Source organism: Xyrauchen texanus, chromosome 18 (genome assembly GCF_025860055.1).
Source record: "Xyrauchen texanus isolate HMW12.3.18 chromosome 18, RBS_HiC_50CHRs, whole genome shotgun sequence".
NCBI lineage: Eukaryota > Metazoa > Chordata > Actinopteri > Cypriniformes > Catostomidae > Xyrauchen > Xyrauchen texanus.
The window spans coordinates 39,643,312-39,766,961 of NC_068293.1; the positions used below are offsets into that span (position 1 = coordinate 39,643,312).

At 38.7% G+C, this 123,650-nt stretch overlaps 1 protein-coding gene across 1 annotated transcript; it reads left to right on the top strand.

Annotated features, from left to right (window-relative positions):
• Positions 1–6,986: 6,986 nt before the first annotated feature.
• Positions 6,987–108,233, top strand: slc4a3 (solute carrier family 4 member 3). The gene is made up of 23 exons (XM_052148117.1): positions 6,987–7,056; positions 28,318–28,470; positions 53,833–53,989; positions 56,132–56,379; positions 56,908–57,089; positions 58,506–58,726; positions 76,580–76,722; positions 77,297–77,477; positions 79,644–79,779; positions 83,493–83,676; positions 87,800–87,902; positions 89,772–89,956; positions 90,535–90,757; positions 95,130–95,348; positions 95,438–95,586; positions 96,906–97,100; positions 97,186–97,401; positions 98,061–98,150; positions 101,344–101,510; positions 101,858–102,111; positions 103,298–103,467; positions 103,937–104,110; positions 108,133–108,233. The coding sequence occupies exons 2-23, from the start codon at positions 28,417–28,419 to the stop codon at positions 108,208–108,210; spliced, it is 3,729 nt and encodes a 1,242-aa protein (XP_052004077.1). The 5' UTR covers positions 6,987–7,056; positions 28,318–28,416; the 3' UTR covers positions 108,211–108,233.
• The last annotated feature ends 15,417 nt before the right edge of the window (positions 108,234–123,650 follow it).

Consider the following 123,650-nt stretch of genomic DNA (forward strand, 5'->3'; position numbering starts at 1 on the left):
CTATGTCGGGTTGATTGGGATGCTCAAAAAAGAGACTCAGTTTTGAGTGCCACAGAATCAACCTACAAATGGCTTACTTAAAATTGTCTCTGAATATTAAGCTGTGAAATTTTTGAGAAATTATTTAATGTAAAAACAAAAATTCCACACTTCACCTTTAACACAAACACATCAATCATGTGTTCTGAAGGGGTTTGAAACCTACATTCCAATAGCACATTCCCCAACACTTGCAGTCATGTAAACATGACAGGAAGCCGTTGTGTGTGAAAGAAGCATGTAATTGTTGCGTATTAAATGAAAACGATGTCCAACGACATCACTGGGTGTAGTGAAGGTTGTACGAATTTATACAAACGCAGTCGTATGATATCATAAGATGTAGCCAAATTTAGAAAAGTCAAGAGTGTGTTGAAAGTTGTTAATGTAACTAAACATGTTATTAGTTTCTGCTTAAAAACTAAAACTGCTTCATTATTTTGTATTAATTATATTGGTATTTATGGATAGCCATTAGTTTGGTTTAGGTCCTATCAATCTGACCACTACCACTTTGTCTGTGTAAATGAGGAACTGTCAGATTAAATTAAAGTTAAGTATGGTGTGCCACAGGGATCAGTTTTAGGGCCTCTGCTTTTCTCTCTATATATGCTCCCCCCTGGGAGATATTAATAAATTAATTAATGCATTCATGACCTCAAGACTAGATTATTGTAATGCATTACAAGGTGGATGTCCTGCAGGCTTAATAAATAAACTTCAGTCAAAATGCAGCAGTGAGAGTGCAACTAGAACCAAGAAATACAATCATATCTGACCCATTTTATCTGCCTTGCATTGGCTACCTGTTAAGTTTCGCATTCATTTTATAATTCTGTTAATTACTTACAAAGCTTTGAATGGCCTAGCTCCAAAGTACTGAAGTGACCTTCTATCGCGCTATAATCTATTTCGTTCTCTATGATCGAAAAACTCCGGCCTCTTAACAGTAGGCCTACTGAAAAGGAGGGAGAACATTTTAATATTTGGCTACTAAACTATGAAATAGTCTTCCTAGCAGAGTTCGGAACTCAGAATCTCTCTCTCAGTTTAAATCTAGACTAAATACATATCTATTCAGCCAAGCATACACCTAACTTATCCCTCAATTCATAGTTATCCTGCTCTAGTTAGCTCTGCAAGAACCAAAAACACTTCTCTTATTCTTTAACCCCTTTAAAGTGAATGGCATCTATGCTAATTTTATTCGATTTCTTTCCCTGTCTAAACCTCAGGATTAAATCCTGCCTGCCAGATCCATCTCCGGTCCTGCAGATTTCCTCTGAATCACTGAGTGATGATGACCAACTGTAGCATGTGCCAGACTTCACTTCAGTCTACAAAGACAGAATTCAAAGAGGATAATCTGATGCAAACTCAGAGACATGGGATTCTTCATGAGCCACTGTCTGAAGCATGGGCTCAAGATAAAGTTCACCAAAATGACCAGCCATAAGCTTCCAGCCGGACATCACAGCTCCTCACTGAATGAAACCTACATCAACTTGGTCAAAGGAGGGACAACACTCTCTTAAACAACATAGCAACTGAATTAACCACAAAAGCCTTAATCTGTCAAAAATCAAAGCATTTATATATTTATATCTATATATTAATTCATTTTCTGCTTTGAAACTATGCCTGTTGTGAAAAGCGCTATACTAACAACACACACACTATACCAAAACACACATGCACTCAAGCAGCATGCACGCACGCAAGCACGCACACACACAGTCATTCTGACTATTATGTCTAGGCTGAGTAATGGCAGGTGCTAGTAAAAATGTTTGTACTCCTCCAGGTCTGTGCTCATGCTTGTCTTCGAATGGAATGTTGGATCTGTATCATTTAGGGATTGGAGGGAGGAGATCACTTATAAACGCAGGAAGCCCACATTCTCTAAAAGGCAACCGGCCAGTCTGGGCAATGACTTCTAAGAGCAGTACTGTGTCATTAACAGCATCCAAATATAAGACAGATGGATTTAAAAATTAAAAGGAAGAAACTGATAATATTGATTTAGTGGAGACCAGGAGCCAATTTGCCTTGTTTTTTTTTTTTTTTTTTTTTTGTGGCTTATTTTTTGTGACTTTTTCCTTTAAAACTCCTTTCCTTTATGACTATATACCTGCTATATTTTGGAAACATGAGAAAACATAAAGAAACATGTGTCAAATATTTACATTGATAATGAGATCATAATGTTGTACCTAATACAAAAGGTCAAAGTGTTGCAATTGTCCTTGCTATAAAAATTTAATTAAACCACTGTATCACAAAAAAGAGCAGATATTATATTAATGTTATGGCTGATTGCTGTTAACTAGTTAATATTGATTAATATTACTAAATAGTGTTCGCCTGCATGTTTTAGCTTTGAAAAATAATGTTTAAATTGTAAATCTGAATTGTGCCTAGATTATAATTACATGAGCTCCTTTTAGAATTAAACTCTAAATTCCTAAAACTTACAGATCAGATGACGTGTCAACAACAGTCTTTAACTATATACTGTAATGAAATCATGTTCCATTCATCATCACATATTTCAAAGATTTAACCTTTTCATTTAGTCATACGATATTTATTTCATAACTAATATCTATATTTCCCTAACCTGACAGCCTTGACTAATTCAATATTTGAATTATTTCAGTACTGTAGAGGTAAAGCCCCCAGGTTGCCATTTAAACATCTTGGTAAAAATATCCTCAATTGTTAAAATACAAATAAAAACAAAACATTTAGAAATAAAACTGAATTGAATAATGGTCAGTGTACCTCTGAGATGGATCAAAGTTAACATCATAACATGTTTATAATATGTACACTGCTCCAGTTGGTTTTTGTAGAGTTCAGATGCTTTAAAACGTTGCAAATTTATGCAGTTGATGAGAATCCCTGAAATTATTACATTTATTCTGAGTCAAATTACTTACTTAAAAGTGCATATTGATGTCTCAAAAATATGTAACCTATATGGCTCAGGTTCCTATCTTAATGTAAATCTTGGGGTTTGATGAATCCTTAAAGGTGCAGTCAGTCATTTTTTTTTTATTGGCAATCTTGGACTTACAGTGACACCTAGTGGCGTGAATGCAGCATCGTTCAAATGCAATAGTTTTCAGTTACTGATGATGCCCTTGTAGAACTCCACTACACTCAGTCAGCCATGATTAGTTCAATCCAAGAGTTAAAGTGTCCAATAACAGGATGATTACTGGGATTAAGCGAGTAGTATTCACCTGGTCATGCGATTCGAACGTGGCAGCACCTATGAGAAGACCCTCTCCAACTGTAGTGGTGGTGGTGTAGTGGTCTAAGCACATGACTGGTATTCAGAAAGATGCTGGTTCTAGCCCCACAACCACCAACATTGTGTCCTTGTGCAAGGCACTTAACTCCAGGTTGCTCTAGGGGGATTGGCTCTGTAAGTCGCTTTGGATAAAAGCGTCTGTCAAATGCGTAAATGTAAAGCTACATTTAAACAGTTTTTATAAGGTTATTGATATGAGTGGGGTCTGCTCATGACTCATGCGAGTGCTCATGATTTTATTCATATGTTTCAAAATGATAGGAGTAAATCTTTTTAAATTAGGAATAACTACTGAGTGCACCTTTAACCCTTAATCCCTTTAGTATGAGCAATAATATTAGTGGTGCTTACCTTAGCAAACACCTCTTAATAAACCTCTGTGCCTCAGTGAACTTTGTGTGTATTTGTCATTTCCTTCTGCCACACTGAAAAAACGTGGCATAAAATCTTCACACACACACACATTTCAAAATTACCCCATTGTAGCCAAATATTTTAAGAGTTACCACAAAAGCTAAATCGGCAAGCATACCTTAAGGATCTCTTGTCAAAAGGACTCAATGTATGCTTTTGTTTATCACATTCTTATTAAATATATAAAAACAACAGATTCTTGGTGCCTCCTTTTGACATGTTTCTGAAATCAATTATGCAATTAAATTTGGTACCTCTAAGGCTTGACACACTACACTAAACCCTGCGGTAAAGTCTTTTAATCCCTAGGTTCAAGCCATTTATAACTTGTCAATTTAAAAGGAGGTTAGTAGGCCTATTGCATTTAACTATGGATTTTGAACCCTGCTTTTAATTGTTGTCCCAAAGGAATATTATGTGAATTACTAATCCACGGTAAAAGTATTAAAATGACCCTGGATTAACAATTTCAAGTGTGAAAAGCCCATTTGTAAAATTTGGCCAGTATAGTGGAATTAGTCATCAATAAAGCATCGCCCTGCAGTTGGCCTAGAACAAAATCAGCTCCCCAAAATAAAACTACAAAATTGTGGTCAGCATCTCCAACAATATTTTTCATCCCTAGAGACACTCAAGTAACCTCTAATGACTTATTTATAATTGAATAAATCTTAAATTAATAATATACCTCGTTCTAAAAACAAGAATGTGGGGGCCTGGGTAGCTCAGCGAGTATTGACGCTGACTACCACCCCTGGAGTCGTGAGTTGGAATCAGGACTCTAGCAAGGTCTCCTAACCAAACAAATTGGCCCGGTTGCTAGGGAGGATAGAGTCACTTGGGGTAACATCCTTGTGGTTGTGATTAGTGGGTGTCGATCTCAATGGGGCGTTTGGTAAGTTGTGCGTGGATCGTGGAGAGTAGCATGAGCCTCCACATGCTGCGAGTCTCCGCGGTGTCATGCACAATGAGCCACGTGATAAGATGCGCGGATTGACGGTCTCAGAAGCGGAGGCAACTCAGACTTGTCCTCCGCCACCCGGATTGAGATGCGTAACAGTGCCACCACAAGGACCTACTAAGGAATTGGTCATTCCAAATTGGAAGAAAAGGGGATAAAAATATAAAATATAAAACGATGTACCTTATCAGCAACACGACAACATTAGGTTTATCCAAGTTAAACACTCTATTTCTGTATATGGTTGTTTCAGCTCCTCTCAATGATTTTTAAGCCAGCTGTTGTGTGTATAAATACAAACAAATGAAGACTACAGTTTAGGAAGAGCTTTGTTTCTTTCAGCAATGAGTGAAGGCAGGATGAAATAAATCAATGAGATTAGGAACAAGAAAATGAACAATTTGTGTGTTTAGTGCCTATGAATTCATCAGTCCAAGTCTGAATTCATTACTGATCCTCTGAAATATGTTGGTGTAATTGCTGTAAGGCACTAAAAGGGAAGCAAGTCTTATTTGATATGATTTATTTGGGCAGGAAACAGCCTGAATGTGCAGGCTCTCATCAAATCTGACAAGGCAGAATTTCTGATCTTCAGACAAATGACTTGCAAATCTCTAATCGAGCGAATGGACCAGCACTGTAAAAAGTAGGCTTTCGTAGAGCTTAACAATGACGGCAACTATTTAAATGCCTTTTTTTTTTTTTACATTTATGAATAAATGTAATATATTGTAAATAAATAAAAAAATCATTTTATATATATATACGTACATACACACAGACACACACCTTCATACATACACACATACACATTCATAGTGCAAATCTGATACAAATCTATTATATAAAGTACAAAAATACAGTATATTATGTACAGTGCAAATAAAGAAAAAATGTCCTTCGCATGTAATGGCAGAAGAGGATATGTTGGATATATAAATATATATGCTGAACCAAACCAGACAGTTATTGAAGTGCAGAGGACAGACTCAATGACTGCTGAGTAGAACTATAACTAGCGCCTGTGGTAGGAGTAACTTCTTTAAGCCACTCTGATTCCCTTATTCAGTGTGTTCCTGGCCTGATTGTACAAGACTTCATCCCCACCCCTGGAAGCATCCCATTTGTCATGATAAAACTGTCTGAGTTTTCCTGTAAACCATGGTTTATCATTGTTGAATTATAAAAATGTCCTAGTAGAGATGCACATGTCCTCAAAGAAATTGATGTATGATGGATTATAATATTTTTTAATTATTTATCATTTAAAAAAATCATATTTTTTTAATATAGTTGAATCAAATGTCTTGAACTTAAAATGTCAAGTTACCAAGACTATGATACAAAAATCTGTCATCAACATATAACAATTACCACCTTACATTAAGTAAAACATTTATCATGGAATCAATACATCATGGATTCTGGATGTTTGAAGTTTCTCTGTATGAAGAATATACTGTACAAAATGCTAAAATAAAAATGTGGTAACGTCTGAATTAACTGGGGTTATTCAAGTCAAAAATATAAAATAATAATAAAAAATAATAATAATCCTCTCTTCAAATTTTTTTTTTCTCTCTTCAAAAAAAGGAATGCGGTACCAACCTTGGCCACCAGGTGCCACTACCAGTAAACACGTAATCTTTATATTTGATTACTCTTTTTTTATGAAGAGAGAGAAAAAAATTATTTAAGAGAGGAAAAACAAATTTTTTGAAGACAGAAAAAAATTTTGAAGAGAGAGAATAAAAAATTTTAAAGAGAGAAAAAAATTATTTTTAAGAGAGAAATATAATTTTTTGAAGAGAAAATAAACGTACGACTTAGGCTCATGAAGGAACTGAGACACAATTGTATTTTTTTTTTCACCGTTTTTTCCCACCTTGCGGTTCAGAACTTCCGTAAACATAAGGTTGCAAAAATAAAATTATTTTAAGTGCTCGATCAGGAAAAGGTGCTCCTTAAGGTAACAACAACAATAATAACAGGCCTAATGATGATAATAATAATATAGTAATAATAATAATAATAATAATTTTATATATATATATATAGATTTTTTTTTTTCCAACACTTTTTACAGTGTTGTAGTAGTGATTGTTTAGTAAACACCATTAATGAGTAAATTGGGCATCATGCACCCGTCACGCGCCCACCCCTCAGCATCATCTAGTGTCTGGTGCCAACAACACTCGTGCATGAGAGAGAGAGAGAGAGAGAGAGAGAGAGACCACTTTCACTATGGAGAAGCACGGCCACAACGCGCTCTGATCGCCCTGGTTCACTCCCATTCCGCTTGGACACCTTTCCAAACACACAGGTAGGACACATGTTCAGAACCTATGTTCAGGTGCTAATGAGGGTGTCCATGCAGGCGCGTCACACATGTTCGGCATGGCACAGTGAGCAATAGCGGCGGGTTATTGATACGTGGAGGCACTCCTTCCTCCAGAGACTATGGCACAAATAAATCTCCCAATAGATATGATGATAGCAGGGGTGGCGTGTTGAATAACAAAGCCTACATGTGCGCGAAAAACACTGACAATTGGATATCGTGGGGGAGATATTTAGATATGTGGAAGGAGGTGTAGCATTTGGACGATGCATGTAACGGTTTGGGTAATTACAATTAAATGTATAGCGATTTATATCCTCGGTGTGCGCTAAAACCTTCTGGGGAATCTGTGTTTATAAGAACAAGAGACAAGAACAAGAGATTTAGATGCAGAACAGCGAGCAGTCTTATTATTAAGGGCACCGTTAGCAAGTGTGCACTGGAAAGGGTTAACTATTGAAATATGCTGAAGTAGGTTATTTGACCAGTTATCCTGAACATGCATGTTATTAACGCATCCTTATAATTTAGGACTAAATACAATGAAAGCATTATATGAGAATATATTTAAATCAATATATACAGTATATCTCATTACATTAATTTAAAAGGCATTCATACATTAATTGTATATATATATATATATCCCAATTTGGAATGCCCGATTCCCACTACTTAGTAGGTCCTGGTGGTGGCGTGGTTACCTCAATTTGGGTGGCAGAGGACAAGTCTCAGTTGCTTTCGCTTCTGAGACCTGCATGCATCTTGTCACGTGGCTCATTGTGCATGACACAGCGGAGACTCACAGCATTTGGAGGTTCATGCTACTCGCCATGATCCACGCACAACTCACCATGCACCACATTGAGAGCGAGAACCCCTAATCGTGACGACAAGAAGGTTACCCCATGTGACTCTACCCTCCCTAGCAACCGGGCCAAATTGGTTGCTTAGGAGACCTGGCTGTGGTCACTCAGCACACCCTAGATTAGAACTTGCTACTCCAGGGGTGGTAGTCAGCGCTGAGCTACGCAGGTCCCCCACTGTATTTTTGGATATTGTAATTTAAATTTTATTGTATTTAAAAAAAAAAGAATTGTGTTTTGAATTCTTTTAAATTGTTTTAAAAGAGAACCTGTGTCTAGTTGTCACACTTTTTACTTTGGTGCATTTATATCTCAGGGTTTATTTTTCAAAGTCATTGACCTTTTGTGACAACATGCCCCAATAGTCGGCATGGTGTTACACTAGATGGGAAGTTTTCACATGGAGTAGAACTAAATATAAAACTTTTTTCTGAATAACATATACTGTAATTATTAAATTGCAAAATTACAACATTTAAATTACATGTGACAACCTGCCCCAACCTGACATTTATGAAAAATTTACTTGTTCTTCGTGGACAGTTCAAACATTGACTGTCCGTTAACATTTCATTATTCAATATAAACCAATAAAATAAGAATCCATAAGTACTGATATGGCAAAAAAGTGGCACAGCCTAGATATTTTTGTCTGTGCTGTTCTGATAAACCCTTTCTGTCCCTGTCTTCTATGTGTTTCGGACTATAATTTCCTACGATTGGTAGCCGTGCAATGCAGCCTGTTGGTGGGGACATAGCATTTTCTCCAGTCTCCTTGGATGTGTTAAATCTGTGCAGATGTGCACTCCACATTGTTTCTGCTGCCCACGCACATAACCAATTATAGATCCACACATCAACGCATAGCACCTTGTGGATCATGCTAAGTAGGCTGAAAATCATGGATACTCCCTAAAGAGGTGGGCCCCACAAGTGACCTCGTATACGGCAGTGGTATATGTGCTGGTATTACATTATAGAAGATGTAGTATGTACAGGATGTTAGTGGTTATAACTGGTGGCTCACGAGTCTGGTTGCAGGTCAGTTCAGACAGGGTCGTGGACCAGACTGGTAAAATCAGCAGGAGGTTGAATGTTTTGTCTGTTAAAATAAATCCATGATTTTCATTGTCTTTACTGCCCCCAGTGGCCAAAGCTGAAACTATTATCGTTAATCAAACGTGCTTACCTAAACGGTCCTCTCCCTTAGATGTGAGTCGGTTCTTTAGGACGGTTCATGTAAATGAACAATTTCACATAAGTGATTCACTAATTCTCTTGAGCCCGTGCAACTTTAAAGTCACAGTAAAACAATTTAGAAGCAAAATATGAAGTCAATTGCTGTTGTTTATCAAAATCATTTTTGTTTTCAAGATTTAATAATGAATATTAGGTAGTAATTTATGTTTGATTTAATGTCAGTCTATTTGTATGATTTTAACGCACATAACTGGTAATCAGAAGGTCGTTGGTTCAAACCCCACGGCCACCACCATTGTGTCCTTGAGCAAGGCACTTAACTCCAGGTTGCTCCGGAGGGATTGTCCCTGTAATAAGTGCACTGTAAGTCCCTTTGGATAAAAGCGTCTGCCAAATGCATAAATGTAAAATGTACTATAGAATTAGTGTAATACTCATTTATTTGTATTTTTATTGTTTTTTGCAGAAACCATGGTTTTACTATAGTAATATTGTAGCAACCATAACCATATTAACCATGATTAATTTTGTAGTTTTTATATAAGAACAGTAATTGTAACAAAGGTTACTGTATGGTTACCATAGTAAAACCATTGTTCATTTGAAAATGTAATATGTTAATTTCTGTGATTTATAGTTTTTGTGTAATGCGTTAAAAATTAACACAAATAATGCCGTATAATGCTGTTTTTGTTACTTCCTGAAACTTCACATGATGGTAGAAATGTGTCTGGAGTAGGGCTGCAACTAACAATTATTTTGCTATTCGATTAATCGAACTTTCAACTATTCTGCGATTATTGCAACGATTAATCATTGGCTCTTAACCGATTATTCAGCTTGTGCCTCGACTTTAAAGGTTGTATTAAACATGCTTACTAACAATAAAGAGGACAAAATAATCTTTTACAAATATTTCTAAATGACATTCAATTAATTCCAAGGAATTCATTAAATATTCACTGCAAAAAAAAAAAAAACTATTGTAATCATGAGTTTTTGTCTTGTTTTCCATATATTCTTTAAAAGCAAGTCTAAATTTTGAAATATTAAATATTGTATTCAACATCCTCCAATAACAATGTTTCTACTGCAGTATAACTACTAATGTAAATGTACATTGTTTTAAAGGAGTTATAGATACTATTTTTGGAAAACGAGCCAAAAAAGACTGATCAAATACTTTGTTGCCGTGTATAATGTGCTAAGACTACACTCTCTCACCTTTATTTTCACTCCGATCCATCTTTAACTCACTAAAACAAACTCTATCTTCTTAATAGAGCTGCGTATCACCGATTTACTTCACAATAAGACACACACGTGACACGTAGGCTACACTATATTATGATTCAATACGTCGCAATCCATCACATTATTAATCTAGCTACTGTAAATGCGCACGAGGGCCAGGCATCCCCGCGCCAGAGGGTGCCTCAGTCGGGTGCAGTTTCAATCTCTCCCCCTTCACTCACTCATAGACGTGGCGCTGACCACACAGAGAAATGCCATTTTTGTAGTTTGTTTATGATGCGCTTCCTTCTTATTTGAACTTTAATAAAGTATGCACTAAAGATGTAATGCCAGGTTGTGTGCTTTTTAGATGCTCTGACTTGCAGGTTTTGCTTAAGTGGAATGCCAGATCCGGCTTTGCTTTTTTTCAGGATGACTGTGCTTCTGTATTTCCTTAATTTGCATTTTTCCAATATAGTTCCGTTATATTTTGTGATCTACATCACTGGAAGCTGTTTAGTGCATTTGGACATGTTTTCTTCCTCTCCTCAGTCAAGCGCGAGCTACAGTGCTCCTCTCTCACGTCATCATTAGAGGTTCAAATGTTCAAAAGTGTAGCTAACTACTTTTTTGAAAGAGTAGCTTGACTGTTGTTTAACTACTTTAAGCTATAAGTAGTTTGCAGCTTGGGAAGCTATGGTTTCAAAGTATCTTCCCCAAAACTGTGCCACATGGTGACACTTGTGTGGAATTTTGCACTTTGTGTCCGATTTTAGGTGGAAAAACCTTTTTAACTAACACACCAATTTCCAGAGTGATCATGTTGGGCGGACAGCAGAGGGGAAAAAAAATTATGCAAATTATAATGCAATAAACCAAATAATCGCATATAGGATAGCTAAATAAATAGGTTTACCAATTCTTTAAATCCTTTCAAGTGGGAGTGGGTGTAGATTCTTGAGTCATCAATGTATTCTAGAGCCAGCTGTCTGATCCAGCCCAGCTGAAGCGGTCAACATATATTTATATTGTCTAGATTCCACTGAAACATATTCAGCATCTCTTGCGGCGAGTCCTATAAATGATCAAAGCTTAATTTGTAATTGGGTCTTATCTGTTGCTCGGATTAATTTACGTTGGCTTAGTGCTTCAAATAGGGCAGGAATATCTGCAGATGCGCTCTGTTCAAATAAGCACAAAATTAATACAAATATCACATGAAGAAAAAAAAAAGGCACAGCGCAATCATATATGGTCTCCCTGTCAGTAGGGTTGGTATAATAGGCCTATACGGTAGAAATGTGTAAGCCGGTAGAGATTTTACACTACTGGTTACAGTATATCACTATATATTAGTGCAGTTATCCTTGTGCGGGACTGCTCCATTAATGTTTGTATGAAAAAGTACACAGTACAAGGAAAAACGTTAAAGTTTTTCTGGGGATCTGCTAGGTATAACACAAACTAGTCTACTTCATTTTAGACTACTTCTGTCATAATTTTGCCACCCTCATGTTTAGAGTAAATAATGACAGAACTTTTATTTTTGGGTGAACTAGCCCTTTAAAGTTAATGTAAGTGCATCTAAAAAACAAAGGCTTTGTTTCCATATATAAAAACAAGAAGAAACTCAGCTCACACAAGTACAGTGTTTGTGTGTTGTGTTGGCAACAGGGTGAATCAGATGCATGTGAGTAAATTGCGTCTATTTTAACCCAATCACGTAAACTTTCCAACAAAACACAAATGCTTATCTGCAGTAGTTTCCCAGCAGACACTTTTTGATGTTCAATTGTTTTTTGACCTAATGCTTCCAGCTCTCCATCTAGTGGTGTGTTTAAATCTTACCAGGCCTTTCTTTGTTTTGTCAACTGTTCACATATATGTTTGTTCATCCTGTAATGTGCTTTCACACTGAACACATTTTGTGTCCATCTGCACTGTTTTTTTTTTTAATTCTTTAATTCTTGTATTAAATGAATCATTAAATTCCTTTCCATTCTTATTCCTAGTCACAAGTCACACTATGAAGTGCCCTCCTTCATGGCTGGTCTCATTAGAAGATGTGCTCAGGCTGTGGTGTGTTAAGTTGATCGCTGACAGGTGGAGACAGGTCGCAGTAATCTGTGATGTGAGGGTGCTGTGCTGTGATCGCACCTGTTAGCAGAGGCTCGGACAGGCTGAGAAGACGACACTTAAATATTAACAAGCTCTTTAACTAATCAAGGCTCTTGAGGCTCTCTCAAGGGAAGAGCAGTGCAAAGTGTTGGATTCAGGATCAGTTACATGTTGCTTTCTTGTACACTACCAAAAGTCTCTAATGATATTAAGTGTTATTAGTCTCTAATGTTGAAATTTTCTTTATCTGAATGTTTATGGTTAAATACTTGAAAACAGTTTTGTAGACAAGTATAAGCTATAAAGTATATTGTGTAGAAAAGTATCAAAGTTAAAGCCGCCAACAGGTTGATAGCATTTGCGGGAACTCATTCGATGCTGTTTAAAAAGCATAACAGGATGCATATAAATGATGTACCTAAAATTGTATACACCAGTCAGCCACAACATTAAAATTATCTGCCTAATATTGTGTAGGCCCCACTTGTGCCACCAAAACAGTGCCAACCTGCATCTCAGAATAGCATTCTGAGTTGATATTCTTCTCACCACAATTGTACAGAGTGGGTATCTGAGTTATCGTAGAATTTGTCAGTTCGAACCAGTCAGGACCAGTTGAACCAGTTGACCTCTCATCATCAAGGCATTTCCATCTGTAGAACTGCGCCTCACTGGATGTTTTTTGTTTTTGGCACCATTCAGAGTAAATTTTAGAGACAAAATCCCAGGAGATCAACAGGTACAGAAATACTCAAACCAGCCTATCTGGTACCAACAATCAGCCATGCGATTATCTAATCACCCAAAATAAAAAATAATATTAATGTTTAAATTATATTTTAACTAGTGTTTATGCTGCCTCATTATCATCAATGAAGCTTGTGCTTGCAAATATGTGTTCGGGTGTAAATGTGTCAAATGTGATTTAAATATGCCCATATTAGAAAATCAGCATATTATAATGATTTCTGAAGGATCATGTGACAATGAAGACTGCAGTAATGATGCTGAAAATTCAGCTTTGATCACAAATGGCATTTTACAACATATTCAAATAGAAAACTGTTCTTTTAAATTGTAAAAAACTTTACAATATCCCTGTTTTTACTGTATTTTTGATCAAATAAATGCAGCCTTGTTGAGCAGAAGAGACTTCTTTTTACGGTAGTGTAGGTCTAAAATATTTGAGTGAAGTCTTTGTTAAGAAAACATATAGTCAGATTACTACTTGAAACTTGATTTTGATCTTTGAGTCTCCTTACATTAATTCTCTTTCTGTCACATTCCTCAGTGATAGGGGAGGGGTCTTTGTCTCCTCAGGTGTGAATTACATCAATATTCATGATAATTCACGCCTCCTCGCATATGACCTTTCTAACACGAAAAGTGTCTTACAGAAGTTAAATTACTATATTGTTTTGTATGAATAAGTGATCAGGATGGTTTTCACATCATTTTGTAGCAAAAACTCTAGGCTACAAGCTCCAATTCTCGAAAGTCTTGTGGACAAATGTTTAGTATGTGTTATATGGCCTTATTTTAATGACTCAATTTTAGTTTTTTCAAAAACCACGCATAAATGTTATTTTCTAAAATATTCAAACATGCACATACATGTTGTTCACATATTATTGTAGCCCAATTTGTGCTGAATACATTATTATCGGACTTTAGCCATTAATATGTTTTTAAGCATCTGAAAAAAGCACACATGTCAAGGCATGTCAAAGCTTCTCCAAGGCCCAAAACACCCTCAGACCCCAGAGGGTTAAAAACATATATGACATGTACTTGAATCTTCTATTTTGTTTTATTCACAAATGTTACCAAGAACAGTTTCAAAATAATATAACTTCAACAAACTATCCTTTTCTTTATGGAAAAAAAATTATGAAAAATATGCATTAATACATACATACTCCTACCTTGCACATACATTACAACTTGTATGTGTACACATGCCATTCTGTTATATGTCCTATTATTTGTATGTATATTTATACTCTTACCTTGTTTTATATTCTATGTCTCACTGTTATGTTCTCTTTGCACTTGTTACTCCTATCACTAAAAAATAATACATTTTAAACAATAAAGCTCTATCTGATTCTAATTCTGATGTACAAATACATATCTGTTATATACAGATAGTGCAAGGGAGTGTAATGCAGAAGAGGTTGGATATGTTAAGCTGTGTGTATATTATGTTCATGAGCTGGATAGCCTGAGGGGAAAACATTTTCTTGTGCCTGACGGTTCTGCTGCTCAGTGCTCTGTAGCACCAGCCAGAAGGCAACAATTCAAAAAGGTAGTGGGCTGGGTGAGTGGGGTCCAGAGTGATTTTTTCAGCCCTTTTCCTCACTCTGGAAGTGTACAGTTCTTGAAGGGTGGGCACGGGGGCAACCAATAATCTGTTTAGCAGTCCGAACTGTCCTTTGTAGTCATATGATGTACGATATGACTTAATTACTGCTGAGTAGAACTGTACTGTATCAGCAACGCCTCTGGCAGGTTGAACTTCCTCAACTGTGAAGGAAGTACAACCTCTGCTGGGCCTTTTTCACAATGGAGTCAATGTGGGTCTCCCACTTCAGGTCCTGTGAGATGGTAGTGCCCAGGAACCTGAATGACTCCACTGCTGCCACAGTGCCGTTCAGCATGGTGAGCGGGGTCAATGTTGGTGCGTTCCTCCTGTAGTCCACTATGGTCTCCACTGTTTTGAACGTGTTCAGCTCCAGGTTGTTTTGATTGCACCAGACAGCGATCTGTTCAACAACCCTTCTGTATATAGACTCATCATCATCTTGGATGAGGCTAATGACAGTGGTGTCGCTTGCAATCTTCAGGAGCTTAACAGAGGGGTCCTTGGCAGTGCAAGCATTTGTGTACAGGGAGAAGAGATGTGGGGAGAGCACACATCCCTGAGGGACACCACTGCTTATTGTACAGGTGCTGGAAGTGAATTTTGCCATTCTCACTAGCAGCTGCCTATACGTCAGAAAGCTGGTGCTACTGACAGATAGAGTTGGGAACAGAGAGTTGATTTAATTACTTAGGAGAATTCTGGGATGATGGTGTTGAAATCCGAATGGAAGTCCACAAAAGGATTCATATCATTGTGGCTTGGTGGCCAAGGCTGTGGGTTACTGACCAGAAGGTCAGGGGTTCAAGCCCCAACACCACCATGATGCCACTGTTGGGCCCTTGAGCATGGGCAAGGTTTACCCCATCTGCTTCAGGGGCGTCGTATCATGGCTGCACTCTGAGCTTAGCTGAGATATGTGAAAACAAATATATTTCACTGTATATATGCAAAAATGTATGTTTAATGTGTGTATTCTATTATTCTCAGACCTGTTTGCTTGATAAGCAAATTGAAGGGGATTCAGAAAGGGTCCAGTGATGTCCTTCAGTGGACCAACACCAGTCTCTCAAATGACTTCATGACCAGAGATGTCAGAGCGATGGGTCTGTAGTCATTAAGTTCTGTAATTTTGGGTTTCTATGGGACAGGGATGATGGTGGAGCATTTGAAGCAACAGGGAACGTCACACTGCTCCAGTGATCTGTTTAAGATCTGTGTGGAGAAGGGGCCCGCTGGTCAGCACAGGATTCTAGACAAGTGGGTGAAACACCATCTGGGTCCTGTGCTTTCCTTGTCTTTTGTTTATGGAAGACCCAGGACACATCCTCTTCACAGATCTTAAGTGCAGGTTGAGTAGCAGGAGGGGGGAGGAGGGTGGTTGCAGGAGGTGTTAATGTTCATGTGAAGTGAAGGTCAGAGGTGTGAGACTAGGCTTTTCAAATCTACAGTAAAATACATTCAGATCATCAGCCAGTTGTTGATTCCCTACAGTGTTGGGGGAGTAATGTCTTTCAGGTCTCTCCACATTGATGTAGGGTCGTTAGCTGAAGACTTATTTTTCAGCATCTCAGAGTAGCTCCTTTTATCCACTCTTATCTATTTTGCCAGTGTGTTTCTGGCAGGATTGTACAAGATTTTATCCCCATTTCATTGTTCAAAAGAGGCCCATTGTAAGTAGCCTCTTTTGCCTGATGTAGCTGCCTGAGTTTTGCTGTAAATCATGGTTTGTCATTGTTGAACATTAAAAAAGTCCTAGGAGGAATGTCATATCCTTACAGAAACTGATATATGATGTCACAGTATCTGTGAGCTCATACAGATTGGTGTCACCAACTTCAAATACACTCAAATTAATGCAATAAAAGCAGGCTTCTAGTTCCAGCTCTGCTTCATTGGTTCATCTTTACAGTTGTTACTTCAGGCTTAGCTGATTTAAATTTCTGCCTGTAGTTTGGAAGAATATGAACCAGAGAGTGATCTGTGAGTCCCAAAGCTGCTTTGGGGATAGAGTGATATGCATCCTTTAATGCTGTGTAGCAATGATCCAGCATATTTCTGTCTCTGGTGGGGCATGTAATGTGCTGTCTGTATTTTGGCTGTTCATGGGCAAGGTTGGCTCTGTTAAAAGAGAGAATAATAATAAGTGAGTCTGGGTATTGTTGGTCTATGTCTGTGATCTGATCAGCCAGCTGTTGCAGCGCTGCGGCCCACATGCTTGTGGAGGAATATAAACACTCACCAGAATAAACAAGGAAATCTCCCGCGGTGAGTAGAAAGTCTTACAGTTGATAAAGAGCACTTCCAAATTAAGACAGCACATCTTCTTTAATGTTGTTACATCTGTAAACCAACATTTATTGATGTAAATGCATGTTCCATCGCCTCTCCGTTAACTCCGCACTGTGATCCACTCTAAACAGCAGGAAGCCTGGCAGATGTAATGTGCTGTCCAAAATGGCCTGGTTTCTGTGAAGCACAAGGCAGCAGAGTTTGAAAAGTCCTTGTTTGTACGAGTTTCGTTCGTTTTGTTAGGAGAGAGTGGAGATTCGCTAGATGAATACTCAGCAGCACTGTTCGAAAGCCATCCTGTCGGAGCTTGACCAGCGTGCCGACTCACTTCCCTCACTTGCGTCTCATAGAGCGCTTGAACTTACATCTGTGATTAAAACATAACATAATACAAAAATATGTTTACTTCGAACCATGATTTATATTTCATTGATTATCATCATTATACTTTATTATTCATTTGTGTAAGTAATTTTCTGCCTGCATTTTTAGACGGATACTTGCCTGACGGTAAATGGAAAGGTGGTTACTTTTGTACATATATTATTTTTTTGATCACTTTATTTTAATTGCTGTTTAGTTTGGAGTGCAATTTGATTTTAGAAATGTATTTGATTTAAGTTTTTCATTTTTTTTTATAAATTTAATTCCGTTTTTCATTTTTTTAATAAATTTATAACATTTTCAATGCAAAATCATTAAAGTAACTCCACCGATCTCTCAGCCTGGGGGTTGCAGATGTAATTGATATTGTGATATATATATTGTGAAGAAGGGAAAAACTCATTTATTCACAGACATTATGTATTTTCTTGGATAAGAAAATCTGTTAGAGAATGCACAGATGAAGTAGGTTCTTTGCCAGAGAGTGGTTGACAGCTGTTGGAAACCAAAAGTTGAACAACACACATTTTAATTGCACTTAATTTTTTTTCTAGTTTCATTTGAATTTTTTTGTTAAAATAAATATAAAATAAATTTCAAAGTTTGAAATGAAGATGTCTTGCTTTATTGTGTAGGCTTAACCTTAACCCTGCTTAATGAAAATTACCCCATAGTACCACTTAGTATCCAACCAGCGGTAATACTGGTGTTCGTCGGTTTCATGTGGAGATTTTGTTTTCTGCGACCAACCGACTAATCAAAACTTGGTTGACCAAGACTCTTCTTATCGACTAACTTTGGTTGACTATCAGGAGGCAGCCCTATATGGAACTACAATCAATTCCATGGTAAGTGCCTCTCTGTAATCCAGAATTATTTTTTACTTTTTTATTTAAGAAAAGAAAGAACTAATGAAAATATCTTTTTGTAATAATCAACATTATACCACAAATTCTGTCGATTGAGCATTACTTGTATTGAAGCAGGGATTTTTAAATGAAACATTAAAATGAGATAGAAGCTGAATATAGCAGTTACATCATCAGCTAGTTTTAAATTTTCATAGTAGTTTCTGAACATCAAGTTATAGGGGCTCCAGAGAGTCTATGCTGTGTGCATTGGGGATGTCTTTATTTAGAGTACGTTGGGGTTGAGGGATGACACATGCCTTTGATTAGCCTTTGGATGCTCTATTTAGACAACCAAAGCTCTCTGTGGAACAACACTGTAGTAAAATCTAGGACCCAGAGACAGCTGGACACATGCTAAAAATCCAAATCATCTTGCATTATTTATCTGAACTCATTACACATTTCTACACATTAGCTGCTTTTCCACTAATGGGCCAGTTTTAGCCAGGGCCGTAAACTGGTCAGCCGGGGTCAATAGGCTTGGAGCACGAGACCAAAATGCATTCCCATCAATGCACCCAAATCCCTGCGTGTTGCCCTGAAACTCACATTTAATACGCCGCCCTGGTGCAGACGTCACACACCCCACCCATTTCACAAGCCAAAACAAACATGCATGTTATCTAGAATATCTAGTTTACTATAGTAAAAGAGATGTACAAAGTTAATGATAAACATTCACTTTTATTAAAAGATATCCTACATTATAAAATATTAAAGCTTGTTTAACAAACGTTTGCAGAGACTGGTGTACAAACACAGTAAATTAAACTCTCTTTTGATCATCGTACACCTGTAGCACAAATGCATTTTGCACGGTGAATGTCAGGGAGCTGGGAGAAAAGTTTGATCTTGGTAAAATTAACCATGATTTTACTATAGAAATGTTGTAGTAACCATTTTTTTTTGGGTGGATGCCATACACTCAAAAAAATATTTTAGCTTATTTTTAATATCCATTTCAATTTAATAACAAATTTCCATCTAATTGAATTGCCTAATCTTTAAAAAAAATGTAAAGTATAAATCGTAAAAAATGCAATGCTTAAAAATAGGCTAAAATATATTTTTTGGTGTGGTTTTAATGCATTTAATCACGATGTTACAAAAGTAATATGCTGTTAATATACTTACCATGTTTAATTTTGTGGTAACTATGATTTTATTATAAAAGACCATGGTGATACTATGTTTACTGTAGTAAAACCATGGAAGGTTAGGTTTAGGGGTGTAGGGTTTATGTGGGACAATAAACATGCAATACACATGCTGCTGTGATGCTGTGAACATAGTATCTGCCTCTGTTTAGGCCAGTGTGCAAATAGCATCTAACATGCTTTTTGTTGTACGTATTTTGTGCAAAAGCCTCTGCCAAAAAGTAATGTGGCTTTGCCTTAACAAGTCATGTAACATGATATTTCGCATATAACTGAGCCAACCAATGGACTAATATCATTGCATATATCTGAAATGCCACTCTGGTCATTCTGAACTGCTGGAGTCAAAGCCTGTCATCAAAATAATTGGCTACTATTACCATCCAGAACTGTTGGACACACTGTTGCTCCCAAACATAAGGCATCTGCCACCATCAGAGCATTTTGTCTGCATGCTCTAAACTGCAAGTAATTTCTAACATTAAAAGAGCCAAAGTGGCTTCCCTAGTGGCTACAACTCCCATTGGTTCCCATGGCTCCCATTTTTTTTTATTTATTTTTTTTATATTCTGATTTTTCACATGCATTAAATTTGCAAATAATTGTACGTCATACAAATGTTTCTGCAGCATCCATTTCTTTTGCTCCAATTTCCGTGGAAGTGACCAATTTGTTCTCTTGAACACACTGTATGGAAACGCTGCTTTGTTCACTAATGTTTTTGTGATATTCCAATTTTACTTGGACTTAAACCGGACTTATGAAATAGCAGAAAAAATGGAGGCATTCATGGTTACAAAATTAGATGCAATTAGTTTCTATAGATTTCAAGTCTCCAGAGGCCATTAGCCACTGTAAGTCAGCTTGTGCTAATAATAAGGGGATATTAGCGTTAATAATTTACCTACAGCTCCCTTAAAAAAACAACAACAACAAAACAATCATCTGCCTCAGAAGCGTAAGTCAATCAGGAAGACTCACAGACTTGAGTGAAATTTAAGATGACATTTATTTGATGAATATAAAACAGAAAGTAAGGTCTCTCTTTGGCGTAGGTCTGGCAGTCCGAAGAAGTTATACTTGGACCCGTCATATCCTGCCGGAGATTGCAGGCAGGAGTGTGGGGCCTACACTCATGCAGGACGGGACTCAACTGGTGATGGTGGGTTGGTGGAGGTTGCCGTTTTAGCACACTGAAACAGCAACGTGATAGATGGAGTGGTGGTGGTGTAGTGGTCTAAGCACATAACTGGTAATCTGGTAATCAGAAGGATGCTGGTTCGAGCCCCACAGCCACCACCATTGTGTCCTTGAGCAAGGCACTTAACTCCAGGTTGCTCCGGGGGGATTGTCCCTGTAATAAGGGCTCTGTAAGTTGCTTCGGATAAAAGCGTCTGACAAATGCATAAATGTAAATGTAAATGTAGATTGTGAGCAGATTTAAAAAGCAATGGCTTACATGTGATTGGCTGGGAAATACCCAGCTAATGGTGATGTACAGCTGCTAGTCTTCCCGCTAGAACTACGCTGCGCTTACATTTCTGTATAGAGGAAGCATATTGCCATTTGTGAACCCTTTAATGGATGTACAGTACTTTGCAAAAGTTTTAGGCACTTGTGAAAAATGTTGCATAGTGAGGATGTCTTCACAAATAATGACATACATAGTTTTCATTTATCAATTAATGTCATACAAAGACCAGTAAACATAAAACAGCTAAATCAATATTCGGTGTGACCACCTTTGCCTTTAAAACAGCACCAATTCTCCTAGTTACACCTGGACACAGTTTTTCTTGGTTGTTGGCAGATAGGATGTTCCTAGCTTCTTGGAGAATTCGCCAGAGTTTTTCTGTCTATTTATTCTCAATTGCTTCTGTCTCTTTATGTAATCTCAGACAGACACAATGTTCAGTGGGAGGCCACGTCATCTGTTCTTCTATTCTAATCTTTTCTATTTGCAAAAGTAATGTTTGGGAGTCTAACACTTATATTTCCTATTGACACAGAAGATATAAATAACCATCTTAAGACAAATGCTTTTACGAAACGTCTTATTTGCCTAAGAATTTTGCACAGTACTGTACTTCAATGGTGACTGAACATCTTTTGTGTTGCATTTCTACATTAGCCTAAAATTCCTTTATTTTGTTGCCAATATGTGGTTAGTACTTGGTGTACAATCATTGCGGTTATTTCAAATAAATACATTATGAAACTAAAAACAACAGGCCTAGCTTCAAGGCACATAAAGTGGCCATTTCTGTTTACAAATGCAGTACAGCTCATAAATCATTTGTGGGTCTTTGATGGTCCGGTAATAGGAAAAGGAAGTGAATGGTGAGTGCTCCTCAGAGACAGGAAGCACACAGGGTTAGCTATTGAACTGATGCATGTGTCTGTTGGTTTCATCTTGAAATGAGCCTGAGAGAGTTAACTTGACTTGAGGCGTCGGGACTACAGTGACTAAGGGTGCTTTCACACTTAGTTTGATTGCTTGGACCAAACGTAAGTTTGTTTCCTCCCACTCCCCCATCCCTGAAGGTCTCTGTTCACATCATCTAATTTGGTCTGAACTGCGGTCTGATTGTGTCATCAACGTGAGTGCAAGCAGCCACTGTTTACTGCTGTAACTAGGTAACAACTCAAGATGAGAAGTGTTATTAAAGTATTAATCTCTTTGGATTTACCACCAAAACTTTACATTTATAGAATGACATGGATGCATTGAAGGTGCATTGATGTGATGAATGTTAGCTTCTGTTTGCCACAAGGTCACGGATGTGTTGCAAATAGATGTGAAGAACGTGAGCTGGTCTCTAAAGGGGATTTATTTGGGGACAAGCTAGTGAGAAACAAGCGGTTCACTTCCACGATTTGGCACAATTGTGTTCAGATCACTAGGAAACCACACTGGAGTTCACATGAACCGTACCCCATACCACCTTTTCAAGCGGAATCTAGTGTGGTTTGCGACTAAGCATCGGATTTCGGAAAACGGCATTCACATCACCCAAATAAAACGACCTTTGACTCCATTCGAACATGGGTGCACACCAAAAGTGAAAAGCACCCTATAAATCTGTAAGGGAAGTGAACCTCTGGCAAGAGCTGGGCTCAACAATGAGTTTTTCTACTGACCCAGTGGGGATAGTTTTTCAGTATTTTGTATTGCCCCACCACAAATGTTTTTTTTTTATAAAATGTTTAGAAAAATTTCAAAAGTGAGATTTTGTCTTCTAGGTTTTAGGACTACAACCCAGACAGCTCTCTTGACCACACATAATTGGTTTTTAATTTGGTACTAGATAGATAAAGACAAACTTTTAGATTGTTTAAAAGTTTAAAAGATAGATAGATTTTATTGACAGTTTGAATTAAAAATGTCTTTGCTCATTTGAACATTCTGTAAATATAAGTATTTGGTATTTTTGATTGTCTGCTGTGGAAAAACCAAAATCCTGATCACTTAGAAAAGTTATACCCACCCAAGTCAGAACAGCCTGAAGGTCTGTACCAAGTTTGGTGGATGTTGCTTGAAAGTTTTATGATGAGTTACAGTAAGAAATTGTTCCCTTGGTTAAGGAACTCAAACTAACTAGTCTATAGAATAGAATAGTCAAGCTAACATAATAATAATACTTCAGTGGAAAATGCAGTTTACTACACACAGATCTCTTAAGCCCAAAGTATACTTTGGTTTTGATGCAAACACTACGTAGTCAAACGCTAGCCTTTCGAAGTATACTTAATTTGACTGTGCCCGCATACACAGGTGATTGACACATGCAGGCTTCAACTGTTATGAGATACTTCAGGAGTTTAGATGCATACAGATGTCTTTATATTCCTTCAGACACGTCTTATACATATTCAGGTATATCCTGACCTCCTCACACGCGCACTCTTGACGGGCACATACACCGTTGTTTCGACCTTCGTCTCCTGTTGTTTAACGGCGATTACATCTATTTCAAGAGCTTTTTCGTGAGAGCAACAGCTCAGTTGTGAGTGTTGCCACCTTGTGTACCCACTAATTAGTGCAAATAATTCCAGACACATGGGCATTCTGCACATTCAGAATACGGGCGGTTAGAAAATCATACCTCACGCATTCAGTGCTCAAGCACGCTGATGACAAAATTTGCATCACACATCCTGTACATAGACGCCTAGCGTTCATGTCTAACTGAAGTATACTTTAGGTTTAGACTTTGATCTGTGCTGTAACAGACAGATTTGGTTCAACTATGTTCAGATTCAGAAAAAACTGAGTGTAAATATTATCCAAATTTGGCTGGACAATGAAAAAACCTTTGTGCCTCCTCAGAAACTTCTTAAGAGACAATTACTTACCTACCTTAAAGATCATAATGCCCCCCCAAAATTGTAACTAGTAAAATAACAATGTCCCTGGATGTAGTGACAATGCTGCATTGGCCAAACAAGGCAAGTCACAGTTCAGTCAACTGCCCATGGGCCATCTGGCCATCTTTTTGTTGAGCCCTGCAGAATAATGCTCAAGGGCTTCTTCTCTTACACACAGGCTTGAGCAATTACGGGTCAGTACTCCTGAAGTGTGTACAATTTTAAGGATCTCATGTTGCATCCCCAGGTGAGCACCATTTATCTTTATTTGGTGATGTGCAGGACTATTCATTTTTGCCATGATGCCCTGAGCATGCACTGCTATATTAATAATAGTTTTGCAGGTCAAGTGAATCATTCGATGAAAATAGTCTGCTGCTGCTGCTCTATAAATATGTCAGATAGGGCAATTCCTGCTGTGCTCATATACTGATGGAAGTGTGCGAAGGGGTAAAAACCCCCAAATTATTTGCATTTAGTCTTGCAAGCAAAACAAACTGGGAAATAATGCCTCTTTAACAGCTGTTTGTGAACAAGTATTTAAATGTGTTCTATCAATGAAATGAATGCTGGTGTAATTAACATGTTTTGCATATAGTAACGGGACATCAAAAATAGTAGGCATGCTATCACCATTACAGATGAGGTTTGGGTCAAATTAGTCTTTGGGCCCTATTTTAAGTGAGCTAGCGCTTAAAACATATTTAAAAAATGTAAATTACACCTCAGACGAAAAGAACAACCTCTCAAAATCCATACATTTTACCTTCTCCATTAACTTCTTCCGTCAGCCCCTTGTGCAGTGACTTACAAATCGCTCTACCGCAGGTGGAAAAATACTAATACAGAGCAAATTAGATCATAAATACAATTGTAAATGTAAACATAATAATAATAAAAATATACCATGACCATTTTACATAAATCTCTTAATTTATTTTTTTAAACGGCTACAACTGTGATTGTCAGGGATTTTTTGTAATGTTCCACTACACAGTGTTTTCAGACTTTGGACATGAACTTTATAACCACCTGCTGGTGGAATCTCCAAACTGCAAATGCAGGAACTGAGTTTAGACTTTACTCTGAAAACTGATGTGCTTTTGAAACATGTTAGCGCAATTACCTTTTTCTCAGTAGTGAAATAGAGAATTGTGCTTTGTGCCACTTCAATAACATACAATAAACCCACAGTTTGCATGCATACACCCACCAAAAAATGACCTCTTGCACTGTGCTGGCATGGAAATTGCACTCGGAATTAGCGCTCTCACGAAAATTAGATAAGACATTGCACACGGAGGTTGCGCGTAGTGCTGCACTTAGCCCGGGCATGAAAATAGAGCCCATAATGTTTCCAAGGCAGCAGAATTGTGATCTTTCAGGGGAGAGAAAAAAAGAGTCTCGATCCTCTACTGCAGTTTTGATCAGAGTGAAATGCTTTTGACATTTATTATGCCATCATGAAACTGATTAAGAAGGATGATATTAGAATGATATCCAACAGATATCCAACAGTAAGCCGTTTATTTTGGATAAATGCAATGTTTTGGTCCGAGTGCTCATTTCTAGCTGGTAACATGCAGCGAATGTCTATGGTGTCTTCAGTGACTGCCTCAGTGATGACGCAAACTCAAGATGAGTCATCAACAGCTCCAGCTCCATTAGAGATTTTTTTTCATACAGTAGACACTGGCAATGATCAAAAATACAGAAACGACAATTCCAAATAATTTCAAAATTATTTTAGAGAGAAGGGGCATAAATTATACGCAGTAAAAAATTCTCTCCATCAACTTTAGAAAAACAGGCACAGACACATATGATCACGCACATAGTACTACACACTATTTCCAGTCAAAGGTTTGCTTGAAAGAATATTTCACCCAAAAATGCTAATTCTGTCTTCAGTTACTCACCCTTGTGACTTTGGAATCTCTATGTTATAGGGCAGGGGTACTCAATTCAAGTTCCAAGAGGTCCAGTCTCAACATTTCTTTCCCAGCAAAGGTCTGGATAATATGTAGCTAGAAAATGATGCATCTTTTTATTAAACGTTTTTTTATAACTTCCATGTTGGCATCAATGGTACTTTGTAAAAGAATAAAACAAATCCTAAATGGTCAAAATAGTCTCTTTAAAACTGGACAGGGATGAGGACATCGGGGGCCCATAGACAGCTAGTGGGGTCTGAGAGATCTTTTCTACCAAAAGATTAAAAGATTTCATAAAGAACTTCTGAGTCGAGGACATAAATTTGATATGAATAGGAAAAGATAAGATCAACAGTTCGTTCTGAAGCTGAATGACATCAGTATAGTTTTTGTGTTGAAATATTATTACATTCAGAATCTGTACCTACAGTATGGATGGGATATAGGAGGCCTGTTGACCTATAAAAATACTGTATGGGGGTTCAGGGGTGTCCCCTGAGAGTCTGAATGGACCATTTTTATATTTTCCTTAAAGTGAGAATCTACTAACAATAAACAAACAATTTACATAACCGTGAAGGATGAAAATACTGTTTGCTTAATTGAAGTATAAATTGGCTTTCCTTGCCATTATGCCATGATGACATCGCTTATTATTTTTCACAAAATTAGAACAAAAATCTTTGCTTATTATGAAAGGCTCGGAACATGCAGATTAATAAAGCTAAACATTAAAACATTAGAGTCTAAAGGGGCCACGTTATCTTGATCTGACACAAACCTGTCTTAGCTGAACCATCTGAATCACATATCAGACAGATGAACATAGTTTGACTTGTTTTTAAGCGAAAGATGCCAGTATTGTTAGCGGTATCTCCACTACTGTTGTTAAAATAACCGCACATGCAACTCATACTTACAGTACAGTACATGAGGCTTTATGCGGCGCTCTCACGGAGAGAGACGACGGGCGCGGAGCGGGAATAAAATGCGTTCAATGCCAGAGAATAAAGCACGTAGTGCTGGACGTGCTTTATTCCCACTCTAGAGAGAAAAATTACTCTCTAGCGCTGAACGCTTTTTATTCCCACTCCACGCAAGTATACATGTAAGCTTACACAATCACTTAGCCTGGTGTCAGATAACTTGCAGAAAGATTCTTGTGATGATTTTGCATTTTTGTGTGAAATATTTCTTCGTTGATAGAAGACTCCTGCCTGCGCTGATGTTTTTTTGTGAGTATAACCTTGTGTGCAATCATGCTATATGCCCGTACATCAGCACTGCTCTGATGACCTACAGCACAAGGCCTGCGACCGAATCACAGCAGTGCTGATGTAGGGCCATATAGCATTATTGGGGAGTTTAGGAAAAAAATGTATGGTCCCAAAAAATGCATTTGTACATGGAACTACTTTCTTACGCGACGGATCAGAATCTGCCATTGCTGATTCAAACCAAATGATGCGTTCAAGCCTCTCAAAAAAAAAAGTGGTGGTGGCATAGTGGGCTAAAGCACAAAACTGTTAATCAGAAGGTCACTGGTTCGATCCCCACAGCCACCACCATTGTGTTCTTGAGCAAGGCACTTAACTCCATGTTACTCTGGGGGGATTGTCCCTGTAATAAGTGCACTGTAAGTCGCTTTGGATAAAAGTGTCTGCCAAATGCATAAATGTAAATGTAAAGCTGTGATGAGCCTTAATGCTGAAGTTGTTAATTTAAAGCCGTTTAAAGCCATTTCATAGCTTTAGTAGTGTAGTATTAATACAAGCAATCACGGAGTGCGGTTGAATATAAACACTGAGTGACGCTGACTCACTTCATGTCTCCTATTACACAAAAAATTGTCTTTTGCCTCCTACTGCTGGCTAAAATATTTAATGTCACAAAATTAAATGTAAAGAAACAGACAGCTCTTAACACATCTGCACTGCTCTTACAATTTGGAACGACATGAACACAAGCAGAGTGATACACAGTGAGACCATCAGTACTCATGGAACGGCTCTCATCCATTCAGATTCGAGGACTGGAATTAACTGTTGTGTGAGTGTAAATTATACAGTGTATATATAGTGTTTACACACGCTCACACATTATGGTGTGTATACACTGTTTGTTCAGGTAACCAAAAAAATACATGTCTGCATCTCTTATTTATTCACATTCAAATCCCCAACTTGTTCATTGCAAAGTTGTGCTCCAGTCAGTCTTTGAGGGCAGCTAGTGCTTTACAAAGGACAGACTTATGAGTCAGTGCTTGGAAGTGAATGAGAACAGTTAATTTCCTTAAAAGATTTGTTAAAAAACATGTTGTTAACAACAAAAGCATGGCTACTTCCTGGATTGTTCTAAAAATGTACCTCCTTCTGTCACTTACTATTTTTAATTCCTAAAGTTTCCCGTTCGTTTCAGGTTATGCCACCCCACAGACTGTCTGGAAATCCAGCCGTAAAAGAGAAGGGCTGATCCCAGACCCCCTGTGTTCCCGCTGCTGCGCCCCTCCCTGTCCCCATGGCAACAGGAGGACATGCCCCCGAGACAGATGTGTTGATCAACCTGCATCAGGTGAGACATTGCTATTGGTTTTAGTCCTTCTTGTGAGTTTTATTCTATATAATGAAGCAGGTTTTTTGTGGATACATTTTTTTTTAATTGATTATATACATCTTGTGTATGCTTCTCATCTGAGACGTGCATTTGTGCAGCGCGACTGAAGCCTGGTTTTCAAGCGAGTGTGTTCGGTGTGGTGCAATCAGTGTGAGTCATCACAAAATCACTTATGCAAGGGTTCCTCTCTAAATTCAACAAGACTAGTTATAATATCCTGATGATTCCCTTGAGTAAAACACTTTACTGAGTTGGCACTGTATTTCCTACTCCATAACAGACATTGTTTTCCTTGCGTCAGGCTCCTAATAATTAAAGTCATCTTTAGGAATATCTGAAGGCAAACAAGGCCAGTTTATTTTCTAATATAAAACATAATTCAAACAGAACAGATGTTAGACAGGAGGAAAACTTTGCCCATAATATGAAACCCCTTTTATGTATTTGCCCTTATATTTACAGTGCAATGCCATAGGTACAGGTAAGACCATGGATGGCTCCTCATTTCTGTGGTTAGGTCAATGTAGCTAGTCTTTCTAAATAAAAATATGATAGCAATAAGGTGTTAATTCAATTAAGATTAGTTTGATTTCACATAACACCTTAAAGTAAAACATTCTGTGTTAAATTCAAAAGGTTCCAAATACATAGATGGTGAAAAATAGGAGGAGGGCTGGAACGCATGCCCGGTCCCCAATCAGCCTGATGGGGGCGCGCAAGGGATAAAGGCGGCCGGTGACGAGAGAGAGAGAGAATTACAGGCAGCTGCTCTGTGTTTATGTTTGTGTGTTTTTAGTTTATTTCTTCATTAAACTATTATTTATATTGCCGGTTCTCGCCTCCTCCTTTCCCATTAACCGCTTTACATTGGTGCCAAAACCTGGGAGGGAGGAGGGATGCCCGTCGCGGAGTCCTCGACACGGCCGTCCACCCAGGGGAACGCCGCTGTCATCCACCGGGGGACGGAGTAGCCCGACCGCCCGGACACGGGGAATGGACGCCGTCTGTGAGGCGAGTGGGGACTGGACTCCCCGACTGCCTGGAGCAATGGAGCCGCTGCCAGGGGCGGAGGAGTGCCCTGCCGTCCCCCAGAAACGCGGGGAACAGCCGCCGTCCGCGAGTGGAGGACGGAAGCGACTCCCCGACCGCCTGGAGCGGTAGGGCCACTGCCAGGGGCAGAGGAGTGTCCCCACGAGTCGCCAGGAACGAGGAGGGGTGTTCTGTCCGCCGGGGGTCGTAGGTCTGACTCCGGTCCACCCGGGGAGGAGCGGCTGCCGTCCGCCTGAGAGGGTGGAGGAGTGATCGAGGACCACGTGACGGTGCATCAGAGAACTGGTGAGTGAGTTTTATTAATTTTTTTTTTTCTCTCTGTCGCTCCGTGTTGGCCTTTGTACCTCGCCTATTTTGTTTTTTGTTGTTTTTACCCTCCTGTATCCTCTCTCCCGGGGGGCTCCCTGGCCTGAGCCGAAATATACTTTTTACCTCTAATACTGTTTTCATTGTGTCTGGATCAGTTACATAGTCTTCATTCACAGAAAGCAACATGCAACAGAAATGTGTGATGCAGCAGTTTCCTTCAGGATCAAAGCACGTTTCATTTTTGACATCATGACTGTCTTGTCATGGAAGTCGTAGCGTTTTCAAATTACACGCTGAATCGGTGATAGGGGTGAACACATTACAAAACATTTCACTATTGACAAATCCCCGACGACAATGCCCGGACTCCAAATTACATTTCACAACAGAGTACACGTGATAAGTGATATGAGATACGAAAACAAATGCATGATCATATGTTCTGCATTTCAGAATATGATGTGTATGTTTTGAATCACATATTGGCATCATATATTTGATTGGTTACAATATGATAAAGTACCTCCTACTGTAAAATCTACCTATTTGCTCACCTGACTGTCAAGAGAATTGGCAATTTTTCTCCAACACTTCTCTTTCTCCACCCAGTTGCGGTACATTTCAGATGAAGCATCAAATAGGCACTGGTGCTCCTGTCAATGTTCCACAAATCTTTCCTCCATTTCTTCGGTCCAATGAGACTTTTTTGATACCGCAGCCATGCTAGTTGATGTCAAGTCAAGTCAAGTCAATTTTATTTGTATAGCGCCTTTCACAACACACATCGTTTCAAAGCAGCTTTACAGAAGATCAGCATTAATGTTCCTAACCCCATAAAAGAAAACCACATAGGGCTTTTACATAACCTTACCACACATTGTCAGTTTATTAAGCATAGTCAGTGTGAGGTCATGCACTTAAACGTGCTTGATGAGTGTGTTTACATGCACACCAATATGCTGATAACTATTAAAAACAAGCTTATTAAACATTCAGACATTGCAAGAAGTACATATTTACATGGGATTTTAAATCATTGGATTATTCTCTATTTTTTTAATCAAAACGCAAACAGTCATGACTCATAACACTTGCACACATTGGATAAGCTGGTAAGAGTGGCGGTACAGGGGTTTACATGCCATGTGACGGATCTGCAAAAAAAGTGTTTTTACATGATTTAGTCAGCTTATTAAGCATAACTGGTGTAAAAATATGCATGTAAATGTGCTTAATGAGTTCAAGACTTATTTGTGTCATTTTGAAGGTAGAAGACAACTAAGAGAAATTGAACAATTCTATACAGATTGACTGGTGCCAGCAAGTCTGAGTTTGTCGCATCTTTTGCCCAAGACTGGCCATTTGCTGAGGGACTACTCTTTTTATGATTGCCATGGAAACCCATGGAAATCCATTGTTCTTCAATACAACCAGCCTTTTATCACCCATCCATCGACGCAACAGACAAAGAACTTCCACAAGCCAAGCCAAATGACACCGACTTCCACTACAAACAATACAACGCAAGTACTTCCAGACTTTTGGTTAAATCTGGTGCTTTCTTAAATATAAATTGAGTTACCCAATCTCAAATCACGGCATACTAAATTAAGTTCTCATGTGTTAGTTAGATAGTTAATAAAGTTTTGTTTGTATTCAAAGAGAAGTTGACTGTGTATTTGATTAAATCATATGAGTCCCTTGAGATCTGTCGATCCTAAGCTACATGCTCATAAACAGTATTTCAATCTATTTGTGATCGATTCAACCTCACAAGCAATCGCTCATATTCATGACAATTCACTCCAGTCACATCAAAATTATCTACCTGTTTTTAAACTTCAAAAGATATCTCCAGATGACTCCAAAACCCGACAGATCACAGTAGACTCCGAATATTACCGCAACGTCCCAAGAAACATATTAACGCTAGAGCACTATTTCCAAATTATCATTATTCTGCACCAGACTTTTAGCCATTGATGGAGGTGTTGTGTTGTTAGTTGTGTTCATCTCTGCTAATATTGTGATGATGCTTGGAAACCATACATTTTTGCATTTCAAAATAAGAGAGTTAGACATGCATTTACATATAGAAAGTAGAGCGACTTAAACATCTCGAATGGGAGATGGTTGCTACGCTGTTTCCTGAGCGACGGCAGGGTAGGGGCTGGTGGCGCAGTGCCAAGCAGGGAGGCACAGGTGCTGGGTTACATGCAATGGTTGGGCACACAGGCTGTACAGAGGACAATAGCTTCAGTCCTGACCTCAGTCTCATTTGACACTTGGGATGCACAGATCCCAGCCTGTGTTCCTGCATGTAGATCTGAATAACCTTTTTTGTGTACGCTTGCATTTGTGGATGTGTGTATTGTGTGAAAGATAAAATGTTTATTAGACTCGCTGAAACCTGATCACTGTGGACTCTCAAGTTGGATAGCTGTTGTTAGGTCAGACATTCCAGAAACTGTTTAAAAGCTTGCAATTATCCCTTATGCAAAAACTCTCAGCCTAATAAATGTGAAATAATAATAATAATAATAATAATAATAAATAAATTAATATATGAGTGTAAAGGTAGAGCTTATGCTAAAACCCTCAGCCTAATAAATGTGAAACCAAAAATTAAAAACAATATACAAATAAATAAATATGAGTATATAGGTAGAACTTATGCTAAAACCCTCAGCCTAATAAATGTGAAACCAAAAAAAAAAAAACTTTTTATAAATAATAATAAATAAATAAGTATAAAGGTAGAGCTTATGCTAAAAACCTTAGCCTAATAAATGTGAATTTTTTTTTTATGAAAGAATAATAAAATAAATACAAATATGAGTATAAAGGTAGAGCTTATTCTAAAACCCTCAGCCTCATAAATGTGAAACAAAAAAATTATGAAAAAAAAAAAATATATATATATATATATATATATATATATATATATATATATATATATATATATATATGAGTATAAAGGTAGAGCTAAGTGATATATTGAATATTCACAATAAATAAAAATTCAAGATTTTGCTATATAAAATTAAGCAACATTGTAAAAAATTGCAATGATTTTAATTCACTTTTTTTTGGCCATTAAAATTCCTAAAGAAGCAAAAACAGTTTTACAAGAATCAGTTTAAAATTATTCATATATTCATTCTGTATATCGTACTTATTCATATTTTTTTGGTAAAAAATAATGTAGATAGATTTGCTGTTTATCACTATATATTGTTATATTGGTGCATACAATGAAAATGATTAAATATAATTTAATCTTGATTAATTTATCTAGATTTAGTTCCTTTGATATATAAATAAACCTTTTTTTTTATAGCTAAGGGCATAGCAATGGCCCAACATTCACAAGGCTGCTTTCAAGAAGTGCATGTGGTTTATACAGACACATAGCATTTATATTTTTGAATACTTTAATCTTAATACTGACACTAAACTACTGAATATCCACATATTAACAGCATATCTTATGGGTGCTAAGTGTCCTTCAGAAGGGCAATAATGACATTTGTGAGACCAGGATTGTGGAAGAGTCATGGGACCACCTGCCGTCAAACTAGAGACATTACTGATCGTATACCTGTCCTAAGATGTATGAATAAATGATCAGGGCTGGTGTTTTGAGAGAGCAGCTTCATCAAAGGCATTCAGGGATGTGGTAATTGGTTGATGTTCCGCTGCAGTCCTGCGGTGCTGTCAGCTCTGGCAGTTGTTACTCCTCACTTATTGATGTCAGTGTTTCAAAGGGCTGCTCGGCTTTCAGAGGGGAGGGTTTATATCAGAGCACAGCCCCCTGATATTACAAAAACATCTGCTTAATGCTGGGTGCACACTGGATGATTTTTATGGTCCTTTATGATTGTTGTTTCTCAGACTGTCAGGTTTGCTTATATTCTCTTTACCGTAAAATGTCTGGACATTTTACTTTTCCCATTATTTTTATTATGATTTTCATTAGCGTAACAGTCATTTAAGTTCATTTAGTCATTTACAAGTACTACAAAGTTTTACAAATATATTTTTAAGTTGCCGTAATGAAAGTATCTTAATTAATATCCATCTTTTTTCATATTGTTGCAATGAGAATTGGGTTGTCACAAAAATAATGTCACAATTAGGGTTGAAAATGTTAAAATATTTTTAGGGCTGTCAATCGATTACAATTTTTAATCGAATTAATTACATGGTGTCCTGATTAATTAATCTCGATTAATCGCATATACAAACATTTGCTGAGAAAGCCCTTCATATAACAATAACTCAATATATAAAGATTATACATATTTATATCAGTATATAATTATACATAGTTATCTTTAAATATAAAAATTATATATATATATATATATATATATATATATATATATATATATATATATATATATATATATATATAAATATTCAGATAATTAAAATGCATTATATTCTTGTAGCGGAAGAGTTAATCATTAACTCTTTCCCCGCCAGCGTTTTTAAAAAAAGTTGCCAGCCACCGCCAGGGTTTTTGACGATTTTCGCTAAATTTTAATGGCCTGCAGAATATTTTCTTCCATGAATATATGAAGATGCTATATATCAAAATAAAGATCTGAGCCTCTGCTTTTAGGCAAAAAAAAAACCGATTTTATTTTATCTTCATTTGTTCTTTTTTTATTGCCACTTGAACAGAGGTAGGTTTTGTCAAAAACAACACTTCGGACAAAAAGCTGAGAAAAAGGCATTTTTATCAAACAAGTGCTTTAGTATTAGTATGGTGTTCCACTTCACGTTTGAGACGATCGCAGTCTGTTTCTTTGATCAAAGAGTTGCGTACTCTTTCAAAACATGCGTCGTGGTCTTCCTTACCGTATACCACCTAAAACACGGATACCCGGAAAATTCCGTGTTTGGCGGGGAAGTGTTTTTTCATAAAACCCAGAAAATTCCGTGTTTGGCGGGGAAAGAGTTAATAAGACAATACAAAAAGTGACTTTAGAATACAATGTATTGTTTAATACCATATTATTGATCATGAGTCAATCATTGGCACACAGTTCACAGCAATCCATTTCACAAGTGAATTTGTCAATCAGTTCGAGATTTATTATGAGGGCTTGTTTAAGGACCGTCAATGTACACCTGCGTCAGACATGCTTGTGTAGCGTCTCGGGTGTGTTGTGTCATAAACTTAAAATGTTTAGGTCACTGTGTCAAGTTAAATAGAGTTTAATACTCAATCTTTAAACACATCTTGAGATCCCTTAGTTCGGAACGCAAGAACGTAACGCATGTTTGTTGTTCTGCCTACTGACGTGTTTTCTTCACTGTATAAACTGTGCATTGCTCAAACAGCTGAAATTTCACTTACTGCCTTCTGGAGTAAACAGGTGGTACTACAAGCTTGCATTTCTCAGGAATCTTTCTTATTATGGTCCGTGGGCATGCGATTAATTGCGTAAATGTTTTTATCGCGTTATTTTTTGTAAAATTAATCGCACTGAATTAACGCGTTAAATCGACAGTCCTAGATATTTTCTTAATCGACAATCGTTAATATTAATGAATGAAAAATAATAAACTGTAAGTGGTGTACAGCTTAAAATAAAAACATTCAAGGCAAATATTTTTCTTCAATCAAAGCTTTTTTAATACTATGTTACATTTTTAACTGATGAACTATTCTGTTGCAAACTTGAAAACATAACCATTAAAGAAAAAATCCTTGCTGTAGAATTCCTTACATTACGGAAGCCCTGAACTGCAAGGTGGAAAAAAATATAAAAAAACGGTGACATTTTTTTTGTGTGTCTGTTCGTTCCTGAGCCTAAGTCTGAAAAAAATTATCTCTTAAAATGTTTTTTTCTCTCTAAAAAATAAATAAATAAATTCTCTTACATTTTTTTTTTTCTCTTCAAAAAAAGGAATGTGGTACCAACCTTGGCCACCAGGTAAAAATATCAGTAAACATGTAATCTTATTCTTTTAATGCTTTCTCACATATGTCTTATGTCTCATGTCTCACGGTAGCGTAGTGGGCTAAAGCACCTAAGGTTGATGGTTCGATCCCCACAGCCACCACCATTTTGTCCTTGAGCAAGTCACTTAACTCCAGGTTGCTCAATGGGGATTGTTCCTGTAATAAGTGCTCTGTAAGTTTTTTGGATAAAATTCATAAATGTAAATGTCATGTGCAGACTTTCATGGTGAAATATAATTATAATAATATATTTTAATATAACAATGTATCTATGCTTTTGAAACATACTGTCTACTGCAGAAGTGAAGAGTTCCAGGTGAAGAAGGTCAAATAACTATCCAAATATTGTTGGTCTATCTAAACATGAGCTAGACAGTTATGCCAATGTAAAATGCCCAAACAAATTGGTGAGGGGTGAGGAATCACCTATAGTATCGCTCCCCGGCTTCCACCTGGGGGGAAAGATTTTATTAAAATGTATATTTTTTATAAAATTATGGCCTGATTTTAAATTTAATGGTTTTAATTATTTGTAGTTTAGAAATTTTGTTTGAGAGAAAAACATTTCTTGAAGAGAATTTTTTTTTTTAAAGACTTAGGCTCAGGGACGAACTAAGACACAATTTATTATTATTATTTTTTTTCACCTTGCGGTTCAGAGCTTCCGTAAAACATGAAACAACCACAGAAGGAAGTATATGCATGTACTGAATGTAGCCTACTATTTAAAAAATAATTTCAATAAATACACTTAAATAATGTGAGTTTTGATGTTATATCGATTAAATTATAAACAACATATCATCGATAATCGATTACATCGAATTACCATTGGAATGTAAAAAAAAAATCAAATAATAAAAATAAATTATATATATATATATATATATATATATATATATATATATATATATATATATATATATATATATATATATTAATGGCTCTAAAAAATAGGCTTCATTTTATATATGCAAAATATAATTTCTTATTTGTTTCAATTTTTTTTTTTTTTTTTTTTTGGTAAAATAGGACCAGAACTAGGGATATGCATATGCAATTAATTGACTAATCAAGAACTCATTCAGCAAAAACCTATCTGTTCAAAATACTAATCGAATATAGTAAATTAAATTTCCGTTTGTACTGAATTTGGTATCACTGAGGCAATGGACAAGTGAGAATTGAGCGTGTGTTTTGTGGTGAAAAACTTGCAAATAAAACATGAATGAATAGACTAGACGTGTGATTGAGCGAGATAAAGTATAGCAGCATTTATTCTCCATTTCTTTTCAATGTTAACAGACTGGCTGATTACAAGAGATATGACACATTTCAGTTAGTTGTACTCTTTAAACATAACCTCTGATATTCATTCATGATTTTTTTCATGCTACACTGGAGAGTGCATTGTGCCACTCAGTTTGAATGTGCGGCTGCCGCAGTCTGTCACACAAAGCATTATAGAGCATCAAACAATATTTAAGGTTTAGATTTCATGATAAAATTGACCTCATTTGAAGGTGCTAAAGTAGAGTTTCTCCAGAACACTTGTTCTGGTAATAATGATGGAGCTTGCCACATTTGTGGATTTGTAGCTATGGAAAATCACATGTTATACACAGTCTATAAGCAATTTGGCAAGTTCTCTGGAACAGACATCCCCCCCCAACAAAATCAGTATATTTGGCGGTTGGGGTTCCGACGTTCCACCACTCTGATTACATAATCATAGGATTATCGCTGGCATATCGTCTTTTCCAACAACGTAACACATATAGGCCTAGCTTTGGTCCTTCATATTGTACTGAAGAGCCATCAAAGCACCAAACACCCTCAGATGGTGGGTAAACCCATGGAGTGTTTCACCGCGCCGTTTTGTTGTCCGTTCTGTATAACGCGCCAGCTCATTTTAGCTAATCATGGCCCATTCGGCCTGTTTCGCGGACGACCCACCAGCCCGCTCAATTCTCCCGATGGCCAGTCCTCCCCTGATCGGCCCCAAAGTGCCTCGGCCCACCGGGAAAATGCTCGGTATGCCAGATTTCCAGTCCATTGATTCTAAACCACTGCAAATAACATTGTAAATAAAACCTGCTACGACAACAGGAGTACACCTAAATAGAATGCTGTAATTGAGACTTTTTAATTGCCTTTATTACCTTTGCTGTTTGTTAGTCTAAATAGACACGTAAACTTGTTTGTTGCACAAGCGGTTGTAAGTTGAAGTAATAATGTATTGCCTAATAATGCGTGGAACTACAAAATGCTCATAACCAAACCAACAATTATTTGTTGCATTTTTTTACAGTGCATACTGTATATGTAACCTCACCAACATATAATATCTATTATCATGAAATGAACTGACATATTGAGAGTAAGTGTGGTTGGATCGCTTTAGACACTAATCTTCTCAGCACGGCAATAGATACCAGATTAATTGCACCGTGTTGACCTGCATGCTGATTTCCATTTAGGATGTTATGACTGCGCCAAACAGATCGTCAGATCACATTTCAGTGTTTGTATAGAGCGAACTGAATGTTGTTTACATGTTGCCAGTTACAGTGATTTTTGACAGCGACAACAGCACTATTCATGTTTTCTATCTATTCCAATATTGTCATTTTACTGAGTGGTTGCTGCAGTAAATGGCTTAATCCTTGTAAAATCCTTGTAAAATTTAACAGGCTCTTTGATAAAGAAATATTGACAATTACATCATTAGTGGACAATTACAATGTTCGAATATATGTTATCCATATCGGCTGATATCTTTATGCAGCAGACATTGTCATACAACATAGACAAACAAAATCTGTTACTGTTGTACATTTGCGAATAATCAGCATTCCTTATGTGGATGCAGGGTTTTCATATTGGAAAAGATCCCATAAACCTCCTTGCCAGCAGCGCCTCCCCTTTGAATTGACAGAAATAAACACAGAATGGAGAAGTCAATAGCAGTAAACGAGAAGATTTGGCCAGACAAAGTAAACAGAAAGTGCTCAGTGACTGATGCATTGATGTCTCCGAGCAACCAAGAGCTGCACGGTGCACACTGATGTCTTGCACGCAAATATTTGCCCAAATTTGATTTATATTTACTACAAAATCCAGTGCACAGCATGGACACTCTGGCTACATTCACACTGCAGCTGAATAAGGCCCCCCTGATCTGCTTTTGATCTGTTTTTGATGACTAGGTGAATGTCAAACTTCACAATTAATGACATTTTCAACTCCAATCTGGGCCACTTTTGAAATATCCTTTTTGCAATATGCGTATATCATGCTCTCAGGTCCTGAAAAGCAAAAATAAAATGCAACAACAAAATGGCTGTTGTACAATGTATGGTATAACATATATTTCCGTTAAATCATAGTTCATTATCATCTCATTTGAATAGACTACATATATACCCCCAAACAAAATGGTTATAGTTGCTATAGTTTTATGTATATGTTAATTATAAATGGTCTGCACTTATATAGCACGTTTTTAAGCCTTTACACTGCGTCTCATTCACCCATACACACACACATTCATACACCAATGGCAGCAGAGCTGCTATGTAAGGTATGTAAGCTAGCCTGCCATTGGGAGCAACTTGGGGTTCAGTGTCTTGCCCAAGGACACTTCGGCATGTGGAGTCGTGTGGGCCGGGATTCAAACCACCAACCCTGCGATTAGGGGCGACCCGCTCTACCAACTGAGCCACAGCCACCCCATAACTGTCATACATTATATCAGATTTGTATACTGAAGGCTTAAGAAATATCTTTTAACTTGCACTGTAAATAAGCTTGAAATACTTATACTTATTTGTAAGTTAAATCAAGTCAAATCAAAGACTCATCAAGTGTATACATTGTATTATAATTGTTATTTTTACATTGCTTCAAAAGCAATTCCCACAAGAATACAGAAACATGCATATTTCATGTATATTTCATGTTTTCATATATATATATCCCTGTTCGCCAATTATTTGTAGTCTTCTTATTTTTGGATAATTTGTAATCTACTGCTTGTCAAACACCGCAGGTTTCATGAAGGCACAAGCTGCCACATTTAAAAGCGAGCACTCAAGCATCTCACTAGCACACCATTTCATGTTTCAAGTCATTTCAAGTTCGCTTTGATTTGAACGTGTCCAAATGTTCACAGCTAGTAGTGCAAATAGATTCTCCACTTACATCAGTTCATCTCATTTATAGCAATCTCCGGAGACCCGCTGTGAGGAACGAGAGCACGAGAGGGGGGGAATTATAGCATTGATTGATTGACAGTGTATTGAACGAATCAGTGATAATCAGAGCAATGTCTCCCCTCACGGGACTTTTAGTCTATATTTGGCAGTTCCCCCCCTCACAACCACACCACGCTTTAGTTGCTCAATGAGATTGCAATGAGCTGAAGGGAGGCTTGAGAGACGCTGCCTCCCTCTGAAACTGTATCCGCTGGGTGTCGCTGTTTTTTTCTCAACCGAATTTTTGAGGAGGCATTGCCTATTTGCCTCCTCGGAGAAATCGCTACCGCTTCAGATGCAGCTTTGTGCCATCTTTGCTAAGTAAAGTTGGCTTAATATGACGTTAGTTTTTGTTAACGATAATGACATTGTGTGACAGGGTGGTGGGCGGGGCCGGGTCGTGATACTGCACACCCGGCCCCTAATCATGCTAATCAAGCCTCCGAGAGGGATAAAGGCTGACTGGAGACTGCAGTGTGAGAGAGAGAGAGAGATTTACGGGCAGCTGTCCGACACCTTTGTGTGTTTCTCTTTTCGTTTAAGTTCTTCATTAAAATAATATTTATATTGTCAAGCCGGATCTTGCTGCCTCCTTTCCATTAATCCCTTTACACTGGTCCTGAAACCCGGGAAGGAGGAGGGATGCGCCGTATTGCAGTTCTCGCCGCTACCATCCACCCCAAAGGAGCAGCCGCGGCCATCCGCCGGAGGACGAAGGAGCCCGGCCGCCTAGACGGGGCCAGAGAACTGCCTCCGATCCACCCGGAGAGGCGCGGCTGTCGTCCGCTAGAGGTTGGAGGAGTGGCCGAGGACCAAGTTACGGCAAATCAGAGAACCGGCAAGTTTTTTTTCTTCTTCTCTCTCTCTCCTCTCTCTCTCCCGCTGCCGCTACATGTTGGCCTTTCCCTCTCTTTTAAATTTTACTTTGGTTTTTAGGGATTTTAGGATGACCTACCGGCAGATGGGTCGGAAGGCACGCCCCACAGGGAAAGAGGGGGAGGGGGGGTGTACGTCATGCGGGGGGCTCCCTGGCCTGAGAGAACGAGGGAGGAATGTGACAGGGTGGAGGACGGGGCCAGGTCGTGATGCTGCACACCCGGCCCCTAATCAGGCTAATCAAGCCTCCGAGAGGGATAAAGGCCGACTGGAGGCTGCAGTGCAAGAGAGAGAGATTTACAGGCAGCTGTCCGACACCTTTGTGTGTTTGTGTTTTCATTTAATTTCTTCATTAAAATATTATTTATATTGTCAAGCCTGTTCTCGCCTCCTCCTTTCCATTAATCCCTTTACACACTGCTTATGACAAAGTACAAAAGAAAGTGCATTAAAATCATTGCAATATTCAGTTTTAAAATTATACTTTGTAAACCTGAATTGGATGTTCCATATGAACAGATATTTACTATGATGTAGCTACAATGTATGTTATTAATAGATTTCAATGCCAAGTGATCTTATAATAATTATAATGTCAATTTATGGAGATTTAAATGATCAGTTTGTTTGTAGAAGTCTCTTGGGACATCTGACCAATTGGAAGTTATAGTGTTTGACATTGCAGCTTAACACTGAGAACTCATTTGGTTTAGTTATCTGCTCATAAATGCACATTTTCCCAAGCTTTTGTGTGTATGTCACTGATCTATATGACAGATAAGACCCTAGCTTGTGGCTGACCATGCCAGGAATAGATATCTGGTCCGAATCGGTCCCCTGAGATCCCAGCTAGACATTGCGTTATTAGTGTTTACACTGTACGGGTTATGGCTAGAGAGATCAATCTATTCTCTGTGGTCTGAGCTCATGGTTGTCATGGTTACGATGATCTCATAGTGGTGTATACAGCTGGGGTAACCAACCCCCCCTCGATCTACCCCCTTTCCTGTAATGTCCAGCTGTTCAGGTGAAGGGGGCAACATTGCTCGTCTCATTTTTGTCTAAAATAATTTCAGCATGAGGTTTACTTTACAAAAATGTATGCACCACTTGACGAATTACACAATTATATGAATTTGACGAATTTAAAAATATTGGGGACCCCCCAAAGTCTATGTTTTACTTCTTACGGGGGGTCCCTAAAGCTTTATGGTGGGTCCTGCGCCACCTCCCCCCAACCCCCCCGGTCCTACAGAAAGGAAGAAAAGACCTTTTCTCACTGAAATAAATTTTTTGAGAACCTGTAATAAAATATTTTTCCATTGTGAAGATGAGTCATCCCTTGTTCTGCCTTAAATGGCAGAACCTGCGAATCTTCAGTCTTACTGTGCTAGTGAATTGCAAGCAGTGGGCTGCTGGTTTTAAAGAGAGGAAGGTGCCTCTGCCTGCATCTCTTTAATGATGGTAATGGAGTTGTTTATAAGTGAATGACTCACAATAACAAGCATAAACAAAGCATCTCATTTACATCATTCTCATCTCGCATCACTCACTGGCAGCATCTGTGAGTTCCATTGCTTTCAACCCATCAGTCATCTAGCAATGGTGCCACATGTTTGAAGAGCCGTTCTCTTTTTCCTCAAGGATCTGCACCGATTTTAAAGGATTGCAGAAGAATGATATGTTAAATCATGTGTTAGGCCTTGATTCAGTGGCTTTATTACAAGTTTTGGTAGTATGTGTGCTGATGTTCTTTGCTCTCAATTGCTCTTGAGTGCAGCAATGAGAAGTATCAGTCATGGATCGTCTCTCCCAGTGGTTGGCTGTCAAGAAAGGTCAATGTGTTTGGAAAAATAGTGGGACTCTCAGGTGGTATCCTTACAAGTCATCTGATATCCAGGCCAGTCATAGCAGACACACCTGTGCTTCAAGGCTACATGTAAAGTCTCATTAGAAGAGAGTCCAGACAAAGAATTCTGGTCTCCATACTCTCATGGCTGGGAAACAAACATAACAGATGAATCCCACCTAGGGATGTCCGTCTGTCCATCCATCCATACATCCTTAGTAGCCTTTTTGAAGGCTCTGAAAAGCATAATATCGACTTTTATTCATCCTTCTGCTGCCATTCACAGCTCAGAGTAAATGTGGCCTTATAGACATTTCACTTTTTATTATATTATTAATATTGATCAAAAAACTATTCACATGAAAATGAAAAACCCACTGCCTCTGTGCTTTATTGTTGACTGTTTATGTGACTAATTCATTGCAAAAAACTTGAAGCAAGGTTTATTTTATTTAGAAATACTTCAGTACGAGTTGAATGAAAATTCTCTCATCATATACTCACCCTTATGCCATCCCAGATGTGCATGAATTTCTTTCTTCTGCAGAACACAAATCTCAGCTCTGTAGCTCCATACAAAGCAAGTGAATGTGTGCCAAAATTTTGAAGCTCCAAACATCACATAAATCAGCATAATAGTAATCCATAAGACTCCAGTTGTACTCCAGTGTCTTCAGAAGCAATATGATAGGTGTGGGTGAGAAACTGGTCACATTCACCTTCTTGTGTTTTGATGATTTACATTCTTCATGCATTTTGCCCCCTACTGGGCAGGGAGAAGAATTTCTAGCAAAAAGGTCTTAAATATATATGTCCCCTGTTTCAAAAATATAACCACAAGACACATTAAATGTGTTTACATGATTTTAATGCTAAAATCACATACTAACCTTATCTGTGTACAGTTATATTCAATATTACAACTTTGTGTTCATGACGATGAAATGCTGGTAACACCTGTAATCTGGTAAACTCTGTAATTTCGGTAAATCACTAATTTTATCACACTAACATCATGTAAACACATATAATGTTTACATCTTGTGGCTGTACTTTTGAAACTTTTATGTATTTTTGTGTTTATGGGTTGGCCTCATTCACTTCCAATGCAAGTGCTTTACTGTATCTGAGATTTATTTTTTTTTTTTGTTTTTTTGTTTTTTTAAACGAGAGACGATTGCATTTTAAAAAATACATATATTATTATTATATATATATATATATATATATATATATATATATATATTTTTTTTTTTTTGTGATAATCAACATTATGCCCCAAACCAATATTCAACATGAATAATTCCTTTAACATTTCAATATTCAACTTTTGAAATAATGGAGCATACTGGGAGTTCCTGTACTCATCTAGTAGAATATGGCTCTAGTAACACCATGGACATTGATTCAACTTCCAGAGAATGCATGGACTGATAACATGTGTACATTTAATGCACTGTATGTCACTTTAGATAAAGGTGTTTACCAAGTGATTGCTAGTGATTGCTGTTGTATTAAAATTGGGATTGAGAATTGTGAACCATCCCTGGGATTGTTATTGGCCACTGAAATTTTGATATTGTGAAAACCCTAGTCCCATCTGAAAGGAGCAGATTATCCATGCTGCCCACCTATGACATATATGATTCAATCTAGCATTTACCCGGCGTGCATGCTAGCAATAAGCAAACACATTTGTTAGTCCTCACTGAATTCCCTATTCCAATTTATTTACCTCACATTCTAAATGAAGGGAGCTGCGATCTGTATCCTTTATTGTAAGTGCTTGTGCTCTGTCTTGCTCGAGCTATTAACAATTGCACCATAAGATAGCATTCTGACTGCAGAGCAAATGCTGTTTGGGACTCTTGTACTCACTGTGAGTGAAGGGTGGGAAATGTAATGTTCTAAAAAGCCCACCTTTGTTTGTTTCTGTGTTTTGTTATTTTGTTGTGACATTATGGTAATTAAGAAGGTGCAATTACACTAGAAACAGAGAATGAGTGAGGGAGAGAAAGGTGACTGAATGGAAAGGTAGTGTCAGAGTCCTGCTGTTTCGTTCTAGTCACGTTTCCTTCCTATGTGGCAGGATTCTGACATTCTCGTTATTTGTAGTGTTTTTGAGATTTCTGTTGTGTTTTGTGTTGTGTGAGTGCATGTGGCTGTGTTTGCTTTATCATCGCCATGTGCACTTGTGTCTGTTTTGGTCTGTATGTTGGCACATGGCTTTGTGTTTGTCGGCTATGTGCTTCCTTGACTCTGCCTCCTTGTTTCCCCTCTTCACTCTCCCTCATTGAGTCCTTGAGTTAATTAGTCTTACCTGTTCCTCATGTGCTCTCCATGGCTGTATATGGAGATAGGAATGTACTGAGGCACGTCCGAATCCAGTGTTCGTGTCGCATCCTGTCTACAGAGATACCTTCATCTGATCGATTTTTGAAGGCAGTATAGATGTATCCTTTGCTGTCTAAGAAATCCCACAATCATATGCGCACCATTCCACAATGGTTTAGCTGAGGAACAAAATGGCGGCTGAAGAGGCCGTTGATAGTCAATTTGTGTATAAATGTATGTTTTTAGTTACTTTTTCCAACTTTTCCATTTCTAGTGAGAAAGTAGTATTGTAGTTATTAAATATACACTTGGATATCACCAAAATTCTCTTGATTTTGTTCTAGATTATTAGACAGTTCAGTCCAATCGAACTAAAATGAAACCGATATTTAGTTGACAACAGATTGTGATAATCAGTTGCTGTTATCCTTGCAACGATGTGACGATACTGCCTCAGTAGCCAGTTTCTGGGGGTACCTTAGTATGCAAGCACTGTCTGTTGAGTCAATGACTGATAGGGCAGTAAGGCAACAATACAGCAACCTTTGGTTTCAGATGCCTCCCATGTATATATTGTGCTTCCTTCTCTCTTGTGTTTGTTGGATTGTATTGTTGTTCACTTGTTCTGGTTGGTTTCCTGTGCCTGAAAATTCCTCGGTAGGTTTGATTCTTGTCCTTTTTCCTTTTCTGTTGGTTTAGTGCTGTGTGGCCAAGTTTATGTTGATAATCCCTCACAATGGAGAAAAATTATGTTCAGTTCTTTAGTTAATAAAATATTTAGTTTCATTCCTCCGTTTGGTTTCTCATTCCTGCAAAATCATTGACAGGTAGAGACATAGAAACACTATAATGTAGCTTGTACTCTGCTTAAAAGGGTGAATGAAAACAAGGCCAGGTCACTTTTAACCCAATTATAATACAAATATTATTTAGTGTGAAGAAAGGTAAGACCATTAAGATGTTTTGCATTGTGACATTATTTTCATGACAATCAAGCAAATATTTTACCCCCTAAAATTGCATTTGTTTAATTTGTTTATGGTAAGTTTATAGTATGTAAACATTGTATTTTGTTTAAAAAAATATATATATATAATATTTAGAGAACTCTGAAGCAGGGTTTACTGTAATTAGAAATGCATAAAGGCTTGGATAATTCAAACTTTTAATGGAATGTCCCGGGTTTCTACTTCAACTCTGAAAATGAAATAAAAAAGATAAGAAATTATATTTTAAATAAAGAAATTGAAGAGTATTTTAAACATTTTTGTGTTATGACATTATTTTCATGACAACTCACCAGATTCTCAGTAATGTTATATGGCACATTTTGATTTCAAATTTATAGTACAAATATTGTATATTTTATAGTAAACAAAATATGTATAAAAAATGTAAATAAAAAAAAAAATATGTATATGATGATTTTCTTAAAATTCTAGTTAATGTACAGTAATCTTTACCTGTAATATTGTAAAAACATTGTATAACAGGGTTTAAAATGGGCAAGGAGGAGGTGGAAACTGACTGAACAGTCAAAATAATGTTTAATGAAAACGTAAAAAGACATAAACAGAAACACACACGGCTGCTGAGTGTGGCTCCCTCTCTCTCGAACTGCCACATCCGGCTCGACTTTATCCCTCTCCTCGGCTTATTAGCCCGATTGGGTGTATCCCGGCCTGGCCCTCATCTTCGGCACACTCCTCCCTCCTTTGACTAAGGCCAAGGAACCCCCTGCATGATGTACCCCCCAACTGAGGGAATTTCTTTAATTAGATCTTGGAAAATATTATGCACTTTATTTTACAGTACATGTACTTTCAGTATACTTACAGTGTACTTAACCAAGAAACTGAGAAATATTAGGTACATGTACTTTATATGAGTTAATATGAGTAAGGGTTGGGCTTATGTTTAGGGATTATACCTAGTAAATACTATAGTTGTAATTATATAGTATGTACATGTAGAGCAGTACTGTTACATAAATTACTACCTGCTTCTGTGCCAAGGCACTTTTCTAGTAACTACACATTTTGTCAAATTTGAATTATGACTGAAATCGTGTCTCTTAAACTATTATCTGTTCTGAGACTGATGGGGAAAGCTTTTTAGCGTAACTATTCTCAGATTCAGAAAAAAATTTGTAGTAGTAACTTTAAAGAGTAGTTGTTTTTTTGGCTAGTTTTCCCAGTTGCAGTGTTGGTGTAGTTACTGCATTCTTTTTAATTTAAGGTAGTTTGACGGAGACACATTCTTGACTGGTATCGAGTTTATTCTCAGACTCTGAAAGCAAAACCAGAAATGTTCTTGAGATGTACATCTGATAGATCTGAAAAACTGCCATGACAGAGCAGAAATGATTTTAGATAGCGGAGGCTACTTTCCCATCATCCTCTCTGCCTCCTCCCCTTGCTGGCTCTTTTTTAAGTCTCTTTTTGTTCTCTTTTTATCGGTGGAAGCAGTTTATCATTTGACTTCACAGGTCAGTGTCTTCATTAAAGTCAGCCCTTGAGTGGCAATAAATGAGTGGGCTCAGAGCATGCAGAGCATGAGCATAATGAAATGTTGTCCGCATTAATTTACGCAAAGCCTTGGGACACAATCAACCAAGAAGACTTTGATTCCTTTAATAAGTGGCTTGTTCGTCCTTTTCCTTTGTTTTGTCAAATTTTCCCCATCTGCCCCAGTTAATTAACCAGATGCACCAAAATAGACCTGCTGTTTGAATGTCCATGAGGTTCTTACACATTCTAGAGCACCGATGAATTAAATTAATAAAATTAATACTGAAACTGAGGGGTATATACTGTGGTGACCAAAAGTTTGGAAATATGTACAGATTTTGCTCTTATGGAAAGAATTGGTACTTTTATTCACACTTCCTGTAGCACTTGCCGTAGATGTGACTGTCTTGTTGGGCACTTCTCACGCACCTTACAGTCTAGCTGTTCCCACAAAAGCTCAATGGGATTAAGATCCTGTGGAGCGGAGGGGGGCGGGGCCGGGTCGGAATATCGCGCGCCCGGTCCCCAATCGGCCTGATGAGGCGCGCAAGGGATAAATGCGGCCGTTGACGATGGTTCGAGAGAGAGAGAGAATTACAGGCATGTCCGTCATGTGTATTGACAAGCCGGTTCTCGCCTCCTCCTTGCCCATCCTTTAACTGTGTTACATTGGTGCCGAAAGGCCGGGAAGGAGGAGGGATGCCCGTTGCAGAGTCCTCGACACTGCCGTTCACTCAGGGGAGCGCCGCTGCCATCTGCCGGGTGACAGAGTAGCCCGACCGCCCGGATGCGGGGAACGGCTGCCGTCCGCGGGGCAAATGGGGATTGGATACCCCGACCGCCTGGAGCGAGGGAGCCGCTGCCGGGGGCGGAGGAGTGCCCTGCCGTCCCCAGAGACGCGGAGGGGTCGAGGGAGACCGCCGTCCGCGAGGGGAGGAGGGAAGAAACTCTCCGACCGCCCGGAGCGGTAGGGCCGCTGCCAGGGGCGGGGGAGTGTCCCCATTTGCTGCCAGAAAAGCGGAGAGGCGTTCTGCCTGCTGGGGGTCGAAGGTTTGACTCCGGTTCGCCCGGGGTTGGAGTAGCTGTCGTCTGCCTGAGTGTGGAGGAGTGTTCGAGGACCACGCAACGGTACATCAGAGAACCGGTGAGTGAGCTTTTTCTCTCTCTCCTCTCTCTCTCCCTTTCGCACCGTGTTGGCCTTTTCCCTCGCCTATTTTTTTGTTGTTGTTTTTTTCCCCTCCTGTCTCCTCCCAGGGCGAGGAAGGCGGGGATGACCACGCGGGACGCAAGATGGCACCCCGGCCTGAGATAACGCCAGGAGGAGTGTGGAGGGGGGCGGGGCCTGGTTGGAATACCGTGTGCCCGGTCCCCAATCGGCCTGATGAGGTGCGCGAGGGATAAAGGCGGCCGGTGACGATGGTTCGAGAGAGAGAGAGAATTACGGGCATGTCCGTCATGTGTGTGTATTGATGTTTGTGTGTTTTGAGTTTAATGAAATTATCATTTATATTGACAAGCCGGTTCTTGCCTCCTCCTTGCCCATCCTTTAACTGTGTTACAGATCCATAACACTCTTGTCCAATTATCTGTTGCCCAATGTCTGTTTCTTTGCCCACTTTAACCTTTTCTTCAAAAGTGGCTTTTTCTTTGCAATTCTTCCCATTAGGCTGAACCCCTGAGTCTTCTCTTTACTGTTGTACATGAAACTGGTGTTGAGAGAACTGGTGTAGAATTCAATGAAGCTGTCAGATGAGGACATGTGAGGCATCTCAAACTACAGACTCTGATGTACTTATCCTCTTGTTTAGTTGTACATCTGGCCTTCCACATCTCTTTCTGTCCTTGTTAGAGACAGTTGTCCTTTGTCTTTGAAGACTGTAGTGTATACCTTTGTGTGAAATCTTTATTTTTTTGGTAACTGAATTTTAAAGGAAAATACCAATACTTCAAACTAAGAGTCCTAGATAATTTCAACATAAAATTATCTGGAATAGAAGGATGACACAAGGGGTTCATATGGTCACACTACCATTGTTAGATCCAAATCACCGTCGTGGAGGATCTTATGAAGTTTTAGGCCAAAAAGTTGAATTTAAGTTGATGTAAATCAGTCTTAAAAGTTCAAATGTGTCAAATTGTAAACCCGTAACTGCATTCAAATTTTTATTAAAAAGGACTATTTATTGTTTCAACATGTCTATTAAGGAATACATTAAACCTACTAACCTTAGGGTTAGGGTTAGGTTTAGGGTCCTCATGTACCACTCACAGATGCCATCTTTTAGCCTGTGCCACCTTTACTTCGTTTCCCTTTACATACATATTAACCGTATGTCACGCATGATTTTGAAAAATTCTGGCATACATGTGTCTAAATTTTAACCTTTATCCTATAGATAGCAACATTATGGTTTCATTCCTCTTTATTTATTTACTTTTTTTACCCTAATCTTTTATGTCTGATCAGCACTGTTCTTCCGTTTGTGGGAGGCACTGTAGTTTGCTTCTGTCTGCTACCGTGTTGACAGGATCCATCCACCCATGGCAACAGAAGATAAAGGGGTGGGGCAGTAAACCTGTGGGGGCATATCCCTCCACCCAAAAAAAAAAAAAAAAAATATATATATATATTTTACACACAAACAAAGGCCTACCGTATGGTTGAGAAGTCAGTTAAATGGTTAAAATGACATAAGGATTTAAACAGCTTGGTACGTCTCACATCTTTCTATACATATGTTTATTTTGAAATTTAGCCATATTAGCTCAGTTGGTCGTTCAGCGTGATGGTGCTTGTTACGCATGACAGTAGTGCTGGTGAATGCAGCTGTAATCGTTGATGGGGTGGCATCCTGCTGACATGATGGCATTTACTGATCTGTGAGGCTTGTAGCCTGTCTGCAAGCTCTGCCCCACCTTCCTGTACTCCCTGCCTCACTTCAAAGCCTTCTCACAAGCTTTAGGACCAAGGTGCCAATGCGAAATTCGTCCAAGGTGGAGTTAGGGGTGCCTTGGCCCCAGCTAAAATTGTTTGGCCACTTCTATACCCCTGTCTTGAAAAACTCCTGGTTATGGGAAGTCCCAGAGGTAATCTGGACCTCCCCGAATGACTTTTTCCATTTTCTGCATCGATTATGGGGGGAAATCTGCAGAATGGATTTAAAGGGATTGTTCCCCCAAAATGAAAATGTTGTGATCAGTGATGTCATACAATGGCAGTTTATGGTGATCGCCTCTTCAAGCTTCAAAAGGATGCAAAAGAATAATTTAGAAGTCTAATAAATGATTTAGTGACGCTCATGATTGTTCTGAAAGCATATGATAAGGTTTGATGAGAAACAAACCGAAATGAGATGTATTATTTAGTGAAACTCTTGACCAACTGTTGCTGTCCAGTACGCTTTCACGAGACTGCACGAGAGCAACATTTTCAATACTCTTGGCTTCAAAGTCCTTATTTCCACTCCATACTTGTCCTTATGAAAATATAGTCCTTGCACAGGATGTTTAATTTTTTTTTTTATAAGTCACAAGAGCATGTCTACATACACAATCTCACATTTTATGCTTCATAACTTTTTTCCTTTATCGGGGTAAGGTCGCAAACTGTTTAAGCTAAAAAAGCATGCTTTTAGATTGGCACACATATATTTCTGCTCATATGCATTGCACATCAACACATTTACCAGTGTCGTTACCTATCAAATGTGTGTCACATGCACATGTGTACATGTTAACATCTTTAAGCAGAGAAATGGTAAATGGTATGCACTTATATAGCACCGTTTTAACCTTAACAGTATTCAAAGCGCTTTACACTGTGACTCATTCACCCAATCACATTCATACACCTACATGCAAGGCGCTAGCCTGCCATTGGGAGCAACTTGGAGTTCAGTGTCTTGCCCAAGGACACTGTGGCATGTGGATACATGTGGGCCAGGATTTGAACCACCAACCCTGTGATTAGTGGCCGACCTGCTCTACCAACTGAGCCACAGCCGAATAATCCAATGATTTCAAATCTCATGTAAACGTGGACAATTTTCCTGCCTTTTCTGATTTTATTTGTAAGCTGATATCTGGTAGTTATAAGAGTTTTGGGGTGCATGTATATGCAGTGGCAGGCCGTGCATTTAACACTCTATGCCTTTGGGCATCATACATTATGTTGCAGCTAACTAATAATACTAATTAACATTTTAAAAACACGTCCACGCACGAAACCCAGAAATTGAAACGACACTTAATGCTCAAGCAAGCCTAATTTTGACTGCAGCATGACTGTTTTGTTAAATGAACATCAAAAATCATAATTTTTCATATGAATTTAACAAGGAGGTCTGGTAGTACCTGGAAAAATCTATCTAATAATATTTGCAATTTAAATGTCGCTTGCAATACATTTTTTCGTTTCATCAGGGTACACGGTTATGCTGCGTTCCATGAAAGTTGGATGAGGGATATTCCTACATAATATCTCCTACCATAAATGCATTCCATTCCCCGATGATGTTTAAGAAAACAAAACTGCAACACTCTCATTAGCTTAGCAGGTGTTTGACTGTCATTAGAGATGTATCCTAGCAACCCAACTGATAAACAGTGCTGCAGCGCTAGCATTTGTGCTTCAGGTGTATAATTATTAAAAGAGATTATATGTTTGTTAAACAAGCTTTAATATCATGTAAAGTGGAAACGAACTAATTTATCAATATTACTTGTTAATAAAGTGAATGTTTATCACTTATTTTGGATATCTCCCTGAGTGCCGACATGTTTGTGTGACATCATGCCCTTGCATCTCGGCGAAATCAGAGCCTATATGTTGTAATTCTGACTTCAAGTTGAATTTCATTGCATTTTTCTTAGTAAGAAGTTGTAAAATCTGACTTTCCAAATTGAATTGAATGCAGCACTTCTTTGCTCCAGCAGCCTAATTTACACTTAGAAAACTCCTGATGTTGCTATAACAATGCAAAAAGCACTTACCAATTTACTTGAAGTGAATATCAGTCCTCCTTTCCTGTTTAACTATGTTCGTGCATGATCGTGCAGAACATCTGACTGGGTAAACGTTTCGTTTTTCTCTATTTGTTTGTAGATTGATTAAGGTATAAAGGTGATTGAGAATGTAAGGATGAAAAATATTTATTTATTTGGCATGTTAATCCAGCAGAGAAGGCTTTGCTTGCCCTGAGAATTCACCACTGTGTAAACGTACACATTGTTGTTAAATTAGGAATTATAAACTATATTAATACATATTTTATTTAAAACGAATAATATTGAAAATATAAAAAAATGTGTTCGATTAGGAATATTGGTAACACTTTACAATAAGGTTCCATTCTTTAACATTAGTTAATGCATTAGGGATAACGAACAATCAATTAACAATATACTTTTACAGCATTTATTAATCTTTGTTAATGTTAGTTGATAAAAATACACTTGTTCATTGTTAGTTCATAGTGCATTAACTAATGTTAACAAATGCAACTTTTGAATTAAAAAATTTATTTGTATGTGTTGAAACTAACATTAACAAATGCTTAGTTAATAGTTAGTTAATGTTAATAAATGCTTAAAAAAATATTGTTCATTGTTAGTTCATGTTATCTAATGTTGTTAACTAATGATAACAAATGGAGCCTTATTGTAAAGTGTTATTTGAGAATGTCATATTGTTGTTGACTGTTGTTTGTCATATTGTCTTAAATGACTTGAAAAGTAAGTAATAAATATAAGGTCTTCTTGAATGAACATTTCAAGAAAATACATGCAGAATCGTATTGATTTGTTGTTAAATTGGCTCTTCCCATCTCATTTTGGCCCTTTTGTGGCCCCCCTCTTTATAAAAAACAAGAGTCTTGCCACTGATGCCTTCCAGACACCACAGTAAGTGTGCTCTAAACAGGGTCTATTTCAGGCATAGGCAAACTAGGCAATCGCCTAGGGTGCCACCAGCTGGGGAAACATTAAAAAACATCTGGCCTCAACTGCTCAAACTCTTTAGAACATGCTAGAAGATACCATTTGCTCCCTATCTTATTTAGCATGTGTTTTTGCTTCCTCTAATGCATTTTAGCATCTGTCACTTTGTGGATTGTTTGACACTTACTGTGTGGTTTGATTCTTAAATGATCCTGTCTCTAGGTTTTGCTAGAAGAAGAGAAGGGCTCCACAGCAGAGAAAGAAGATGAGGAATGGGAGAAGGCCTTGTCTGTGGAGAGGTTTGGGGACATCATTACGGAGTCTGCTATCAATGGTGCTGACAAAATGGGCCGCAGCTACAACGAGAAAGACTTTGAGTGTAAATACAGTTTGATGTATACTGTATGTGCTCTCTATTTTAAATCATTACTGGGTGGATAGTCTTCTTGTAAAGCCATTTAAAAAATGCTCTTTTAAAGTCATTTTAATTATGTGAGGTGACATATTTTTGAGTGAAACAGGATTTTCAAAACACAAAATGTAGGACAGGTCTAATTTTAAGAATTGGGATGTAATTGTATCGTAAACTGGGCGTTCTGTACCAGAATGGGCCAGTGCAGCTTGCTTGGTTTAGTCTCAATATGACTGTGGATTACAGGAGGGGTTAAAAAGGAAGAGGGATTGGTCAGTTAAAAAAAGAAAAAGAATAAAGAGCAGCTATTATCATTTGATCAAGTGTACAAAGATACAATTACAAAGATCAAACATTTTGAAATATACTTTTAAATTGTGCATCGATTAATCACTCGCAGAAAAACCAGAAACATGCATTAAAGAAATAATTCACTCAAAACGGAAAATTCTTTGATAACTGTCTGTCATAGTAGAAACAATCCCAAATTAAAGTCACAGTGAAGTGCCTTGATGAGCACAGTTCGATCTGGTGTTTTAACGTATTTCCTTCTGAAACAGGAAATGGGGGTGGGACATGTCAAACAGCTTGTCCCTTTTTACAAAAATAGCCAATAGGCTTTAGATTACAGTCACACATGTGTAACCCTTTCCATCGTGCTGCTTCTCATGTCAGACCCAGTTACCGGGAAAATTGAGAACTGATCTCAGTACCGGCCCAATAATTTTCCATTGACTTGAGAACAGAAAAAATATGATAATTAACAAATATTAATAACTCCAGCCACTTTCTCTGCATTTAGATGAATGCATTAGATGGAAGAATTCAGGCTTGAAATGCCTCAAACACATCAGCGAATTCACCATTGTTCCTCCTCCTTCGAAATGTAAAAATTCAAGCCAGGAAGTTTGGGGGGTTGAACAAGGTTTTGGGAGGGAAACAGCAGAAAATACACCTCTTCAGTCTGCGCCAGGTTTGTGTACATGGCAGGCTTATGTAGAGGTGGGGTTAAAACTGACGAAGAACTTAAGACTAACTGCCACGCAACCTGACATACACCACAGAGAAGAGTTAGTCATATTAGCAGAAGTTAAAGTTTTGAAATTTTGATTTTGACAAGGTCAAAAAATTTTTATATAAAACACAACATGCCTGGATGAATCATGCACAATAAGACTTGTAACATGCATTAAGAAAATAAATAGTGGCGGTTTTGATTTCAGCCAACTCTAAAGTATTTTTCACTGAAAATCTTGATGTCCGTTGCGCGTTCATGAACGTTATGAGAAAGGGTCGTTCACGTTGACTTTTGCAGCCAATACGCATGACACTATGAACAAGCTTTTTATGGGGCTCATGAATGCGCAATACACAGTTTTTGTTTTTCAATTTTGGGTTGTTTCTCACTAAAACCTGTCAAATGTCTTCAGGAGTCTTGGAATATGAAGCACAAGTCACATGGACTACTTTTAGGACTTTTAAGAAAGTCATATGGGGTTGGAACAACATGAGGGTGTGTAAATGATTCCTTTTTGGGTGAACTTTCCTTTTAAAAAAATAAAAGGGATCAATTTTGTTTTCATGTTGACTTTTAAATTAGTAATGCAACTGTTTTTGTAAAACATTGACAGTCCAAGGGGGCAGCCTTCCTCATGGTCCTAAAAGCTTCCGTCTTCAAATGCATCTTGAGGAAGGTGTCTTAGAAGTTCAGAAATACAGAAGTGCATTGCTTTTTAATGGGCACTCTCACGTTCCCAGGCTTCCTGCAGGGCTGTGTCTGTGCCAGTCGCTTTCCAGACCCTGATAAATCAAGGCCCACATTTTCATCTTCATGTGGCGACAGTAGTAGGAGGTGTAAACTAGCTTGTGATTCATTCGATGCAGAGCAGAGAGGCGCACAGGGCTGCACAAGAGCTCCAAACCGCACATTAGCATTTCCTTATAGCTGAAGCTTCAAAGGCAGCAGCTACTGCTCTTAAAGGAATAGTTCACCCAAAAATAAAAATTCTGTCATTATTTATCCTCATGACAAAATGTTAGTTACTGCATTTTGCCTTTGCTGTGCAGTGTGCATTATGCCTTATTTAAATGGTCTCTGTCTATGTACAGATCACCGGCACACATTCCACCACACCCACCATCCCCTATCCACCCACCTCCCCCCACAGCGTTTTCGCAAGAGGGTGCTAAGTATGGACCGTCGACGAAAGAAAAAGAGGAAGAAAAAGAAGACATCTATGCCGCCGTCAGATGTCACGCCCACTATTCATGAGGTGGATGAGGAAGAGGTGGAGTCGGAGACTGAGGGACAGTGCCAATCAGCCACGCCTACCGAGCCAACTGAAGAGCTGCCACAGGTAATTTAATGTCATCGGCTGTCAAAATGGCATACTAGTTTACTGCATACTGTGCACTATGTAAAATCAGTAGTGGAACAGTGTGCATTATATATCAATAAACATAATTATTTGACTGGATAGCTAAAAGTTATGTCAAGATATGTGTTCTGGATGCCGCCGAAGCCGAAGGATGGATATTCTGAAAGACATGAATTATGTCTTAAAAACAAATAACAAATTAAATAATAATAGCATAATAATAATAATAATGACTATTATTCTGAATATTATTATTAGGCATTTATTATGAATACGCACATAGGAATGTAACAGAGTAATCTTTTAAAATGGGCGTTTCATTTATTGTTGTCTCATTTCCAGTTTAAGCCCTGCCCACATTCAGTTCTATCCGAATACAGATGCAGATCATTTTGCCATAGGTACAGATAATGAAATCGCTGCACACCCCTAATATGTGTGGATGACTGTGTTAGAAAGGTGGAATGGGACATTGGGGAGATGGTGACTGATGTTGTGATGTCACAGCTCAGTTTGGGAAGTGAGGAGGATCTGGCAGCTGACCTCCCTCTCACCAGCTTCCATATGGAGAGTGAGAGACCCCCCAGCAGTGAGGAGATCCCACCCAGCCTCGCCAGAATGGAGGAGGAGCAGCAGGGAGCGCAAGAGCGACCGGACAGAGAAGAAAAGGAGGAAGAGGTTTCCAACAGGTATATTATATTAAGTAAAATAAAGAAGGATTTACACTTGCACTCAAAACATAGAAACATTAAATGTGCAGTTTAAAGCAATAGCTCACCCAAATATAAAAAATAACGTCACCATTGCGTCACCCCCGTTTCTCTTAATGCACTTTCTTTCGTGGAACTCAAAAGAAGACATTTTGCAGGATGGCCTTTTTTCCTGTTTTACTTTGCACTGATTGGGAATAGAGCTGAGCCGACAAATGCTATTTGAGAGCTACAATGGAGGAGATTTATGAATAAAAATTAAAATGTATGTCTTTTCCTCACACAAACTTATTGTATGGTTTCAGAAGACCAAACACAAGTTTGGTGTTTTTTTTTTTTTTTAGCTTAACAGACCCAGTGCCTTTCCACTTGATTAAGTGTTTCAAGTGGTCAATTTTCAGAAGTTAATCTGTTAGTTTTGCCTTCAATGGCAAGTATCATCATGACGCAACATTGTAAAGCAATGGAATACTATTAAATCAGTTGATGACTTTGTCTGCACAGTGAATTTGAAAAGGTGTACTCTATTGCCCTCTGCTGGTTAATCCACTCTACAAGGCATTGGAAGTATACTAAACCCATTTAGTGAGCTCTTTCTTTTTGTTTTATGTCTTTATGGTTATTTAGTGAAGGTACATGTACAATAAAATTTTTTTTTAATATAAATATATTTTAAATAAAATATATTTTATTTTGAATGGGCTGCAAGGTGGCTTAGTAGTTTGCATGTTCTCCCTGTGTTTGCGTGGGTTTCCTCCGTGTTCTCCGGTTTCGCCCACAAATCCAAAAACATGCAGGTTAAGTGAATTGGAGACTCTAAATTGCCCCGTAGGTGTGAGTCCCCCAGCCACTGGGGGTTGCGCCAGGAAGGGCATAACCTGTGCCAAGTCAAATGTGGTGACCCCTAATGGGAGCATCTGAAAGGTGTAGAAAAAGAAGATAATTTATTTGGAATGCATTCATAGCATGGCTTGGCTTATGTGCTTATTACACTATTTGCTTATGTCATCCAGCTATTAAAGTGAGAGTTCACCAAAAAAAAAATAAAAATGATGCACCCTGTTGTTATTCTGAACCCAAATTACTTTCTTTCTTCAGTGGAACACAAAAGGAAATGATAAGCAGAATGTTAGCCTCAGTCGCCATTCACTTTCATTGCTGCTTTTTTTACACACACTGAAAGTGAATGGTGACTGAGTTTATTTCTTTGCTTAACATCCCCATTAGTGTTCCACAGAAGAAGGAAAGTCATACAGGTCTGGAACAACATGATGGTGAGGGTGAAATATCCCTTTAACAACAAATATGAAATTGGTCTGAAAAAATAAACAAACAAACAAAAAATCATTAGTTTTGTTCATTGATGACATTTAAGTTGTACTTTCGTTTTTGTAGATTTGTCCCATCTCCAGAGCCTGCCAGTATGACAACACGGGGCTGGTTTCGCAGAAAGCCCGTCCACCGGCTGGCTGGAGCCCAGCGTACCAGCTATGACCTACGAGAACGCATCTGCATAGGCAGTATGACAGCCATGGAGACTGCTGTGTACCAGAAAGTACCTACAGATGAGGCTGAGGCACAGATGCTGGCCAGTGCTGACCTGGATGACATGAAGAGTAAGCAGTTCTGAAGCTGATGTGATTTATTAAGAGGCATTTAAAGAAATAATTCACACAAGAATGAAAATTCTGTCATTATTTTCTCAACATCCTGTCAATGCCAATCCTATGTACTGTTATGTTTTATGTGGAACACTTAAAGATCATTTTTAGTTGATAGTGACCAGGGACTGTGAGGCTCCAAAAAAGACTAAAACACATCATAAAAAAATATAGAAGTAGTACATACAATTTGTGTGTAAACAAGCCATATGATAGCTTTGTGTGAGATACAGATCAAAATGTATGATTTTACAGAAATTATTCTTCTCTGCTGCAGCTCTAAAATCTCATTCTCCTGGCACGAATCATCAAAGTGCCATTTTTGTGTCTTAGTGTGGTTGTGGTTAAGATTAATAAGAAAGCGTATCAGTGAATAACAAATGAAAGGTTATTAAATACAATTTATTAAATTAATAAAAGATTTATTTTCACCCAAATATGACAATTTTCTCATAATTTACTCCCTCATGCCATCTCAGATGTGTAAGGCTTTCTTCTGCTGAAGACAAAAAATATTTTTTGGAAGAATATTTCAGCTCTGTAGGTCCATACAATGCAAGTAAATGGTGACCAAAACTGAGAAGCTCCAAAAAGCAAATAAAGGCAGCATAAAATTAATCCAAACGACAGTGGTTTCAAAATGTTACTCCTTTTTCACTGTACATCTCGCCACTTCAGTCTCTAGACCCGATCATAGACCCAAGCTCGATTACATTTCCTTGTGCTTGATGAATGTGCAGAGGGATTGATGGCACGAGGAAGTGTAATCAAGCTTAAAATCATGATCGCAATGGAGACCGCTGATGTCAAGACTTATAGTAAAAATGCATTATATTTTGGTCTGTTCTCACCCAAAACTGAGCTTCAGAATTCATTTATTTAACCACTGCATTTTTATTGATTATTTTATCCTGCATTTATGTGCTTTTTGGAGCTTCAAAGTTTACCAAAACTTTCACTTTTTCACAATTCACTTGCATTATATGTACCTACAGAGCTGAGATATTCTTCAAAAAATCTGTTCTGCAGAAGAAAGAAAGTCACACATCTTGGATGGCATTGGGGAGAGTATATGATGAGACAATTGAAATTTGAACTATTCCTTTAAATTTCAGTCTGTTTCTCACACAAAACTATACTGTATGGCGTCAGAAGACATACAATGAAGCACATTAGTTATATGGACTACTTTTAAGGTGTTTTTGGGTTATATTTTGAGTGGTTGTGGTCAAGAGTTTTGTGTTCCACAGAAAAACATTATTAACAGCATTTGTGTTTGTAACAACATCAGGGTGAATAAATAATGACATAAATAATACGTTTTCATTTTTGGTGAACTATTCCTTTAAAAATACTTTTTCCTTAGCCTCCATATCTCCTGCTACAGTACATCAAATTCAGAGTTTTCTCATTGTCACTGTAGCCATGATGACTTTAACAGCCAACAGACAACCTGCATGTTGTTGCGGTCATTCAAGCTTAATTTAAATCAGTACAGTAACTGAAACTAAATTAAATGGGCATGTTTAATTTCATGTGTCACTGGAACCACACCAACGACTGGATTTCTGACCCCTGGTTTATCTTGCTTTTGACAAGCCAAAGTCTGTTGCCCCTCCAAAATCTTATTAAACTCTCACCCTAGAGGAAAGGAATGATGAAAACACTGGAAGAACACCCTTGAGCTGTTTGTTTAATGGATTTGAAAGGTCTTCATTGGCAATTCTTTTGGTAAGTTAGGGGGGACTGTATTCATGTCCATACTCATGAATGTGTTTTGGTGGAATGCAGATCAGTGGGATTAGTGGCCGGGCACAGGCCGTCTCCTCTCTTTTCAGCAGTTGTAAACAAGCCTAAGAGATGTTCAGATGTGGTCAGGGTCATTTGAGCTGCGCCATTTAAAAAGGGATATTTCACCCAAAAATTCTATCATTATTTACTCACCCTCATGGTATCCCAGGTGTGTATAGGTGCGTCCCAAATCACACACTTCTGCACTATTCTACGCCATTTTGTAGTGTAAGTAATGTGAGTAGTACGCTTACACTGAAAATGAAGCAAAAAGAAGTGTACTTTATGTACCCGGATGATGCACATTTTCATGTGGAATATTGTACACTTCATGCACTCAGCACAAGCGGCTTGCCGACGATAGCGGAAGGGGTGGAGTTACCGGGCTGTGCTGCAGGTTTGACAAATCAGTTGTAAATAATGTAGAATGTAGCAGCTGGTGAAGCTTCAGTGGTTCATTCACCTTATAAATGTGAGTTTAATGCTTTACCATCACCACAAGCTGTGTGATTGTATGTTGTTTTAGATACAAGTGTTGAACTGATGTTAGCTAACCTGCTAAAGCTAGCGGCAACACATCACGTGCGTTTGGAACATCACTTCCATCACCTGTTAAAAGGCAAATGCCGAATACCTTATTCAGAAAGGCACGTATAATGACTTCAAAACGAATAATGGATTCACCCGAATAATATACAAAATATTTGTTTGACTGACATTTCACATTTTGCTTGACACCTCCTGACTTCAGAATAATGTTGTTATACATGCACAGACAAAAGAATTTTTCTGTTTCATGCAGATATTCATATCTGAAATACCAGGAAAAGCCAAAGTTAACAACATATTCCACAGTTAACCTACAAAAGTTAGCCTACAAATACAGCTGGTAAGATTGATTTTTATATGTTTAAAAATTATAATTGTATTATTATTATTAGAAGTAGTAGTATTAGGCTATTATTATCAAAATGCATATACAAGGCATATTGTATTAATAGAATCTATAAATGTAAGAGTGTACTTAAAAATGGGTGTCTCATTTAACAGTTATGTGCTTTAGCCCACTACACCACCACCACTCCAGTGGAGACCGGGGCTAGTTGTCACACTTTCTAATCCAGTGAATATTTCTCAGGGTAGGTTTATTTCTGCATGGCCACATAACTTAAAGTATTGGCTACACAAAAGCTACATATCATTTTCACTGTTATTGTCCAAAAAAAAGGATATAGTTCATTGAACACACGCTGACTTTTTGTGATGATATGCCCAAATTGTGGGCCATGCTGTCACACTATATGGGGAAAGTTGTGTCTGTGGAACCTGCCATCAAACCAGTGGAATAGGTTATGATGTGAATGGGGGGGGTGATGGGGAAACGTGTCCCCACTATCACAACCAGCGAATCAAAATCGAAGCCTCTTTTTAAATCTACACCTGAATTAAGCAGCATATGATAGGCTTTTTCTTCAAATGTAAAATATTTTTACAAAAACAATGAGTTCTGTCTGTCTGTCTGTCTGTCTGTCTATCTATCTATCTAATTATCTCTTTATAATGTATGTGTATGTTTATAATATTGTAAATAAATAATAAGAAGAACATTATTTTTAATAGTGAATGGTGAATGGTGACTGAGGTGACTGTGACTTGAGTCATTCTGCCCAATATCTCTTTTTGTGTTTCACAAAATAACAGAATTTTCATTTTGGGTGAACAATTTTTTTTATTAAATAAAAAAATGGTCCTGAATTTAACACCCCTGCTGTAAAGACACTACGGTTTTTCCAACCAATCGAATGTTAGCGGAGGGATCCAGGCTCGTTTAATGAATGACCCTGCTGTTTACACTATGTGGCATACTGTACATAAAAATTTAATATCTAAATATTCCACATGAATGAAGGCTAGCAGAGCACACCAGAGTGCATTTAGGTGGATGGATTCCCTCTAGCTGTAATTAACTTCAGTGGGCCAATTGATTATCCTTTCCAAAGCTTCCGCCTGCAGCCCTTCCTGCTTTTAGAATAGAGGCAGCATTGACTACTGTACTGCTGCAAATGACAAATCAGGCCACCACACTCAGAACCGGCCATTGAATTTAAGACCTAGATCACACTATAGCTGACATATGCAGTATGGCTATACACTGCTCAGATCTGGCCCACTCATCTACACCAGGGATTCAGCGATGGCACATATGTCAAAACTCTCGCTTATGTAATCCAAATATCAGATTTATTTTCTAGTTGATTTGTTAAGCTGAAAGATCCATTTGGTTGTATTTTATATACAGAGTGACTTGCAAATTAAGAGTTTATAATTGCTGACTTTCCAGTAAGAGGTGCCATAGAAAATACAAATAAATAAATCTCTTTAATGTTTTTTAATTGTTTCCCATAGCCAGCAATGAGAAAACATGGAGAACAGATTAAGACATTTGCTTCTGTCTCTTTCTTCACCAGTTTGATATAAAGGCTCTAGTAATCTCACGTCTCCTATGTAGTTTCAGAATAGATCTCAATTATGTCTCAGTTGCTTCTCCTATATGGCAATGAGATTAAATGGAGAGCTAATTGAGATTTATGCTTCAGTCTTTTCTTCAGTTTTCTGTTGAAGAAAAAAAAGCCATAATAATTTCTTGTGTCTCCTCTAGAGGATCCAGAATAGATCTCATCAATGTCTCTCTTGTTTCTTCTAGACAGCAATGAAAATCAATGGAGAGCAAATGGAGGCTTCTGCTGAAGTCTCTATTTTTGACAAATTCTCCTCAGAAAAAGACACGAGTAATCTTGCGTGTGTCACCGCTCAAGTTTCACCATAGATCTCAACAACATCTCATTTGTTTCTCATTGAGAGCAATGAAATCCGCTGGAGAGCAAATTAAGACTTGCACTTAAGTCTATCTTTGGCCGTTTTTCTCTTGAGATGAAGACCCCAGTAATCGCATGATTGTTCTCTAAAGATCTTCTTTGCCTATTTGTCACCTAGTAATCTAGCATATGTCTCCTAGAGTTTCAGAAGTGATCACAACAATGTCTCTATCGTTTCTGCTACAGAGAGAATTGGAGTACAAATTGAGACTTTTGCTGAAGTCTTCTGCTTCTCAGGTTTTTTTCCTCTCAGAAAAAAGACCCAATTAATCTCACGTCTCCTTAGGGATGTGATTCTTCTGGATTAATCCAGTATTCAGTTTTTCCAACTTAAAAATGTGACCTGCATGAATTGTGTAAAACCTTAAAAAATAAATAAAAAGGAGGGAGGAGGGGGGATGTTCATATTTCCTCGGGGGTTAATAATTTATCGACTGTGTCCTGTCCGGTGCATTCTCGATAAGATTTTTCCACCCTAACGTGTCATTCAAACATTCCCTCTGAACTTTACTCACAAACTTTACTACTGCTTCTGCGTCACGCACATACATTGTTGAGAACGTGGGAGACAGACAAGTTTATTTTAATTCATCAAGACAAATAAATTATTAGATATAAAACAGATTTGAACCATTGCCACTGTTGCTGATAGGTTAAAAATGGCTAGCTGCAATGTCAGCATTACTGACATGATATTTGTAGTGAAATCATGAAATTTATCTTCACACAGCGCCACAAATATTTTGTACTGGCCCAAAGGTTTATAACTGAAGCCCTGTCTTCACATCTTCACATATGATAAATAAATGGTAAATGGTCTGCACTTATATAGCGCCTTCTTTAACCTTAGAGGTTACCAAAGTGCTTTATACTGTGTCCCATTAACACACACACACACACACACCACACACACACACACACACACACATTCACACTCACATTCACACACCAATGGCAATATACAAAATAAAAGTAGTCAATGCCAGTGTATTGAACCGTTTGTATTTATAATCATAAAAACCTGTAGATGCAGTCCAGACATTAGAAAATATTCAGTCTAGACAATTTTTTCCCCCGTTTAGATCGGGAAATTAACTTGGGATACGGATGTAATAAAAATGGACATACATTTAAATGCACAATCCAAAAATAACACTAACCACAAGATGAAGAGGGGTTGGCACTCCTAAGAGATTATTATGCATCCTACCAATTGCCGCATCTCCTGTAGAGTTTCAGAAGTGATCTCAACAATGTCTCAATTGTTTCTCCTAGAAATCAATGTGTAACACAGTTAAAGGATGGGCAAGGAGGAGGCGAGAACCGGCTTGTCAACATAAATTATATTTAATTAAACTCAAACCAAAAGCACAAACATAAACACACACATGACAGACATGCCCGTAATTCTCTCTCTCTCGAACCATCGTCACCGGCCGCCTTTATCCCTCGCGCGCCTCATCAGGCCGATTGGGGACCGGGCGCGCGATATTCCGACCCAGCCCCGCCCCCCTCCGCTCCACACTCCTCCCGGCGTTATCTCAGGCCGGGGTGCCACCGGCATGACGTACACCCCCCCATCCCTGGGGCGTGGTGTATCCTGCGTCCCGCGTGGTCATCCCCGCCTTCCTCGCCCTGGGAGGAGACAGGAGGGGAAAAACAACAACAAAATAGGCGAGGGAAAAGGCCAACACGGTGCGAAAGGGAGAGAGAGAGGACAGAGAGAAAAAGCTCACTCACCGGTTCTCTGATGTACCGTTGCGTGGTCCTCGAACACTCCTCCACACTCAGGCGGACGACAGCCGCTCCAACCCCAGGCGAACCGGAGTCAAACCTTCGACCCCCAGCGGGCAGAACGCCCCTCCGCTTTTTTGGCAGCAAATGGGGACACTCCTCCGCCCCTGGCAGCGGCCCTACCGCTCCGGGCGGTCGGAGAGTTTCTTCCCTCCTCCCCTCGCAGACGGCGGTCTCCCTCGACCCCTCCGCGTCTCTGGGGACGGCAGGGCACTCCTCCGCCCCCGGCAGCGGCTCCCTCGCTCCAGGTGGTCAGGGTATCCAATCCCCATTTGCCCCGCGGATGGCGGCCATTCCCCACATCCAGGCGGTCGGGCTACTCCGTCACCCGGCAGATGGCAGCGGCACTCCCCAGGGTGGACGGCAGTGTCGAGGACTCTGCAACGGGCATCCCTCCTCCTTCCCGGGCTTTCGGCACCAATGTAACACAGTTAAAGGATGGGCAAGGAGGAGGCGAGAACCGGCTTGTCAACATAAATGATATTTAATTAAACTCAAACCAAAAGCACAAACATAAACACACACATGACGGACATGCCCGTAATTCTCTCTCTCTCTAACCATCATCACCGGCCGCCTTTATCCCTCGCGCGCCTCATCAGGCCGATTGGGGACCGGGCGCGCGATATTCCGACCCCCCCCCGCTCCACACAATGTTATTAAATGGAGAGCCAATTGAGACTTTTGCTGAAGTCTCCTATTAATCTTCCATGTATGTCCTCTAGAGATACAGTGATCTCAACAATGTCTCAATTGTTTCTCCTAGATTAAATGGAGAACAAATTGAGACTTTTGCTGATATCTCTTGCTTTTTCCATGTCTCTAGAGTTTCAGAAGTGATCTCAAAACTCAACACTCCCCCAACAAAGAGAATGAAAAATTATTATAGACCCAAAATGAGCTATGCTATCTACATTCAATGCATAGCTCTATACTCTTACTGCATGTTAATGACTGGTTCATGTGAGCCAATATTTTATTTCTTCTAATACATTTTGAGAGAAACATTTTAGATAAGGTTGCTACCTAAATGAAAGATAATTTATCCGAGAGCTTCACATGTTCTATTCTCCTGAGATATGAAAGCGACCTCTGATCAATAAGAAGTTCCTTTGTGATGACACTTTTCAATGTCTGTGCATGTAAAAATCTATTCAATATTTCCAGGCCATTGGATACATATCATTCTTTCTCAATGCTCTCAGGATGGTAAGTGGATTAGTGCCAGGCAGGTAACCGCTGCAAACGAGACAGGGTTCTAGAAGCAGCCATGGTTTCCATGGAGATCTGTAATGTGGAGACAGTGCTGTGTAATGTGTGTCAGCATTGCTGTTGTTTAGGATGGAGGTTTCACCTGTGCTGTCTGATAGGGTGGTGTAACAAGCTGTGGGCCTGTGACTCGTCCCAGTGAAGGGTGAAAACAGGCTACAATACCGCATCACTGTCCCTCATGCAGTCGCAGGATCAATGGACAACGTCATGGAAATTAGAGAGGCAGCCAATAGATTGGTGCGATACCTAAAAAGTAGTACAGATGTATGAACATTTCCTCTGGATCATCAGCCAACTCCAGTGTTCCCTGCTGTTTGCTTGCGTATGGAAGGACACATCTTGCACAACTCGAATCCACTCTGAAACCCTGAGGCAATACATTGTTTTCTCATCAGTTGTTCAGGTGGATCTTACAACAATCAATGGTTTGAGTTTCCAACTACAGAGAAATTGTCTTCTTTTCTTTTTAACAAATCATTCTTTAGCAGAATTTGATTGCAAATGTGATTATTTGCAAGATTCCTTCTTGTTCCATAGTTCTGGACAACTTTGCTTCCTGGACCCACTTTTAAAACCCAGAAGACTGGACTGTAATCCATCTGGGTTGAGACACAGTCGAATCATTGAGGAATAGTCTGCTTGTGCATTCTGCAGCGTTAATAGAAGAAGGGACAAAATTGCGGCACGGAAGAGGGTGACATCCTGGATGGTCCGAAGATATCAGGTGTGGAGATGACAGAAGTAGAGCAGGAGAAAAAGAGGAACCCCTCAGGGGATGGATGCCCCAATGCAGGCACTGGAAAAGGACATTATTGGGATCAGGAAAACATACTGGGGAGCTTCGCTGTGGATGGCTTTGAAGACTTTGAAGAATTTGTGCTGGATTTTGACGATTATGATCTTCTGGAGTCTATCCACTCACACCTTGGCTCCCCAGTGGAACCCATTCGTAAGTGTGCTTACTTTATAATGTTGGAAGTAAGATAAATTGTATGGCAATTGTCACAGGAGCATTTTGCTTCACACTTACATCATTTTCAACAGAATTTGTCAATTGTCTCTTTTTGAGAATTGTTTGCCATTTAGTTTAGATGTCATAATGGCAAAAAGCCTAAACGTTTCTGCACTTTTGTGGTAGAGTTTGCAACAGGCAGCCCTTGATGAAATCCAATAGTTTTTTCCATTCACATGACTGTGGTTATGACATTGTAAAAGTGCACTCTACCAACCATAGATATTTCTCACATTGGAAATTGATTGCTGGGAAATTTGAACAGAGTTGTTTTTATTGATCCTGCTGGGATGCACAAGCTAATTAATGGCAAGCTGAGTCCTTTCAAACCGTATCATTGATATGAAAGGTTTCATGAACTCCAGTGGTGTGTGTGTTTGAGTGGGTGGCTTTGAAGTTCGCATTACCTTCCTTTGACACCTACACACACATACATACATACATAACTTAGGGCAGTCACCTCAGGTAGTACTTCATTCATGCATACAATTATTGTGTATTACTGCCACATTGGTCATGTTTAGACCTAAAATCCGTCTCTGGTGATCCAATCTCTCATAGACCACTATATAAGCGTAAATGAGTCTAATTTGGAGGTAGTCAGAAACGCATGTGGCTATGTCGCATTTGCGGTGTAGTTATGTTTTCCTGTAGCCCAGCTGGTAGAGTACGGCACTAGCAATGCCATAGTCATTCATTTTTTAAGGAACACACATACTGGAGAATATAAATCTGAATTGTATTTAATATAGTAGCTTCACTACAATAATAATCAGCATTCCCTTTGAAATGTAACGTTTGTGATGAGCTTAAAGGGTTATTTCACCAAAAATTAATACTCTCATCATTTACTCACCCTCATACCATCCCATATGTGTGAAGAATATCATTTTCAGAAGAACATCTTAGCTCTGTAGGTCCATATAAAGCAAGTGAATGGGTGCCAAAAGTTTAAGGTCCAAAATCCACATATGGGAAACATAAAAGTACACCAGACAACTCTGGTGGTTAAATCCATATCTTCTGAAGCAATATGATAAGTGAGAAACAGATACATTTTTAAGTCATTTTCCCTTCACTTTCTCCTTCTTCTGTTTTTAGTGATTCACATTTTTCATGCATATCACCCCCTACTGGGCAGAGAGGAGAATTTAGAACAAAAAATATGACTTAAATATTGATCTGTTTCTCACACACACACCTATCATATGGTGTTTGAACACATGGATTTAACCATTAGAGTCATATGGACTTCTTTTATGCTCCCTTTATTTGGATTTTGGAGCTTCAAAATTCTGGCACCAATTCACTTGCATTGTGAGGACCTACAGAGCAGGAATATTCTTCTAAAGATCTTTATTTGTGTTCTACAAAAGAAAGACAATCATACAGATCTGGGATGTCAGTAGGGTGAATTAATCATGAGAGCATTTTCATTTTTGGGTGAACTATCCCTTTAAGGCTACATTCAGGCTACATTGTGTTTGAAAATGCATTGCTTTTCCTACGTTCGTGCCGCTCATTCACACTGGAACAGTGGTTTCCTCCACTGAAAACTGAGACTTTAGAAAACTGAAAACGGATTAGTGTGGACATGGCATAAACTTTGGAAGTGTATTTGGAAGTGACTTTTTGTCATTTGCATGCATTTGCAACATGTAGTAACACACTGAAGAAATGTCCTGTGTGTAGTAATGGAACCATAAGTCAAGTCATGCCTGACCTATTGTTATTGGGTTAGCAAACATGGTCTTGGACACACACACACAATGGGACAAATTTCACATAAAAAGGCATAGATGTAGTCCATTGCAATTCCAGTAATCAAACAGAAAGTTCAGATAATACAGTGGATTTTTAAGGCTTTCCAGTGACAAGCACAGGCCTACTGATGTATTTTGGGAAACAACAAGGCCCTGGGGCTTGATGCTTTTGTCTTTGTGTAGACTGTTTATCTGAGTTTCCCCCAAGGCTTCTCTGTCTCTCTGCTCTCCCTCAGTGAAAACTCAGTGTGAAGAGCAGACAGACAGTCTAGTGCATGGCGATTTCCATCTTATCTCTCTGTCTCAGTGCCCTATTCAGATAAACACAAACTGTTCCATAATACTTTGACTCAAGTACAGTCACAATCATTTAATGACAAATAAGGACAAACATGATTTTCTTAATCAGTATGTTTGTTTTGTTTTCTAGTAAAAATATATAAACATCCTTAAAATAAGAGAAAATTAATTGAGAAGTGTGTGGTAAAACTTTATAATAAGGTTCATATTGATAACATTTTTTAATACATTAGGTATCATAAACTTGAAATGAACAATACTTAATTAAATAATTTATTAATCTTGGTTAATGTTAAGTATGACAATACAATTGTTTAATGTTTGTTCTTGTTAGTTCATAATGAATTAACTAATGTTAACATATAAACAAATTTTGATTACATTTTTTGTATTCATATGTGTTGAAATGATCATTAACCAACATTATGTGCTTTAAAATTATTGTCATTTTCAGTTCATGTTAAGTAATGTAGTTAACTAATGTTAACGTATACAACCTTATAGTAAGAGCTACCACTTGTTTTCTGACAATATACCTTGAATAATGTTTACTTTTCTTAACCCACTGGAAAAAGATTTACTTCTTGTTTTAAGCATCACAAAATGTTGTTTGATTTATGCTTAAGACAAGAAAAAAATATTGTCCAATATTGTAATAAAAAAATCTAAGAAATTAATTAAATAATAATAATAATAATAATAATAATAATAATAATAATAAAATAAAAACACACCTTCATTTAAATATTTTGGACTGCAAGGTTCAAATTCTAATTCTGAAACTGAAAACAGAAGAAGTGTATTCAACTCACTCTCCAGAGTACAGCTAAAAGACATGGCCAGTTTATTGTTGACTCCAAACCCCAGGGAGAAGGCCCTGAACATAGGTATGTAGACTTCAGATTTATGCGGAGCAGTGTTTTTTTATGAGGGGGGATTTTAAGGCATGAGGAGACAGAGTGAAGCTAGGGGAGAACAGCCAAAAATAAAAAAAAGAACTTTGTTTACTGAGCATCCCAGAACTACTGGGACAACTCAAACCAGCTGAGGCCTACAGCGTCCTGGCAACCTCCAACCCTTGAAGAGTCCTGGCCTTTGCTTGGCACTCAAAACAGCTGGAGAGAGAGAAGGCTTTTCATAATACACCCCTTCAGTTATTCCAAATTCAATAAAAACCTCGGGTTGTAGCCTGAAATTATACAATATTAAATCATAGCAATGTTTTTTGGAATGGCCTGTGGCCTTAAGCACCCAAACTACATAATTTTGACTTTCAGATGCACTAAGCTGATATTGTTTCAGATTTCTATTGGGCCTGATTTTTGCTCTTCTAATTAAATCAAACCTCTACCAAATAAATGTATTTCAATGTCATCTTGTTAAAAGAAATTTCAGACTCTTACTAAATTATTTAATATATCTACTTACAATGTCCTTCAGTGTATGTAGATGCATCACAGGAGATCTACTGTATGTCATTTTTGTTATGCTGTCTGAAAGTCATGAAATTACCTACCACAGTTTTATTATCGGTACATCTCAAATTCTGTATTGTGTTATAGTATTATGTAATCGTATTCTGAGATGGAAATGGCATTTTTAGTGTTTGATGCCCAACTCCTTTGTCTTGCTAAGGCTATTCATAGGTTACATATAATGCCTCCTAAATACACACAATATAACTCTATTTTCACACTTTTTGCATAAATTGACAAAATTACAGCTTCACTGGATATGATGCCCAATAAAAATATTCTGCTCACAAATTATATTTACCTTGATTTTTTCTTTATTTTCCTCAAAAATCACTTATTTAATATCAAGCACACTTTTACAGACTTGTTATAAAAATTATTAGCTCGTACAAAATGTATTGCAAAGTACAAAATTATAAGGGGCAAAAAAAATTGTATGTGATGGAAATGATGCCACAACAGTGGGGCAGTCATAGGTTTTTAAATTTTGTTTATATATATAAATGTTTTTCATACAATAAATATTGACATTTTTTGTTGCCTTTCAAGAGGGTAACTTCGACGCTTCGTCAGAAGCTGATGCTATGGGAGCACCTCCCGATGTTGTTGACTTTGAAACCCTAAACTCTCTCACCGGTTTGATTGGTTGTGATGCTTGGCCCTCCGTCTTATGCTGACACCATCATGGGCATATAAACCGGAGCCCAGTCAAGTCAAGTCATTTATATTTGTATAGCGCCTTTCACAACACACAACGTTTCAAAGCAGCTTTACAATAGATCAGGCAATAACGGAAGATAAAACTGTAATGTCTATAATGTCTTCGAGTCATCATTGTGTAGTTTGATAAAATTACGATTATGAACTGTGTTTAAAAATTATTAATTAAATAATAATTGTATTTATAACCCCAGTGATCAAGCCGAAGGTGACTGTGGCAAGGAACACAAAACTCCATAAGATGTTTGTTAATGGGGAAAAATAACCTTGGGAGAAACCAGACTCACTGTGGGGGCCAGTTCCCCTCAGGCTAATAGCATGAATATAATGCCAATATTACTTCTGTATAGTTAAAGTCATGGTTTAAAATAATTAAACTAAGTAAGTGTTAAGGGTCAGTGTTTAAAACAAAGATTTTGTATGAACTGTAAGATTAATGACTAATGATTTTGAAGTCCATCCTGGATTAACTGCAGAATTTCACATAGATGCAATTGTCCTTGTTAGTTGGCTAATGAAGGGTTTTGTTGGCAATTAATTGATAGTCTATGTATTCCATTTCAAGTGTGTAGTCCATCATTAGGCTGAGGTGATGCAGGCAGAGATCAGTGAGGTGCATCACAGTTCAACCTGGCCGGTAATTTTGGTTATGTCTATCCTAAATCCAAGGTTCAGGCAGTAGCATATGAAGTATCCCATGTTTTATGGTTGGAGTTGGCATCAGTTCATCCTCTGAAGTCCATCAAAATAGACTGAAGTGATGTTTGGCTGGCACCAGCTGCTCTGTCATCATCACACAGCGACATGTAGCAGTGGAGTCCAACATGAAGCAGGAATGGAGCTGGATCCAGCCGGTTCTGTTGACCTCAGAATAGGAGTCCTGAGATTGAGACATGAAAAAAAATCTAATAATATTACCATAGATGCCATTCAATTTATTGCAGATTTACAGATCACGATCAATGTTTCTGGTTTCTGGTTCCAGCAGACATAATTAAAGCAGCCTAATTGTGAACTGATGGATAAATTAGGTGTATGCCTGGCTAAATAGATGAGTCTTTAGTCTAGACTTAAACTGAGTGAGTGTGTCTGCATCCCGAACCGTGTTAGGAAGACTATTCCATAGTTTAGTAGCCAAATATGAAAAGGATCTACCTCCTTTTGTGGAAATTTAAAAACAGGTAGCGAATGTAACAATGATAAAATGGGGCTAATATGATCAGCCCAGTGCCACAGCATCATGATTTTTCTGTTTTAGGGCAGCATAGACATCTTTCATGCTCTGTAACCCTAAAGGGACTGTATGAGTGAGACATGAGAGGATGCTTGGATGGTTCACAGCTTCGGCCCGCCTTCGAGCTTCGCTACCAGTGCTGTCCTTTCCAGAGTTGCACATTATGACTGGACATTCTCCCTATTCAGTGAGAGTTCAGGTCTCTGGGGCAGCTTCCATTGTGGTGCTTATTAAAAGCACCATACCACTAACTGTTAGGTCTATGGGTGGCATGATGTCAGTGGAATGACAACACTGGCTAAAAATGTCAGGAATTCACTTCTTGCTTTCTCTACTGTTGTGTGATGTCTTTACAGTAACACAGGATGGTTAGCCCTGTTTTTACTGTTGTATGCCAGAAGATGGCCTTGAATGATTTTAAATGTTGTCTAAGCAGCCCTCTCACTTTCCCCGCAGTTGCGATCTGGTAATGAGTTTGTGGCGTGACACAGGTCATTTTGATGCCAGTTTTTACTGTGTTGACCCCATGTCAGAAGACTGCCATGTCACAACACAAATTTGGACATCATTGTGAGGCATGCATTCTCAATATACCCTGTGGAGAGGTTTCGAATTCCCAGGATAACACTCTCACTTTGGTTGTATGCCAGGAACAACAACACTATTCCAGTCTTTGATGTTGGCTGAATGCCAGAAGTGTGCCATGCCCCAACACAACTGACAAACCTCATAGAGGCTCCACAAAGCACAAACATGTTCGCAAAAGTGAGCAAAAATACATCTTAGTCGACTCTGTTGAGCCAAGTGTTCTCCTCTGTTGGTGGGTGGCATTCAGTTGTCAGCAGCCACACACTGAGCATAGTTGAACACGTGCTTTGGTGTATAAGACAACCGCCTCACCTCAACGGTGTTCTGTCCATCATTGTATGGTGAGGGATGCGTCGATTTTACACTCAACCTCCTCACCAAAGATGCAATAGGGGAATTTCCCACGTACAAGGCACAGAACTGCTTCTTTAGCTGCACATTTTCTGGTCGCCAAGTAGAACGGTGGGCTGTTGGAATTGTGGTGTTTAAATTAGACACTTATAAGTCTCCATTTAAGGTAGCTACTCCGTCCATCCACTGGACTGATTTGTGTCAAGTGAATCACAGATGCATAAATGCTGCAGGCCATTCTTGAGATTTTCTTTCAAGGGGACTGCATTCCAGTTTAAGGTCTTGCCCTTAGGAGTTGTCCTTGGCCCCTCACACACACGAAATGTGTTGATGTGGCACTCACTCTGCTGAGGCCAAGCTGTGTACATGTTACCTCGACGATTGGTAGCTGATAGCTCAATCGAAGGTACAAGCATGCAAGCACAGAGAGAGCTAGCACATTGGAAAAAAGGCAACTTTAAAAAGAGCATGTTTGTGCCCAGTCAGCAAGTTTCCTTCTCAGGAATGAAACTTGACTCAGTAAACATGTCGGCACCTTATCAGCAAACGTGTATAATCCATTCTCCTACTCTTGACAAGGTGCTGAGAACCTTGTCATTGCGTCACTACCAGCGAACGCTGGGCTTGATGGCTGCTGCCTCCTCCATCATCCTGCTAGGCTTGCTACAGAGGAGACCTCTCCAGTGCTGGCTCAGTCCGAGGGTCCCTCATCAGGATTCCTGCTTTCCTCCTTCCTGCTAACTGGGAAGATGCGTTAAGACATTGGACAACTACCCTGTATGGATAGTGTCTCTGTCTTTGCAACGAGTCGTTGGTCTATTGTTTCCCACTTTCTTTGCTATTTTTCAGTATGAAGGGGGGTCTATAGGAATACATTTTACTACTATGTTCACTAGTGGGCATTTCCCTATTAGTAGCACAGCGTTATGGTATATGGCTCCCATAGCAGCTTTGAAATTGCCTACTTGAAAGGGAATGTCTTGGTTACTCACATGACCTTGGTTCCCTTGAAATGAAGGTTGCTTAACTTTTCCATACTGCTGTATTTTCATTGTTAAGAGACCAAGAGATACACTCTCCTTCAGTCGGAAAATCCTGATGGTGTGACATTGGTCTCCGGTTTATATGCCCACAATGATGTCACCAAAGGGCAGAGTGCCAAGCATCACCAGCCAATCAAATTGGCATGATGGTATTGGCTTTCGAAGTCAGTGCCCCCAGGCAGTTTCCCCCATTGCATCAGCTTCTGGTGCAGTGCCAGTCCTAGCCTTTTAGGGGCCCTAAGCAATACTTTGTGTGGTGGCCTCCCGTCAGTGTGTCTGTAATCCCCAAAACGATCCCCCCAACCCTTAAGCCTGTTTCACATAGCAGTTTACAAACTAGCATTTAGTTAATTCTAAGGAACATTAGTATTTATTATTTTTTATATTATATAAATGAAGTTATATAAGGTGCCAAATTTCAATAAATAAAAAGGAAAAGGATCATAAGGCTATTCTGAAGGTAAATTGTTCACAGACAATTTACCAGAAAATATGTAAGAGATTTTTTTCTCAAGAAATCTGAAGTATGAGTGAACATTGAGTAAAGTTCTCTAAATGTGCACACTTTGGAATAAAAGTTCTAATGAACATTGCTTATTGAAGCATTGACATGGCATGGCATATTCAGCAGAGCTTGCATGATTGCACAGGTATGTGATTGTTACATTGTTTATTGCAAATCATATACTTGGTCGCATCTTGATTTTGCATACTTTGACGAGTATTGACTTTCGATGTGGCATTTCTGTCTTCAAACAGTGGTCTAATAGTTGGAGAACTGGCGTATGAGCTTTCTAATAATAATGTAAAAATTAAATAAGGATTAAAAAATTATAAGAGACTGTATCCTTTCTCTTTCCTGCTGTTTTCTCCCTTTTTTCATCTCCCGATGTGTAGTAACCATAGCCATGATCTGCTATGTTATGCATCTCATTTTACCTGTGCATGTCAGAAATTGAATGTTTTTTTTATTATAATAATTCTAATAACCCGCCAACCCCCTCGTCCTCTTCCTTTACAGTTGACATTACATTAATATTTGCATGTAATATAATGTTTTCATCAAGGAGCTCTCCTGTTCGCATGGCAACAAATCCCTGTACTGGCTGCTTATAACGTCTTCGACAGCTTGGGGGCCCCCTGGCGGATCAGGGGCCCTACGTAACTTGCGTCTATTGCATAGAGGAAGGACCGGCACTGTTCTGGTGTAGCGTCTTATTCCCTTGTTTTTAGGCAACCTAAGGTTAAATGAGTAACCAAGACATTTATTTCACTCTTTGTTTAAAATATGTATTTTTTATAGATATATTTTTATAATGGATTTTCATAGTTTAATGCTGAAGATACATAAAATGTAGTTGAAAGGTATTAAAAAATACATTTGTAAAAAGTTTCCTTGTCAGTTCCTAGTCCTATTTAAGGTGACTGTCATAAAACAAAAAGAAAAAAGTTGAAATCTGTTCGTTTTAATAAAAAAATAAACCCATTTGGCATGAAAGTGCCTGAAGTTGAAGACACACCCTTTTACAAATTAACATATCTATTCAGTTTATTTACCTCATCTTTTCTCCTCATTTTCAATTTTGAAGGTCACCGCTTTGAGGACAATCCCGGGGTTAGACGTCACCTGGTCAAGAAATCATCACGTTGTCAAGTTCAACGAACCGGCAATAGCTCTCCACCTCTGTCCAGTCTGAAGAGGAGGAAGAGGTTGGAGAAGAAAACCCATGAGGTGAGAGCCGATAGTGTAAATACCTAGCCAGACAATCAGCATAAATTGTAGTCTACATTGCTGCTTATTCTAGCCTAGGACCCCCTCATTGACTGGATGGTAGATGGGACTGACATGTTACATGACTAATTTTAAAACATACATTTGTCATTTAGGTGTGGGTTTATTTTGACTCCACAAGAATAGACCAGCACTGAATAACTTCTTCAAATAATTGCAACGTAGTGTGTCTGTGCAAAAAACATCAAAATCGTGAAAAACATCAACTCAAAATTACTTTGAATTATGATGATTTCACAGTCAAAATTCATTTTTATTCCTCCCAAGGAATTTCAAGAGAAACATTTGAGACAAAGTTGATGCTTAAATGAAACATAGCTCCATTAAGTCTCATGAGCTGTGAAAGAGCAACCTCTGAGCGATAACGTTTCCTCTCTGTGTTGCCTACATAGAATATAGCTGCCCGGTGGCATTGCCAAGATGGCCACCGATTGGTCTGACTTGCCTTAAAGTGACTTCATTAAAGTGTTTTATGACGTGTGTCTGACACTGTGCTCTTTTTCTGCCACTGTAGGTGTTTGTGGAGCTCAATGAGCTGATCGTGGATAAGAACCAGGAGATGCACTGGAAGGAGACGGCGCGTTGGATCAAGTTTGAGGAGGATGTGGAGGAAGAGACGGATCGCTGGGGTAAACCGCATGTGGCCTCCCTGTCCTTCCGTAGTCTCCTGGAGCTTCGCAGGACCATCACACATGGTGAGAGCTGACTGCTCTGCCAGCCAACTGATGGGCACTTAGAAAGTGTTGTGTGCCTGAAAACCCTGTCCAATCCTCAAATCTATACACTTCTAGTTCAGACATTGATGACAAACTCTGCATTATTTAAATCGCTAGTGCCTGATTTGCACTACACATATTTTGCGGAATGGATTTCAACCTCATATTTTGCTTGGGGTCTCTATTATATTTCAGGCAAAATATTAGCTTCTTTCACCATTCACTTTCACTGTATGGAAAAAATATATAACAAATTGAATGGTGACTAAGGCTGACAATTTGCCTATTATCTTCTTTTGTGTTCCACAGTAGAAAGAAAGTCATATGGGTTTGGAACAAGATGAGGGGGAAAAAAATATGACAGAATTTTCATTTTTGGGCGAATTTTCCTTTAAACATCTGGTGTAGTATATCGTACATTTTTCATGACTTTTTCTAATCTTTTGAGAACTGATGATAAGCAAAATTTCAACGTGATAACAATCTTCAACCATCTTGGTTGCATTACTACTAAATGGTTGTTACATTACTAATATTTGGGGTCTCGCAGACATAAAACATGAATAAATGTGACGAATAAATGTGTTTTTACATGCTTTGATTAATTGGCTGGTGTACAAACTGTACCAGTGCACTCCTACCATTTGTACATTTTGGTTTATTTTATTATATACACAGTATAGATAGATAGATAGACACACACTGGCAGCCAAAAGTTTGTAATAATGTATAGATTTTGCTGTTTCGTAAGGAAAAAGGAAACTTTTATTAACCAAAGTGGCATTCAGCTAATCAAAATGTATAGTCAGGACATTACTGATGTAAAAAAACAGCACCATCACTATTTGAAAAAATATTTGATCAAATCTAGACAGGCATGGGGAGAGCGGCATATAAACAGCCACGCCACCAGCAGAGAGAGAGAGAGAGACCGTCTGGCACAAGGAAGGTTGTGGTGCTCCTGAAGCTGTTGCGTTTAACTGTAGTGTTTGTGAAGCTTATCTGTTTAAGTGACCATGTGCCTGTGAAGCTGATGAGTTTGTGAAGTTGTGAAGCATTGAAGTGGACTATTAAAAGTCTTACCTGAGCCTGGAAAACCCACTTTCCTGTGTTCTACTTCCCTTCTGCTGAGAAATCCTTTTGCAGAAGTTAACATGGTCTTATTGTTTGTTTTTGAGTTGCCACAGTATACAATAGGCTGGCATATCTTAAGGTCAATATTAGGCCAAAAATGAAAAAAAAAAAAAAACGCTTTCTCTAGAAACCCATCAGCCAATCAATGTTTTGAGGAATGAAGGCTTGAAATTGCCAAAAAAAAAACTTAAGATCTTCTGGGAAGAATTGCAAACTTTTGAAAAACAAAAATAAAAGTTTAGAGTGGGCAAAGAAACACAGACACTGGACAACAGATAACTGGAAAAGAGTGTTATGGATCTTAACCTCATTGAGCTTTTGTGGGATCAGCTAGACTGTAAGGTGCGTGAGAAGTGCCCGACAAGACAGACACATCTATGGCAAGTGCTACAGGAAGTGTGGGGTGAAAGGTCACCTGAGTATCTGGACAAACTGATAGCTAGAATGCCAAGGATCTGCAAAACTGTCATTGCAACACGTGGAGGATTTTTTGATGAGAAATCTTTGAAGTAGTTTAAGAAGTTCTGAATTTTTTTTCAAATTGTAATAGTAATTGTTCACGTTATTAATGTCCTAACTGTACATTGTGGTCAGTTGAATGCCACTTTGGTGAATAAAAGTACCAATTTCGTTCCATGAAAGCAAAATCTGTACATTATTCCAAACTTTTGGCTGCCGCCAGTGCATGTATGTGTGTCTGTAAATATATATATATATATATATAAACTGTATATACTGTACTATAGTTCTGCTGAAGATGTTCTCAAGAAGAACAGCTCAAGAATTTCAGAGATGAAATACCACCAAACGAACACCTTCATTGAACAAAAACGTAATTTTGTCATATAAAAGACACCTGTTAGCCCAGTATGTATTGGTTTGCCTTTGCGTGCTTGAATGCTACATAAGCTGAAAGGGGTAAACATGTGTATTGTTACAGTCTGTTAATAAATGCAGCATGTTTGCCAACATAACTCTATTCATGACCAAAGTGTTTGATCTACTACACAGGTGCCATAATGCTTGATATGGATCAGACCACACTGCCTAGCATTGCCCACTTGCTGGTCGAAACCATGATAATCTTGGACCAGATCAGAGCTGAAGATCGAGCCAATATGCTGCGAGCCCTGCTGCTCAAACACAGGTAAGTGAGGTCACACATCAATACCGATGGCACTAGAGTTTTAAATGACATGTTTCGATTGCAGCTGCATAGCCATCGAATGGAACTCTCAAACTGAAATTGGTTCACCCAAAAATGTACATATTTGTCAACATTAACTCAATCCCAAAACCAAATTATTTTCTTTCTTCCATGAAACACAGAATGAGGTGTTAGGCAGAATGCACAAGCTGAGGGTCAGTAAACGATGACAAAATTTTGATTTTGGGTGAACTATTCCTTTAAGCGATTCGCTACATTGTGTTTTCTTTACGTTGTTCAAAGTCATTTTAAATTTAAGCTATTTTAAGTATTTGTATTTAACGTGGCTTAGACAGGGCTTTGGGTCTCCTTGTCTCTCATAAAGGATTGTGAAGTGCTGCGTGTTTTCTTTAAGCTCAGCTCCTTCTCTGGATCACACTCTGATGTCAGAATGATACTCTACATGAGTGCTGCTAACACAATGAAAATTGCATAGGCTCCTCTACTGAAAAGGAGACTGCATTAACAATTTCTAGGGTTGGGAATCATAAGGAATTTAATGATTTAACCCATACTTTAGATGTCATTTTTCCTTGTGGATATCATGTGCACTACAGGTGCAATGTTAGTGTATGCCATGAAAAGGTGACTTTACGATGGCAAGAACCAATTAATTAACACACTAGAAAGTTAAATGTTTATTCAGAAAATAAGACATGAATTGATCATCATGAACAGGGCTCTGATGCTAATACTTAAAGCTACACTATTGAAGATTTTTTTTAATTAACAAAACGTACACCAACAATTTGTCTTCCAAACCATGTTTTTGCCTTACCCTGATTCACTACGGTAAGCCTATAATAATTATTTATGTTTTAGAGCTGTCGGGACAGATTTGGCAGGAAATTATATACTTCCGTCAGTCATCAGTGCAAGTTTATGTCATGTCCATAAATAAAGAATAGAAGGTCCAGCTAGCTACTATGCTGTGTGTATATGTGCGGTGATAGGTGTGGTAGTAGTTTGAAGCTGAAAGCTTGTAGCCACAACAAATGAGCAACATTAACTATGGATCGTTCCAAAAGGCAAACCTCTGGGGAATAACACGTTTTCAAAATAAAGACACCTCCAACCGAGATGTGTCTGCAACCAAAAAGGGAAATCGACTGTAATAATAAAACACAAATCAACAATGGATTGGTGACGGCTTTAGACAGTGTTAGCCATTCTAATGTGGCATTTTATTATGGATTGTGGTAATGCAGTGCTTGATTTAATTTTCAAGGAAGGACAGTAACAAATTTAAACTCATAGTAACAATACTATCTCTAAACCAGTTACTACATTGGCCTATTTGCCTGCTAGGTAAGTTATTATAGTTGCCACTGTTTGACTTTATCTGATATGACTTGCAATCGTTATGTCTAATGTCATCATTGCCTAACTTTTGTAACATTATTTATTTTAAAACAATTGTTTTCAAGTCAAATAACGATAGAAAGTAAAAGATGGATACCCTAAACATATATCTTATGAGCTGTTGTTTTATTTGATTTTTTGAGGTAAGGGGGCGAGATTTGATGTCATTAGTGACATTTGCTCTGATAAGATGTTTACACCGGCCATCCGATTCATCCATGCAGAAGAACAGAACCAAAGCTCAACTTGCATAATTACCAAAACAATGTTCCTCCGCAAGTAAATTGCAGTTTTATGTTTCAACGGGTAGAGGGCCAAAAGTTACATTGTGTAGCCTAAACTGGCCAAAGAATGCAGTCACTTCAGAACCATTAACTGAATTAAATATCATGAAAATCATTCAGTTCTTAACAAGAACTGGCTTTGGATTCCCAAACATTACTGTTTGTAAACGGTGCAGTGCCTTTTATAGATACATAGTGTTCCTTTGATTTAACACCCTAAAAGGGTTAAAATATGACAGATCTCATGTTCATATAAGTTCATTAAAATTAAAAATGCTTGTTTGTAGTCTGATACTAACCAACAAATGTATTTGCTATCCACAGTATACATTACATCATATCAAGGATAACAAAGTATGCTATTTCTTTTTTCAAGTATGAAGTAATAGTTCATACAAAAATACAAATTCTGTATAATTGAAATGTCATTCCAAACCTGAATAATTTTTTTTTCTTGTTTGAATCACACAAGGAGATGTTAGTTCTAACGTCAATAGACTTGCAAACATCTGATTATGTGTTTTACAGAAGAAAGTATACAATGTGGGGTTGAAATGACGATGAGGAAAAAATGAAAAAACAAATTCATTTTTGGATGAACTGTTCCTTTATAATCTAGTTATTCTACCTGTTGTGGTCTTTGGGACATTGGATCTGCTCATAGGTGCATAATTGTGGTCTATTAGAGGTGTTTACTGTGCCAAGCTTAACACACACACACACACACACACACACACTGTACAAACAATAGATTCTGACCCCTAACCCTAACCCTACCCCTAAACCTAACCCTCACAAAAAACTTTCTCCATTTTTACATTTTCAAAAAAGATATAGTTTACTATGTTTTTTTTAAGCGATTTGAATTATTGGGACACTAGAAATGTCCTTATAAACCTTGTAATTACCAGTTTGTAACTTTAAAAAAATGCCCTCGTAAACCACTAAAACTTATACACTCACACACACACACACACACACACACACACACACACACACACACACACACACACACACACACACACACACACACACGATGAAGAGCTAACTTAAAAGTAGTTGCACTAGTAATTGGTGATTAAATCTACTGCTTTTCACATCACCTCAAATGCAGCTTTCCATGAAAATAAATTATCAATTTACTCAGAAAAGGTGTGTTTAATATGTGGAAAAAATGTGCTGAAAAAGTGCATCAAAGTTAGGCCAATACTTAATCCTTTTTCATTGTTTTTAGGAATATTCTCAAACGTGGTCCTTTCTCAATGCCACACTTTGTCTCAAACGAGGCTTAATGAGCAGACCAATGTCAGCCACTGGATATGGTGAAAAAATAATGGGCCATGTGAAACATAGTCGGGCCTGCTAAACAATCTTTAGCATGTTTTTTTTTTTCATGATACGCAGAGCACCCAGAGATCATCAAATGAATGCCATAAATGAACTAGTCCTGTGTAAAAACAATAAAGACTTTTATTAATTAATTGGACCACCCCTGCTGTCAATATTTAGACTGTAGGCTTGTATTCTGTTAAAATATTGCTTGATGTTATCTAGCTTTTCTGTTGTCTTGAGCATTTTTCCCTGTTTGCTGTTTGGATTTTGACATCTTGGCATGCTGGATTTTGAGTTTGCTTTACTCATTTTGAAAGCGAAGATGGAAAGTTTCCTTTTTGACTAGTGATAAGCAAGGAAATTGCTGTAGCGGTTGAGCTAAATCAACAAGAGCAAGGATATTTGTCTCGCAGAGCAGAACAAATGGACTCATATGGTTTGACAGATTAAACAAGTCATGATATTTTAGCTCTCAAAGGCCTCATGAAATTAAAATGAGAGTTTTGTGGCTTTTAGTCCATGTCTATTAACTTTGAGGCCATCTATATGCTAGCATACTCCTAAAATGTTCACAACCAGTTTAGCCCTATACCTAAAGAAACTAATGTTTTGAGTTGGATCTTTTGAGTTTACAGTGCTACTTCACTGAAATGCTTTTTTTTTTTTTTTTTCCAGTCACCCCAATGATGAAAAAGAAGGCCTTTTCCATCGGAACCACTCTGTCAACAGTCTTGGAAGCTTACGGCACAACCACAATCACGTTCATGACACTAGCCTGCCCCTTGTATCCCAGGACCATGTGGAGATGCATGACACTAAGGCAGCAGAACATGACAAAGAGGTGTTTGTGACCTTGTTTGTGAGTTGCTTGCTTCTTGCCATGTGTGCATGTTGTAGTGGGGACCCAAGCTAACACCAGCAGAATAACCAGCTTGGCCCAGCTGGGACACCAGCAAACCACCTTAGACTGTTTTAAGCTGTATAAATGACAATAAATCACTTGAAATTACCAATATGTCACCTTCTTATAATGGCACTTGGCCCATGAAGGATTAATTGCTCTGGAGGCCTGTAGCTATGTGATGTGAATCAATTTGCTGTGTTAGAAGCAGCCCTGCATTCAAAACAGCTTAAACCATCTGAAAGTGGTTCACCGGTTTTAGTTGTACACCAGGCTGGTCACTGGTGATTTTCATGAGGTTTTCTGACACTGATCAGCTGGTCAGGCTAGCAGACCAGCCGGCTAATGAAGGCCAGCTTAAGGTGGGTTGCATGGCTTGGCTGCTCACCAAGCTGGTCAGGCTGGCCTAATTTGATGGTTTTATAGGGGGTTTCAGGCACTAATCAGCAGATCAGCCTTGGAGACTAGCTAGCTGACCAGCCAAACCAGCTGAAAACCAGCTTGGCCATAGTAGGAGACCAGGTAAACCATTTTAAACCAGTCTAAGGTTGATTTCTGGTCTTGGATGGTCTCTAAGCTGTTCAAGCTGGTCTAGTTTGATGGTTTTAGAAGGGCTTTTGGCACTTGTCTACTGTTCAGGTTAGGAGACCAGCTAGCTGATCAGCTAAACCAGCAGAACACCAGCTTGTCCACATGAGGACTCTTAACTAAACCAGCTGAAACCAGCCTACGGTGGTTTACTGGTCTTGGCTGGCCACCAAGCTTGTCAGGCTGGTCTAGTTAGATGGTTTTAGAGAGGATTTGCTAAACCAGCTTAAAACATCCAAGGGACCATCTTATGCTGGTTTAAATGGTTTAGGCTAACATGAAATCTGCATGCTCAAATCTTTGCAGAAAGCTCTGAATATTTCTGCATACATTTTGCACTTGCAATTTGTTTTCTTAATACTTTTCAGCTATTTACAGGAGTATAGTACTCCCTGCAACATTTAACACATTTGTACCATGTTTAAATCCATTTCCCCCTAGAATGAGTGCTTAAAATGTGAGAAAAAGTCTGTAAATTCTGTATTGTCCTCATTCGAAGCACTGCTAATGCTTGGATCCTGTGAGCCGCTCTTGTCCATGTGCAGGATATAGCTAACAGTTTTTCTGAATTGCTAAAACACTAAACCCCATTCTCTGAACCAAATGCTCAGTGGCCTAAACCCTTTTGTCGAATCAATCACTCAAAATCATAAAATCTTAAACAAGTTCAGGTAGTTAGACACCATTTTCAAATGTCATCCACTCTTTTTTGCCAAACTCTAAACATATTCTCACTCACTAAAACACATTTCGCACTGTGATGCACTTGTGTTGCACTTGTGTTGCACTTGTGTTGCAAAACGGTAAACACGGGTGGCAAAAGTTAAGCACAACTACAACACAGTTGTCATCGTTTACACACAACGACTCAAAATTGATCACACTTGTTTCTAATGATGTGATCAAAACAGTTGTTCAAATTACAAGCCAGTTCATAGTGCACAGGTTGCACAGGTTCATTGAATGTTGATACCAACATTGGATGGAAACAATCTGAGAGACAGAGGAGGAAGAGGACAATGACTAAAAAGCGCAAGACCAAGAACGGTAATTTCAGATGAAATTCGGGCAACTGTGATTGACTATGTTCTTGTTCATGAAATGACAATGAGGGAAGCAGGACAAAGTACAACCTAATTTGAGCAGATTCTCTGTGGCCACCAGAATCAGGACTTTCAGAAAAGAGAACAGGTAATTGTTTCTATTTACTGTATTTTGGTCATTGAAAGTTTACTATATACTGTACATTTGATTCAGTACATCACTTTGTCAATAGAAAGGTTTTATTTTTTTCCTCAGTCCCCTTTCTTACCATACGACAATTTACATATAATGTACGTATACTGTATGTTTACGTTTGTAAGTGCATTCTCGCTTTTTGTAGAATTGCAAGACTACCACATGAGGGTGGAAGGACTGCTATGTTCTCGCAACAGCAAGAGGCTCTTTGTTGATACGGTCCTTCAAAACAATGTCATCCAACTACGTGAAATACAGCAAAGAGTTGTTGAAGACAATGTAAACTTTTTCTTAGGGCTTTTGCAGTAGGACTACTGTATTTTACAGTATGCAAGTGCTGAATATACAGACATTCAATACTATATTACTTGCAGTACTTACAGTATACAAAATAATCACTGTGCTAAATTGTGATTACTATACTTTTTCATTGCAAAATGCTGTAGTGAGAATCGCCCACAGTTGAAATGAACCAAAGTATGTGGTGATTTTTAATCACGCTTTACTAAAGGTGTGTGTGATTATTAATATCAGACAGCCCCTCCCTCCATCCTCGGGGCACCAGCAAAATAGTTTCACCTTAACAGTAAAATGGACCATTCAATAAATTTTAATTATGATAATTATTATAATCTGAATGATTCAAGAGCAGCCTAACCCTTTAGAGCTCGTCTGGATCATCAACACAAGGAACACATAGTTGTAATAAAATGAGTTGTATTGTCAGAAAGATAAACAAGATTAACTAACAAAAACTACAAAATGGTCCTAATATGCTAAAAGATGAATAGGTAAATAAAGTGCATAGGATGGAAAGATGTACGTGGTTATTGGATGTAGCAATGGTGAGTCTTAGCATGTTAGATGGTTTGCATTCTGTTACATCTCCTACCACTCAGACCAGAGATACAAATGTTCATTATTATTCTGTTATTGCCTCCAGAACCAAGACGTGGCTGATGAGGAGGAAATTTCAGTTTCGTGCCTTCCTATTTCAGGGTCATGATTGGCTGCTGAGGGGTCCACACAGTGTGGCTCACCCTCCCTTCGCTGTGTGGAACATTAGCATATTATAAAGTACATAGTTAGAACAATGTCTTTAAAGTTTAATCTATGCATTGTTTCTTTTCCAAACCTCTTCAAAAATACTCTTTGAATTTTCTGAAGATATCAAGACCATACATGATATTGAAAGATTAAATATTATGTATGAATTCATTTGTACCACCATAGTTCTGATTGTGCTGCAATTTACATAAACCGTTCTGTGAACAAACATGGAGTGGATGTGTTGCAGTTGGTGTCCATGTTAGGATTAAAAGTTTGTTTGAAAAGATTTGTCTTTATGGCTTCTTTGTTTCAGCTGTTGCCACATGGTAAGTTAATGCTGCTTCGAGAGATCTTGAAGGATATTTATGTTCGTTATCTCAACTCTGGTCTTGGGGCAAACCTTACGATGTGGGGTTTGAGAGGTTGCTAAGAAACCACTCATGGACCAATGAGAAGTCTTTTCCAACATAATGGAAGGTCCTTCATGCCTTGTGAGTGGTGTCTTGCAGATGTCCCAGCTGCTTATCTGATGGCTGTGCTTGACATTTGCTTTTGTTGGTCCTGCCATGATCCAATAAAAATGGAGCCACTCTTCTTTGCCTTAACAGTTAGGGAAACTGGCTTATGGAATGTCATCTGGTCCGATTGTTCACCACAATGCCTTTACTATATACAATAAAAATATATTTCTGTAACTGCGTGGCCTGGATGCTGTGTTCTCTATTTTCTGATGTAGTGTAGTGAAAATGGGTGAAGTGTTCAAGAAATGTGTCTTAGCAATTGTTAAAAACTGTAATAGTGCAACCAGTTAAAGTTTTGATACAATAACTGTGAAACTTTGAATATTCCCCATGGCTAACAATGTTGGCAAATTAAAAACAGCCCATATTAAAATGAAGACGTATTGTGTTAAATTGATTTAAAGTGATCAACCATTTGGTTTTCTACTTGGTCACCTGGATATGTAAGGTTTGATTCGCACCGGGTGATACACAACAAGCACAATGATTCATTCAAATACATGAAACTTACTTGCATCAATCCACCCAAACACACGAACAGAACATAAAGTCATATTCAATAACCAATTGCCATTGAGTGAGTGGAGCTATGCATGTGCTGACTGTCAAAGCTTTCCTGCCACAGCTGCAGGCTGATGTGTGACGTTCAAATGGCACTAACCATTTTCTTCTGTCAACAAAAGAAAAGCCTCCACCCATTCCCTGTTGAGGGACACCCTGCCGCCAGATCAATGAAACTTCTGGCAAAGATTCCCAAAGATGCCGAGGCCACTGTGGTCTTAGTGGGTAAGCTAAGTACCATTTCATTCCAGGGTTTGTTGTTTTCAGGTCCAGAGATGATGTTGAGTCATCACAACAGAGCTTTACAATAATGTCGTAGGGGCCATTCAGGCCAAGTGCATTGTTGCGCTAATAAAGCTAGACGTGATGCAACGAAAAGATCAGTATGCTGGTGTCTCTAAACAGTTTAAATATTTTATGTTTACATAGCACATGTTTAAGTATAAAACAATTAAAATAAAAAAAAGCGCAGATGAACACAAAAACGTGTTCAGTATGAACAGCCTCTTAATTGAGTCACAAATATTTATTGTTCACTCAAAATTGAAAATTCTCTCATTATTTACTCAACCTCATGATATCCCAGATGTGTATGATTTATTTCTTCAACAGAACACATTTGAAGAAATATATAAAAATATCTCTGCTCAGCAGGTCCTTAAAATGCATGTGGATGGTGATTTGATATTTGCTCCAAAAATCATAGACAGTCAGCAGATATGTCATCCATACGACTCCAGTGGTTAAATTAATGCCTTCAAAAGTGATATGATCTCTTTTAGTGTGAAAAAAAAATCTATATTTAATTACTTTTTAACTATAATCCAACGCTTCATGAGAGGGTGGAGTTCAAGCGGTCTCTCATGTGTCATATTCATGTTGCCATGTTACGGACGTAATCTCAAGTTCTCCTCTCGATTGAGACATGCAGGAAAAGCTCATTGTGAGTAAAGAAACTGACAAATACAGATCTAAACCAAAACCAATGAATCTTCTGTACAAACCAAAACCAACCAAGCTTCTGTACAGCGTGCCTCAGTTTTCCTCCCTCTCACTTGTAAACAGCTCTGCTCTTCCATGTGTGTGTCGCATGTGCCTCAGTTTCCGCATGTTTCACGTGCCAACGTGATTGCGTCATGTTTGCTTACCGCTGCTGACCGGAAGCGATGATTTCGAGTTAAAAAGTACTTGCATATTTATCTTTTTGCACCAAAAGTGGCCAAGTAGCTTCAGAAGACATTCATTTAACAGCTGGACTCTTATGAATGACATTTATGCAGACTATCTGTGATTTTTGGAACTTGAAAAGTTGAATCACCATCCACTTGCATTTTAAGGACCTGCTGAGATAAGATATTATTCTAATTTTCTTCAAATGTGTTCTGATGAAGAAAGAAAGTCATACACACCTGGGATATCATGAGGTAGAGTAAATAATGAGAGAATTTTCATTTTTGGGTGAACTATCCCTTTAAGCTAAATCAATGTGGACATTAGTTTGATCTTGGTAAGATTTTGCCAACAACTTTCAGGAACCGTAAAATATTTTTTTCATTGTTGGGCATAATCGGACAACATTTACGAAGTTTTAATAACATCAGAAAATGTTGAGCTCAACAACTGATGACGTGTCATCATAATTATCTTGTTATTTAGCATTTAAAATCAAAATGACCTCAAGTTTGCTCTAAAGAATGAGCAGTCCACAGATTTCCTCTTTCATCCAGATACTCCATCAACTTTTTTTAATCGATTGCCCAGTAAACGCTGTCAGTCGTGACCAAACATGTATGTTTTTCAGTCCAACATAAAATTCCATTAATGTTGTGCAGTTTCATTGGCTTTTACCCAAAATCTCATTGGGCTTTGGGTTTCAGTCTGAAAAGCAACAATTGTAAAGGACAGAAAAATTGCTCTGTGTGCTTCAGGCTTAAGATGAATGCTTTCTGTTGTGTTTGAGTTTTGGTGTATTAGATAATATCTGCTGTTTCCTGAATGTGAGAAATTTTTTGGTTGTATATGTCACTGGACCCCTATTTGTGTTGTTCTCAATATTATATTATTTGAATAATATATACAAAAATGTGTTTGTAGGGTGTGTGGAGTTCCTAGAGCAGCCTGCTATGGCCTTTGTCCGACTGAATGAGGCAGTGCTGCTGGAGTCTGTTCTGGAAGTTCCCGTCCCAGTTCGGTTCCTCTTTGTGCTGTTGGGCCCAACCCAGGCCAACATGGACTACCATGAGATTGGACGCTCCTTCTCCACCCTCATGTCTGATAAGGTTTATCATCAATAGTACCATATTGTGAAACTTTAAGGGCAGCAGTGATATCTTATCCCAAGATCAAAAAACTAATAATGGGCTGAAACTGCTACAACTTCAGAATACCTTATACTTTTAGTATGCTCATATTTTTAGGGTTGTGCAGAGTAAACCAAATTATAAATTTGTCTCATATTATATGTCTGCCATTTTTAATTTGATCAAAAACTATTTTTGCTGGCACTCCCAACAGAATTTGTCCAATTTTTACCAACATTTTATCATTTGATCTTAAGCCTCACAAGCCTCACAAAAATGACCAAAGGAATTTTTGATTTTCGATCCCATTCCCCAAACAATCTCAAACGCTACTGACGGCAAAGCAGCCAAACAGAAAATAAGGCTGTATCTTGGTATTGCCTTTGCATATTGAAATTAAACCTTGTATATCTCATTATTTCCATGGTCTGAGGGTCATTGAGAAGTTTCAGGACTGTGCTACTGATCAAAGGTTGTGCATGTATGTGTGCATGGCCCCATAATTGCTGCTTGCAGCTGTATTTTATTATTTACATTCAGGATCACTGTCTTTTTAGAACTTCCATGAGGTAGCCTATTTTGCTGATGACCGGCAGGATCTTCTCAATGGCATCAATGAGTTCTTAGACTGCAGCATTGTAATTCCACCATCAGACGTTGAGGGGAAAGACTTGTTGAAGACTGTGGCCTCGTTCCAGAAACAGATGTTACGTAAGCGCAAAGAGAGAGAGCACAAAAAATGTGGCAACACTGTGACAGGTGCCGAGCAGGAAACAAAAGGTGAAGAACTTCTCCTCTCTGATTTCATTTGCACCTGTTTTGTGGGTTCATTAGCAAAGTAAATCGTATGAGTTACAAGCACATGAATGACCAATGTTTATTCATATTTACCGATGGCAAACTCATAATTGTAGATCAGGGATAATAAAAAATAAACATTAATTTGACTTGCATTGTATGGACTTACAAATCCTCATTTGTGTTTAGCAGAATAAAGAAAGATTTACAGATCTGGCATGAAAATGATGACATTTTTGTGAACTAGCCCTTTAAGATGTGTTTGTTTAGTTATTTTGTTTTTAGGCTAATGGTGGCCTTAAAAGTTCTTGGTTCTTAAACCACGCTTAAAATGTATTCATGTCATTCCATTAGATATGCATACATTTAATATATTACATTGACTGGAGAGATGCAGTTAGTGGTCAGTACAGCATCTTTCGTGGTCTGGCTGTTTAAAGCGAGGTGCACACTGAGTCATTTTAGATGTTGGGTTCCCTTTCAAGGAAACATCAACATTGCGTTATGACGCAATTGGGACTACAACATTGAGTCACATGTCTGAAGCCATGTCATACAAATTAATTGGCTGATGGTGCTTAAGCGATGCCCATAGGGAGCTGCATCACGGAACCCATATAGGCGGCTGCTTTGGTGCCATTTTACCAGATTTTCTTCTTCAGTGCGCAAATTTGTCTAAGCCCGTGTTTGTTAGTAGCTACTCACGCCGAAGCGAGGATTATGTTCTCCCTTTTGAGTGACAACATGTGAGGACATTGTTGAAAATGAGCAGTTTGTGTATGGATTCAACTGCATTGTTACACAGGCCCGGTGGCACTTCACCGAGGCTCTGACAAACCATGCGGTCTTTGAAAGGAGCCATATGGGCTTTGAGGCTTCAGCTCTTGTCATAAGAAAAAGGATTGAGGACAGGCACCGGACATTTCCTTGCGTTTCTCTCTCCCACTGGATGGATGCACCGTTCTTGCCGTGGAGACATGCTCCTTTATCTGTTGCGCGGCCTAGTTCGGTATCGTTGTACATCACACAGGCCGTTTTCCATCAAGGAAACACTGGTTTGGAGGTGTTTTATCGCGGGAACGATGGAAAAGTTTGGCATTTGTTTAAAAATAACTAATTTCTTCTATTTTGTCACCCTAGAGAGTTCACAGACATGTAATGAGGCACGGAGCACGTGGAAGGGAAGATGGGCTATCTGGCGTTCTCTGCAGTAAATATATTGAGTGACCAATTTTTTATATTTATCTGATCGAATTTGGACTCTGTCCCCATCGCCAAGAGTCTCGGGACAGGCATAATGGAATTTGATGTATAATAAGCACAAGTATTCACGAATCACACACTCATTAATGTCACATGCTTTTCCCCCCCATAATAAATTCTGGGGCCATTGTGGCAAACATGCTTGCTTTCAATTCCCTCCATGTTTTTACATTCTTCCCCACTCTGTTCTAGGGAAGACAGATTATCTGGCATCCTCTGCTTTAAATACATTCAGAGTGACTCCTTTTTGTACTTGCCTGATCAAATTCAGCCTCTGTCCCCATAGCCAAAGGTTTCGGGACAGGCATAACAGAATTCAGCACATGTGTTATCCCCCAATGTTCACTCCCCCCAATACACTCTTTCCCGTTTAAAAAAACAGGAATGTTTTTTTTTTCTTTCATGCATTAATTCCTCTGTCTGCCCTTGTTACGGCTTGGCAGCTGTTACAAGGCGCTCTGAATTGGGTAATCCGAACGAGAGGGAATGCATTTTTTTTCTTACAATATAATGTCACAAGTGCTGCCAGGGCACTGGTTTGTGACAATACATTTCAAGGATGCTTATTTACACATTCATATTACACCAAGGCAAAGCGTACTAATTTTGCGTCCTTTTTTATGGACCTCGTACGTTCACAAAATGAATGGATGCAACTCTTACGCCTTTGAGGTGTCATGGCATCTACATTTTGAATTATCTCAAAGATTGTTTGGTCAGAGAGATTGACTGCCAAACATTGAGATGTTGTTATCAGTCACTTAAGCAGTCTAGGGCTGCAAGTTAACCTAGACAAGAGCATATTGTTGCTGAGACAACGGACTCTGTTTCTAGAGCTGGAGCTAGACTCACGGACAGTGCAGGTTTGCCTGTCTCCAGCTCGCATTCTGTCTTTACGCAAGTGTCTAGCCATGTTCAAAGTGGGATACATTCTCCCTGTGAGAATGTTTTACAGGCCTTTGGGGCTTATGATCACATCATCCGCTGTCATTCCCCTGGACATGTTGCATGCGCAACCTTCTCAGTGCTGGATGTGCTTCGAAAAGGGACTTGACTACTGACACGTGCGTTACGTCCCATCAGAATGATGCATGTGTGCTACCATGGAAATTGAACCACTTTCTATAGATGGGTGTTCCGGGACAGTTGAATTTTGAGGCGGAACTTCTGTCCAGACAGGTTCTGATGCCTGGAGAATGGATGATACACCCACAGATTGTGGAGCAAACCTGGATGAGGTTCTTTTTTATTTAAAATAAATTATATTTTTTATTTAAATCTTATCCATGAGTGGCAACCCCTTTATGTTACTCTGTCTTGAGCCGGGTGGTTTGAAACATATGTAAATGGTGGATTTATGCCTTTTGGTGCGCAGCTCGGAGTGAGGATCTAGTCCACTGCCCGGTTGGTTCAGTGCTGGATTTTATGCACGCAGGCTTAGACCTTTTCGTCCCGTCCGCGTCCCTTTGTGGGATTTATCTGTGGTGTTAGAGTCGCTCTTGGCTGCTCTTTTCGAGCCTTTAACATCAGTATCTGATACATTTTGGACTCTAAAATGGTACTGTTATTAGCATTGGCATCGTTTAAGAGGGTTGGTGATTTGCATGCCCTGTCGATCAATTCTCTGAGTATGAAATTTGCACCAGGGTTATCTAAGTTCACACTGAGACCTTGTTTGGGCTATTTGCCTAAAGTCAACTCTATGTCCTTTCGCTCGCAATTTGTTAATTTTCAGTCCTTTTCTCCTCCGCCATTTCAGTGGGAAGAGCATAAAAGGTTACATATGTTATACCCAGTGCAGGCTTTGCAGGTTTATGCTGGCCATTCTTGCCAATGTTGTTAGTCAGAGCAGTAGTTTGTGTGTTTGGTGGCCACATCAGGGGAGTTTCGGTGTCCAAGCAGAGTTGTTTCATGATCCAGTTGTTTCTCACTGGATTGTGGATGTAATCTCGAGTGTTTACGAGGCCCATGGTTTGCCTTTGCCTCTGGTATTTAAGCCTATTCTACGAGAAGCATGGCATCCTCATGGGCATTGGCTTGAGGTGCGTCCTTGGAAAACACTTGTGTGGTGGCAGGATGGTCCTCTCCGCAAACTTTGCTAGGTTTTTATCATTTGGACGAGAGTTTGTCTCCTGCTTCCCAAGTTCTCTCCATTGGATCAGGAGTACGTTTTTGAGATTTATATTTCTTTAGCTCACTTGTGCACCGCTGTAAGCTTGCCCCACTTGCTTAGAGATTTGGCAGCTACTGTTCGCATGGCGTGATGGTATCTCGTCCCAATGGCCTCATTATGCAACGTCAATGTTTCCTTGACGTCTCGGTTATGAACATAACTTAATAAGGGAACGAGATGTTGCGTAGCTGGCCACACTCTCTAGTTGCCACATAGGCTCGTGCCTGTTGCAGAAACTCTGGCACAATAGTGCCAAAGCAGCTGTCTATATGGGTTCTGTGACGCGGATCCCTATGGGTGTCACTTAAGCGCATCAGCCAATGTATTTTCGTTATTGTATACAGGCTTCAGACCACGTGACTCACTCATATAGTCCCAATTACGTCATAACACAACGTCTCGTTCCCTCTAAGGGAACCAAGGTTATGTTCGTAACTGAGACGTTTTCAGACTGTATGAAACAATCAATACTTTGTAGTCAAGACTTTGGTCCCAATCATCCTGATTGATAGCTTTGACTGTGTGCTTTCTCTCATCTGGCCATCGTAGGAGCAGTCACACTAAACAACTGCGACTGAAAATTTCGGACACTTCCAGAACTTTGCCGGAGGCTGATTCATTGCAAAGCAATGAATGGGCCATCTGTGAACGTCACACTTAGTGATCAAAAATGGCAGATTTTGCTAGGAAACAGCAAGAGAAGACTTTTATGATTCCCAAAATTTATCCTAGACTGCAAAATCCTGACCAACTAGGCTCTAGTTCAACCTTCCTTCATTAATTTGTAGTATTTGCAATCCATTCTAAAGGACTGTACTGATGTAAGCTGTAGTCATTTGCATTTTAAAACCAATCTGATGGGGGGCATGATGCTTCTGCTGGGGATGTTGACCTGTCTGCTCGTGCTCTGTATTGTAGATGTGAGTACAGATAAACAGGGAGAGGAGGACCAGTTCGATGTTGACCCTCTCAAACGTTCTGGGATTCCATTTGGGGGTCTGATCCACGATATTCGCCGCCGTTATCCTCGTTACATAAGTGACCTGAAGGATGCCATGGACACTCAATGTATTGCTGCTGTGATTTTCATTTATTTTGCTGCTCTTTCACCCACGATCACCTTTGGAGGTTTATTAGGCAAGTAAGACTAATCCCTTGGCTCATCTATCAGCTTTACTAATGAAACAATGTGACTAACTCCATACTGTATGTTACCATTTATTTAGGTGAGAAGACACAAGGCATGATGGGAGTCTCTGAGCTCATCATCTCCACGGCAACGGTGGGAGTGCTGTTCTCGCTGCTAGCTGGGCAGCCATTGCTCATTATTGGCTTCTCTGGACCACTTTTGGTGTTTGAGGAGGCCTTTTATAAGGTATTTTTTAAAAACAGATAGACTTTTAAAAGAACAGTTCACCCAAAAATGTCAACTCTGTCAACATGTGCTCACCTTCATGTTGTTTTAAACCTATATGACTTTCTTTCTTATGTGGAACACAAAAGAAGATTTTTTAATGAATACCACAGGCTCAATTTAAAGCTTAAAAGGAACCCTAAAAGTACTTCCATGCATCATATTTCAAATGTTCTGAAGGCATTCAATAGGTGTTGGTGAGAAAGAAATTCACCCGAAAATGAAAATTCTCTCATAATTTACTCACTCGCATGCCATCCCAGATGTGTGACTTTTTTCACAAACAAATATTTTTAAAAGAATATCCCTGCTCTTTAGGTCCATACAATGCAAGTCAACAAGGTCAAAAAAAGCATATAAAGGCAGTTAAAAGTAATGCAGACAAGTCCAGTGGTTAAGTCCATGTATTCTGGTGTGATCCAAGCGTCTCATAAGAGTTCTTCTTATTTTATTTTTGGTGAATCACATTCTTTGTTCATATCGCCACCTACTGGGCAGGGAGGATAATTTACAATAAAAAAGGACTTAAATATTGATCTTCTTCTCACCCATACCTATCATATCTCTTCTGAAGCCATGGATTTAACCACTGGAGTTGTATGGATTACTTTATGTGCTCTTTTAACTATAAAGTTCTGGTCACCTTTCACTTGCATTGTACGAACCTACAGTGCTGAGATATTCTTCTAAAATACTTCCTTTGTGTTCTGCAGAAGACAGAAAGTCATACACATCTGGGATGGCATGAGGGTGAGTAAATGATGAGAAAATAAAAACATTTCGGTGAACTATACATTTAAGTGGCTAGCAATTTCTACAGTGTTTATAGATTTTTTTGAAAAATCAAGGAAATTCATTGGTCAAAACGTGTGGCAACCCTGACACCTGTAACCAGACATACTATATTAAGTTGCTACATTGCATAACAACTTTTTACAGTTAGCTTTACGAACTGTGTTACTTCACGGAATAATCGTCTATTCCGACAATTAATTTCAAATGTAATTGTATGTTCAACTTTAGTGTCTTATCATATTGCTGTTACTGTTTAAAAAAGCCATTTTCAAAAGATTTTCCCACTGTTAAGTGTTTTTGCTTCATTTTGTGCCTATGAACACCTTACCCATGGTAAAATCACTGTAACTCATTGCCTTGAGTGGTTTATTGCTTTATTCTCATTGTGTCTCAGCCATTACAAGGTATTGAAAGTAGTATAATTGAGAAAAGATTTTCTCAACTTTCTATCTTCTATCACTCTTTTTGTTCTTTCTTGATTACAGTTCTGCCAGTCGCAGGGCTTCGAGTATCTCACGGGGCGAGTGTGGATCGGGTTCTGGCTTATTTTCATTGTCTTTGTGATAGTGGCAGCTGAGGGGAGCTTCCTTGTGCGTTACATCTCCCCTTTCACCCAGGAGATATTTGCGTTTCTCATCTCCCTAATTTTCATCTATGAAACCTTCTCCAAGCTTATTAAGGTACAGTTATTATGTGAGCATTTGTGCTTTTATGTATTTGTCAGACTCAGAAATAGAGTTAAATCTTTGGGTTATTTTTCCCCAGGTGTTTCAAGAGCACCCTCTAATGAAAAGCTACCCTACGGCTCCTGTACTGCCTGCTTTCACACCCATAGACACATTTCAAAGGGTCAGTGTGATCGAGGAGTCCATTCTCAACCAGCCCAACACAGCCCTGCTCTCCCTAGTGATAATGCTGGGAACCTTCTTTGTGGCCTTCTTCCTCCGGAAATTCCGTAATAGCAGATTCCTTGGTGGAAAGGTACAGTGTGGTGTTATTTTGTCAGAACTGCAAAAAATTATTTTCTTGCTCCATTTTTTCTAAACATCCTTAAAACGAAAAGCATTTGCATAGAAGCAAAATTGTATTAGATAATATGACTTGATAAATGTAATTTTGCCATCAATTACAAACTCAACACTCAGTTCAAAACCTATTTGACTTATTTTCTTCAAAAAAATCTAAGAAACACAAAGAGGAGAAGACACTTAAGACTGTTGATGCTGCTTTTCCCATATATTGAAAGTGAACAGTGATAAGAAAAATACAACTTTTTTTATTTTTTTTTCCCATTGGCGAATAGATTTTTCTTGTCATAAGATAAAAGGTGTCTGCATTTTGTTAGATTTCTCTAATAAAAATATCAAATGTCTTATGACGCTTTGCTTCTCAAGTAAATGTATCTTCTTTTTTCTTTTAAGGATGTTTAGATATTTTTACTGGAAAACAAGACAAAAATACTCAGTAAGAAAATGATTTTTGTTATTATTATTTTTTATTTTTTTGCAGTGCAGTGCAGGTAAGATTCTTAGTGAAAACGTACTGCTCATTCAAAGTTGCTTTGAATAAAAGAGCTAGCTATATAGATGAATGTAAATGTCAAATGTTTTTTTGCTCTTCCACATACGTAATCTTCAAAGGCCAGAAGAATCATTGGAGACTTTGGGATTCCTATCTCGATCCTGATTTCTGTACTGGTGGACATTTCCATCCCTGATACATACACACAGGTAAATCACACTGTTTAACCTGCTCAATCTCTCATGTGCTGTGTCTTCAACTTATATGCCTTATTTTCAACGTATAACTACGGTGCCACCATTATTCCCTTGCAATATCTGTCATCATATTATTATCATTAATTATTATTATTAATTAAAATTATATTAAATTATATTAATTATTAGCACATTGGTTTGTAGCAAATATAATTTTACCGTTTATCGCATTTTGTTATGGTTTCATCATTCACTGAATGATCATTCACAAAATGAATGAGAGATCATTCTAAGATACTATTCTTCACACAATTGTACAGAGTGGTTATCTGAGTTACTGTAGACTTTGTGAGTTCGAACCAGTCTGGTCATTCGCTGTTGACCTCTCTCATCAACAAGGCATTTCTGTCCACAAAACTGCCGCTCACTGGATGTTTTTATTTATTTCTTTTTTTTGGCACCATTCTAAGTACATTATAGAGACTGATATGTGTGAAAATCCCAGGAGATCAGCAGTTACAGAAATACACAAACCAACCCGTCTGGCACCAACAATCATCCATGCGATTATCTAATCAGCCAATCATGTAGAAGCAGTGCAATGCATAAAATCATGCATTTACTGGTCAGGAGCTTCAGTTAATGTTCACATCAAATGGGGTAAAACATCCCTGGGGGGTGCCAGTGCTGATTGTACATGTGCTGGAGATGAATTTCCCCAGTCTCACTAGCCGCTGCCTGTCCATCAGAATGCTGGTGATCCACTGAGAGATAGAGGTGGGAACAGAGAGCTGGGTTAATTTAGTCCATAGGAGAGCAGGGTTGATGGTGTTAAAAGCCGATCAGAATTCAATAAGTAGTACCCTTGCATAAGTCCCTGGTCTGTCTAGTTGAAGTATGTAATGCAGTCCCATATTGACTGCATCATCCGCAGACTTGTCAGCTCAATAAGCAAACAGCAGGTGATCCAGAAAGGGTTCAGTGATGTCCTTCTGGTGGGCCAGCCCCAGTCTCTCAAATGACTTCATGACCACAGATGTCAGAGCAACATGTCTGTAGTCATTAAGTCCTGTGATTTTGGGTTTCTTTGGGACGGGGATGATGGTGGAGCATTTGAAGCAGCTGGGATCTTCACACTGCTCCAGTGATGTGTTGAAGATCTGTGTAAAGATGGGGGGCCAGCTGGTCAGCACAGGATTTTATTAAATTGGGTGAAACACCATCTGGGCCATGTGATTTCTTTGTCTTCTGTTTCCGGAAGACCCAGCACACATCTTCTTCACAGATATTAACCCTGTGGGGTCGACGGACGCGCCGGAGTGTTTTAACATACTTTTAATTTAAAACTTGTTTTTGATCATTAAGCCTCCAAACATTCATTCTCTTTCTGTCACATTCCTCATTGATAGGCCCAGGGGAGGGTTTTTTTTTCTCCTCGGGTGTGAATTACAATCAATATTCATGATAGTTCACATATCCTCTGAGCTTTCAACACTAAGAGTGTCTTACAAAAGTTAAAGTACTATATTGTTTTGTATGAATGAGTGATCAGGATGTTTTTTACATCATTTTGTAGCAAAAATTCTTGGCTACAAGATCCAGTTCTCAAAAGGCTTGTGGACAAATGTTTAGTATGTGTTATATGGCCTTATTTCAATGACTTAAAAATTTTGTTTATTCAAAAAACATGCATAAACGTTATTTTCTCAAAAATAGAAACATGTACACACATGTTGCTCACATATTATTTTAGCCCAGTTTGTGCTGAATACAGTGAAAAAAGCACAAATGTCAAGGCATGTCAAAACTTCTCCAGGGCCCAAAACACCCTCAGACCCCAGAGGGTTAAGTGCAGGTTGAGTAGCAGGTAAAGGGAGGAGGGGGGTTGCAGGAGGTGTAAATGTCTGTGTGATGTGAAGGTCAGAGCGGGTGTGGTGTGTGAGACTTGGCTTTTCATATCTACAGTAAAACACATTCAGATCGTCAGTCAGTTATTGATTCCCTAAATTACTCTGTCCTTCAGGCCTCTCCACACTGATGCACGGTCGTTATCTGAGAACTTGTTTTTCAGATTTTCAGAGTAGCTTCTTTTAGCCACTCTAATCTCCATTGTCAGTCTGTTTTTGGCCTGATTGTACAAGACTTTATCTCCACTTCTGTAAGCATCATCTTTGGCCTGATGAAGCTGCCTGAGTTTGTCATTGTTGTATGTTAAATAAGTCCTTGTAGGAATGCACATATCCTCACAGAAACTGATTTATGATGTCACAGTATCTGTGAGCTCATCCAGGTCGGTGGCTACAGCCTTAAAAACTCTCCTATCAGTGCAGTCAAAACATGCTTGAGTTTCTACTTGTAGATCGGAAGAAGATGAACCTGATGATCAGAGAGTCCCAAAGCTCGAGGGATTATTGTTGTGTAGCAATGATCCAGTGTATTTCTGTCAGTGGTGGGGTATGTATAAATGTGCTGTCTGTATTTGGACAGTTCACATGTGAGATTTGCTTAGTTAAAATCTCCAAGAATAATAAGTGAGTCCGGGTGTTGTTGCTCCGTGTCTGTGATCTGGTCAGCCAGCTGTTGCAGTGCTGCACACACACATGCTTGTGGAGGAATGTTAACAGTCACAAGAATACACAAGGACATTAGGACAGCACATCTTAAGCGTTGTTGCATCTGTACACCAACATTTGTTGATGTAAAAACACGTTCCACCACCACCTCTCGTTTTCCCTGTTAAATCCATGGTGCGATCCACTCTGAACAGCCGGAAGCCCGGTAGATGTAAGAGGCCAAAATATCCTAGAGTTCGCTTGGATATATAGCCTTGATCGGAAAGCATTTTTTACTCCCTTTCAAAAGTTGATGAGACTATATATATTGCAATCATAACTGAGCATGATTGAATGGTTAGTTGCATTCTATTATTTGCATTGTTTTGTCCTGCTGTCTGCGACTCTATCAGAACATATCTGCTGCTACCCATTTTTTGGGTCAGGAGTTGAGAACCACAGCAGTATATTACCACAAAGAAAGTGCTCTACCAACTTACTCTTCTTATTATGCACAATACTTGCCTATAATTGGAGCCAGCTTTGATCCGAACATGTATTACAATGGGTTGGCTTGGCAAAGCGCTGCAACAAGTGAAGCTTGGGATATCCGGGATCTGAGTGCTTGTTTTGTTGTTTTTTTTTGCTTGCAGAAGCTGAACGTCCCCTCTGGTTTCTCTGTCACATCTCCGGACAAACGAAGCTGGTTTATCAGTCCATTTGGAGATAAACAGCCTTTCCCGGTCTGGATGATGGGGGCTTCTGTGGTCCCGGCCCTGCTGGTTTTCATCCTCATATTTATGGAGACTCAGATCACCACGTGAGTAAAGCCAGTGTACGATAAGATTATATGAACAGCCCTTCACAACAGATCATCTATCCCAGGAGTGGCAAGCCAAAATAAATGTTTGTGGTAATCAACATTATGCCACATATGCTATTGATTGAGCTTAATTTGTATTGAACCCGGAATATTACTTTTAAAGTCATTGCAAAAATGACACAAAAAAGTGAAGTTAGCTCAAGCATCATTTATGCACATATGCGACTTGTTTAAATATATTGTTAGTTTATGCAATGACGATAAGACATTTTAAAGTCTGATTTAAGTGTTCAAATACTTTTTGTATTTTTGTTTGTTTTACATCTATCTCGTCCCTTCTACAGCTTGATAGTAAGCAAGAAGGAGCGACGTTTGGTGAAGGGTTCTGGCTTTCATCTGGATCTGCTTCTGATAGTGACTTTGGGAGCTATCTGCCCACTGTTTGGCCTGCCCTGGCTGACTGCTGCCACTGTGCGCTCAGTGACCCACGTAAATGCACTGACTGTCATGAGCAAAGCCACTGCTCCCGGAGAAAAGCCCATGATACAAGAAGTGAAGGAACAGAGACTGACTGGGATGTGTGTGGCTATCCTAGTGGGTAAGAAACACTACATTTGTTTGTAAGGCCACGTCCACACACATCCGTTTTTGTTGCAAAACTCTGTTTTCAGGTTCCTAACATCATAGTCTTCCCAAGTATGCACTAATAAAGAGTGCTTTCATAAGTACATTTTTCAGTGAGGAAACCCTGTACCCTGAGTTTTCAAAGGAAACTGTATTTGTGTGGATGTGGCCTAACTGGTGTGACTCTAAATTGTCTTTGGATGAGCCATGTTCAAAGATATTGTAAAAATGCAGATAAACACACCCCATGTGACTGCACGTAGTATATTAAGGGGCCGTTTAGACCTAGCGCATTCTTGCATTGAAAAGCTATAATCAGCACAACAGAACAGAATGCAGGTGTCTCTTGAAGTGTTTTTAAAAGTTTTTTAACCTGACACATCATCTAACACTAGCATCACTGCAAGAGGCTAGAAAAAGCAGCGAGACATGACACAAGCATCTAGCATGTTTACATAGAAAAACGGTGTAGACAGAAGCAAAAGTGTGTTAGTTGTAAAAGCTCCTTCAAAAAAGTTACTACATTGCTTGTAAACCTTAAAAAGCATACAGTTATGATAATGAGCACTTTATTAGGTACACATGTACACCTACATATTCATGCGATTATCTAACCAGCCAATAGTGTGATAGCAGTGCAGTGCATAAAATCATGCAGATGCAGGTCAGGAGCTTCAGTTAATGTTCACATCAACCATCAGAATGGGGAATTTAGATCGTGACATGATTGTTGTTGCCAGATGGGCTTGTTTGAGTATTTCTGTAATATATAAATACATCCAGTGGCAGTTCTGTGGACGGAAATGCCTTGTTGATGACAGAGGTCAACGGAGAATGGCGAAACTGCTTCGAGCTGACAGAAAGGCTATGGTACCTCATATAACGCCTCTGTACAATTGTAGAGAGCAGAATAGCATCTCAGAATGCACAACATGTTGAACCTTGAGGCAGATGGGCTACAACAGCAGAAGAACACATCAGGCACTTTATTAGGACCATAGCATTCCTAATAAAGTGTTTCGATTATGGCGATTATTCATTTTAGTACATTTAGTGGTTAAGCGTTTCATTTCTGCACCACTAGCAGCACCAAATAGAATTGCAAAAATAACAATATTCATATGCTAACACACTATCTTGTATTGTCTTTGTCTCTGCAGGTATGTCTATAGTAATGACAGATATACTTCGTCATATTCCTTTGGCTGTGCTGTTTGGGATATTTCTGTACATGGGCATCACGTCTCTCACTGGTATCCAGCTGTATGAGCGAATCACACTCATGGTTACACCTGCCAAACATCACCCTGACCACATCTATGTTACCAAGGTAACCACCTATCTGTGTTTGTGTTTGATTTCCATTTGATATATGCTACAAGTTTGGATTTAATTTGAAAGCTATTGAAGTGGCTACAAGGTGGCGCAAAAATCTCCATATTCTTTTGCACTATTTGACAAACATCAACAATATAAACCTTGTCTTGTGGGATTTAAAATCTTATTTAAACCTGGAAACCTACGATTTTGAAATACTTAAAACAAATAATCATTATGATGTTAATTAAATAATAAATATTTAAGATGTTGCACTATGTCTGTCACTAATCATATAATCTAATGTGAGCAAATGTGTGACTTTTCTCTTTGGAACATTTCAAATCATGATGGATAACATGGATCATCAGTTTTTGCACGCACTTGTGGTGTTCATGCTAGCTCGAGTGCATGCTGTCATTAAAGCAAAAGGGAGGCAAAGCAAATACTTGTAATTCTAGACATGATTTGTTTCTGTACAGGTGAAGACGTGGCGCATGAATCTGTTCACCATCATTCAGTTGTTGTGTATCATCCTGCTGTGGGTGGTAAAGTCGACTGTAGTCTCTCTGGCCTTTCCCTTCATCCTAATCATGACTGTACCTCTGCGGAGACTCATCCTCACCAGGATCTTTGAGGAGAGAGAGCTTGCAGCGGTGGGTTCTGCTTATTCATGTTGCATTGGTTCATCTCTGGTGCTGTGTGCACGTGGTTTTAAAGGACGATTCCAGGACAGCAATTTTGCCATAATGTTGATTATCAAAAGAAAGGATTTCTACATGACCCTAAAATAACAAGGAAAAAATCGTGGCTACAGTGAGGTAATGGGAGTGAATGGGGCAAGTCCATAAACAATAATATACTTACTGTTTTAAAAGTATAGTCTCAAAATAAACAATATGGGCCCTTGTGATGAGGAGGAGGGCATGGCCGGGCCGTGAGTTTGCACGGCCGGCTCTGAGTCACCTAATCAGTAGGAGAGAGAGATAAAGGGGAACTGGAGACGGCAGTCCGAGATAGAGAGATACACTCGCGGCCGCTGTGTGTGTGTGTGTGTGTGTGTTTTGTGTTGTTTTAAGTTAATTTATGTCATTAAAGTTCTGTTGAGCCTGTTCCCACCTCCAACTTGCCCATCCTGAACCCCTTGGTGCCAAAACCCAGGAAGGAGGAGGGATGCGCTATTGTGGAGTCCTCTCCGCTGCCATCTGGCAGGGGAGGAGCTGCAGCTGTCCGCCGGGGGACAGATTCGCAGCTGCCGGCCGCCCAGGGAGGTCTGTCAGAGGGCAGAGGGAGTGGCTGAGGACCAGGTAATGGCGTGTCCGGGAACCGGCGAGCAAGTTTTTCTCTCTCTCTCCATGTGTCCCTCCACTCATCTCTCCCCAGGAGGCAGGGTGGACCATCGGCTGGTTGAATGGCCGGAAGAGCAGCGTCTCCCCTCCAGAGATGGGGAAAGGAGGTAGGCCAGTCTGGATGGTGCCCCGGCCTGAATCAGGCGGGGGAGGAGTGTGACGAGGAGGAGGGTGTGGACAGGCTGGCCATGAGTCACCTAATCAGCGGGAGAGAGAGATAAAGGGGAGCTGGAGACGCCAGTTCGAGGGAGAGAGAGAGACGCACGCAGTCACTGTTTGTGTGTGCGCGCGTCTGTGTGCTTATGTTAATTTATTTCATTAAAGTTCTGTTGACTGTTCTGCCGGTTCCTGCCTCCTCCTTGCCCATCCTGAACCTGTTACCAGCCCTATTTTAAGAGTTCTAGCGTTAAGCGTAGCGCTGTGCCATAAGTCATAAGCAGAAAGTCAGTGGGCATGGCCATGTAATTTTGGTATTTTCATGCAAGCATGTGCTAAGTCTACATGCAAGTAGGTTTGGCAAAATCGCTTGTGCAACACACAAATGGGCTGGATTAAATGCAATTGAGTTCAGGAGGTTCTTCTCTGGAATTAGAAGAATAGAAAATGTGCATTAACTGCATCCTTAATGAATGCCAGGCATATGTCTGTGACAGTGACACACTCCTGTATCTGCACGCATTTCACTTCTACTGGTCAATTTTGATTTTAAAAAAAAATTATGTATTCAAACACAAAAAATTAAACAAAAATATTTCTAAATTCAAAATACACTTTAAATGAAACGAAAATATAGTCAAAAATCATACCCATTCCAAACATTTTAGTCTCTCCTCTTCCCACCGTCCCCTATTGCAGTGACTTAAAAATCAGTCTTTAATACAAATCTCAAGCAATTACCCCTGAAAAATTGCGATTGTCAGGGACATAATTTGATACTCTGTACATTCAGAATTTGGACATGTACTTTATTAGCAACTGCTGGTGGAATTGAACTGGTTTTGAACTTAACACTGAGTTAAGAGTTGGTATTGAAACATCTTAGCGCAACAACCTATTTCTCAGGAAAATAGCAAATTGCTCTTTGCACCACTTCATTAACAAAATATACACTTACAGTTTGCGTGCATACAACCACAATAGGGCAAACACTCCCACCAATGCCTAGTTGCGCTTTGTGCTGGCATAAAAATTGCAATTACAATTAGCACTCTCGTGAAAATTGGATAAGAGGTAGCTCATAGCACTTGGCTTTGCACACTCACAAAAATAGAGCCCTATGCGTGCTAAAATTTACATTTATGCATTTGGCAGGCGATTTTATCCAAAGCGACTTACAGTGCAATTATTACAGGGACAATCCCCCCGGAGGACTCTGGAGTTAAGACCTCAAGGACACAATGGTGGTGGCTGTGGGGATCGAACCAGCGACCTTCTGATTAACAGTTATGTGCTTTAGCCCACTTCGCACCACCACCACTCTACATAATTTAACAGTGATACTTAAAATAATTTTAGTGGTAAAATCACTCACTTATTTATCTGTGTAAAGTTATGTCCAAATATACAGCTTCGTTGTCTTGACGTCATATCGCCAGTGAAGCGTGTAATCTTTGTAAACGCTGCAATGCCGGTAAAACGCTGATTTTACAGCACTAAAATCATCTTCAATTAATTGGTGTCAAGGAATGTGAAATTCACTGATGTTGGTATGGACTATTAAAATGTGGGTCTCATGTTGACAACCCTTCACTATATATTCCAAAGTCTTGTCTGCTTTCACCTAGTGTGGGTTTGGGGAACATGTGTTTTAAAATTCTTAACTCCATTTAAAGGAATATTTATAGTTTAAAACAAGTTAAGCTCAATCGACAGTATTTGTGGGATAACGTTAATTACCAAAAAAATATATTTTGTCACGCCCCTCCTTTGTTTTAAAAAAAAAGCAGAAATGTGGGTTACAGTGAGGCATTTAAAATAGAAGTGAATGGGACCAATTTGTAAACATTAAAAAACTCACTGTATCAAAAGTATAGCCACAAGACATAAACAATAAGCATGCTAACATGATTTTAGTGCAATAAAATTGCTTACTAAGCTATTTTTTTAAGTTATATACAGTTTTAAAACTTCGTTGCCATGACGATGTAATGGCGTAAACCATAATACCCCTAAAGCGATCGTAAAAATGGCAATTAAAACAACTTTACATCTCATATAATCAGGGTTGGGAGGGTTACTTTTGAAATGTATTCCACTACAGAATACATGTTGTAAAATGTAATTTGTAACATTTTCTGTTAGATTACTCAAGGTCAGTAACTTGTTCTAATCACTTTGGATTACTTCTTCAGCACTGGTAGATTTTTTCACTTGTTTTGACTATAAAATCTCTGCCAGTACAGTAAGACAAAACACACATGTTAAAAATACATTCTCTGAAAAAACGAAATATCTTATACAGTGTTGTTTCTAAAACAAGATAAATCCAATTGATCTTGTTTTAAGGATTTTTAGATATTTTTACAGGAAAACAATACAAAAATTATTATCAAGAATATGATTTTTGCCCTAATATCAAAGGTCTTACTAGAAAAAAGAAATTATGATCTAAAGTGAATTTTCTTGGTAACATGTGCATGTAAAATGGCTAGAAATAGCATTTTAGCTTAGCATAAAGCTAACAATTTACACAAGGTTTATTTCTATTTCTTCTGCTCCAAACTTACTTCAAACATACTTCTCTGTCTGCTCGTATGAATGTAACACATCATAAGAAAATTTTTCACCGCTGTTCAAATGCACTTTGGATCACATAATTTATATGTATAAATGTTTTTCATCTGAAAGTACTAAATATTAAATGAAACAAACGACAATAAAATGCTAAATAATCTCTTCAGTAATCAAAATACTTGAATGTATGCGTTTTCTAATGACCAAATATTTAAATTGTAACTGTAGTGGAATACAGTTACTTATATTTAGTATTTTAAATACATAATCTCGTTACATGTATTTCATTACTCCCCAACCCTGCATATAATACACAAGTTTAAAAAGAAAAACGATTTCATAAAATTATAAAGTTCACATTTTAACCCCCTCCCCCTAAAAAAAAGGCCACATTCCCATGCATTGTAAGTGTCTCTCTGTAACCTACATTTTTTCTTTCTTTTTTTCTTTTTCTTTTTTTTTAGAGAAAAGGAGGACTGAGTTGAAATAATTTTTGGTGTCAACATTATGCCACAAATGCTGTCGATTGAGTCTAACTTGATTTGAACCCAAAATATTTTAAGAATCATGTGATTAAAGTGTTATTTTCCTTGCAGTTGGATGCAGATGAGGACACGCCCAATTTTGATGAAGATGGTCATGATGAATACAACGAGATCCACATGCTTGTCTAGACACAGGACACACAAAACGGCAAACCTCCTTACTGATTAATCAAACACAGACCTCTGGATAACGGTTTCTGTTGGCAAAGGTGTATGAAATTTGATGAACTCTGGTGTACTGCCTTCTTCCAGGATTATTTCATGTGTACTTTAAAATATTTAAATCATCTAATATAAAAAAAAATGACCAAATTTTGGATACTTGTTATTTTATTCCCTGTGCCTATCCCACCTACATGTTTGTGAGCTGATGCCCAATAAGCTTTAAATATACAGTGAGATACAGTATGACCCATGTACCTTAGACCTCACATTCTATTAAAGTTTAGAGCTGCAATGTGCAATGAAGGCGAGACTAATCCAATAGGTTGGCTCTTATGTTACGGGGCTAATCAAACCCCCTATTCTTCCCAGCTGGTAGTTTTGCACACAGCATGTCTGGACAAGCCTCACTGCCTGCAGATCTAAGTTGCCTTGTACCACGTTATTGTACATCATGAACACCACATACAGCACCTTTTATGGAAAGGGCAGAATTTCCTGTGCAAACAAAGAGTCATTAAAAGTGATTTTATTTAACGTTTATTTCCAAAAATATGTATTTTTGTTTGGGCTGTTCAAAAGTTTTCTTGCTATATAGAAAATTAACATTAGATTTATATAGGATTTATTGCCCAATTGTCTTGTTGTTGTTTTTATATTTATTTGGGTGTATGTGTGAGTGTGTGTTTTTAATAGATAAACGTTTTCAGGGAACTAATTCCATATTATATGCCATTTCACTGCATTTCATTCCTTATGAGAACAGTTCAGCTGAAATGGGTTAAAGTCATAGAAACTTGGATTTCATTGATTGCATAAAATTATAACTTTTTGAATCAATGCGAGTCCAAAGGCTGTCAAACTGCCAGTGTATATGGATGCACTTATCACTACAGTTTAGGCTTGAGGCAAGAAACTTTTACTCCAATGAAATGTGCTGCCAAATTGTTGGTCAGGGTCATAGAGTACAGCTACCTGGCCTTGGGCCAAATCGTCAAACTTTAGCTACTTTAAAAGGGAGTGCATGACCTTTTTAAATGTTCACCAAGCCAACAAGGCCATGCTCAACTTACCACGTATCCAAAAGTGCAAACACTGTTGCCCTGCGGCAGTTTCAAAACATTGTTCTGTTTGATTGAGCAACCCAACCAGCCTGACACAGCAACATTGCCTCAACTGATGGCAAGATTTTGGAGGCGGGACTATCTGTTCGGGGAGTGTTCGGGAAATCTGTTTGAAAAGAGTCATTCTTTTTTGCAGCTACGTTAGGTGATGCTAATAGCCCAGAAATGACAGATTTCACTTTAATATTTTAACAAGGGTCGGTACTGTGATGCAATCTTTGCTGGGGCACTTGTATGCTTGTATGTTTATGCTTGTGTGCCTGAGTTGATCATTTAGCCATCAGTCTGGGGGGGGCAGAGTACCCCAGGATCGATTCACTGTCAGTCAGGGTGGGGGCTTCTGGGGGTTTCAGGCTTGGTGCAAATCTAAGGTGGCAATACCCCTCCTAGCCCCCCTTAGACCCAGCCATGATTTTCAGCATTATTTTTGCAGTTTCATCGAAAGGAATGTTCTCTCACTTTACAAATGGCAGATTGTGACATTTAAAAGTTGTGGGTATTCCACTATTATCAATCGGACTGACTAGATAACAGGCCTAAGGGTTTCATCGATCCTGAGGATTGTCATTATGGAAGGCTGCCCTTTGGACAGTAAATATTGTGCTGTCCATGCGTGTATTGGATTTTTTTGTGCATAATACAAACTTCTGGGGCTAATCACGCTAGAGCTAGCTCGTTTCATCACATAGTCCACATGCGTTTCATTTGCTCTTTTTTTTTCTCTCTTGTTTTTACCAAAAAATAAATACATTTTGCAATATAGGAATATTTGTCTTGCTGTACTACTCCAAATAGACTTGTAGTTTCTTGGAAAGCCCAAGACGAAGTACTGCTCTCAATGCTGTCAGGTTGTACAAAGAGACGTGTGGTTGTGAATGGCAGGCCTTTCAAACACTCTATATGAAATCACACATCAGATGTATTTCACCTTGTAACTTTACTCGAGCTATTCGATAGCTCTGTACATATGCCCAATGGTTAAATTGGTTACCAAATATTTTTGCTAATTATTAGGGATGTATCTGAAAGATGAAATAAGATGAAGACAGGCTTTCTGTTATTGCTACAGAGTAGAATACATGGCTTGTGAAGCTCTGGCCAGGTTTTTCAGATATATCAAGTAACATATGTTTGGTTCCCAGAAGATTAATCAGGAGACTTTTTCCTAAAATAGACCCACATTTAGACAATTATTGACATAAGTGTAGAGTGCTGTAACATGAATGTGGATAGCATAGCTCAGATAATTTGGTCTTGGAAGATTTAAATGTGAATATTTGCATTTATAGTGCAGTCTCTGACTTTTTGTTGCAACCTTTGGTATTTTTTGTTAAATCTGAGCAAAGCTTCTGACATTGTGAAGAGCTGAAACTCTAGAGGAGACATTACTGGGGTCGTGTTCTTGTGAAACATCTGAGAAGCAGCAATCTACGATAAATAAGGTTGAGATAAAGCTTGTTGGTTGCTCTTATAGCAGCTGCTCTTTGGAGTTAACAGTTTATTGTATATATACTGAAAAGGGTAATTTACACATGTGTTCCAGAGGCTCCATGTATTGAATTTGTCCGTCTTTGTCTCCCACTCTGAAATATTGCTGCAACCAGAAATCCTCTTGCACTAGTTACAAGATTTAATCTATAGAGTTAACACAAAAACCCAACTTTTAGAGGTTTCACATTCAAGAGTATATATCATTATTTGTATCAACACTTTTTGCTTATTTTATTGATAATTTTACCTAATATTTGTAACCTGGTCACACAGAATCACAGTACTATACATACAGTATATAACAGGAGCCAGCTGGTATGTGATAGCCGTGCGGTATGTGCTGGCACTAGCGACTGACACTAGGGGCTGTAGCCTTTAGCCTCCTCGTTAGCACGCCCTCCTCCCATGCCGAAGACACTGGTTTGAAGCCCGTTCAGAGGGGGTTAAGTAGAACCAGTTACACCTACACTTTTGCTAAATCATTTTTATGTGGCTCGTTGTTTGTATCATTTCCTAGTGAAATGAACACTAGAGGCGCTACAACAACGACTTTCATTCACTTTCACCAAATCACAAGTTAAAGGACAGATTATCAGTTCATAAACACTTCATTTCACCTTGTTTCTCACACAATATTATCTTGTGACTTCAAAACTCTTACTGCAGCGCATAACTTGTAAGGCAAATGTTTGCGTTACATAACCAACTACTTCTAGTGGGCCTAACGTTTCGTAGAAACACCACAGAAGGACGTGGGTGTTTTTCCATGTCACATTTGCTTTTATATTAGCTTTTTTATTTGAAACTCGATAGAGCATTAACATTAAAAATCACATCTGTTTGTGGGAAAATGTTGCCGGCTTTTTTTTTTTGACATTTCACCTTGAAACTGCTGCGATATGTGTCATGAGCCACGAAAATCATTTAGCAAAAATGTCTTAGCTTAGCAACGGGCTAATGCCAAATTCTACTGAAATCAATTGGGAGTGGAGTCTCATGTGTGCTTTACATGAGGAGTGCTATTTGTTTGGCACACAGACGTAGAGCATAGGAGATTTTTGAAATTTTTTAAGACACGTAGTTGAGAGAGAACAGGAAACATGACTCGGGCCAGACTGGAACCTGGGTCTCCCAGATGAGCACCATTGCTCAATATGTCAAAGACTGACCACAAAGCCACAACTCTGACCAAGAACTGTCCCTTTTGAGGTTTCATTTCTGTTAGGATGCTACCTACCTATGATGCAAAATGTTGTTATACAGTAACTGTTATAAGCGGTTTCCTGGCTGTTGTCACGGCAGCAGATAGGTTGTCTCTCCAACTAACAAAGTATCTGGAAGACTTTTGCGTGATGTGGAAATCTAACAACCTCTTTGTAGTACACACTTGTGTAGGTGTTCTGGGAGCTCAAAGACACTGGCACATCTGTCATATTAGAGTCATGAAAAGTTGAAAAACAGTTTTTGTCAACTTGTTGGTGGTTTTTAGATGTAAGAGCCATAAGTTAAAAAGGAAATGGTATGAATCGTGGAAAGGCAAAATGAGTGTCTGAATGAGGCAGGTGTTGGTGGATGATGCCACCCTAGTCGTGCAGACCACCCACCCGATCATGCGAAAGATGTTTTACTGTATAATTTAAGGTCTGAACTGTGATTCCTTACATTTCCTTTCACTTTGTTTTTAATGCTGTGAATGTTGAATGCCATTCTTTTTGCCATTGTGGCAAAATTAAAGTGGATGACAATCAGAAATGTTTGCAGATGGATTATATTAATCTCATTCATACACAACAAATTTTACAATCAGCAGTCTAGACACAGGGGGAGACAATACAAAAGCCAGTGTTTTGGTTCTAACAGAGCTGTTTATTCAGTTCTTAAACCATGCATTATGTGGAAAAAAGTGTTGCTTTAAAGAGTTTAAGCTTAAGATACTGAGCGATTCATTGTACAAAGGAAAACACTTACCTCTGTTACATACTGTATTACAAACTGTTAATTGCAAATTTACTCTGTACATTAGATTCAGATGAAAATACCCCAAAATTACTTTTAAGCTCTTGCAGACAAATATTGATTGATGGAAGAGGAAAAAAAAACACCTTGATTTGTACTTGATGTAGTGTTTTGTTTTTTATTTGTTTTTTTTTTGTTTTGTTTTTTAGAACATGTCAGAAAGAACTCTTGTAAATCTCCAAGTGTTGCCTGGTCGTAATTAAGAAGTGCAGTTTGTCAGAAAATAAGACAAACATTTTGAGTTCATACGGTAAAAAAAAAATATAAAATGTATTACTTTAGCATTAGCAATACTGAAGATATTATGATGTTATGTGAATATTTTAATAGCAGTAGCCATTGCTATTCTGTAAAAAGAATGTTTTCAGAGCACTGTAAAACAAATGGTTATTTTTTTGTCTCAGAATAAATATTTATTGTGTTTCAGATGTCTTTGTACTGTTTTGTAGAGTAAATTAACATGCTAGGTTGCTTGGAGTCAAGGCTGATCAATACAGCTAAATAAGTTTTGGAGCATGATGGATTATATATATATATATATGTATATACTTATATATATAATCATTATTAAGGGAGTGGGGAGACAGCAATCGGCAGCATTTGTGGCATAATATTAATTGCCACAAGTTATTTTGACATCCTTCCTTTTTCTTAAAAAAATAAATAAATAAGCAAATATCTGAGTTCCAGTGAGGGACTTACAATGGAAGTGAATTGGGTGGGCCAATTTTTGAACATTAAAATATTAGTTTTACCACAAGTACAACCAGAAGACATAAACAATATGCATTTAATATGCTTTTAGTGTGATAAAACCACTTACTAACCTTTTCTATGTAAAGTAATACAGTTTTACAACTTTGTTACCATGAAGATGCAATGTCGACAAACCCTAAAATGACTATAAAAATGACCATTTAAACAACTTTACAACTCAAATAATACAAAAGTTTTAACAGAAGAACTAATACAAGTGCTTTTACAAAATAATAAGCTTCACATTTATGTGTATAAACTCTTCAACCATTCACTTTCATTGTAAGTGTCTCACTGTAACCTCGATTTTTGCAGTTTTTTTGTTTGTTTTGTTTTTTTAAGAAAATTATACATTTTTGTGGTAATCAACATTATGCCACAAATGCTGTAGATTGAGCTTAACTTGTATTGAACCCGGAACATTCCTTTAAGAATTCTGGTTAATAAATCACAATTAACTAATAATACAATATTCAAATAATAATAAAAAATGCATTAACATCATTATTTGATATATAAATTGATGCTTAATTTATATCATCAAACAAAATCATTGCATGTATTGTGAATAATCTCGGCCAGCACTATCGAAACATCTGAGAATACTAGTAATTTGATTCAGACATTCTGTTGTTCATTCTAAAATGTAATGCACTAGACTGTCACTGGTCCTCCATTGGCAGTTTAGACTCATGCAGTTTGAAGTAGTGGCAGAGGAACGGTGTCATAAACGGGATGATAGAACTGGTCCCAATGAGAGCTAGTAGTATGTGCAAACCTGGATCCTTCCAGTAAGAGCACAGTGAGAAATAGACCTGGTGGATTTCCATGAAGATCTCGTGTCTGAAGGAAGCTTGAGTGCAGCATGTGAAGTTTGCAGAAGTCTCTACGCACATCATCAGATTGATGTAGTATCTACAAGCACATAGGAAACAGCAGACTAATTAGACATCGATTTCACAACCAAAGAACGCAAGCACAGCCATTTCTCTTTCACAAACACCCACATAAGAATGTGCGAAATACATCATGACTGCTTTGTTCGTCATTAGGACTGTTACAGTGTTTACGCTGCCTGCTTGAAGGGATAGTTTTAACCAAAAATGAAAGTTCTGACATCATTTACTCACCCCCTATGTTGTTCCAAACCTGTACAACTTTCTTTCATTGGTGGAACACAAAAGGTGGATTTTTAAAGAATATCCACCAAAGTTTCACAGAAAAAAGTAAGTCATACATGTTCAGAACGACATGAGGGTGAGTAAATGCAGAAAAATGTCTCATTTTGTGTTCCACAGAACAATGAACAAGTTATGCGGGCTTGTAAAAATATGAGGATGAGTAAATAATAATTACATTTTCCTTTTTGGATTCTTTAGCAAGCTCATCGGGATAATTACTTGGACAGATTGCTAAATATTTTGGTTTTGGACAAATTACATGGGCTAGCTGTTGTGAAGAAGAGTGTCCAAACATTCTGTAGTCATGTTCTGTGTGTTGGCTGTACTTCATGAAAATGTTGTTACAAAGAGCACCCCAGGGAAGCAGAATGACTTGACAAAGAGGGAAGAGAACATCTCTAACTAGAAAAGTAAAGTTTGTTAAGAAAAAGTCTTTAAATGTTTAAAAAAAGTTTGAAGGTTGTATAGGCCTTATGTACTTTGAATACATTAAGTTTTTTATAGATAGATAGATAGATAGATGGATGGATGGATGGATGGATGGATGGATGGATGGATGGATGGATGGATGGATGGATGGATGGATGGATGGATGGATGGATGGATGGATAGATAGATAGATAGATAGATAGATAGATAGATAGATAGATAGATAGATAGATAGATAGATAGATAGATAGATAGATCGATCGATACCTTCTAGTGTTCGGCCAGGGACATTTTAGTTGGTAGTCAGTCATTGCCATGGATTGATTAAATGGGAGAATACAGTTTTCATAAACACTATCATCAAAGTTTGCTTTGTCACATGGTACGTTACTGCACTTGTCATCTCCTGCGCCATTCACCAAGCCTTGGATACAAAAATAAAGCAACAGATGATGCAAATGTATTAGAAGCATTAAGAAATGGTGCAATAGACATTACAGTCATTAGAGACGCATAAATAACGCTAAAGATGATGTCTGTAAATATCCATTTCCTCTCAAAACTACTTTAACTGTTTGGCTATGGAGAGTCATGGGAAGGGTCTGTTGCATCCACTTCATTAAAGGAATAGTTCACCCAAAAATTAGAATTCCATCATCATTTACTCACTGTCATGTTGTTTCAAACCCTGATGACTTTCTATGGAACACAAAAGGAAATTTAAGGCTTTCTCCATATAGTGAAAGTGAATGGTGACTGCTGCATTCTGCCTAATATTTTCTTTTGTGTTTCACAGACAAAAGAAAGTCAAATGGGATGGAACAGCATGAGAGAGAGTAACTAAGTATAAGTAAACAGAATACTAATTTTTGGGGGGAGCTATCCTTTATAGCTATTCAAGGGGATGATATGTTATGGAAATTTTCAGGGAAAAAAAAGTATTTTTCAGGTTCAAAAACGATTAAGAAATTTTGTTAGGTGACAGCGTGAATATGAACAAATAAATATAAACTAAATGGAACTAATAAAAAAAAATGCTGAATTCAAAACCGTGATAAGCAGCAGCAGAAACTCTGCTGTAATTTTTATTTATAAAAATAAAATATAAAAAATTATGGACAAAGGATATACAAGGACTTTTGTAAACTCTATGAAGTGTTGACTCATGAATCAGTGTAAAAGTCTAAACACTGTGATTCTGTGGCACTTTCAAAACATTGCTGTTTATTTGAGTATCCGACACAGCAACACTGACTCCACCAATTAGTTTGAGGCGGGACTATCTTGCTGTCCAACCAATAGAACACAGGGGGACTTTCTCCAGGAAGCCTGTTTGAAAACAAGCATTATTCCCTTTGGTTGCGCTTGGGGCAAAGAAATTGCGCACTTAAGCTTTAAATCAAAATGCGTCACTACTTTTAGTTAGTTACTCCACAACACTGGTTGCATCTCTTGATTACCTGTAAATGCTAAACACATGATGACACTGGTAGAAATCACCAAAGCCTCTCTTCCGTCCATTCCAAAAGAATTCTAAAAAAATCAGAGCACCTGCAAGTTAATAATATTCCAAACAACACCTGTTGTAATGGTGTTATGTCTTGCAAACATATCTGTGCAATTGGCCTAAGGGATATACTTTGTCTTGAAGAGAAACATAAGCCTCAGCAGGGTGAGAAGATGGTCTATATAAGTGGTCTCTTTGTTTGCCTGACAGCGCGATGGCTGAGATCCATTTGCTCACTTCATCATGTTTCCAGAGTTCTTGTTTAGATGAGTCTCCCACATTTTGTGATTTATATCTTCCACGTTTGCCTGACTTTTACTGACATGGGCAAGATGTGCATTTTATTTTGGCCCTGATTTAATTGAACACATTTTTCCACCAACATGTTTCTCAGCTAGGATCAAGCAGTGTCAAAATATTACAAAAAGACTCATTATTCCCGCAAGCACTCGTAAGCCTTTGTAATTCTTTACACCCACCATCTTTCACTATGAAACATGTGTGAAAGCCCTTGTCTTTACAAAAATATGGGTTTACATTTCTGTACAGAAAAACAAGTGCTTATATTGATATATTTAAAATGCCTTTTGGAAAGCTAATCCCTGCCCAGAGGTAAATTTATAAATTTTGTCTTGAGGTTTCCCCTAAAATTACTTGGTTAGGAGGAATAATGTTGCCATTAACCAGGTATAAATATATAGAGGTATAAAATGAATGGGTGGCACTTCGGAGATACTTTTATCTTGGGAGATCATATTGATATTACTGATATTTGATAGCAGACTTTGCTATCTTGGCAAATCTCAACACAATCTGAGATATTTCTTTAGAGACTCTAGAGAAGGCACATGTGAAAATAGTCCCTATTGTGATATTAAAGAGATCTTGTTTGTGATGTCTCTATCTTAGGGGTACAGCTGTCTGTTTAAACCATACAGCAAGGATTTGTCAAAAATAGACAGAGGCACTGCTACCTTATGGTTTTAATTATGAAAACCCCCTGTTCATTTCCCAGGACTCAACACATTTTGAAAACACAAGAGAATGTACTAGTTCTGCAGGATTTTTCAAAACAAAACCACCAATCTTTAAAATCATATGTTGCACTTACCTTGTCTTTTGAGCAGCCCATCAAATTATATCACCTGTTTATATGCTGGAGGATAAATTCAAGATCCACACTCAATGTTAGAGTCAAAGTTACTCTTGTTGTAAATTAGTGTTGGAATTTGCCTGTTTCCTTTCCCAGGCTGGTCTGCATCCTCCCCTTTCATTCTCAGGCATGTGCTCCATGTTCCAGTATGTCCCAGAAGAGAAGGACAAGCTGAATCTTTGATCATGAGTGAGGACAGAATCACAATACCAGTTTAAAGTAAGCATTCACACAAAGATGACCTACTAAATTCAAATTCAATATTGCTTTATTGGTTTCTTCAGGTATTTAAAATTATTAAAATGATCAGATGGGAACTCAAAATTTTGCTACTATATTTTCTGGTAGCCTGGCATTGACCCCTTTCTGCCAAGTTACTGAGAACCACCATCAGCTTGGGTAGCTCAGTGAGTAAAGACGCTGACTACCACCCCTGGAGTCGCGAGTTCGAATCCAGGGCATGATGAGTGACTCCAGCCAGGTCTCCTAAGCAACCAAATTGGCCCAGTTGCTAGGGAGGGTAGAGTCACATGGGGTAACCTCCTCGTGGTCGCTATAATGTGGTTTGCTCTTGGTGTGGAGCGGTGAGCTGTGTATGGATGCTGCGTAGAATGGCATGAAACTCCTCACGCGCTATGTCTCTGTGTTAACGTGCTCAAAAAGCCAAGTTATAAGATGTCCGGATTGATGGTCTCAGATGTGGAGGCAACTTAGATTTGTCCTCCACCACATGGATTGAGTCACTGCGCCACCAGGAGGACTTAGAGTGCATTGGGAATTGGGCATTCCTAATTAGGGAGAAAAAGGAATTCCTCACGTGTGACATCGTATCGTGGTCCGTTGTGTTGTAAGAAAAATGTTTGCATGCTCAATGCCTAGTGTGACCGCCCCTTTACTCACAGACTAAGTTGTTTATCTGTGCACAGCATAGTTACAACAGATTTGGCTTATTTGTCACATATTTTTCATAAAACAAACATTATGTGAAAAAAAAAAAAATTTAATAGATGATTACTTAAAGTAGATTATCTCGAAAACACTGTGATACCATGGTAATCCTGAGGGAATATCCATGGATCATGTCCAACATGCTGCTGAATGGCTGAGGGAAGTCGAGACTCAGGAGGCTGCTCCCTGGTCCTAGAGCAACCTCTGTCAGTGCGACTTATATACAGATGCAACTTTTCTGTGTTTTTGACCAGGTACAACTTTATTTCCGGTAACCATGCGCCTTAACCGTAACACTCAGTGGAGTAAAATGTAATCTTAGAGAGAAATATTATCCTCTGAATTGATCTGATGTTTTGATTATATGTTATTACTTCTCAATTCCATGGGACTAGAACCCCTGTTTCTGAGGTTGTTTCAGTAGCACCACAGGAAAAGGTAAACACATTCAAATGAATGCTAAATTGTCTGATGGGAATTGTCAGAAACTTGGCTGAATGTGGTCGATGTCAGGGTACTCGGACATCTGGCCACCTTCCGGAGTGATAATGCTGTCAGAACAGTCCTGTGACCTATATATGGGTCACAACCCACTAGTTGAAAAGAGGGCTTGATGAAAAGAAAAGTCGTTTAAGGGGTGGAGCATGTTATTACATTCTGATGAAAGATTATGAAAACAAACATTTTAGCATTGTGCACAGTTTTATTCCAGATTGACTCTAAAAAGATTATGCACATGTCCCACCCTTCCTATCCCTAATATGCATCATGATGTAAGTTCATTTATGAGCACAGTCTAGTGCATGCTGTTGGTCAACATAATGCTAACAGAGATGGTGATAAAATGGTACCAAGCTAAGAAAAACTTCAGAGATTCCAACAGACCATAATAGCTGTTTTCCCATCCATACAATTTCATTGCATATTAGCATTTCATAAATCGGTTTCTGCAGGGCATACCTTTCCATGACCTCTAAAAGGAAAATGGGAATATTTGTGTGTGCACGCTTGTAGAGGGGAAACATTTGTAAACATGAATTAGGTATGCAAGAGAAACTGCAGGGGGGAAAAGGAAAGCTGAATCAGCCAGTGTAGTGCCTTGAACCTTTTCCATTAAATCATTTCCCTGAAATCTAACCATAAAACTTGATGGGTGTCTGAAGCTAGGCTAAAAAGCATTAATAATGCCCATTTCTTTTGTTTGACTCTTAATGCTTGAAGTCGAAGCTGGGGTTTGCAAAACAGAACGAGAATAGAGTTTGGCAGTCTATTGCATTTAATAAATATATTGTTAAAATGATGAAAAAAGGGCAGAATTTTAAGATTTTTTCTAATTTCAATACAAGTTGCATTAGTAGCATAATGTCAATTACCACAGAAAATATTGTCAACTCATCCCAGCTTGACTTTGAAGCAAAAACTGCATATAGAGTAACAGCTTACCTCCGAGACACTGGTTCTGGTCCCGACGAAACCAGGAAGTCATTGTGTTCACATAAACAATGATGAGCATTATTTGGTGGTTACATTTTCCCTCTAAAGCTCAAAGTATACTTCGGTCACACGAACGTGTGCGTACTGAACTGGACATGTTACGCAATTCTCGTCATCAGCAGAGTGCTTGAGCACTTTTTGCATGTCAAAAACACGTGTGTGAGGAGGTTAGGAGATACCAGTATTTGTATAACTCATATCTGAAGGACTATAAAGACAACCTTATGGGTATAAACTCCTGAAAATAAAAATGCAGTGTCTCGTAGAATCATAGCACGCATGCGGCAAACACCTGTGTATGCATGCACAGTCATATGGAGTATACTTTGACAGGCTCGTGTTCTACTATAAGCAGACACTGAGCTTTCACGTCAAAATGGAAGTGTACTTTGGGTTTAAGATTTAATTTGACTAACGGTTAGGACAGAGTTGGGGTTAGGGTTAGGTTACGTAAGGGTTAGGATAGGGTTAGGGTTAGGGTTAGGTAGGGTTAGGGCATATTGTTTATAAAATATAATTTCCTAATAACTGTATCACATAATTTACAACAAAACATACAACTCGTGACACTCTTTAGACATTTTACCCATAAACAGGATCTCAAACATGCCCAATCGTTCAACAGCACTTCCAGCTTTGGCCACTGCAGGGGAAGAAGTTTGAATCTCGGTGAGCACAGACATATTTCAGCTGAAGGACTTTCAATCTACTGTCACCGAATTCAAAGTGAGATCAGTCTGAAAATAAAGTATAGCCACAAAAACTTTTAGATGCAATACAATTATTTAAAAACATTTTACATCTTAAAATGAGACTAGTGTAATCGAATAGCTTATAGATCTTGTCTGTGTAAAGTTACATGCATATCCAATCTCAGTTTTAATGTCATGAACACATTACAGCGGTAAAGCTGACAACATCTACATGATATGAGCAAGGACACCAGAAAGGGACTGTTTATACATAGCAAACTATTATTTGAAAGTGTAGCCTACAGCTCAAATAATAAATGTGTTTTCACTGAAAAATTAATGTAAGTGCTTCATATAAATTTGTGTCACATGTATGCTTTTAAACCCTCTGGAACGCTGGCCCTGTTTGCTTCCATAGTATTACTGCAACTTGCTTTAAAAACCCATGCCGGGATTTCCTTGGTAATTTATATCGTCATGAATCACACCTCTGTTGTTCCACCTGCTCACCACCAGAGGTCTCATTCATACTGTTATTGTCTTTTACTCTTTGGACTCCATTTCCCATAATTCCTGGACCTGTCAGTAATTACCTTCTCACCTGTTCCTCATATACACAGCTATTTAAGACTCACTCTTACTCGCTATGAAGTCTTATTTTGCCCTGCATACATTTCTGAGCGTTTTTCCCTGTTATTTGGTACCTGCCTGATTTCCCCGTTTTATTCTCTGCTGCCTGCCTACATTTACCACTGTTTACCTGGACTATTACGCTGATTGTTTGCAGCACATGGATCTCAACTCAGATGTCTCATCATTACAGAAGACTTCGCCACAGAACAATCCAGCGGCTTTCCTGCAACTCTTCTCCGAGGTCTCAGCGCAAGTGAATGTGCTGGCCGCACACCACCAACAGCTTGACCAGCTGACATCCCTATCAGACGGGCTTGTTAAAACTTTGCAAAGCCTCTGTTTGCCAGCATTAAACCTGTCATCTCCTCAGCCAATCCAGTGGCTCACCCAGTTTCACCAAGCACATTTATTGCAAACCCGTGGCTCGCCTTTCCTGAGAAATTCAATGGGTCACCAGCCAAAGGTGAAGGATTTCTACTCCAATGTTCCCAGTTTATTAATCACCAACCCACACTATACCCCACTGATGAGAGCCACGTTTCCTTTGTTTGTTCGCTGCTTATCGGTAAGTCAATGGACTGGATTGCAACAGTGTGGAATGGCGACAGTGCAACATTCCCTACGTACAACTACTTCCTCCAGCGATTTCGTGCTGCGTTAAAACATCCAATAGGAGATGAGGAAGCCGGAAATCAACAGTCTAATCTTCTTCAAGATAATGCTCCATTCCACAATCCAGTCTTCCACGACTCATTGCTCAAGATCTTCACGGCCCTTGTCACTAAGTTGAACTATCCGCCACTAATATCAGTGCGAAGGGCCACAAGGACTCTGTCCCACAAACTGTCAGTGCCCTTGCTTTCCACTATTTTATTCCAAGTCATGGCCGCTGAGCCAGAGTTCCACATCATGACCACCACGGCCAACGAGCCAACGCCCATGACCGCCACGGCCAACGAGCCAACGCACATACATGCCACGGCCAACGAGCTGAAGGCCTCTTCCGTCCAAGAGCCAGCGTTGCCAGCCTCATCTGTCCCAGAGCCAGCGTTGCCAGCCTCGTATGTCCCAGAGCCTGCACCGCCAACTTCGGCCTCACAGAGGAGGAGGAGGAGGAGAAGGGCATTCATCTTCGAGACTCTGCCCAAGTTCACGACCATAGAGGTCCTCACCGAGATGCTGCCCATGTTCACGACCACAGAGGTCGTCTCCGAGACGCTGCCCATGTTCACGACCACAGAGGTCGTCCCCGAGACGCTGCCCATGTTCACGACCACAGAGGCCTTCTCCGAGACTCTGCCCATGTTCACAACCACAGAGGTCATCTCCGAGTCTCAGCCTATGTTCACGACCACAGAGGTCACTTCCAAGTCTCTGCCAGTGTTCACGACCACAGAGGTCGTTTCCGAGTCTCTGTTCATGTCATTTCCCAGTCATCCTGGACTCTTAGCCTAGAGCCTGCCATGGCTCTGCCTTCTACAACTTTGCGCCTCGAGCCTCAAACAGCTCCGCTTTCTACGGCTTCGACCCTTGAGTCTCCCATGGCTCCTCCTTCCATAGCTCTGCCCTCTGAGTCTCCCAGGGCTCCAATTTCAGTCCTGTGGCCACCAACCAGACCTTCTGATTCAGTCCCCACCCTGAGCTGGTCTTCTGGGTCTCCTGGCTGTCCACCTGACCTGCTCTGTTATCCCTGGTCTCATGGCCATCTACCTGATCTGCCCTGGTTTCTGTGGTCGCTTCAGGAGCCACTCTCTCTTGTTCCTGCTCACCACCAGAAGTCTCCATCACACTGGTATTGTCTTTTACTTTTTACTCTTTGGGGATTTCCCATAATCCCCAAACCGGTCACTAATTACCTGCTCACCTGTTCCTCATTTACACAGCTATTTAAGACTCACTCTCACTCGCTATCATTGCGAAGTCTTGTTTTACCCTGCATACATTTCTGAGCATTATTACCTGTTGTTTGATACCTGCCTGATT

Coding starts and splice junctions, on each gene's coding strand:
- slc4a3 (XM_052148117.1), top strand. CDS start 28,417: ATGGCAACAGGAGGACATGCCCCCGAGACAGATGTGTTGATCAACCTG. Junction 79,780..83,492: donor GCCCTGCTGCTCAAACACAG/GTAAGTGAGGTC, acceptor TTTTTTTTCCAG/TCACCCCAATGATGAAAAAG. Junction 95,349..95,437: donor CACCTTTGGAGGTTTATTAG/GCAAGTAAGACT, acceptor CCATTTATTTAG/GTGAGAAGACACAAGGCATG.